This window comes from Sparus aurata, chromosome 21 (assembly GCF_900880675.1).
Source record: "Sparus aurata chromosome 21, fSpaAur1.1, whole genome shotgun sequence".
NCBI classification, from domain to species: Eukaryota; Metazoa; Chordata; class Actinopteri; order Spariformes; family Sparidae; genus Sparus; species Sparus aurata.
In genome coordinates, this window is record NC_044207.1 from 17,243,697 (window position 1) to 17,356,631 (window position 112,935).

A 112,935-nucleotide genomic window follows, 5' to 3' on the forward strand; every position below is an offset into this window, starting at 1 on the left:
TGTGAAAACACAACATCTTTGCCACAAGGAGTTAAACATCAGATCTGTTTGCTGCTCTAAACACAGCCTTTCGAACATGATCTGCCCCAGTCGATCAGAGTGAAGCTGTCATTCCCACAGGGAGTAAACCACTTCACATCTTTAGGTTGGCATGTGAAACGGCTGGATGTGCCGTCAGCCTCGACCCGTGACGCTGGGAAGAAATGACATGGCAGAATTTACTCAGATTTATGGTACATCCATGTTGTGTGTGCGCGCTCCAACGCTCCTCTCACCGGCCTGTGTGTTGCTGCATGGCGGAGTAAGTATTCAGATCTACAAGAAATATCAATACAAACTTGTAAAAACACTTGTGTCATATGAGCAGTGTTTCTTTTTTAATTCCTTCAATGTATGACATCATAAAGTGTAACTTATGTGAACAGAAATTACAACTAATATTTTGTATATAACACAGTCCTTTGTAGCTGACATCCCTCAGTACCATCCCTTGGTACTTGTTTTGGAGCTTTGAGAGAGTGATGGAAAGTATTCCAAACTTTTTTTTTATATATTTGTTATTACTGAGATTAAAGGAACTGTTCACCTAAAAAGATTTATCTGATGGGTCGTATGATGAGTAATGGAGTAGGGAAGTGAGCCTCAAACACCCATTTATTAAATGAAACAACCTGAGAACTTTAGAGGCACAATCTTTATTTGGTTGACCAGCAACATGCTCTTACTTGTCGGGCAGCCAGATAGCTCCGGAAACTTTTCCGATGTCGATTTGGGGGATCAGCATCCGAACATTTCTTTAACTTTCAGAAACATAAACTTCACACAGTTATCTGCAGGTTGTACAGGGTTGAGAAACGAGATAAGGTTGGAATATCTCTCTCTAGCTCTCTTCCTCATTGTTCCCAGAAGCATTTCCGTCGTTTTCATGTGAACGACTGAGTCCAAGTAGCATAAACATTGAAATACTTAGGCCATATGCGTATACAAGTACCTTGAAATTGTACTTAAATATACATATAATACATGTAGTTACTTTCCATTGTGGCTGTACACCCACAAACACACGCACAAAGTCAAAACACACACCTCAACCCAACGCCAGCATCAGTTTTTCCTCCACAAAGGCCACAAAGGTCAGGGAAACACTGGCAGCGTTTCAACATACCCCCCCTCCTCCCCCCCCTTTTCTCTGTTCCTCAGCAGGTCGCAAGTTTACTATCAACAGGAAACATCTTTCACGGTAAAGGAAGTGTAACTCTCTAATTGGCCTGATGTGATTCAATGACCGGACTGCTCTCAGCCAATGGGAGGGGGCTTATTTTAAGAGGAGGTATAAAAGGGAACAGAGGCCTTTCCAGAAAGCTTAGACGGCACAAAGTTCTCACACGGGCTACATGGTGTGATCTCGGCTCAACTTCTGCAATGTTGTTAAGACTGTACATAGACGCATTACTAAGCACATCTGGTTTCATTGTTGTTTCATGGATCCCATAACACATCACGAAACCACAGTCTAAGCAAAAGAAGATGGGGGAAACCCAGAGCGCAAAAAAAAAAAAGACTTACCTCGTTATGATTCTCCAGTCTTGGCAAATATGTTCCTCCTCGCACATTTTATGAACAGAGAAAAATGATCCGTGTATCCAGTAGTCTGTAATATATCAAATCATAAATCATTCAGGAGCTAACAGGCATATGAAGGTGACAGGAAGGCCCCGCTGAGAGGGATTTACTGTAATTTTTAGACTTTTTGGAGCTCTGCCTCATGACAGAGTAGGTACCCCCTCAGCTGCCACTGATGCCACAGTCTCATTTTTAGTCCACACATTCCTAAAGGTGATTGTTCTTGCCAACTTTGACTTTTTTTTTTTTTTTTTTTTTTGCTTCAGTGGACTGTGAGAGGCATGAGGCATGAGAGCAGAGCCAAAAATACCATTACACAGAGGGTGACATTAAGGGGAGCGCGGCCTAGCGACGGGGAGCTATGACGGAGTTCCCTGATTACTGAGTTACCACGCAGAGACAAAGGGCCTCTGAAATCACAGGAAACAGAACAATCAAAGAGCCGGCGCACATTCCAAGAAAAGCAGCGCGCCACAGAAACACAACATGATCCAGGACGTTGCTGCGTCTAACCATCTGATGAAAGCTTTAGCTGAGCAAGTGTAATGAATTATTAGAGGAGAGTGACGCCAAGGACGGAGCACATAGCTGAAAAATTACTGAAATGCATACATCAGGCGCTATCTTTGATTGCGGTTAGTCACATTTTCCTGCTGAGAGAAAGGAAAATCAAAAGAAGAAATGAATCTGAGCCATTTTTGGATTAGAAGTGACCCTAATTATTACTTCCACATTGTTTGAATCTGCCTTACATTCTCACTGACAGGTATTTTCATACACTTGCAAATGCAAAACCCACAAACCCTCAAAACTGTAGGGTCCCTGGCCCCCCAAGAAACCACCACCAGGCCCACACTTCTTCCCCATGATCCATTAGATCTCGGCCTAGACTCAGGAAATAACAGGCTCCTTCCTTTTATCCAAAATGGCAGCTCTGTTTCCGCAGCATTGGTTTGCTGGATTAGAACAATTCCCCACCAGCCCATAATTTGAGGGATTCTCATAACACGCCACACCCTGCCATACATTTCCATTATAACCCCATTTTGTCCTCTGATGAGGATATTTCGGGATGAAGGAGGACGTCTTTTATTTTGGTGAACGACCCTCTGGTTTCGGGGGCTGCCCTGGGTTACGGCCTCAACGACGAGCTTCTCGCTGCTAAAGGTCTCAGATTTCTCCTCAATTGTTCGGTTGCAGGTAACAACAGGGTTGGGTGAAAAAGCCTCAATGTGGGCGCACAAATTCTAGGTCAAGTAGAGATGAAGGGAATCTATTTTCAGCAAAATGGGCTGTTTATCTCTGCGTGTAAAACCAGTAGGGAACCTCTTCCCCCACAAGTCAGGCCCACTTCTCTAACTTGTGGTCCATGTGGCTACCTATGTGATGTGATGATCTGTTTTCTCTTTCTCCTTTGTTAGGTCCTTTTGTGTGTCATATAAACAACTACTAAACTGATCAACTAGGAAACAGTGTGTTCAACAAATATGAGGCCTTGATTGAGTTTCAGTATCTCCTAAGTTTTTCTCACAAGATTGAAAACATGATCTGAGTCACAAAAGCAGAGAACAGAACAAGCTGTGAGTTCTTTGTCTTTATTTTCAGGCCATCAGCATATCTGTTAGGCTTGTGCAATGCAATGGGGCGAGGGCGAAAAATGCCAGATGAGTATAAATCTTAGAGGAGCCAACCCCAGAGCCTGCACAAACAAATTAGGGCCCGGCAGTCCCCTTGGCTCAGAGACACACACATTATATACACAACTGGTGTACACGTGTTCCTTTTAATCGCTGATTTGAAAGACAACTTTCGACATGGGCCTCAGCACAGGCAAGAATGTGGTATCTCTGTCAGGAGCCTGTGTGAGGTCCACGCTGCTGAGCCGATCATAGAAGAAGCACTAAAAAGAGATGCAGAGATCATTGTGAACGCAGCTCTCCTCACGTTGTGGAGCCGAGCAGGAAGGTTAAAGCATGATGTCGGAGTGGTGGATGGTGCATCAGTTTCCTGATAAAGACAAAGCATTTGAACACATGCCACTCTGAAAAAAAAAGGGGCGTTCATTTTGTTCCATTGCACCATCGCTCCATAAACACAACCACCACGTTCACACATTTGCTTAGCTGCACACACGCACAAAAATACAACTGTTATTTGTGCATTCTTGCCAGGTACGTTAGATCGTACTTGCAGCTCATAAAGGTGCACCGCACTGAGTAGAGAAGAACTGTGATTGTTCATTGCAAACATGCAAGCCACCTCAGTTTGCGTTAACCCACAACACACGAATGCTTGCGCTCGCTCGCACACACGAAACACACTTCAGGAAACTATGGCCAAACTGTGAGAAGATTCACTGTTCAAAAAACAGGAAGTGGTTACCAGCTGCATTAAACCAGAGTACACCTCTGTAATTCTGACACTCAAAATACACTGACAACCTGCAATATCTCACTACTTTAAAACTCTAAAGCAGAACTGAGAAAACTGTTCCACCGCCTCCTCAAATTCCATTTTTTATTTGATTTATTTGCATAAGAGACGCGTCTTAGAACATTATTTATTGTGCTGTTCCTCAAAGAAGCAGCACCTCGTCATTAGAAAGTTGAACTCGTTCTCATGCGTGAGGGTCTTTGTCAAAGAGCATCTCTTATCCCTTTGACAAAAGAATGTCTGAATTGCATAATGTGCCAAGCAGGTAGATTAGCAAAGGCTTATTCCCGTGCACCGTGTCTGTGCCTCAGGTTAAACACAGCAGCTGCATTTGAGAATGTCACCCACAGCCGCGGGGCTCACCTCCCCTATGAGCACACACGCATTTATGGATCAAGTGTGTTTATCCCCTCGGCCTGCCGCAGGTCGACCTGTCCTGCTGCGGAGGAGTGCCCGGGCACGCTGACAATTGTGAGGGCTTAGATGGGAACAAAGACAAGAAGGGCATTAATCGAGCCAAGAGTCATTATCTGAGCGGTTAATGGCAGCGGCTGAAAGGACAACACGGGTAACAGGTCTTGTGAGGAGCTGGTGTGAGAACAGGTTCTGACAGTTGAGCTGAGCTGCAAACAAGATGGGCCAGATAAGTGCCTCAGAGTGAGCTCAGGTGAGCTTTAAGTGGTCAGTCAAGGTTGAGAGGGTGGGGACCTCGGGCCCTTCAGAGGTCATGTACTCGGGGACGCCTCGGAGAAGCAGCCACTTTGACCTTTGACCCTCGAAGAAGCCTGTGAGACGTGGCCAGACGCTCGGACGTTGAGGAGGGAGAGTTGCTCTGTGTCGGCTTTCCCCTGCTCCGTCAGAGCGCATGCCGTTGCTAAGCGCTGTGTGTGTGTGTGTGTGTGTGTGTGTGTGTGTGTGTGTGTGTGTGCGTGCGTGTACGTGTGAGTACTGTGTCACACTGTTCACTGACAGTACAAGATGATCACATATTTTGGGAACAGTCGGTTGATGAATAAGAGACTCAGTCATACAACACTGTGGTGCAGTTACGTCAGCAGACGGTCCTTGTAGTAATAACCTCGGCCATTCACAAACAGACCTGACCCTGCTTTGACGTAACAGACAAAACATGCACTGAAGCCTGAATGCGACGTGCATGGCAACTTTATTGTTCCGTAATCATCATCGTGCTGCTTTTAGTTAAGTCTTCACTCGCCAGCGCTTGATAGGAACCAGCCCCCGTCTATTTTCACCCCACAAAAAGCCCATAAATTACAGACTGATCAGTGGTGGGCCCCATTCAGGAAGCGAGTGAAGAGGCACAGATGATACAAGAGATACAGGTTATTAAAGAGCAGCGGGGAGAAGGGGGAGTTTGAAGTTAACCAGTCGGGTGAGGCCCCTGAGCCGTTACAGCGGGTTAATTATACCTTAGTTGAAGTGTTAAATAGACCAGTAACCTGCGCTTTGGTGCCGTTTATTGAAGCCAGGTGTAGTAAATAAATCAATTAGGAATGCGGCTTCAGAGGTAATTTGACTCAGCTCCGCTCCTTGGGGGAGTTTTGACTGAATCTTTGACTTCATGTCTGCGCTGCGTGGGCATTTTCAGTTCTGCTACACTACACTATTCAAAGTGGATGAAAATCCTCCAACTGTAAATGACTTTGTTCAGATTTGAAATCAGTTTACATCAATGGAGCAAACATAGCCACAAAAGAAACTGCTGAAAGTTGGAGAGGAAACCGACATGCGGCTCTGCAAACCACTCTCTCCGTTGAGGTAGCACACTTCACACATGATGTACTGAATATTTTGCATTGGTGTGGATTCACTCTTTGCATCGTGGACCCACCTGGTTAGCTGCTAAACCACACTACAAACACCAATTCCTGTCAGCAAGCTAAGAGTGAAAGAGGGACACATCAAAATCTGAATGTAGCGCGTGCCAAATGGTCGGTACACACCGGATCTCGTTTGGTCTGTCAACCGCAGGTTGTTATCTTCTCTGCCTTTTTGCAACCAAACCCAAAAATCTAAATTACTCAGTTGCAGATACACCCTCAGCACCTGAACACTCCCTTCAACTGTTCTAACTGTCCACAGAAGAAAAGACATTGATTTAGCTGTTGTTACACCCAGAATTCACTAATCATCTGTGTTTTTCTCAGTGTGAAACTCACATTGTGGTACTCATTGAATAACAATCGTTCCGTCAATGAAAAAAATCCAGTTTCTATATTAGTATGTGTGAATCAGCATGATGGCATGTACACTAGATTCTGTCAGTCAGCATCTCTCTCACCCCTCACCCGCTCAAAGAACAGGGGTGTTTTATGACAGTTTGACTCGGGGTTAATGTCCCCGTGCTCCTTTGAGATAACATCTGTAATGTGCAGACGGAACCTGTCTGACCCCCCCACAGAGCTGCAGCCTGATGAGTTATTCACTGAGCGAGTGCTGGATGGTTCACAGGCAAAAAACATGATGCCTCCTGGCCCTGAGACATGGAGGAGGAAAGACTTCACCTGATTTTTATGATAGTGAATGTATAAATGTATTACATAATTTTGACTTTAAAGATTATTCAACATTACTTTCTTTATTTACTGTTTCGATTACAGATTTTAGAGAGTTTTTGACAACTTTCAATTTATCAACTCCCCAAAGTTGGAGGATTCGCATGAGACGGATTAAAAAGCTGCCAAAATTGAAGTAACAGAGGCAGAAACAAGGGTTAATGCGGCAGCGTGACTGGACACAACTATTCGAGTATCATCTTGTGGTGTGTGAACTCCATTTGGATAGTGCCAAGTCTCCCGTACCCAAAACATTTTCCAGAGAGGAGAGTATTTTTCCTTCCCTGCTGGTGTACAAAAACATCTTCTGGTCTACATGACAGCAGCTGCCTCACTTTATAACCAAACATATCATGTCAACCAGCAGGTAAAAACAGGGAAACCTTTTCATCTATACTGTTGCAGGCTAAATGCAATACACATACTTAACATTAATGGGAGGACTGGTGCTTTTGCCACCGTGCCTGATCTGGTCTGAATGGAGCCTTATTTGTCCCTTTCATCAGACTTGCTTGTAAATGCACTCCTCTTTCACACACCACACTTGCGGAGACACTTTTCAAATGAAACAGCCAGGTTAACAAATAATTGAAAAAGCAGCATTAGGGGTAAAATTGCAAAGAGAGCCTTGATGACATGATGATGTTCACATTTTTAAATCTCTCTCCAGAGCCACAGTAGACAGTAAAGCACTCAAGCACGGGATTGCAAACTAAACTTCATGTGTAAAGTCAGTGGTATCCCCCTTTAGAGAATATAAAGGTTCAAGTTTTTGAAACATCTTATGACCAATCTGTGGACATTGAGAAACTCTCCTCATACACATTCAGTCACTCACTCCTGCTGTAGCCTCTGTCACATTGAACCAAAGGTGACCTCTTGACGATGATACGCAACACTCCAGTGGACTCCCACTTGATTTCCCACACGATGACTTATACTCACTACTTTAATTTCACCATCACCTTAAAACTCCCCCTTTCTAATTTACCAAACAACTCACCAATAGGCTTTCAACAGTTTGGCCTGAAATGGCGTCAAGCTTTTAGCCCTTTAATGGACCCATGTTTTCAATGTCATCCATTTAGAAAAACACAACGCCATTCACGAGTACAGGATCAATATCCACTCTCTGAAAGAGCGTGGTTCTGTGAAAACAGACGAGTGCACTCAAGGAATCGTAACCAGGTGTAGGAGAGGAAATACCTGGAGCATTCCTTGCTGGAGGAATGTTTTTATTAGGCTTTTTACAAATGTCGCCATTTCGAGGTGTGTACACTATAAAGTGCACTGCAGGCTGGATCACTCCATCAAGCGGAGCGTGGCTTCAATGGGGAACCTGTGTCGAGGCCGGGGTTATGCTATTTGAACAGCTGGCACAGTTTAGTTCGGCATGTTCAAATGTGCACAGGTCTGAAGCTGTCGTACCACACGGGGGGAGAAAAACACAAGCCTCCCCGGCTTTAAGAAGGATAGACTCGACTTTATACAGCGTCATACTGAAAGTGAAACAGTGAAGTTGACCTGGTGACATGAGATCGGTCAGAAATCAGTGTGAACAGAATAGAAAAAGGCTCTTGCTTTTGTGCCGACTTAGGTTTTTGAATGAACAAGATAAAATGTATTGACTAATGAGTCTTAGTAATGCTGGTAGCCAGATTTTGTTAGCTTTGGATTTACAAAGGCCAGCTAGCTGTTTCCTCCTGTTTTCAGTTTTTGTGCTAAGATAAGCTAGGCTATAACTTTTTATTTCACTTGTTAATCTTACAGTGGTGTTTATTTTCACATCTAACTCTTGCCAAGAAAGTAAATTGAATGTCGAGCTATCTGTTTAAGGTGAACAAGAAGCATACAAAATACACTTAGTAAACTATCTTACAAGTTACACTGAGCCTGGACAGCATTTTTAAAAAAGCTAAATTCTCAGCACTTTGGAGAGGAAAAACACAAACATTTCCACAGTCAAGACATGAGCTTCAACTTTGAATATATAGCAGCATGTAAGCTTAGCTTAGAACAAAGACAAAACAGTGGGGGGAACAGTTAGCGTTTGTAATAGCGAGATTTAACATTTTGTTAATTGAGTTTTAACAGAACTGGTAGCCGGATTTAGTTCATCTCAGACAGTGCCAGCTAGCTGTTTCCCCCTGTTTTCCGGTTGTTGCGCTAGCTAAGCTAATAGTTTCCAGGCTTTAACTTTTTCTTGTTCAACTATCCCAAACATTCCCAAATTTCAAACTATTCCTTTAAATTGAACAAGAGGCATAGAAAATAAAAAATACATTCAGCCCGGACAGCATTTTGATTTGTCCGAAGGCTGGTCTGAAAATGTTCCAGTCATCTCATGGTGGACCACTTCAAGCCCCTGAGAGGATGCCCATTCTCATTCATCAAATAAAAAGCACCTTTCTTAGCACTTCGGAGAGAAAAAAACAACATTTTCACAGCCAGTGAAGCCATGTGTGTGTGGTATGACGAGTGGGACCGGTATGATTCCTGGTGTTAACAGCTAATAAATTGGGGCCCATCCCCCCGGTGCTCTACTGGCTCAATTATATCCACATGTAGCCATTATTCCTGCCATGTTAGCTGGAGTGGGCTGCATATTTTTAAAAGGTGGGTTTCCATAACACTTGCTGAAAGCTACGCTGGTTGTCAAGACACATGTTTGGGTTCTGTGGAAGCCAGACGCTGGCTGTTTTAATGCAGAGGTGCTGTGGAACGCAGCGGGGGCCAGTATGTGCCCTTTGTTTTCAAAAAATCTCACCTCAGTAATGTGTGTAGAGACAATTAACTGGTTTATTACCTGGATAGACTGGAGCTTTTTTCCTCAGGTATTTTAGCACTTTCACCTACAAGTTTGTTCTGTTATATACTGACATACACTCAGATGCTAGTTTATTAGTTTACAGCACCATCTAAAACAAACAACCCTGACACAATTCCTGTTTCCATGAATGTAAAAAAAAATTCTTCTCAACAAGTGGTGATGTAACCTTCAAGTCATGTTGTAGTTTGTGGTTTTATTGCATTTTACTGAGAAGATATGGAGATAAAGAGCCGCTAGAACCAGATGCGCCAGATGGTTTTTAACACTGAACCATCTGGAAAGTCGCCTTCGGAAACTGTTTGGAAAACCTTCAAAATATACTTGGCAGGTGTTTGGACGAAGCACTTTTCTATCACTGTCTATCACGGGCGAACTTTAACCAGTGAGTTAAAAGGATAATAGAGCCCTGCCACCAGCAGAGCCAGCTGGTAAATCAAACCAGTCAAAGAGCAAAAGCACTGTGTGTTCTGTTCTGATAAAACAGATGGTAGCACCAACTATGCTCACCTATTGAGGAGCCGCCATCGTTGTTTTTAAACGGACGGTCACTTCTGTCGCTGGTCAACACACCCAATTAACCATCGGCCACAAGGAATCAAGCGATCACTTGATGTCAGGAATCCAGTTGCTCCGTAAAGTAAGAGCTGCAACGATTGGTGGATCGCAAGAAAACCCATTTAGCCAACTACTGTGATAATCAATTCATCGTTTCATACTTTTTCAAAGCAAAACTATCAAACACTTACTGGTTCAACCTTCTTAAATGTAAGGATTTGCTGCTTTTCTTTGTCACAGATGATTGTAACAGAAGACTCTTGTGCTCACATTTTTATTAAAATGTATAGACTGAATGATTGATTATGAGTCTGTCTGTAAACAGGATTGTTGTCAACATAACGCCCCCTACTAACAATAAAAAACTGAAAAATACATGAAATACTATAGTGTCTGTTTCAGTTGAAGAGTTGAATTGTTCTGTCTTTATCCTCAAGTATCAACTAGTTTTATCTCATCAGTGAAAACAACCAGGCAGTGTCATGCAACACGTTATTCAAATGAGCCCAGTGCAATTATCTCCTGTATGTACTGTAGCTCACCAGTGGCTGTTTGGTGACAGTTATCTTAAACAGTGAAACTCAACTGTCCTTCAGTCATGCTAATCACACACTACAGAAACCCTGTTGGATGCTCCTCAGCATTACTGCAGTATTACTCTGTGATTTTATGCTTTTATCCTATGTAAGGTGACCTTGGGTGACTTGAAAGGCGCCACCAAACAAATAAAATGTATTATTATTATTATTATTAGCAGGTACAAATGTGTGCTCAGGACTATCTGCCCCGTCTCTGTGCTGTTTTTTTAACAAATGTTTGAGGTTTTCTGAAATTGGAGCAGGATCAGAGCCAGCTCTGAATGTCATACGCGTGCCAACCTTTTCTGTTAAACATTTCGCTCCCCCCCTCGTCCTCCTTCCCCCCGTACTTTTTTCCACCAGGGGGGTTTGGAGAGCCTCAATGCTATCATTCTTTGATTCTGTTTGAATCTGGCCGCGTGCAAGCAGGAAAAGGAGCCAAACGTGCTTCCTGAGTGGTCCAGGGGGAAACTGTGTAATAAGCAAGGGGCGGGTGGTTAAAAATAACTGGGCTATATAAGCCCGGAGCAGGATCCCACTCACTCTCAAACTCTCGCTGACTCTCGCTCAGTTGAGACATCCCGTGCAGGCCCGGCGCTGCTGCCTCTGACACTTACACTATGTTTTTCCATGGAAGTTAACAGAGTGTGCCACATGAGGCAGAGCTGATGTGTGCGAATCCTCACCACGTTGACGGAACACTTACAGACCTGACCCAGACATAATGCTTGTCTGTATCCATGTCACTGACTTGAGCGGCCCAACAACAACTTACGACTTACAACATGAGATTTCATCATGGAGAATATGAGCCATACAAGCATATGACGAGCCGTGCATCACACCCTTCATGCTGGTTTCTGGAGAAAAATGGGGTTCACAAACTGTTTTTTTGTTTTGTTTTGTTTTTTTGAATGCTTCAAGGGACAGTTCACCCCAAAATTAAAAAATGCATTTTCTTCCTCTTACCTGTAATTTGAAAAATTTGAAAAACAGAATTTTCCCTCTCTCGCAATCGTGAACGTGTTACTGAAAGTCATCAACAGACCTTGTTTTGACCATTTAATGTCAGAAATATTTTCCCCTACGGAGCAACACCCGCCAAACATATTGCCACACAGTGGACGAGAGGCTAGTTTACCGAGCCAGCTGACATTACAGCTCAGCCGAGGAGGAAGCCATTAATGTGTACAACCCACGGTGTCACAAGCACGAGCTCTATCCATGAGTACATACACGCGTCTGAGAAAATTGTTCAAAATGAAACCCAGTTACCATTTCATGATGGTTCAAATGTATTTTTTCTTTGCTTGGCAATTCACATGAAAACTTTCCAGGTGCATTAAAAGCACTACAGGTAAGAGGTCAAATATGTTGTTTTTTTATTTTTAGCTGAATTGTACCTTTAAGTGAAAGGATGAGGTTTTTTGCTTTATTTCCCAGAAAGCCAATTTGTGTTTTAGTTGAGCCCTTTGGTTTCTGTGTCTGATTTACTAATGTTGAATCATAAAAAAGCAAAAATCTCAGAATGATCCTGGATAAAACCAGAGGAGGAACACTTAAAAGTCTTGCTGTCAGAGTTAACCATGAGAAAGTTTTCCTAAGAACAAGTGCACTGAGGAAACAGAATATTTCTAGGAGTTAGTGTCACTGTTACCGCTGCGAGAAGATGTCAGCAGCTTCATGACTCGTTAACAACCTGACAACTTGTTGATAACTCAGTAACTGCGTGGATTAGTCAGCAGCACCAATAGATCAAGCTTTGCAGTTGTGAAAAGACAGGTGGGTTGCCCAATGGTAAAACTGTGGTGTAAATGTCAATTCAGGGAAATGTAGAAATGTTGCTCATCTACATTCAGGACTCGACTGTGCAATGACTTCAGCTGTTCCTCTTCTGCAGGGAAAGTCAAATGTGGCTGCAGGCAGGCAGATGGTCAAGAATCTGAGGAGGGTCCCTACAAGCTTCTGCAAGGTGTCTGCCCCGTTTCTGACCTGTGACCTCTCTGTGGAAAGGGGGGCAGACAAAAGGAGAATTTCCCCACAGGGATTAATTGAGTGCCAACTCTTTATGGACATACAAATCTCTTTAACTGAAACCTCCACCGAGGAATGCTTCCATGCGGGCTGCTGCAGTCGAAAGAGTGTCCCTCCCATCATATGTGAGGCCCCACTGTGCCCAAATGAAATCCTACCGTCGAGTATGTACACTTCTCCACAGGAAGTGACGGATCAGAATGAAATACAAACCTGTCTCTCAAACGTCATGAGAATTAGTGAGCGCTCCCTCCAGGGAAACACCAGACTTGCCAGCTCCAGCTTGCTTTCTCGCCGCTCTCATCCCTTTGCTGCACGTCACAGGGCAAAGCACCACGCTGTGTGCAGTCTCACATGATTTCAGGCTACTCCAGTGCAATTTTTAATTTTTTTTTCCTGTTGTGTCTGGCTGTCTGACATTTGAATCCGCCAGGTGCAGAGTTGTCTAGTAAAGTCTTTATAGAGTTCTCTCGCAAACGTCCTGTTATCATGACATTTAACTGAGCGTGTGCAAAAAATAAATTAAAAAATGGATGAACCAGCTCAGCTGTAATTCTGAAGCTTCCATTGTGGTGTGACTTTTGGTCAGGACCAGTCATGTTTGGTCTGTAATAACTAAAGGCTGGTTGGGTGGATTTATTTAGGTTTTTTTCCAGAGGTAACAGGGATAAATTAAACATGTACAACATGTTTAGAGGCACTGGTCATAACTTTTGGACACATCCACACCAGCTGTTTCCAGTCTCAAAGCAGAGCTAAGCAAACCTTTTCCTTAACCCACAAATAAGAGCAAAAACTCAGCAAAAACTCTGACAGTATATACAGTAGGTTCCCAGAAGTCAGAGACAACTAGTCACAGTACTTCTATTTTGCATTTGATTCGAATGTAGTACTATTTTTTTCATTACAAATCATAATATAAGCTTACATTTTGAGTAAAGACTTGAGTCTTTGGAAAATGTTATCTAGCCAACCACTGTAAAATTCAAGGTTTGGATGTTTTGTCAGTGGTTTAGAAACTGCCACTCTTCCTCTGAGACTGCAAGACATCCTACTTTTGACTGGACTTTTGGAGTATCATGTTCCTTCTTAGCAAATGTTGTTATGAAGTTGCTTTTCAATCTCTCAGAGAACAAAGTTTAATGTATTGATCTTCTGCTGTTTGGTCACTTTGGGTCTGCCTGATCGTGCTTTGGATACGACTGATTGATTCGCTACATACATGCTCTGCCTCCTTAGAAAGCTTGACAGATCCTCTTCACTTAGAATAATTTAACCTCTGAAACTTTCACTCAATTTCTGAATCCTCAAACTTTCACATTATTCACAGGTTTATGTGACAATTTTAAAGATTATCAATGTGGTCTGAGAATTCATTTTGGAAAATGGACTTCATTCACCCATTCATTTATACACTGAAGGCAGAAGCTGCCATGTGAGATGCCGACACGCAGATACAACAGATCTAAGATACAGACCTGTGAGGTTACGTGGCCGCATCAAAACAAATGAGGGCCCAGGGTGTAAAGTGTTAAGTGTCTTCTTCTCCCCTAGTTAAGGTCAAAAAGTTTATTGTCAAAGTAGATTGACAGATAAATGGTTTATTGATCCTCACAGAAATGTAGACGTCCAGTAGCTCATACGACACATACAAAACACATGTAAATATGTAAACAAATATATATAAAAAAGAAAATGGAAACAAGAACTTAAGAGTAAAAACACAATATAAAGATAAAAAACAGACAGCAGTGAAGTGATAGTCTTGCCACCAGTACTACTTAACTGTCGTTATACCAGAGACTGAGGCCGCTTCACTGTAAAACAATACTGTTGATGATACAAATTTTGTGCAAACTGAAGAACAACAACAAAAGCACAAATAGCCAAAACATGAGATACTCTGCTGAGAGAATCTGGTTTTACATATTGAAGCACAGCCTCTGAAATTCAACAGGTGAGAGCCTCAGACCTGAAAACTGTGTCGAAAGACAATGGAAGGAAAACACAAGAGTTTTTCTCGAAAGTAAATTATGAGATAAGACCAACGCTATCAAGAGGTCAGCAGTACATCAAGTTCCTTAAATTCAAACTTCGGAGCATTACAAAGCATTAAAGGTAGCTGAGTAACTGAGGAAGTGAGAGCACTCTCACTGGTAGCCGAGCGGAGCAGCAGAGCTGGGGTCACAGTCAGCGGTCAGGGGTTCAGACATCAGGCCGGCCACTCCGCTGCCACTAAAAACACACTTCCTCTCCAGCTTTACTGGACTCCTGCCGTGTGACGCACTTTCCAGCGAACACGCGGCACAGATCAGGGATCAGGATGTGGAAATCTCCCAGCTACACTGACAGAGTGTACTGGAGGTGGTGGACATGACAGCTTGATGAGGGGCGATGTCTGTCATGTGGACCAGTTGTTCTGTGTTCGCTCAGATCATCATCACACTGTTCAAAGTACTGTACTTGTGTGTAATCCTGAGGTGGATATACTTTACTTGAGTACTTCCATTTTAAACCACTTCATTCTTTGACTGCACCACATTTAAGAAGGAATAACTGTACATTTTAGACAGATAGGTGTGGTTGAGCAGATTCAGATAAAACCTATAAAGCAACATTAAAATATCCCAACAGTATGTAACAGAGTAGTGATTAATAGCTGCTAACAGGTGAGCGCGTCACTCATAGTGATCCAGTATTATAACTTATGAAAGTCCAACGCTGACAAAGCCATTCCGCCTGTGAAATGAGTACTTTTCTTTTGTTACTTACTACATTTTGTTCATAATACTTAAACAAAGAGACATTTTGAACGCAATACTTTTGCTTGTAGTTGAGTCTTTTTATATCACAGTATTGCCAGTGGTGGAATGTGACTGCGTACATTAACTAAACTACTTTTGAGTTACTTTTATGGTTTTGAGGTTTGTACTTTCCTTGAGTAGTTCCATTTTCTGCTACTTTATATTTCCACGTCCCTATATCTTGGAGGTAAACGTTGTTTTTTTTCCACTCACTACACTTATCTGTTGGGTTGTATAAAGTACCCCAAAGTCATACTTGGGTAAAAGTAAAGATATGATTTTGAAATATTACTTATATGTTATGAATGAAAGTCACTCGTACAATTATCACTTGAGATAAGGTCTTAAAGTATCTGATATTAAATGTTCTTAAGGATCAAAAGTACAAGAACAAGTAAATTATACAATTACATATACTGTACACTGTGGGTTGACTTGTTATTGGCCTGGCTGATGATCAGAATCAACGTGTTTTTTCTTTTATCTGGTTATCGATAAAAATCTGGTGCTGAGACACCATGTAACCTGATGTGCAACTAGTAACTCAAGTATTTGAGTTACTAGTTACACATTCAAGTTTAAGTAGCAGAAAATGGAAATGCTTAGTCACTTTCCATCATGGCTTTTTTGATGACTTCTGTCACTAGTTACTAAGTGCATCAGAGTAGCAAAGTAGAACATCATTCAATTAATTTAGTTTATCCACGATCTGATTTTAAAATAGTATTGATCCTGGTGATCGGAAAGATGGTGAATATTGGATGAGATTATCCTAACAGTGGACAGAACACAGTATAAACATTTAAATAAAGCATAATTTACTTATACCACATGTGTATAAACTTAAGTGTGACCTCTGGGTGCTTTTCACAACACTGGATATTTCCTCTTTTATGTAAGTAAAGGACCTGAACACCACTGCTGATGGTTGTGAGAATCAGGGACACTGACATTTGATTGCGGTGTCTTCATTTGACAGTTATAGAGTTATACAGTCTTCATTGAATCATCTTAAAATCTATATCTTTAAATGTCGGGGGGCTCTCAAAACTGGCGTAAAGTGCAGAGATCCAGTTGGCCCGATGACCTCTGCAGCCGGAGGGCTCCCGCTGGGAAACGCTCTCGGGCTGCGTTCACGTCAGAAACCAGATCCCTCGGCAGAAAACAGCAACAAGCAGGCCGGACTTGTGATGCAAATTGGACTCGGATCGACACCGCAGCCCTCTCGTCCGCCATTTGCACCTGAATGGGACGTTACCTTAAATCATGTTTACATCAGGAGAGGTTAGAGCGTTAAAGAGCCTTGAAAAGCGTTTTTCAGACGACCCTGGCGCCTGTTTGGACAAGCCCGCTGCGAGGGAACAAAACCCCATCTTCCATTAATGATAATGAGCCGAGAGAGCGAGACGCGCCAAACAGGTGGGAGGCAAAGGAGGACGTCTTCACCAGCATCTACAGTCAGTACCCCTCATTTACCCTACTTTTTAGAAGAAGAAAAACATTTCATAAAGACGGCAGCTTTGCGTCATGAGAAGAAAGAGCAGATCTTCTTTAAGAGCTTGAGAGTAAACGATGCAAACACGTGGAGGTGAACAAAACAACTTGAACATTTGTGTTTTCTGTCTGAGTTTCACTAAAGGACAATTCAAAGTTCTCTCTTTTAACCCTCCGCTTTGAATCTAATTATATTTGTATCGCTGTTCATTAAAAGAAAAAGAACAGAAGAAGAAGAAGATCGAGCCACATCTAGTTTGCGCCGCGATGATTAACAGGAGCCCTGACAGGCTTTATATCGAGTTGTTGCTGCGGCTTGGCCTCCGGCACTTTTCTGTCATAGGCTTGTTCTTTTCAGCTTATTACGTAAGTATCTATGGTTGCTATATTGCCCGTGTGTTTGTAATGTGCTCGCAACTTTTTTTTTTTTTTTTTTTCCAGCTCGCTCGCTCGCTCAGGTGGGTTGGTCTGCGGAGCCCTGCGTCATCAGCCGGGCTGAGGGGAGGACCTTTATAGGCTGTTCTGCAACACCCTGCCTTTCACACAGCGAACTGAGCCCCGCTGCCTGCAGGAGCCGCTTTATAAAGCGCTAAATTTACCGAACTTTACGTTGTTTCCTGAGCTCTCACAATTGGCCAGGCAACTCCGAGTTAGAGGGTTATAAGGTTCGGAGGGACCTCCTACCACTTTTAAACTTGTTCATGTATTCGGAGCGCAGCTGCGGAGAGGCGACAGAGAGATAGGCGCACAGACTGCGGTGCGGCACAGACGCGACTTTGACAAGAGATATTTTTATTATTATTATTATTTCACCCAACGATGGCCTTATCCGGAGTGATGCTGCCGTCATTTTCGACATTCTCAAACCAAAGAGAGAAAACCTGGGAAAACGTAAGTTGAGAGAAATATTGTGTTTGGTTTAAAAAAAAAAAAAAAAGAGAAAAATCTGTGAAGTTGGACTCGATGTGTCACTTTGTTTCACCTGCTTTCGTCAGGATGATAATGTTATTATCTTGTAAAGCTGTTGTGACTAATTTGTTTTATTTAGGAAAACTAAAAAAAACAATTATTTTCTTATTTTAAGCGAATAAAACGCAGTTATTAATGTTACTGTCCAGTTAGAAATCACCTGCATCTCTCAAACATGTTTACTTTACAGCCACATCATACTCATCATATCTCTTTATTCTTTCCAGAGGTGTAAAGGGGACATGGATAAACTAGTCTCCACCAGCTGCTCCATGCTTGAAATGGTACACAACCTGGACAATTACCACAAAAAGGACGACGAGGATCTGAGTAATTATCTGGATCTGGATTTTATTCTCTCCAACACGACTGGCTCAGACAGCACGGCGGAATTTGTGGGCACAGTTGACCACAGCATGTACACGACTGGAGGCTCGGTGCCATCCTACCAGACAGACGACCACCGCTCCCCGCCGCCCCCGTACGGCGCCAGCCTCATGACAGAGCTGCTCCGCAGTGAAGGAACACACAGCTATGGCATTACGCGCAACCCCGGCGTTCAGGGGAGATTTTATGTCAACTCGGGACATTTTCCTCGCCAGGAAATCAAAGTTGAGCCACCCATGGACGGTTACGGCCCCGTTTTGGGCATGGTGCCTCAGAGCTGCAGCAAAATCAAGCAAGAGGGAAACGTTTCGTGCATGATGTCCTTCGAGCAACCCCGGGTGGCCATCTCCCCGCGGGCAGCCAACAACATGACCCCGCCACTCAGCCCCGATGACCACGGAGCCTCAGACTGCCAGGCACAGCTGTGCCAGACCATGAACTTTTCTCAGAAGTATCACACACCGGCAGCTTTCCCGCACCACCCTCAGGCTCCTCAGATGCAGATGTCCTACCACGCTCCGCACACTGCCTTTGGCATGTATGATGAAGGTCTCAGCCTGCAGCCGGGCGCGCAGAGGGTGATGCTCACACCGCCCTCTAGCCCCCTCGAGCTGCTGGAGACCAAACCCAAGAGAGGCCGCCGCACATGGCCGCGGAAGCGCACAGCCACGCACACCTGCACCTTCGCTGGCTGCGGGAAAACCTACACCAAGAGCTCCCACCTGAAGGCACATCTGCGAACTCACACCGGTAAGTTTGAGCCCAAATCCATCACAAATAAGACTACCTCTGTGCGCAATTGCGCGCATGCCTGAATACCTCAGAACTTTGTTTCGGCATCGACTAATCATCTCTTATTCTTCTGTCCTCGCAGGTGAGAAGCCATACCACTGCAGCTGGGAAGGCTGTGGATGGAAATTCGCCCGCTCAGACGAGCTGACCCGTCATTTTCGCAAACACACAGGACACAGGCCCTTCCAGTGCCACCTGTGCGAGCGCGCCTTCTCCAGGTCTGACCATCTGGCGCTTCACATGAAGAGACACATGTGAAGGAGCCCTCAGAAGGACTTGGGGTTCACGGGGTGGGGGGGTGGGGGGTTGTGCTATTTTTATTGTGATTCAATTGGTGTATTTTTTATTTAAATTGTTCTCCACATGACCAAAGTCTTTTTTTATATCTAATATTGAATTTAAAAACATGTTAGTGTTATTATTGTCTAATAACGTAGCTGGTACTACTTTGGTTCTATACGAGCTTTAGAAAAGCTTTGTTTGCTTTAGAGCAGGCAGACCAGGAAGGGGCTGGCCCTGTATATACTACTCTTCTCTGACAGAACTGGAATGCTGTGTTTGACACAAAAGTGCCTTTCTATGACTGTGCTACTGTAAAACCCTTCATGACAGAACGACATGGCCACAAAATAGTTCATGTATTTGATGACAGTTGGAGTGAGGTGCACATAAAAGTCGCCTAACATGTGCAAAGACAATGTTTTATTTAAACTGCCTCAATGTCTAAAATGGCCTGAACTGTTTTTTTTTTGTTTTTCTTTTAAATCTTACTGCTTCTTACTATTTGGAATTAATGTATTTTACTGTGTGTGTGAAACTCTCTGATCCAGCCCCTCTACTCACTCTCAGGGCTTGATGTCCTGTGCATTATTTTTCACTTAAATTTATATAAATATGTACATGGATTTTATACTGTAAAATGTATTTATTGTAAATATTAAAAACAATGAAATTGGACATTACGACTGGTGAACTCTTTTACTCTTGTCACGCTTCCTTAGTCAGTCGAGCTACATCACCTTCACACATCTAGTTTGGTGAACCCCATCCACCCACTCAACAACTCGTCTCATACTGTGCTTGCAGCCAGTCCAAGTAGGTGCATCAGGCCTGCAGACCATCAGCTCGGTTAGACTAAATAGGTTATACACGTTGCCATCGTATACCCACTTTAATTTAAAACATGGGCACTTGATTTCCACTGTGATGTTTTGCAGCTGCGAGACAGAGAAGGGCAGCCGCTTGTGGGCTTAGCCTATAAATACAAACACTCCATTTCCATAATTACAGAGTGAGCCGGGAGCCGTCTGGACAGAGGGGCACAGCAAACCCTCATCAGGGAGCCCTTAGACTCCCTTTCTGATGGGTAGAAATTATAGTAGGACATCAAAGGGCCTTAATACTACAATTACACACAGTCACTCTGCACTGTAGTTTCAAAGTATCTGAGTCCGTGCATATCATGTCTGCATGGTGTCAGTGTGCATTTGCTTCCCCCGCATCAAAGACAGCACTGAGCTGATGTATGAAAGCCAGATGGCATTTCAAAAAAGGCAGATAAATATCAAACTTTTTTTTGCTTCAAATACGTGGACAGAGACTGGCACATCACGGCAGTTTGAAAAGCTTTAAAACAACTCGACAGAAAAACATGTTTCTCATTCGAAGTGGTGTCACACAGCGCCACAGTCACATCTCACATTGAAACATAATAAGATGTTGACAGCAAATGTGAATCAGCTGTGTCCATCAACACTTTACTAGAATTTATATTTTTTTAAAAAGAGGAAGTACACACCGGGTTAAAAATATCTGCAGTGGTCGATGCAAATGTATCACTCTCATTTCACTTTTTTTGTTCCAATATCAATGCAGAACTACGAGATATAAACAATCCACCTTAAACTCTTTTTAGTCTGACTGCACTCTGTGTTTTCTTAAGTATCAGATTAAGAACTAAGAATAGAATTGAGCAAAGTCCCTCCTTCATAACACATCACGGCTGCGCAAAGCTGTGCTACTGTTGCTCGAGGGGTTCTAAAATATGTAACTGCTGTATTAATTGTTGATACATTTATTTTCAGAGGTGGCAGAAGTGCACACATTCTTTACTCAAGCAGAAGTACAGCAACTTGTGTAAAAACTGAAGTAAAAGTAAGAAAGTACAGGCTCTGAAATGTACTCAGAGTATAAAAGTAAAACATTTCCCTCTGAAGCACATTTCTGCTGGCTATTTCTGCGCAAAGTTAACTGAGCTTCACTTGTCCAAGCTGTTTATATATGAACCAGAAACAAAGTTGATTGTTGCGTGTCATTCTCTGGACGTCAAATACCAACATTTTGGGTCGTAAATAATCAATGAGTCAAAAGTACAGATGTTTTAGTTAAAATGTATGAAGTAGAACTAAAAAATAAATTCTCTAGCAAAGTACAGATGCATGAAAAATTAAAAAAAAATCACAAAAACGCCTGTTTATCTTCCCAGTTGTTGGAACAATATTTAACTGAAAGGATAAGACTTACCTTTTTCCAGGAATGTTAAAAATCACTTTTATTCAATTAAAAGTTATTACAGTTTTTATAATCACATACATACTGTGCAATTTTACATGTTACAACGTTGATATGTTGATAAATAAGGCGCTGTCACTCTGTACATGTCCAGAACGCTCTGGAATATACAGTGCATACATTATGTGCCGAATAAACCTGATTAGTGTTAGACAATTATACGGATGCAACATTTTTAAGGCGTGTTTTGTTTTTTTTTCTTTAACAAAATGTCCTCCAACTGGATCATAAGACATGAACGAAGAGTGAAAAAAACAAAGCTGTGGTAAAAAAAGATCCAATGGTTGGTTCAAAAATGAGAGAAGAAGTTGGTAGCTGACGTCGCATGAGCATCAGTGGTAGTGTGAAAAAGCAAAGAGGAGATAACAAAGTGTAACAGCACCAGTATAAACAATGTAGGTTTACACTACTTCCATTTTATAGAGGCTTTTAGTTGTATGGGAGTGCAAGTTGTTTTGGGCGTTGCGACAAGCCAATAGATGAGAAAACCATCTGACAAACACAAGCTGCTGACATCGGAGAGGTGGTGCAACAGCGCTCCAGGTGGAATGATGTTTGTTAATAAGGAAGGAAGACCTCAGTGATTATCGCAAGCATCTGAACTACTGTAAATACCAGAGGCAACTCATGATTCAGGGTGAAATCATATTTAACCAAAGCTGTGTTAGCACTAGAAAGCCTCCCAAAACAGCATATCTACTTTACAGTTGAGGGTTTGATTATACTGAAAACTTTAAGGCCATAAAAAGTCCACATGCAGGCATAAATGGCAAACACTTTTAAAATGAAAATTGAAATCATGCGACTGATGATCTGATCATTAAGCTCCAGTCATTTAACACAGAATTGTTATTTTAAAGATGGACTCCGCTCTTCCAAGACTTCATCATCTAACAATATTTACAGTACATGAAGGAGTTGCTTTCAGAAAAGAAACATTTGAAATTGGACAAACTCAATCATAAGCTAACAGGACCATTAGCGTGTATGATCTGACTTTCAATTGGGAAGTTTTTCTGAGTAATTAAAGGTAATATAAAACAGTTTACACAGTGCATTTTACAAGTACTTCATACACCACAGATTCATTGCTTGTGTATATAAATAAAACAGTAAAATATTCTTAAAAGGTTATGTTTTTTTCGTGCGACAGGAAGGCTTTGGGGTAAGTCAGGGTGATTAGCCATAACAACATATGGAGCTAGATATAGGTTGTAGTTGAGTACCCTGCTGGTTGGGGTTGCGTTAAATCGCTATGTTTTTGCAGGATGAAGCCAGGATTAAATCAAGTGGCTCCGTATTGTCCCTGATTATAGTTGCCATGTAGTTTGGGAGCAATGAACCTAAACTGGTTTGCTAAATGTGGAGTCATTTGACATGAGTCCAGTCATTGCTGGAGAGTCACTGGTCTCTCACATAAATTGGTAACAGGGGCTGCTAGTCATGTCGGGCCAGTGTCGGTGCTGTTGTCATGAGCCTGTGGACAGGGAGCACTGTATAGCACAAGGAGGGGGACTAAAAGCTGTGGAGGGTCATGCCTGGTCAGGAGCTGGGCATGTCGGCCCTGCTGAGTGCAATGGCCAGCTCTAGGTCCTGCTGTTCCTGGAGCCGCAGCTTCCTCAGCCTCTCCTGCTCCTCACGCTCGCTCTCCCGCTTGGCCCATTCCAGCTGCTGGTTCTCACTTCCGAACTGGAGCAGAAAAACAAACATTAGATGTGGACAAAAACGCAGAGAATTGGGCTGAAATGTGAACACAAACAGAGGGAGCTCACGGGGCGAAAGCACGGCGTGGGATGCAAATCTCAAAAATCAAATGTTTCTAATAAGGCAGAATATCAAAAACTACATCAAACGCAGCTGAAATGATTTATAAAATAGCAGTAAAACAAATGCAAAAAAATAGCAGTTTGAGTTCACTTGGACGTCACATAAGAAAGCTTAAGACAGCAACACTAAAAGCTAAAACAAAAAAAAGAAAACAGCTCTCTACACAGTGAAATACTACTGCCATAAATTACTAATCACACATTTCCCGTAAAACATCTAGTGCTTGGATCAATGTGACTGAGGATATTTATTAAAAATAATGGTGCTCATGAATCACCGTACTCAGATTTTGCAGTGCGGACAGGATTTTCACATGCAAAGGACTGACCACCACACCCTTATACAGTCTTACCTTGCCATACTCAGATCCTGGCAGAGAAACAAAAATTACAATACAGAGCTCGATATAAAAAATAAAAAAAAAACCCACACATCCCTTTCACAACTGTCATGCTGGCATCATAGGGGATAAAATAAATTCATCTCATGTCAAATGATACAAACCAGACACAAAAAGCTGCATGCATCACTTCTCCACTTGAGAGCACGCTTGTTTGGCTACACATGATGGCAAAGAAGCGGAAGACAGAGGATAAAGAGGCAGATTTACTCTGTAGAGCTGTGCTTCGAGGCATGTCATGCTTTGACAGCAAATAAGCCTTCAGCCTGTACTTCAAGACTTGAAAAATGCTCCTCGAGTGCTACCTGACTGGGCAAGTTCACTAACTCGCTGACTCAAAAGTGTATAAATCCTGACTTCCTGTCAAAGGCCAGAGCCAGAGACAACAGCAAGCATGCAAAAGCCCCTTAAACCAGGTGGACGGCGGCAACAAACGACAAGACAGACACAAGTACGGGGACTGTCCAAGTCTCTCAGGTGTGCTGTCAGTTGTTAGTCAACAGCCAGGGAAGCACAGCGGCCTGTGATCTATTTCTTAAGCCACTGTGTGAGGAGAAAATTAACAGAAGGAGGTCCAGCTGACACCTCTGAGCCTGCAGCTATACAGTCTGAGGAGTGAGGTCATGAGATCTGCAGCTCATGCATACAAAGATACTTGACCCAACAGGAAACTGTAAGTGGACTAAACTCACTGAGCCAAAATCTGCAAAACCCACGGGGGAGTCTTTGGATGTTTTACTCGAGTGTGTCGTAACAAAAGAGTCTTTACTGTCACTCCAGATCGGCTCTGATGCAGTCAAACTGAACGTACCTACCAGAGGAGGAAGACATCAAAATTAACACTATATACAGGTAACATTACATATATGCCTTCACCTCAGCCCATAGACCCTTGGGAAAGTATGCTAACACCTTAAAAGTCAGTGTGTAATATTGTCTAGCTGAATTTTCACAGGAAGCCAACAGCTCAAAACTGATAGCTCTGCAGAGTAGTCACCCAGGGGAACGTGATATTGGTTAAAAAAAGGTGTTAACCACATTTTTTGAGTAAGGCTCACAGATGCATTGAAGCCTAACAAGCAAAGCACGGCTTTTTTGGAACACATAATTGTAAAAGAGGGACACACCCTTGTCTACAGTAAGCTTTGAACACGTTTCCTATTTTGATGGTATTACCTTGTGGCCATAATTACTCATCTCGAGAACTTTGTGCACCAATGCCACATTGGCTGCAACTGCGAAATGAAGGCCTTCAAGCAAACAAAGGACTCCACTATCTTATAAAGAACAGTTGTAGCAATTCCACATTTAAATACTGTGCTCTATTAAAACAACTAAATATTTGAACAGTTCATGCAACACAGCTGTCAGATAAGAACTAAACTGCCAAACTGAACCAAAATTATTGTGCACTTGTCCTTGTGATGCACACATTCAGAGCTGCCAATGACTTCAAGAGTGGGCTTCTCACTTCCTCATCACATATGAGGCAGCCTGCTCAGTGGCTAACTGTGGCTACTCATCTCTCGCCCTTTCTGTGTGGCAAGTCAAAGGGGAACACCGACTTTCTCACGCTGTGGCTTCTGCTAAAAAGAACAAGTGCAAGGTCACAGCGGAAGTGCATGCGCTGGGCATGGCCTGTGGGTAGATGGTAAGTGTGTGAACGTACACACAAACAAGACGAACCTGAGGGTAAGGGAAGAGAAAAGTAGCTATCGACCACATCACGGATTCACAAGTTTAACTGAAAACTGCACTGGTGTTTTCAACTGCTAGAGAGAAAAATGTAATGAGTTAAATTTGGAACCAATACATTAATGTCTTATCAGCACCCACAACAACAACATAGTGTTGCCAAACCTCTATCAACAGCTTTCCTGTTTACAGCTTCAAAAGGAAAAATTACTTTCTCTGTAACCTCACAGCTTAACAGGGAAGTATTTTTTTTTCCTGCATACCGTCAGGTCACAAAATGCCTCTGAAAAGTAAAGCAGTCAATCAAACTACAAAATGTAGGTGCCATTACATTTCCTTGACATGCTGCAACCATTAAAAGTGCCAAAGAGCACATGAAAGTTCTTATAATGTGGTACTGACACAACATTACATGCCAATCTCTCTATAAAAGCAAGGAATCTCTGTCTGTCTGTCTGTGTGTGTGTGTTCCTCAAATATCTCTGCGGATCAGGATCAGACTGACCTGAGACTTACAACATGGCTGCTGCGTGGTTTAAGGGTGTGCGACGTCGGATTTGTTTGGACTGCAATGATACTGTTAATAAATTATTTCATAAATGCTTTACCAATTCCACAAGCATTGTCCACTGGAGCCACCACGGTCACGTGAGCACCAGAGCCAATCACTGCACACCGTAGCCACGTGCGCACCAGAGCCAATCACTGCAGAGCTCAAGCCCACGACACACCTTAAGAAACAAGCGGATGTATACCTGCAGCGGCGTGAGCTGGACCAGGATTTTGCCGGTGGTTCGGTCCCGTTCTGTGCATCTAAACTGACTGTTGTGGATTAATGAGACTAAACGAGTCCGGACCGAGTCTGTTCCGGTCTGAGGAGATCCGGATACGCAAGAACAACAAAGTGGAATCGGAATCTGTGGATGTTCGTGTGTAGCTAGTTGCTAGCCCACCCCCACCTCCTGAGTCGACGGACGTGCCGGCGCGTCCAAAACCGGACTTACGGTAAATAATGTCTGCCACGCTTTTTCATGAACATTGCTGTCACGTTTGCGTTGTGTCTGGTGAGGGAAGAAATGGTTAAAAGGGGCTTTTGTCACGAAAGTGTCCACAATAGAGATTGCGAGTTTTGAGAGTTGAGAGATTTGTGACATATAGCGTGCTTGGAGTGTATAGTTAGTGTGTTATGTAGTGTTTGGTGTAGTGTAGTCGTTTTCTTGTGTTGTGAGTCAAAACAATGAGGAGACTGCTGAATGTTGAGCAAGCAGGGAACATATTTGTGGTTTTCACAGTAAAAAAATAGAACTTTTTCCAACTCGGATTTGAGTTTTTTTGCGATTTTAGGTCCACTGTGTTAATACAGTATGTCAAAATGGAAAGAAATAACTGTACAGTCACACATGTGAGGTTGTGCTGAAAATAATGACACCAAACAAGGCAAGGTAAATAGTTTTTAAGGTGAAATATAATGGTTAAATCAAAAATAGTCAAAAACGGCAAATTATATCCCTGACGTCCCACCTTCAAACACAGCCTCATTTGGCCATCCATGAAAAAGCTACTTCACCTCCCACTTTTCTATAGGAATACATACTTCCTATGGGCAATGCACTAGTTGTAAAAAACACAGAACCATTAATCTCAAATTTTGCTTCAAGTACAGTCATGTATACACACACACAAACACACACACACACACACGCACACATGCACACGCACACAGAATCAGGGCCTACCATAGGGAGGTGCAGGCCGGTTAGGCACATTTTTCTTTGATGGGAGCACGGGGTTGTCCGACTTCTGTTCACACACAAGGGAAAAGAGGAAAAAAAAAAAACCTTCAACTATCACACAAAGTGATGACTCTAACAGAAATGTCAGCCAAAATCTAAAACCCCTGGCCTCAAACCAAAGAGATTGTTTTCATAAGTGTGATAAATTGGCAGAAAAACAAGAAATCACTCATGATGAGGGTAAAAATAACAACACAGCTTTCTACAGCTAAAGTGGAAAATGATGCTTTATGGTACAACTGATTCATAACTCCAACAGTCCCCAGAGCTTACCTTTGACATCTGACTGAAGTCGGCAAATCCACTCCCTTTGCTTCCAAAAGAGTTGCTTCCAAAGGGGTCCGTTGTTCCAAACACATCTGTGACAAAAGTACATTGAAATGCATTTAGAACATTTGAATATGTTTATGGAAAGAGCCAGAAACTATAACTAAGTTCAACCCCTGAACCACACATTCAAAGTCATCTCGGCATCTTGCTTATTCTGTAAAAGGCCTGCATGCTATTTTCGGAGAGGGGAATGTGGCATGACCGTTTAATTTTCCATGACATTTCACTAAAAACCTGGAAAGCGGAGGTTTTGTTTAGCCTGACGTATGCATCTCATCAGCTAATTAAAGGCGTCAGTTGGTGTACTGTTAAACAGAACTGTGCCCAGGTTGTTTTGAAGCTCAGTGGTATGCCGCTTAATGAAAAAAACAGCAAACTGCAGCTGGTTACAGTGAAAAAACAAAACATTGTAATAGAATATGTTTGTTGTAAGAGTGCGACCACAAGAGACCCCATTCATGTGAAATACGCAGTGTTTTCTTTTACGCACAGTAAGTCAGCTCAGGCCTACAGTTGCCTCTGTGTTCCTCTGAAGGTGTGTAGCATTGCAGAGCAATCGGCCAGAGGTAGCCACTAACTTAAAACAACTTCCGTACCGAATGAGGCGGAGCAGTTCAATGGCAGCAGATATAAAGACAGGACAGAGGCAGCAGAGAACTGGTTAAAAGGAGTGGCAGTGTATTCTAGTAGAGCGGGACCTGCAGTCACAGAGTTTCTGTTGTGCTTGGCTCCCAAAAGCCTCCTGTTTTTCCAGGGTAGGGGGGGGAGTATTTTTAGTTGGCCAGTAGTTAAATGCGTAGGTACTCGACTAAAAATAGCCCTACACCACAGGAAAAATTGAAGCCACAGTGAGTAAAAATTGTTTGCCCTTGATGCACCCCAAAAATAAAATCTAAATCTAACGTCACCCAGAATGGCAAAGAATGACTCTTTGAGACGAGTTTCACAACTAGAACCTTCTTTAACGCTCTTCTAATAACAGTCAGATTCTGGGCAATCTGCATGGAAAATCTGCACGTATTTAGTACAGGGATGACTATGCACTTACGCTTTTTTGTTTGACAAAGTCACACAGTCAACGAACAGTGCGTTCCACTGCAGCACTATTACATCTTACCTTCCTGACCACAGTCATTGCTATAGAAAAAAATATACAACAACATCTTCAAAATGACTGAAAACAACGAGTAAAAACAATGAATCTCTATCAACCTACATCTTACAGTTATAACACATAAAACAGGAAACACAATAAAAGCTCAACTGAAAATCTTTAGGTCTATTTGCAAAATGATATGAGGTGAAAAGTTAAGTAGAAATTCTCTCTATGAACCAACGTCCTTTGATGATTATACATGTTGCTCTAGACAACCTGAATCTGCCACGCCTCGATCAACTGGCCACGTCAAGGCGGGTCGCCATGTAGCTGGACAAAAACGCTTTGGAAATTCAACAGTCTTTCCTTAAAAATCATCAGAAGAGGGCTCTAACAATTCTTCTTCCCTCAGTATAAAACGTGTCTTCCATTGGTAAGAATTATGTTAGATTTCTTAATTTCAAATGTTAGTATATAACATATACAGGTAAGGTGAATTAACAGCTTTATATGTACATTTTAGGACTTTTCAGCTTTATTGCTACTTATTGCATTTTATTAGGGTGACTTGAGATCTTCAACCTTAAGTAACCTTCCCCACACTGAACGTACCTGAATCTTTTAGTTTGGGGCTGTTTGATGTGAAAGGGTCACCACTGCTGAAGGCACTTGGCTGAGAAAAACAGAGAAGCAAAGCAGAAGTACAATTAGTAAGATGATCAAAAGAGCTTGTTTAAAATACACACACACACACACACACGCACACACACACACACACACACACACACACACACACACACACACACACACACACACATCTGCATAACCAGGAGAAATCTCTTTGTGGTTCTTGTTTGGTTTTACAATTATTTACAATAGTGAAGACACGTCGAAGCAAGTCATCAAACATAGAAAATATCATTCTGAAATTTTGACAAAAACATTGGGTTTCCCACAGTCACACTGCATACAAAAGCACCACGATTAGCACTTCCAACAAACATCATCTGAGTGATACAGTGAAGAGGGGATTGATACCTTAGCCGGCGGTGTGGGTCTTCTACCAAAGGGGTCTGAGGATCCAAACAGGTCTGGCTTGTCTGTTCTCTTAAAAAAATCTTCAGATGAGGTGCCTTTGAAGGGGTCACTCTCTTTGAAAGGGTCTCCTCCAAATGGATCTATGAAAATGGACAACACAGCGAGATGAGAGGGATTTACGTAAGGACTTTAATCATCTTCTGCCTCTGAAAATAATTAATCGATACTTTCTTTGTTGTTGTTGTCCAAAGTTGTTTGCGTGAATTCCAACAGACAGGTACATACAACAAACATTTCCATTTAATTAAAACACCACAATTTTGCATCTTTAATGTTGGTGCTTTTTTTCCCATTTAGATTCACAATCAGCGCAGGTTGTTATTACCAACAACCACAGCTGGTGGAGCAGAGAATAACATTAATCCTGGAAAATAAAATCAAAAAAATCGCAAAAAGATGCAAGAAGATGTTCAGACCTGTGAATGGGTCAGATTTGAAGGGGTCCTCTGTCTGGAAAGGATCTGCTGGAGGCTCCTTAGCACTGTTATTGTTGAACATGGCTATCTTTGACTTAAATGAGTCATCCTGGTAAATGAATCCAGAAAACAAAGTCACTAACCATAGTACAGCAGTTATAAAAAAAGAGCATGTTTACTTTCTACACAGACCAAATAAACATGGTAACATATAGCATAAATTTAAATATACACATAAACCTTTGGGACTACGAAGCTGGGAAACAAAAATGGTTTTATGACCATATTTAGGTTTACATTCCTCTGAGGCATTTGAATACTCTATATAGGTCCCATATCCTAGTTCTATATAGTCGTATATCCACCAAGTCCTATGGTGAAGAAGAGGAAATATTCATGATCTCCTCACCGTACTTCTGAAACCTCCATTCTCCCTCTCAGCAAACCCTTCACTTAAGTCCGGCAGATTGCTCAAGTTCCCCCCGTTGATGTCGCTCAGAGCGCTGTTGTACTGCTCAATGGTCTTGGTCACCTCCTTTTGATTGTCCTGAATCAGTGACAGCTTACTGCGAGCCTACAAAACATATAAAAGACTGCTTAATCTATATCTGATTCAATAAATACATTTGTTGGTTTCCCTTTACTGTCACTGTCTAGAAACTGGTGAATTTTAGATCTGGCCAATTCAATTTCACGCCACATTTTCAAAAAAATAAAAGAAAATCAGAGCAAACACAATTAGAATTTGGTTGTTACTGCATGAAAATAGACTGTTTCTTAGTTATTTACCTACTTACAATTTACCTTTGCCAATTATGCAAGTGGTGGTGAGCGGTTAAGCCGTTAAAAAAAAACCTTAACCACTGTGATACGATGGTTTCACTTCAGTGTGGTTCAAACTCGTGTGCTTCAGAGCATGCTAAGTACTTTGGCACAAAGGTCATAGAAACAAAAGTAAAACTAATGTTTCCAAAAGTGAGATTGTAGCGTTGTAAAAAGCATCGCCAGCAATTCCACAGAATATACATGAAAATGCAAATGTTTCCACCTCCACGGGAGCTTAAGTTCTATCAACTCAAAATCCTTCTTACCTAGCAACCAATCTTTATACGACAAAAGTTGACCAGAGAGCATTTTAGGTCAGAAGTGGCAGAACATCCTAATATAACCTGAAGTTACTCTGTCTGCACTGACCTGGTTGATCTCATCCTGAGTGGTTTTGAGCGACTTGACGATGCTGTCCAGCTGGACCCGACCAGAGAGCAGGCTCTGCTCTAACTGGGCCTCCTCCTCCTGCAGCCGGCTCAGCTCCACCTTGGTGCGACTCACTTCATCTTCCTGGCTGCGGAGGTCGGTCTCCTGAGAGCGGATCTGGCTCTGCAGGGATGAGATCTGGAGGGTGAAAGCAGGAAAAAAAAGTTAATCAAATGTGTAACAGTTCAATAGCTGTACTTTACATCAGACGTAGGTTTCATTTTAAGACTGATCACAGCAGCAATATAGCAATGCACCACAACAAGACAAGAACTGCATGTAAGTTACCATGTCACAAGGAGCAAATTATGAAATACAACGGTATTTCTTGTTTTAATATTTGGATATTCAAGTCTCTAACCGTCTGGGTCTCTTCCTGGCACTTCTGCTTGACATCGTTGAGCATTCCCTCTAGCTTGGAGCGCTGCTGGTCCATCTCCTCTAGTCGCTCCTGTGCAACCTGCTTCTGCGATTCCAGGTCTTGCAGGCTGCTGCTCTCCCGGTCCAATCCATCCTGCATGTCCTGACGGTCCACCAAACACACAGACATGCACACTCAGGTGGTTGCATGGTAGAGCAACTGAGTATCCTAATTCAGCTATTACCTGCAAAACTAGTTTAAATCCAATTTGTAAAATTTTGGTGGAAATCAGCAAGGGACTTGCAAGTATAGTCAACGTTAGAGAAACTGTTCGGACCTGGTATCAACATCTGTCCTCAGTGATCCAATCAAAAGTCGACAGCACTAAGTACAGGTGTGAAAAACCACCAAGACACATTAAGGATGCATGTGAGATCGGATCACTCGAATTTGGAGGTGGTCTGGGTTGACTGTGACCACATTCTTTTAGCAGTGTGTAAGGACCGCCTACCCAATTGACGTTCTTCGTGAAACATCAACAAGAAGACATGACAACAGGAAGAATGGAAAAACACACCTGTCTGATTTCCATGTCGTTCACTGTAATGCAAATTACATTTGTGGGCTCTCTTATCCTGTCAGTGTTAGCAGCAGATGTTTGCGAACCATGTCTTTTTAACATTAATGACAATTTCCGCATTTCCTCCTAACAAAGTGTGTGATTTAAATAGTCCTTAAATGACGACTAGGGCAAATTGTAAATCATTCTTACCCTTAAGAAGTTTCTTTTATAGTTAGTCTTGACACTGCTGCAACAGCCTGTGTGCACTGTATACACCGTTTCAACTGATTTCACTTTTTACACTAAATACATTAAAAAAGACAACATCTTGTTGACAGACAAAGGTTAAAGGTGCCAAATTTCACAAATGCAGTCAACAATAACCGATGTAGGCTTTTTTGAGACGTATGCCAGGACGCATGTTATTGACAAATGGGAGATGACAGACTTAAAGCTGTCCACTTGTGATTGTATCACTCAGAACTTAACCTAATACCAAGTCTGGATGACCTCAGAGTGATTAAGTTGGACATCAAAATGTAAAATATTTCAAAAAATTGTCAACAATGGATTGATTCATAAGATTGCACATTTTCATTGACACTGTGTACTTTAAGGCTCTTATCCAGTCATGAACAATATCAATTTGATCCCCATCTGATATTTTAGCAGAGGATTTTGGCTCAGTCTTACCTGAACTTCACTATTTTGATGTCTGATGGCTTCCTCCTTTTCCCTGATCTCCTGCTCCAGAATGAATTTCTCTCTAAGGGTGAGCAACACAGAGGAAGATCACAGTAAGTAAACAAATGGTGTTATTACTTCCTGACAAAACTTTAAAAAAAGAATGATGTGATAAACAAAAGAACAGTTCAGAGTTGTCTTGAGATACTGCTTTTGGCATGATGTGGACACAGAGGGATTTCCTGAGGACTAAACATTATGAAAACAGCAAAAGAGAAGGTATCAGTTTCAAAAATGTAATCATTATTCTTTCCATTAACTTTGTGAAAATATGCCCGAAATACTGTCTGACCAAAAGAAATACAAATGTTTAGTGTATCAACATAGGCATACTCAATAATTAGAAATATATTTATCTATGTAATCCAGGTCCAGGAAGGTGTCAGGATAATAACTGCAGTACTGCCTCTCATTAAATACAAATTATTTGACTCTACATGTTAATGATGACTTAGACTTTAAAATGTTCTCCGACTGGCCCAAGGCAAGGCTCCATTGTGATCCTGCTTTCTTCACAAGTCCCTCTAAGAATAATAAAATCTGACCTGAGTTTCTAGTTCAATAAAGATTAACATTATTTGAATATATATAAACTATAAAAGTTTAAAAGAATTTTCATCCTGAACATGAATTCAAGGCAACCTCCCCTTGTTTTTTTTGTCAGAGGAAGAGAAACAAAGATATGCTCCTCCTACTCAGAGTGCAGGGGCTCACCTCTGCAGCTGAGCTATTTCCTGGCTGAGGTCATCCAGCTCTTTGATGCCCGTCAGCTCGGCCGACCCCGTGGAGCTGGCGCTGTCCTGAGGCGAGAGAAAGAGACGGACGGGTGAAAGAGGGGAGAGGGGAGAGGAGAGAAGGAAGTTGGAGGTGAGGGTGACGAGAGGCGAGCGCAGAGATGACAAAAGTGACTAAATGTATGCCAGAAAGAGGGGACAGGAGAGAAAATGTTCAAATAGGGAAAGGGGGCAAAAAAAAGGGGGAAAGGAGGGTGAGAGCAGAGGGGACAAGAATGGTGTGCATGGGGATAAGGGAGCACCCTGCTGATACGTCTAATAAAACAAAAGACATGGGAAGGAAACACACAAACACCTTGCACAGCTATGGAGCGGGCAAGAGTTCCAGACAATACATGGATGAGGAGAAATGAACAGGCAAGAGAATGCTAAAGAATTTAAAGAATTTAACACTAAAGTGAAATCTGGCTTATTCACCAGCCTTCAACTTAACTTTCATGTTCCCCAAAAGGGGAACTGTGTAACAGAGGTAATGCTTGTAAGGGGAGTACTTGTGCAATAATTACAAAAGAGTATCTATTTGTAATGTATTTGTTGAAACCTCTTGCTTTTTTCATATCACAACAAACACAAAAGACCAGATTTTCTCTGTTGTGGAGGCCTAAACCATTTGAACACATGCACTTAAGGTACCTCAGCTGAAATGGTTGTTCATGTGACAACTGATTGTAATAATGAAAAAGGCAAGCAAGCTTCTCAGTAATTTGTCATTTTTTCAGACCTTTTCGTCTTTATATAGAATGAGAAGCTGCAGCATGATGTCTGTTTTGATGGTCGGACACAAAAATTGAATTATGACATTCAAGAATGACATCTCAACATTAAAAAAAAAACAAAAAACTGAAACCAGGCCTTGTAAACACATCTTTTGCTTAAAAATAACAAAATAATAAATATCTTGTGAATTTTATCTAAAGATAAAAGGCCTCTTTAACCATGGGTGAGTTACACAGGTGACATGAAATGACTTAAGACATGACTTGAAATGGTTGCTGTGACAGACCATTACTGATGAAACTGCAGCAGGTGGCAGTGATTGTCTATAGCACAGTTGATGTTTAGAAGAGACACATTTTGGGAAAAGGCACGACAAAGATGTTGGACAGAGTAAAGTATATTTAAGAATTTGTGTAAGGATTTGTATATATAAGGATTTCTGCTGTAGTCTGCTGGAACTGGTACTATTTGTGTCACCTTTGTTATGCTTATCTGCACTACTAAAAGGTTCATATATAATAAACTGTGAAACTAATACATAAGACAATGAACATGGTCCCCCTTTATACCACCTGCTTCAGACTGAGACAAAGAATATGATGGAACAAAAGCGCCACCTTGTGACACAAAGTTCAACTACTCACTCTGCGTATATTAGTTAGTGGAGCATATTCAGCTCTCATGGCTGCCATAAGCCCCGCATAGCTCTGTTAGACAGGATAGAGAAAAGCTCAAAAAAAGCAAAAGCATGAATAAATACAGTTCTGCAAGGCTGAAAAGCCAGAAAGCAGAAATCAAGATTTAAAATGCATAAAGTAGCAGAGAAACATAAGCATCTTCAGGTACAGATTTTGCATTGGAGGATAGGAAGCATTTCAGTAAAAACAGCTGTTGAAAAATGAAGCAGAGGTTGCAGTGGGCTAAGTCAGGACTCACGGGGGCCGCTGCTGAAGCCGCAGTTCTTTCTGATGGAGGGATCATGTCTGGGGTAAGAGTGGAGGGAGGGTCTACGCCTTTAGTGGTCTTCTGCTGGATCAGATACATGGCCAGAGAGAACTGCTCCCGGGTCAGCTTTCCTGTCTGTTTAGTGTCGGCAAGTCCCCTGCGGAGAGAAAGAAATTTTACTCGAAAAACAAGATGCTGTACACTTTGAGAAAAAACACCCAACACCCACTAACAACACTGTCCTTTGAAAGCTCACCATTTGGCGTACCATATGGCACATTTAAATCATTCAAGGTTCAAGGCTGCCATTGTGTAAAACAACAATATAGCAAAGCATATCCCTGAGCTGCGTAGAAAAGAAATGAATAATGCAGTGACTAAGAATAAAATGTGATTGTCTTTTCTTTGAATCTTATGTTTGCACTTACATTTTGTATCTTATGTTGCAGTCATCTGATCTGATCAGGAGAAATGTGTAATAATTTAAATTGTCCACTAGATGGAGCTATTTGGTTAAACCAAACGAGACTAGTTAAGCATTGGTATGGGTGATTCAGCCTATGCTGAACCCAGGTATGAGGAAAAGCTCTGGTAAGACTGGTTCTATTGATCATTTTTTGTTGAGGATGAATGCATGTTTTGTCAAATCCATGACAAACTTGCTTGTGCTCTCTCAAGCCTCGAGCCACTGTGATATTGTTCTGAGCTGAGCTGTAGTCTCACCATATCTGTGCCAGCATAGTCTGTGAGAGACTGGACTGCATGAAGATCTCTATGACCTCCGTTCCATTAACGAGGCCGTCATTGTCGGTGTCTGCTTTCTTGAAGATGTCGTCATATCTCTCCCTGTCGGCCACCGGTACCACCCAGTTCACCGCTGGCTGGTATGAACAAAAGATGCCATTTTTGTGATTTTAGATGAGGGAGAAAAATCTGCCTAAACTTTGAGTATATATATATATATATATATATATATATATATATATATATATATATATATATATATATATATATATATATATATATATATATATATATATATATATATATATATATATATATATATATATCTTTTTTTTTTTTTATTACAGGTGGTATGTATGTATAATACTGGTTGAAAAATAAAAATTAACTGCACTTGGTGATAGGGCTGGGCAATATGGACTAATAGTCATATCCCGATATATTTAGGCTGAATATCGATATACGATATATATCCCGATATTTTTATGCAAAGTGAGAGCAAATGTTCAGTCAAAATCAAAGCCAAATATGACATGTGGGTGGGAATTTCGTCATTTTAGGGGCAAGTCCATTTGGCCTTCACTTTTTTTTTTTTTTGTCAGGGGCACAAAGGCCACTGAGTAAAATTTGTTGATTTACCTTTCAGACTGATACCATAACATCCTAATTTATAATAAGACATGGATTATGTATTAAAACATTTTTTAAATACCAATATCAAGTTAATGTTACATTACAAAACAGTTTTTTTAAGTAGGGTTAGAGTGAGGTGATTTTTGTGACACCTTACTGAATATTAGTGTTATTGAATATTTCTCCCAAATAGAAATTCCCCAAAATTATGGCAACGCACATTTTTTCCCAAACAAAAAAATTGTAGAATAACCAGCAGGAGACCACTGATGTGTGGAGGGATTTTGGTGGCACTACACTCTGAATAATACTGAAGTTATTGAATATTTTTTGTGGTTTCTCTTTTCAGTGTTGCACTTTGTAGACGGTCCCTGCGCCCTCGTCTCACAGCTGGCTGACCATACAGACCAGAGTTAATGTCCAGACGCTCGTTTTGATTAACATACGGTTGTAGCTCGTTGTCTACCGTACTACGGTAGGAAAGAGCCGTCAGTTGTGTTTTAACAAGGTTTCACTTATGAGTTATTGATCCGGGAAGTTCGAATCTGTGAATATATTTCCAACTTTACCGGACTAAATCCTACCACATACGTCAGTTACGTATCATGTCAAAACCGGCTGCGCTCGCTCTCTGTGCTGTAATTTTCGTTCTTCTGTTTTGAGACGTTGCTGCTGTTTGAGAGGCTTTCACGTGAGATCATCGTGATGATGAGACTCCACCTGCGCGAACCGCGGACTCACTGAAGTTACTGTGAGTGACTACTGTGCACTCAGGTGGCTGTAATTAAAGGCAAGCTCTCTACGCTGACCGGTGGCCGTGCGATGATATTTTTTCACGGGGTATCAAGGCCAAAGTGTGGGGCAACGGCGGCCACCAAAGTGTTTGTTGAAGAGTGCCGGAGTGTCTGTTCCAGCCCCTCCCCTCTCTGTGCATCAAGGAGGAGGGGCGGGGGGAGCAGCGCAGAGAGCTCCGGGTCAGCGGTTTGCCCGGAGCAAGGATCACAGCGCAAATTTGAACTATATCGATGTATGCGATATGGTCTAATTCCATATCACATTTCAAAAATATATCGATATAAGTTTTATATCGATATATCGCCCAGCCCTACTTGGTGATCACAAAAAGTTTACAATAATGTATATGCCAATATCTTGTCATAAAGCTAATCTGGATGAGATTGTACTAGTTTCTTTAAGAACTATTACTACAAAAAGCATGTTGATTTGTCATTGACAAATTGAACAGAAACCGATTCTAAATTCTAGATACTGTCACTAAATGCGCACATATACAAGAAATCTTCATTTTGAGAGATCTGACATAGACAGTCTAACTAGTTCAACAAGAAATTATCATTCTGGGGAAATGGTAGTTAAACAGATAATTAAAGTTGGAGGAAAAAACTGGAAAGAGAAGTGGCATGACAAGGAAGACACAACTAGTTTCCTGACAGCCATGTAGACATGAAGGAGTGTGTCCCTTTGAAGGAAACCGGTTTCTTACAAAAGTCACGCATGAAATATCCCTACAGCTATAACAAGGAAGATAGAGAAGAGACACACACAGGCTGTGCACAGTGTTAAAAACAATGTGGTGAAACAAGTCTACCCTTTAGCAACAGAAAAGAATCAATACATGAAATGCTGGTTTCTTTAAAATGCCAGGCTGTGTCCATATGATACTTAGTTATGGAGGAGAAAGGATAACTAAATGTATTGATTTTTCCCAGATGATTAAATGTTTTTCACCTTAAAACTACTCAACAATAAATAGCCCACATTCGGAAAGTGACATTCTCATGCATCCAAAGATTATCCTTTGCTAAATTATACCGCTTAAAGCAAAATATGAAGCATGCATTGAAAAATAACCAACGACAACAACAAAACATATTCAGTAAAATAGCTTTGTAAAACTACAAAAGATAGCAGGCATAACATCATGTTGTTGATGTTGATGTTAACAAACAAGAAGGAAACAAGATTTGTGAACATCAATTAGCAACTTAACAACTAGTGTATATTTTTTTGATGGAGAGTGTTAACATAATATTAACATTCATCAACTTTCAGTACAATTATTTGAGAATATATGATCATGTTATTTATATTAATTTTACTTAGGAAATTACTCAATAATAAAAGTTTTTGTTTTAAATGAATAAAGAACTGTTTGATGTAATGCAGAAAAGTAGATCATCATAATGCAATAGTATATCATTGCGCTTGAACATTAGTTTAGTTATTTTCTGTGATTTAGTTTTTTTTTTTAAATCATAGTTTCTCTATTAGGACTCAAGTCATCTCAATTTTATCATATAGCCCAAAATCACATTGTCACAGGGCTGTACAGTGTATGACAACCTCCGTTAGGAGGCCCTGACCCTGAGAAATTTGAAAAATAAAAATAATAATCTATTCAATCTATTTAATTAATAGCAGTATAGGAAATGTATTTCTCATAATATTGTGATGTTATCCCTAACCATATCACCCAGTCCTTTAGTTAACAGACTGATCAGTGCAATGATACAGTCAGTACACCTCCATCAACACCTGAAGAGAAACACAAGTGAGGAAACCTACCGGTGAGCTGGATTTGAAGGAGTGTTTTGGAGAGAGGTTGACAGTACTGCTGCTGAGGAGACCAGCTGTGCCCAGAGGAGGAGTGCTTCGCAGGGACTCCTTGAGTGGAGCAGGACCACCCATAAGCCCAGGCATAGCTGGCAGCACAGCAACAGCACCTGGCAGACCACTTGCAAATTTTTTCCTTTTAGAAGGGGGTATGAGGGAAGTGGGTAAGGTCGCTGGGACGGGCTCCTTCTCCATGGCACGATACACAAGATGCATGGCCTAGAAAATGGGAAACCACATAATTTCTTAATAAATCATCAATGCATTAATATCATATATGTAATATCAAATATATGTATTTATTTAATTATCTATATCGTGTTCATCTTGGCTTTAAAAACCATCCATTAGCTTCCCAGACAGTGAAACTTCAAGTTAACAAAAGGCAGCAGCTTACCACTATGAATTCATCTTTATCCAAATGTCCATCTTTGTCAACATCACTGAGGTCCCAAATCTACAGAAACATTAAATGACAGCCAAAAGAAACTGTATCAAGCAATATGAAGTAGCTTTGAATAGTCAACAATGCAATATCCAGAAAGAATGTGCTACAGTTGTATGTGTTACATCGCTTCAACATGCAATACCACCTTTCCTAACACATCCAGAGGTAGCTTGGAGTTGACCAAAACTGGCCTGACTTTATCCCCGGGGAGGAGACCATTTAGAGGAGACAGACTCTCAAAAATGGCCTCAAACTTCCCTTTTTCATCAGGCTGGGAAAGATAGAAAAAACTCAAGTTCAGGCGACAAGCTTGATTTTCTTTTATCTTCAAGAGTGTTCTTGAAAAATGGTATCAACTCACCCTAATTGCCCACTGTGAGTCAGGCCCTGATGTTGAAGCACTTAATAATGGGCTGCTAGTGTCTCTCTGTAAAAAAAACAAAACAAAAAAAAAAAAAAAATGTAAGTGAGGGTAAGACACTAACAAGCAGAGAATAGTATCAACTGTATGAAGATGGGGAAAAGACAGTCAGGGATGCATTCGATGTCCATCAATTTCTTATCTGCATTTGAGCCACAGAAGTTATTTTTCTGCGCCCCTGCCCATTCCCAACCACATCACTGGACATCACACTTATCAGGGCAGTCAATCACTTACAAATTTGGGTGCAGCCAAGTTTCGGTTGAGGTTATTAAGGCTGATGTCATTTCCACCCTGCGCTGAGGCCACTAGTCTCAATGCTATGAAGAAACCCTACAAAAGAGGAAGAAAGGATCCAAGTCTGGTCATTTATGCTCGCATCAGCATCACCAACTCTAGCATCAGCAAATCTATGAAGAAATTCGTTACCCGCTTATCCAAATAGCCTTTTCTCTCTGAATCTGCCAAATCCCAAATCTAAAATAAAATGAAAAGAACATTATTATTTTTTTAGATGCCATTAACTAAATGCATAAGGTTTTTATGTGCGCGTATGAGTTTGTGACCCACCTTCCCCAAAGTACTGTCCGACAGGCCAGACTTCTTAAGGAATTGAGCTGCATCTCCAGCTGATATTTTGCCTGTGTTTAATGGATCCAGCTAGAAAGAATCGACATAAAACAAAAGCACAAAGTGGATACAGCACACATAACAGTGTTTGTACACAGATTCCATATGACAGATAATCGACATTTTACCTGTCTGTAATAGCTCTCATAGGCTGGGAATCCACTTGATAACTGCAGACAGGAACGAAATACAACACCAGCTGAGTTACAGATTAGAGCGCGTCAGCTTGCATATACACACAGTTAGCTAAGTTCTCAGAAAGTCATAAAGAGCTTTAACATTAGCAGAAAGTGCATCATTTAGCTAGTCAGTAAGAGGTAACGTTAACGTTGGGAGAAAACACAGCTGTGATAGCTAACGTTAGCTAACTAGAGGTCTGTTTCTGTTCAGGTTTGGCTGACAAGTTAGTTAGCCATATTGTTATGTTCAATAGTAACTCCCTCGCTGCCAAGTAACGTCACTGCTTTACTTCTAATACTAGCTTCTTTCTTCTATGAAACGCACAGTAACTTTGCTATCCTTAGTTAACCTAGCTAACAATGTTAACTTCGCTGACACCGAAACGTCGCTTATACGGTCCCGCTGGCAAATATTCACCCTGCTTATAAAGTAGATGTGTGTTGATGCGACACAGTGACTGTCACTGTCATCTTATAATAATCAATATCAACATTTGAGACTTTTCTTGGGCTATTCAGAGTTCTTACCTGACTGAGAGTCATGAGCGCCGCCATATTTCCTGGTGTCTCGGGAGTGCGCACACGCCCCTTAACCGGGCGGGTACGAGTGGCGACGGGTCGTGGTTCCGCCCGTTGGAGCTCCTACTCGGTCACAGCATCAGGGTTAACCAAGCGGCGACTGGCACTGAGGGGTTAATTTAGCAGTGACTGGATGAGTTAGGGTGGCAGGTTCGCTGCCCTGATGGATTAAAACAGCCCCTCGAACCAGGCACAAGTGGTCATGTTCACACAGTTATTGGGCCCATTTATTCCCCCCCATGCCAGCACGCCCTGCCTGCCCTCACTGCTGTATTTGTTGTAATTCAATCAGTAGTGTTATTTTCTTTTCATTTGTAGACTGATATATGTTATGCTAAATTATATGTGTTCATATTAGGAAAAAAGCAAGGCAGGAATACCTACCAGGCAAAGAAGGAAGAAGGCACTAGTGCGCAGTGGCCCCACAGGCCCTCTGGGTCTGCATGTGGTGACTTGATTTATTGCAGTCTTGAGGAAGAATTTTGTGCACCCCTGTATCATAAAATAAACAAGTACAAGTCTTTTTACCAAGTCTTGAGGCCCTGTCTTGGCAAGAGCCCATGTGTCTAAAACGTCTACAATTTGATATATGTATTTGTCTTTAATTGTATTTTTCTGATGTTTAGCTTATATGGTGCACATGCGAAATTAAGACTTACAAGATGTCAATCTGCATCTTGGTGGTATTGCAGCAACAGAAGTGCTGATGGCTCTATTAATTCAGTGGGGGTTCACTGATCGCACTCGCACTCGGAAGCTGCTCAATACAACCAGTCTGATCTGCTTGCCTCTGCCTCTGCTCCATTGAATCAGCTAGGGTTAAAGGCCTTGCTTAAGGGCACCTTCATGGTGGTAATGACTGGTAATAACTTCCCCCGCCCAGATTTATTCAGCGTAAACCGGCCGATCCTCTGGTCACACCTAACCTTCAGGCTAGCTGCCATCCATGCTCTGCTGTGTTTAATACGTCACATTTCAATGAGGATGGGAGGAACTTATGTGTCAGCAGTGGCCCACATCTAAGTTTGCCCCAGTGTCTCCTACCAGGTTAATCAAGTCCAGAGAAAAGATGACAAAAAATGTATTTCAGAAATCGCACTTCATTGTTTTTATTTTAGACTGATTAGCTTGCCCGTGCCATTAAACAGGACACGGTGCCTATCGCTTACTCCTCAAGTTAGAGAAAATAGTGCCTTATTTGAGAATCAATAATCCCATTTAATCTTTATTTTCTGACACAAATCTTCTCAACCAAGAGGTTGAAATTTGAAAGACACGTCTGTTTTTTCCCAGTAGGACAGATTGAAATTTAAATACTATAACACTGCAGGTTCAATCAAATCTTTTTTTTTTCCATTCTGCCCACTACTGCAAAACATGAGCGTTAGAATATGGGTGTTAAGTCAAGTGGGATTCATTTAAAGTATGTGCTTCCAAATGTGTATATGCAGTGGAAAATATGAGCAGTCAATAAGGTTATAATCTTTTAATAAAAACTTTGGTATCAATAACATTCTGTCCAATAAAAATAAACGTGTGATCCTTTGCAAAAGTCACACCAGGGGCTCATCATCTGTTTCTCCAGACGTTCAGGATTTAAATCACATTAGAGGCAGGTTGAATTCATCCCATTTAAATGTCAAAAAACAATTTCATTTTGTACTTTGATGAAATTTAATTTATGTCTGAACACGTCATTCAAGTGTGCCTTAAAGAGTGTTTTTAAAGGGAAAATAAGAAGTCAGTGCTACAGCCATAATCAAAATAACTTACATAACATTACAGTTTTGATTTGTCTGTATTTTGTGATTTGTGAAGTCTTAAAGTTTGTGCATTGTAAGTTCAGTTATGTGCATTTTATAGTTGACCAGGCTGCAAGAGGACAATGGGATAATGGGGATAAAATCTGATTGGCTAATCCATATCTCAATTTGTCATTTTTACCACAGCTTATGGTAAACTGTGCAGCCTGTTCAAGGGAATCTGCAAAAAACATAGATGTGTAGATCACGACAATCAAGACAACAGATGTCAATGTCTGTTAAAACAAAAATTAGGAATTATTGGACTCTGATTGTAGGAAACCTTAGAATCAAACCAGCAGTTCACGGGCAAAAGGGTAATATCATGACCAAAATGAAAGAGAAACTAAGTTCACCAACATCAGCTTGCAACCCTACACTACAGTACAAATGCCCCCAAGTTGTGTTGTGTCCAGATCTCAGGGAAAGGATGCACAGCAGCCACAATGACCCTGGAAAATATAGGACAGAGTTTCTAAAGGAGGGGCAGACAAAATCTCTGAACACCCTCCTCAAAGCTCATCCTTGGCCTTTGCTTCCTCCTCATCCATTTCTGAAAGGGCCTCCTCCATGTCGTCCTTTGTTTCTTCCTCCTCCTCCAGGTCCTCATCTTCATCATCAACTTCATCATCCTCGTCAGCTTCAGTGGCTTGCTCTTTGGTCTTCTCTTCCTCTTCTTTTCGTTTCAGGTCATCTTGGTCCTGTTTCATTTTCTTCTCTGGTTCCTGTGTTTACAGTTAATTAATTAATCCATTCAGTCTCACTGGCAACAGTACCATGTTTTGTACAAATGAATAAATATGGCTTGGAAAGAATATCAACATACCTTTGTCACTCCCCATGTTTCGTTTGCAATGTCCTCTGCCTCCTTCACGTCGTCTGTGATCAGGAAGTTGTCAAAGATGGTACCAGATTTCACCTGAGACAAACAGTAACAAATGTCACGCTCCAGTTCAAGTGTCACAACAGTGATAACATCATAATTCAAAGATGATCTCCTTCGGTCTCACCTGCCAAAGATCAAGACCTAAAACACCAATGCTGTCAAACTTGTAGATGGTTGAATCTGGGCTGTATTCAGGATTGTCAATCTCAGGATGCACCCAGGATCCTTTGTAGTTGGGGTTGTCGATCTGCTTGGGTTTCCATTCCCCCTAAAATTACAGAAAATATTACTTACCTGGCTGCAAAGGCTTTAGCAGATTGATGTTAAGCATTTCTTAGGCATAAGATCCATGCTTGACTATCTATCTTAAGTCTACCTTGTACTCTGGGTTGGGGATCATAGGTGGTTCCCATTCTCCATCCATATCCTCATCCCAGTCTTCAGGCTTTTTAGCATCAGGGTCTGGAATGTTTTCAGGTTTGTCCCATTCCTAAAAGAACAAAATATCAAAAAATGGAAGGTGAAAGAACAGAATTGTCGACGTTAATTTGCTTCTTTAAAGCGTGGAAATCTGGGAGAGAAATACATGGATAAACACTCCTCTTGTCAGCATTCCCCATGGACATAACAGCACTTTCAGTCAGAACAAAAGGTTTAAAAGGCTGAAAGAGACTGATTAACTTCATTGAGTTTATTCACCTCAGGCTTGGTGTCATCAGCATCATCAATCTTGGCACGGTCATCCCAGTCCTCTGGCTTCTTGGCTTCAGGGTCCTTGATTTTCTTAGGCGGCAGGAAGTCCCAGTCCTCCTCCAGACTGCCGGATTCTACCTTCTCATTGTCAATCTTCACCTCATAGGTCTGATCTGGATTCAGGATCAGTGTGTAAATGTGGGTAAGCTCATCATCCTAGAAGGAACAGAAGTGTTTGGATTAAGCCACAGGTGCAGAGATATAGCAGGTTTCCAAATCATATGAAAATTATTTTTTTCACATCTAAAAAGCCAGAATTACCTTGCACTTAATCTCTTTCTTGATGAGGTGATTCTTGCCCTTGTAATTGAAGATGACGTGGACTTTCTTGGTGCTGTAGCCACAGATATCAGGGCCTGGGTGAAATGAATTTATTTATTAAATGTTACAGATCCGGTAGTCATGTTAAATTATGTTATGTCAGTTAAGATCACTCATTACAATGAATGTAATTACTTACCAAACATGATGTAATATGAGGACTCTCCATGCATCGCAGTCTGATCCAAGTCAGCGGGGAAGACCTTCACATAGCCGCCGCCACAGTCGATCTTCTGCTCGTGCTTGACTGAAAACTGAATGACGAGAGACTTGCCCTCATTGCTGAAAGGCTCGAAACGGGCAGAGGTAGCATAGAATCGAGCATCCTGGCTTGTTTGCAGACCTGAATATGAAAGTGGAAAACATATTTTTAACAAGTTACAATCTAAATAGGACTGAAAAAAAAAAACGTCACGCAAAGAGAGTTAAAGTTACTTATATAAAGACTGGATTCAGATCAAAGAGCTGTTTGACACAAAGCAAAGTCCAGGAAAGCAGTACTGTGATTGTTTACTCGGCAAATATTCCATCTGTAGTATCAGACTGAAACTAGAGAATCTTTAAAATGTATTTATTCATTTCATATGTTGTTATCAAAAGAGAAAAGAGGTGCCTTTTAGCCAGACTCGTTCTTGTTTTTCATTGAGTGGATTCAGTGTAGTGAGTGGTTTACCTTTATCTTTCTCAGCATCTCCATAGAAGTTGCCAGCTGTTAGCTTCCACTCTCCATAGTCAGATTTGTGTTTGGAGTTCACCCAGCGACTTCTCCACTCATCTGAGAAGGAAAAGTCAAGTGAGTTTGCTGATGTTTAATATTTGGAGCAACTTAAAACACATCAACCTGCTCCCTGAAAATCATTTTACTCATCTGTTCACTCATTGTTTAGTCTTCAGTCAACTGGACGAAATTCGTTAGTTGCTTAACTAAGGAAGTAACTAGCAACTAAGATGTCAGTTGTACAAGTTCGGGTATTACGTTTGCTAACTGTGGGGCCTTGCTAAACGTAGCAAGCTAACAACCCAGATTAAGTTAGGAAACTGAGACAGGAAGTATTTTTCACTGAATCACCGTTTGAAAAAAAAAAAAAAGTGTTTCCTGAAGAGAACACGGTTATATAATGAAACTCACGATGACAGCTGGAAAATTGATACAACATTTTTTTTTTTTATTAAAAAAAGACATAATGGCTAACAGTCAAGCTAACATGCAATGAATTAACCTCCTACACAAGAAACCTAACGTTAGAGATGTCTAGGCCAAACTTACCACCGTCCAGAAACTCCTCCCGAAAGTAAACAGTCGCATGTACGCAGTAAATTGCCAATATGACCGCAACTACACCCAAAACTTGCATTTTCCCCATCTCAGTTCTACTTTCAACTACTAGCAGCACACTCGCTGAGTAGCACTTCTGGACACCGTGTGTGGAGAAGGAAGAGAGGGGAATATTTTAGAGTCGCTCCAGCGAACAGATGTCTGCCTGTCATTGGACAACAAGACAGTGTGTCTGGACCAATCAAAGTAGACCACGAAACATATGTCGTCTCCAGGGGCTGGTCCAGGATCAGTGGTTGTTTTTATCTTTAGACCTTGTCATTATACCCGAGGTCCAGTAGAGGGAGCCAAATGACACATATAAAAAGTAAAGTAGTCATCAGCAGGAGGACTGAGCAGTCATCACTTGGAACGATGAGGTGTCTAAAATACTGGACTTTCGAGGTACTTTTACTTGAGTCGTGTATTTCCATTTTCTCTTACATTTTGCAGAAACATATTATTTTTTTCTACTTAATAACATGTAATTTACAGGTAACTGAAGTTACTAAAGTTAGTTACATTGCAGATTGCATGTTGTATTTGAGTCAAAGTCAAATTAATTTTATTCAAGACTCATGCTATTCTTTGACGAAGCTGAGTTACAATATATGTATCACAATCAATCACAATTAAATTGGTAACATGGGTATAATTAGAGGAAATTACCTGCTAGATTTAAATAACAATGGCTAAATGATACCGTATGTTACAGCAAACGTATCAAGAAGTCAGAGGTCTTTGACGGCACAGCTGAGAACAGGAATCCATCCTCTGACCCTTGAGGTTGGCAGATTTAAAAATATCCAGGAGGAAAACAGGTTGTGTGAATGACATGAATTAGCAGAAGTTGTTTCTAAAGCTTGGGGAAAAATGGCAAGAATGTTTATTTGCTTTGTGTTATTTATACTCCATATGTTGTTACTCTCTTTTCTGGTCTGTTTGTTCTTTTCTCTGATAATGGTGTCTTTTGTAAGCCCATTTGGGCTGGGCACATTATTTGTGCATTACACAATAATAAAATTAATGTTTTGGGGGGTTTTTGAGCCAAAGTTAAAATGTATTATGTAGTACAATCAATAATTCAAACAAAATATAATAATAATATAATGATAAAACATTCAGCATCGATACATATCTCAGTCATGTAACTAAGTACTTAGTTACAATTTTGAGGTACAGTTTCTGCTACTTTATACTTCCACTCCGATACAGTCTGGAGGCAAATATTGAACTCTTTACATAAATACAAGTATTTGATAACTTTAGTTACTAGTTATTTTGCAGGTTGTATGCTGCTTGAGCCACAGTGAGAACATGTATTGCCAACACATTACTTTTAATACTTGAGTACATTTAATATCAGATAGCCTACTTTAATAGTTTTACTCAAGTGCCACTAACTTTTACCAACTTAACATTTTAACACAATATCTTTACTTTCACTCAAGTATGACTTCTTTGCAAAGAAACTTGTCAGCAAGTTCAGGTTAATTGAAAGGAAGTGCAAGACTCCAAGGTCAGCAAAACTAGAGCTGTAAGTGAAAGAAATACATGGATGAGAATGTTAATATCTCAAGCCTGCAGACAAACTGGGGCAGAGGCAGTGTTGCCAGATCTTGCGAGAGAAACAAGCAAGTGGGTCAATGAAAACAAGCCCAAAACAAGCGACTTCTCTGGTCGTTGTAATAAATAAATAAATAAAATAAAATAAAATAAAAAAGATATCATTACACTTTGCACACACACATAAATATCACCCTGAATCCATACATGTATTGCATTGCATTTATTATTGTTTTTATATGTTATGATCCTTTTTTGTTTTAGTTCAAGAACTTGAACAAAAAACCCCCAACTACCAATAGTTATAGGCGACTTTACAGAAAAACAAGTCCAAAGAAGCTTTTAATAAACGGACTTGGCAACTGTGAAGCCTTTATGCATGTGAGCGTTAGCCGAAGTTCAACTCACACATCACTACGCCATCTGTTGCGCCAACGGACAGAGAGCGTGCCGTGGAACGGTGAACGTTAAACTACGTTAACGGCTACATCAGGACAAGGAGTCAGCAGTGAAGAAGCAAAAAGCCCATCGACTATACTTCTACTTTATACCTGGAAAAGAGAAACAGCACAGACAGAAAATGTGGCCAGCAAACATCTCTAATTTTATCCGGTGAGTTGATGTTTAAAGAGGATGGATAATATGTAAATGTGAGAAGAGATAAGATGTTGGCTAATTGCAAATTGTCTGTGTGAAGAATGCCAACGGTCAACTAATGTTAGCTAGCTTGATTATCACATTATGTCTTTGATAAACGTTAATTAACTTGCTTGACGTTACATCAAACGCAACTTCAGGTAAGTTAGAAGTTACTTAACAGCTTTTACACTTGTTTCACTTTAAGTTGGAGTAACTAACGAGTGTGTCTGCAATACCGATAACGTTAAGCCCTTTCAACGGTTACAATAGCTAGCTTCAAACCAGTCAGACGTTAGCCAACCATTAACGTTACGTTACTCCGCCCTAGTGTGTTAATGTTAACGTTTGTACTTATTTGTGGAGGACATTATATCAGATATCCAGTGTTGTAAAAACTACCCAAGATGTCATATTTGAGTAACAGTAAATATATTATGTGAAAATATTGCTTTCGTTAGAGTGAAAGTACTTAAGTAAAAGTCGTACGAAGTGGCTGATTATAAATGTAGCCTACTTATTCATGTAGGTTATTGCCATGCATGTTTGCAAACCAGACTACTTGAAACCAGGTGGGGTCCAAAAGTCCTAGTAAAAGCTGTGTAGTGTACAGTACCTAGAAGTCATACTTGAGTAAAAGTGAAAATAACATGTTAAATTGTTAGTTTGGTAAAAGTGAAAGTCGCATGTTCAAATTGCACTTGAGTAAAGTGTATCAAAAGTATCAAAATTACAAGTAAATTATTCATATTTACATGTATTCTAATTCAACTTAGAGGCAACAGGGTGGCTGTGGTTCAGGGGTAGAGCCAGCGTCTCGTTATCAGAAGGCCACAACTGTAATTTTATTTCCTACATCTTTTAAACTTGAGGGTAAAAATTGCCTGAGGCTCTAGTGGTTCTAGTGTCTGGCTAATTTTGTTTTGTGATTTAATCTAGAGAGGATAAGGAGAAGAATTGAGTTTTTCAGCAGCACAGGAGGGGATTTTGCCTGAGCTGTTCATGATGGATGCACATGATCCAAAGGCAATCAAGCATGAAACTCAGGTAAATGATTTAACATGTTTGAATAATGTCTAAGAGTACAAGTGTTCATTTGAGTTGTGTAAGTATGGTACAGCATTTTTACATGTGCGTGTAAAATGACTGCTATTTACAACTATTGCCCTCCTTAGGCCAAATACCAGCAGGCAAGACAAGAGCGTAAGAAGCTCCTCACGCCTGCACACAAGTACATGATTGACATCCTGGCTGACAGGCTGTCCTTGGAGCCAACAGCAGCAGAGGAATTTATTTTAGATTTTTCATCTGTGAGTTTTTTCAATGGATTTTAACAATCAATGCACAGAGTATCATATACTAGAGGTAATTAATTATTCCAATGGTCTTGTCTTCCATGTGGCCACAGTCTCTTTTGTTCAGAGACCCGAAGCAAAAGAAATGAAAGTGACAAGACTTTGCAATTGTACAAAGAAATCCTATTTGCAAGATATGGCGCAGTTGTACATTCTCATTATACTTTCCAGATGGAAATCTTTAGTGTCATTATCACACATGCTTCCAACAATAACAGACATAGTACAAGTTGGATGGCATTAAATTGGCCAGATTAAGTTCCTGCATTGATTTAAAGTGAAACACTCGCCAAAAAGCAACCGAGGCTTTATTTGTGATTGGATATGAGTCAAACCTTCGTGTAAATGCATAATTACGATGAAAGAGGCACTTTTAAGATTTACCGTGGTTTTGTTTTTTGGGCAAGCTAATTTTCAATAGAAATGGGGCACTGGCACGCTAGCATCTTAGCATCTTACTAAAAAGAAGATTTTTGAACTACTCACCGAATGAGCTGGATATTAGGTGCGCCGCTGTCATGGCAGACAAAAAGTGTCGATCTCCGAGTGCGACCTAACAGGTAGGAGGTCCACCATTACTCTCCTGGTGAGTAGTTCAAAAACCTTCTTTTTAGTAAACTCTGCGTACGCAAACAATGTTCTCTATGCTCGTGTTCATGTGTAGAGACCCTGGTGATACTACGAGCAGAGTTTCATGTTGTGTCGAGCCTTCTTAGTGTTTTAAAAATAGCTATTTTGATGCTAGCATAAGAGTGCCCCTGCACTCCATTGAGAATTAGCTTGCCCGAAAACGAAACTACGGTTAATCTTAAAAGTGCCTCTTTCGCCGTAATTATGCATTTACACAAAGGTTTGACTCATATTCAATCACAAATAAAGCCTTGGTTGCTTTTTGGCGAGAGTTTCACTTTAACTCTGTCAAAGCATGAACTGCAAATGTTTATGATGCTTCCAATACTATTGCAAATTGCAAAAACACATCAACAGATCAAATTGCTGTGCATTTCTGTCCGTCCCTGCGTGTTTGTGTTCCTACTCCACTGCTGGAAGATGCACAAGTCTGAAGTTTACCAATTTGCAATATAGTTTCTGTAATGAAAATGATTAATGATCAGAAATGTTTCTTCTGAGATGACAGGAACATGGTGTGTTTCATCTCAGTGTGTTTCATGCTACGTTACTATATCAGTAGAGTTGAAACATGTGTTTCTGTATTTGTTTCCATGTTAAATAGCTCGCTGCTTTTGATGATTTCTTTGCCAAAGGGGGTTCTAAAACCATTTCCTTCGTGTATCAGGAGTCTGATATCCCAGGACCAGGTAGGCACAAATCTAGAAAGACAACAATTATTGTCACACAATAGGCCAGCTTAACACATCTTGTAATGAGACTGTCTTAATTGTAGTATTAGATGCTGGATAACATTGTTTGAAATAGTCCATGAAATGTCAGAAAAATGTTGAAATCTAAAATAAAAATAAAAAACCTAAATATCAGAAACCACAAAAATATATTATTTTTTTTACGTGTTAACTTTAATAAAGGAAACAAAACAGCCAAGTTGGATTCCTTCTAACTGAAACCAAAATGATAGCAATAAGTTATTCAAAAGACAGAAGACCTTAACCAAGCCTAACTTATTGGACTGTACTTCTCCCTGAATGTTTGAAAGTTCAAAATTTAGTACACAGGGCTGATGTCAACAACTGAAGAATTTTACAGGTCTATACCACTTTTTTATCTCATCAAAAAGTATTTGGATTTTATTTCAGAGTGTGGACGCTCATATCCTGGGACAACCAAAGGGGGAAAAGTATTGAGGCTGTTTGTAGCCAATTTGTCAAAGACATGCCTTACAGGCATTTGCTGCTCTTTCACACGGAGTAGAGTTGACATTCCTGTGAATTCAGAAAAGATACATGAGGTAAGACAGTCTTGTATGTGCAAATTGGTGTGGTTCTGTTATTGTAATTCTTTTACTTTTCTGTGTTGGTTAGAATGACTGTATGTAGAGTGCTGCAATTATAATGAATTATTGTGGGCTATAATAGTAATATGTAACAGTAAACGTTTGTGTTGTAGATATGGATCTGTGTAAAATTAAAGAGATTGATAAAGATCATTGATTGAAAGAGGTCATGCAGACTTGTTACATCTTTGGAATATTGGGATACATTTTGAAAAAAATCAACTCAGACAGACCCATGACTACTAAGTTCTGTTTGTTCTAAGTTGACACTATTAAATCTGACAAGTCTACAGTTTTTCCACATCATTTAAAATGAACCAAACTGTGTTTTTACTGAGTAGCACACTAACCAGCCAGACGAAAATAATCATTTGGGAACTCAACTTTGGGAAAAGTTGGCAACTATTGTCACTGAAAACACACATGTTGTAATACCTTGAAAGGTGCTCGCTGCTGATGACCATGTAACTGACACTAAGTTACTTCTTAGAGATGGATGATCTCGTGTTATTGCTTTGTAGGAGATATTCTTTTCAATGGTCGATGCCAGAGATGGCCTCCTGAAAGGAGCAAGGAATGCCTTCAACTTTGTGCTACCAGCCCTTGATGCACAAAATTGGGGTGTCTTGGATAAGACTAGACATGGAGAAAAATGTAAAAAGAACTTCAAGTACACAATAAAACGTTGTCTTAGCTCCTTAGATGGTAAGCCTTTTTATTCTTAAAGTGGTTATTTGCATATTTTTGTTTGAATATACGTTGACATTAACTTTAAATTTAAAGTTATCACTTGTTTCATGGTCTTTCAGTGATATGATTATTGCAAAATGATTACCTTTATTTTGATGATCTTCTACTTTTTTTTGTACCCTAGACATCCAGATGAGCAATGAGAGTATTGTTCACCTGAAAACAGTCACAGATATTGACTTCTCTAAATTGGTAACCCTTGGTGACATGAAAGTTGCGGCTGCTGACTTTGACATGGTGCATCAACTGGAGAAAATTTTGCTGCAGTGGTATAAGCAAATCGAACAGGTTGATAACTTTTTTTTTGTTTGTTATTTCGCAGTAACAGATAGTGAAATGTATGCTGACAGAAAATGCTCATAGAACCAAGACTCAAACATTACAATGTCATTAAGATGTCATTCCGACATAATCTCAAAGCATGTTTAGGGTCTGTGTAGTTGGTCCAAATGAAAATGATTGGACATCATGTATTCCATGGTGAATAAATCCCATATTTTGAAATGTTGAAGCACATAACTTCCTAAGGAATTTCATTGTAGACTGTATGAATTGGTGCCTTAAAGAAGGAAATTGGAATCTCTGTTTCCATGATCATCAGGTCCTGATTCTAAATGATCAGCTTAGAAAAGAAGTTGATTCTGCTGGACCACTGAGTGAGTTAGAACACTGGAAAAAGATGTCTTTAAGGTTCAACTCCATCATCAATCATATCAAAGGCCCAGAGTGTAAAGCAGTGGTAATGGTGCTCCATATCAGCCAGTCCAAGATTTTGAAGGTATGGATGCTTGAGTTTTTGACCTCAGCAAACATAAGTATTATTCATTTGTTTATTTTAAAGTGTTATTGTCATATGGTATCTTAAATGTCTAATTCTGGTACTGAAATATTCTCTGTCCATCAGCTGAAAATAAATTCATGTCATTATTGGTTCTTGATCATTCTTTTTAGGACATTCAATCAAGATATCACACATTTGATCCAACTTTTATTTTCAAATTTCTTACCTTTTTGTTTTTTTGCTGTTGATTTAAATTCTGAGTATTCTGCAAACTGAAAATATAACTCTGGGCTGTGGTGTACTTACTTGAAAAAGGAAATTCTCCTGTACCTGTATAGATGTGGCGGGAGTTGGATGCCAGGATAACGGATCGCGCCAATGAGGCCAAAGACAATTTGAAGTTCCTGAAAACACTGGAGAAAGTCTGTCAGCCTCTTTACAACAGTGACCCGGTATGTATCAATATTTGATGTGATGAAAGGAAAGGTTGTATTTGTTAGTATTGAATGTGAATCTGTAGTATTTTGTACATGAAATTCAATGAAAAATGCATTTTCTATCAAATCTTGCAAATGTGTGCACCATTTTAATTGCATAACACATATTGCATTGCAACAGCTTGCCCATGACATAAATTAAAAATTATTTTTGGGTGTCTGTTGAATTCCCTGTAGTGTGAATAGTGAATAAGTAAGTTTCAGATACAGCCCATGTGTGCAGCAGGTGTAGGTTAAAATGTAGGTACAGTGACCTCTAGTGGATAATATCAGGCTTTATTAAAGACACAACAGAAACAGAATTTAAACAGTTTTTGAGCTGTGCTTGCACTTACCAGGAAACATTGATAAGGTTTATCAGGCCTTGTGATTTGATGCCAACAGAATTAAACTTGTCTTAAACTATACAAAGTTTAAAATGGCAACCACTCCATCTAGTTCTTCAGACTAATACTCACCAAACACTTTGGAAAAAATGTAGGCATCCCATTAGTAGAGTAGGCCGTATTAGTGACTCCTCCGTGTTACTAAGAGTTAGTTGTTTTATTTGATTTCAGGTCACTATGAGGAAAAGTGTGCAGAATGTCATCAACACCATTCAAATGATTTACAACACTTCACTGTACTACAATACAAGTGAAAAGATATCTGCACTGTTGGTCAAAGTAAGTGTATTGTACAAGGTGTCGGAAAAATATAAGCTGCATTTAGAAAATCCTATACAATTTCCTCTATGAAACTAATTGAGTTCCTGAAAAATTGTCTAGGTCACAAATCAGATGGTTACAGCATGCAGGTCATATATTACTGACAATGGCTCATCTCTCATATGGGACCAAGATGCTGGAGACATCATCAGGAAAATGCAGGTGATGATGGCACTGTAACCTTTTCCATGCTACCGTGAGTCGTCTGAACACGCACCAAGCACACAGTTCTGGGTGTAAGTCTCTTTTATTGCTCGACACCACCAAATACACATACACGGGGACCGAGCGCGGCTCATGCGTCTTGTCCTGTGTCTCGTCCTGCAACTCCTATTCAGCTCTCCTGTGCACCTCCCATGCATCCTCCATCTGAGGTCCAGCATGCTACTACATATAAAGGGAGACAGTGATTAGTAACTGGGTGCCAGCTCTGTCAATCTCTCACCTGGCGCTGCTCTCCTGAGCCCTCTCCACTTCTCTCTCTCATGCAGCCACGCCTTGACCACGCTCACCTCCCCAGGCACTTACTTTAAATCGGTGGTATTGCTGATGAGGTTTAATTAGTGTGAATGCTGCAAGCATTCACACTATTGTTCTTCTGGAGTTTATTAGTGTGAATGCTGACTCAGCATTCACACTATTGTTCTTCTGGAATTTATTAGTGTGAATGCTGACTCAGCATTCACACTATTGTTCTTCTGGAATTTATTAGTGTGAATGCTGAGTCATCAGCATTCACACTATTGTTCTTCTGGAATTAGTGTGAATGCTGCAAGCATTCACACTATTGTTCTTCTGGAATTTATTAAAGTTATTAGTGTGAATGCTGCAAGCATTCACACTATTGTTCTTCTGGTGTTTATTAAAGTTATTATTATTCCAGCTTCCGTACGTTTTTCAGCACTCTTCTCCTCCTTCAAATCTTGAGCTATTCAAACCATTCAAATATCAAAATGTTCAGCTTTTTAAGGACATGATCGGGTCTATTTTTCTCGTTTCAATCTTTTATACTTTTGGAAATATTAAGCTTTTAATGCAAAATTTTCCCCATTCATTCTTATGGGGATTTTTTCAAATTTCATTCTGCTATAACTTCAGCATACGTTCAGCTATTCAAACCATTCAAATATTCAAATGTTCAGCTTTTTCAACCCTTTCAACCCTATGCTTTTCAACTTTTCAACTTTTCAACTTTTTCAGCTATTCAGCTTTTTCCAAAAAAATTTAACATTGCAGCAGATGGGAAAAGCTTCAAATCCTCTTCAAAACTCATCGACTTTCAACCTCTTCTTGTTACTCATACGTTGAGCGAGAGACACCATTCAAACTTTAAATGAATCACAAAACCTTGAACTATTGACCTTGTATTCAGTTTTTAAAAATCTTGTACGGTTTTGAAATGGTCGCAGTTTTAGTTTTAAGGATTTTAAGCCCGTCTTCTGAGTTTATAATGGGTGTGTATTGCGTGAGCTAGAGTGCGTGACATCATCAACTGCCGCACCCCAGAGTGAGGAGCAGCTCCGAAAACGGGATTTTTTTTTGCTTCAGCTTGATTTGGATCCCACATCTTGTACTTGACATAGACAATATAGGCATATAAATGTAGGAAATCTTGTTGGGTTTCAGCTGATGGTCTCATTTCAGCTGTAGGACTTACGGTTTTGGATTTAGAAGCCCGAGAGCGACAAGCACTCCTGAATGTTCCCCATAAGCCGCAATGTTAATTTTGAGCCAAAATTTCTGGAGGATCGCAGGCGGTACATGTTTTGTCTCTCGCTCCTGTGCCCTCATTATGCACTCTACAGAAATAAAAATAACATGGGTGCGTTCAGCAATGTCTCCTGTTACTCAACATGTAACATGTTTTGCCGATAACTATAACAGTTTTCTCAAGAATCGCAGGAGTTTGGGAGGCATTCTCCCATTCATTCCTTATGGGGACATTTTCGTCTGTGTTTCTGCTCCTGCTGCAGCATGTCTGCAGCCATTTTAACCTCTTTATGCCTTTAACTTCTCACCTGTCAGCCTTTTTTCACCTGTTTAACCTCTTTCTGCCCTCTTACTCTACAACTTTTTGGCCTTTTCAGTCTTTTTTTCACCTTTTAAGCTCATTCCGCCCTCTTACTCTACAGCTGTTCATATGTTTTCACCTTTTAACCTCTTCCAGGCCTCTTACTCTACAGATTTTCATATTCTTTTCAACTTTTTAACATCTTCCAACCCTCTTACTCTGCATCTTTTTACCTTTTCATCCTTTTCTCACCTATTTGAGCTCATGCACCCTTAAACTTCTTTACCTTTTCATCCTTCTTTCACCTTTTTAACCTCTTCCAGCCCTCTTACTCTACATATTTTCATATTCTTTTCACATTTTTAACCTCTTCCAACCCTCCTACTCTACATCTTTTTACCTGTTCATCCTTTTCTCACCTATTTGAGCTCTTACACCCTTAAACCTTTTCACCTTTTCATTCTTTTTTCACCTGTTTAACCTCTTCAAGCACTCTTACTCTACATCTTTTTACCTTACATCCTTTTCACACCTATTTGAGCTCTTTCACCCTTAAACTTTTTTTACCTTTTCATCCTTTTCTCACCTTTTTGACCTCTTCCAGCCCTCTTAATCTACAGATTTTCATATTCTTTTTACCTTTTTAACCTCTTCCAACCCTCTTACTCTACATCTTTTTACCTTTTCATCCTTTTTTCACCCTTTTAACCTCTTCCAGCCCTCTTACTCTACAGCTTTTCATCCTTTATTCACCTTTTTGACCTCTTCCAGCCCTCTTACTTTACAGGTTTTCACATGTTTTCACCTTTTTAACGTCTTCCAGCCCTCTTACTCTACAGCTTTTCAACCTTTTTCACATTTTTAAACTTTTTTGGTCCTCATCAGCCTTTAACTTTTCACCTTTTTGCCTTCTATCACCTTTTTAAGCTCTTTCAGCCCTGTTACTCTACAGCTTTTTAGCCTTTTAGATATTCACGTTTCTGCCTTTTCAACTCCTTCAAACATACAACTTCATGTTCAGCTAGAGAAACTGTTCAGCTATCAAAATGTTCAACTTTGTTAGCCCATTCAACCTATTACTTTTAAGCCTTTCTGCCTTTTCAGCTTCTGAAAAATTCTGCTTTTTCTGCAAATTCCCGACCATTCAACCTTATAGTTTTATGCATTTTGGCAGTACGTTCAGCAGATTTCGCTTCAGTCTTCAGCATTCACACTGTATTTTCGTAGGAAATGCAAATGTTTCTAGTTATTATTATTATTCTTCTTCCGTACGTTTTTTGGCACCTATCTCCTCCTACAAATCTTGACCGATTCAAACCATTCAAATATCAAAATGTTCAGCTTGTTTAGGACATGATCGGGTCTATTTTTCTCATTTCTACCTTTTATACTTTTGGAAATATTCAGCTTTTTCTGCAAAATTTTGCCCATTCACTCTTATGGGGATTTTTTCAAATTTCATTCTGCTATAACTTCAGCATACGTTCAGCTATTCAAACCATTCAAACATTCAAATGTTCAGCTCGTTCAGCTCTTTCAACCTTATGCTTTTCAACTTTTCAACTTTTCAACTTTTTCAATAATTCAGCTTTTTCCAAAAAAAAATTAACATTGCAGCAGATGGGAAAAGCTTCAAATCCTCTTCAAAACTCATCGACTTTCAGCCTCATCTTCTCCCTCATACATTGAGCGAGAGACACCATTCAAACTTTAAAACGGTCTCAAGACCTTGAACTATTGGCGATGTATTCAGTTTTTAAAACTTTAGTACGGTTTTGAAAATATTGCAGTTTTAGTTTTAAGGATTTTGAGCCCGTCTTCTGATTTTATAATGGGTGTGTATTGCGTCGGTTAGAGTGGGTGACATCATCGCCAGAGTGGGGAGCCTTTCGAAGAATGGGAGCCAAAACTGTCTTCAGCTTGATTTTGATCCCACACCTTTTACCTGACATACACAATATATGGATAGAAATGTAGGAAAACTTGTTGGGTGTCAGCTGGTTGCCTCATTTCAGATGTGGGACATACAGTTTTGGATTTAGAAGCCCGGGAGCGACACGAACCCAAAACCTTGGTCCATAAGCCGCAATGTTAATTTTGAGCCCAGATTTCTGGCCGAGAGCAGACGGTACCTGATTTGTCTCTCGCTGATGTGCCCTCATTTCTCACTCGACTGAAATGAAAATAACATCAACGTGTTCAGCAAGGTCTCCTGTCACTCAACATACACAAATTTCGGCAATTACCATTACAGTTTTTTCAGAAATCGTAGGAGTTTGGGAGAGGTTCTCCCAGTCATTTCTTATGGGGACACTTTGATCTTACTCTCTGTACTTCTCCACGTGTGTATCTGAAGAATGCGTGTTTAGTGCGGGAGCCAGAGTGTGTGACATCATTGCTACAGTGTAGAGCAGCTGGAAAATCTGGAGAAAGAATTCTCTTCAGCTGGATATGGATTCCACATCTTTCACTTGACATAGGCAATATATACATAGAAATCTAGAAAATCTTGTTGGCTTGCTCCATGGTTGCTCCTTTTCCAGCGTATGTGCGGCCATTTTGAGCTCTTCCAGCAGTCTTGCTCTACATCTTTTTACCTTTTCATCCTTTGTTCACCTATTTGAGCTCTTTCGCCCTTTGACTTTTATACATTTTCATCCTTTTTTCACCTTTTTAACCTCTTCCAGCCCACTTGATCTACAACTGTTCATATTTTTTCACCTTTTTAACCTGTTCAAGCCCTCTTACTCTACAGCTGTTCATATGTTTTCACCATTTTAACCTCTTCCAGCCCTCTTTCTTTACAGCTTTTCACGTTTTCACCTTTTTAACCTCTTCCATCCCTTCTTACTCTACAACTTTTCACATGTTTTCACCTTTTTAACCTCCTCCAGCCCTCTTACTCTACTGCTTGTCATCCTTTTTAGCCCCTTTTCACCATTATTAACTCTTCCAGCCCTCTTTCTCCACAGCTTTTCATATTTTTTCACCTTAATAACCTCTTCCAGCCCTCTTACTCTACTACTTGTCATCCTTTTTGGTCTTTTTTCAACTCTTTAACCTCTTCCAGCCCTCTTACTCTACAGCTTTTCATATGTTTGTTAACCTATTTAACCTCCTCCAGCCCTCTTACTCTACTGCTTGTCATCCTTTTTGGTCTTTTTTTTCAACATTTTAACCTCTTCCAGCCCTCTTTCTCTACAGCTTTCACATATTTTCACCTTTTAACCTCTTCCAGACCTTCTTACTTACAACTTTCATATTTTTTCACCTTCATAACCTCTTCCATCCCTTCTTACTCTACAACTTTTCATATTTTTTCACCATTTAAACCTCTTCCAGCCCTCTTACTGAACAGGTTTCATCATTTTCTCACCTTTTGAGCTGTTCAGCCTACTTTTCACCTTTAGCCTTTTTCAACCTTTTTGTAACCTGTTCCATCCCTCTTAATAACTTGTATATTTTTTCACCTTTTTAACCTCGTCCAGCCCTCATACTCTACAACTTTTCACATGTTTCACATCTTTAACTTTTTCCAGCCCTCTTACCTCTACTGCTTGTCATCCTTTTAGGCTTTTCTTGACCGTTAACTCTTCCAGCCCCTCTTACCCTACAACCTATCATCCCTATTTCATTCATTTTTCACCTATTTTAAGCTCTTTCATCCTATAATCTTTTCACACTGTTATTTTCGTAGGAAAGGAAATGCAACAATTTTTCTAGTTATTATTCATTCCTCTTCCGATTTTGGCAGTTTTCACGCCCGCACCGTTGAGCGCATCAATTACAAACAAAAAATTATATATCAAAACGTGCGGCTCGGGCGGACTCGGGTCTGCTATTATTTTTCATCCAGAATATACGAATTTTTCGCGACGTAAGTCGCGAAAACTGCGACAAATTTCCTCATAAGGAATGAATGGGACCGAGGTCAAAAAACTTGCAAATCTGCGATGTTTTTCAAACATCTCCGCTCGGGCATACATTCACGTGGAAACACCATCCAGCTTTAAAATGTAGGCACAAGTCCTGAGTATTTTTGTTGTATTTGAACTTTTTCCTACGATGTGTAGTTTTTTGAACTGTGGACCCTTGAATGGCGGTGAGTGATTTGGAGAAATTCAGGGTTTTCAATGAGTGTGTATGGCGGAATGTTCGTGCAGCCAGTGGAGAGGACCAACTGACAGAGTGAGAGAGATTCAAAAATTCGCTCCGAGATTTTCTCTTTCCGTGACGATCCTGGCCACAAATTAGGCTCAAAAACAGTGATACTTTCCAGAGTTGTAGCCACACTTGTCTTCTTTCTCCCAATGTGTCCACTTTATCGGTAGGATTTACGGTTTTTGAATTATCGACCGCTAACCGACAAGAGTAGCTCTGAAATGCTCCATTTACTCCAATGTAAATCGGGAGAAGGATTTCCAAAACTGCACGCTTTTTTAACTCGCTGCCATTTCCACATTTCTGAAGCTAGGACCACAAAACTTAATGAGTGTGTTCTTTAAGGCCTTTCTGGCTCGATCGTGAAAAAAAATTGTTGATATCATGTAAGATTTTGACCAAATAGCACTAGTTTGACGTCCTAGATGTGAGGCAGAAATTGCTCTCAAATCAGCTCCCTCACAGGCCGTTGCTACGGCCCTTGCCAACGGTCACCTAGCAACCAAAAACAGCTGGGCCAAGAGAGAGAGTGACAGACAGACAGACACTAGACACACATCAGACAGACAGACAGACAGACAGACACACAGGAGACACATCAGACAGACAGAAAGACAGACAGGAGACACACATCAGACAGACAGACGGACAGACAGACAGAGCGACATGCAGACACACACACAGAGCTGCTTAAGCGTGCTCTCACATGCACACAGACGCACACACACAGTATATTTCCCAGCATTTAAACGACATTAAACGATCATTTTTTCACTCATTCAATGTGCGGCTTGATCGGACTCTGTATGCTATAATTCAGTTCTCTAGAATATTAATCTTTCGCGTCGTAAGACGCGAACAGCTGCGAGACACTTCCCATAAGGAATGAATGGGATGAGGTCAAAAAACTTGCAAGTCTGCGATGTTTTTCAAACATCTCCTGCTCTGGCATACATTCAGCTAGAAACACCATTCCAGCTTTAAAATGTAGGCACAGGTCTTGAGTATTTTTATTGTATTTGAACTTTTTTCCTATGATGTGTAGTTTTTGACCTGTGATCCTTGAACGATGGTGAGTGATTTTGGAGAAATTCTGGGTTTTCAATGATTGTGTATGGGGGAATGTTCGTGCAGCAGAGTGGAGAGGGCCAACTGACTCCGTCACAGTCCGTTGCTACGGCCCCTGCCAACTGTCACCTAGCAACCGAAATCAGCTGGGCAAAGAGAGAGAGTGACAGACAGACAGACAGACAGACAGACAGGAGACATACATCAGACAGACAGACAGACAGACAGGAGACACACATCGGACAGACAGACAGACAGACAGACAGGAGACACACATGAGACAGACAGACAGACAGAGAGACATGTACACACACACACACACACACACACACACACACGCACACACAGCAATGCTTAAGCGTGCACTCACATGCCCACAAACGCACACACACAGTATATTTCCCAACATTTAAACTACATTTAATGATTATTTTTTTCGCTCATTCAATGTGCGGCTCGATCGTACTCGGGTTGCTATTATTCAGCTTTACGAAATATTTATTTTACGCGACGTAAGTCACGAAAAACTGCGATAAATTTCCCATAAGGAATGAATGGGGCGAGGTCAAAACAGTCGCAAATCTGCGTATGTGTATGGCGGAATGTTCGTGCAGCAGAGTTGAGAGGGCCAACTGACAGAGTGAGAGGGATCCAAAAATTTGCTCCGAAATTTTCTCTTTCCGTGAGGATCCTGGCCACAAATTAGGCTCAAAACAGTGATATTTTCCAGAGTTTTAGCCACACGTGTCTTCTTTCTCCCAATGTGTCTACTTTATCGGTAGGATTTATGGTTTTGGATTGATCTGCCTCTAACCGACAAGAGTAGCTCTCAACTGCTCCATTCACTCCAATGTAAATCGGGAAGAGGATTTGCAAAACTGCGGCCTTTTTTAACTCGCTCCTATTACCACATTTCTGAAACTAGGACCACAAAACTTAATGTGTGTGTTCCTTAAGGCCTTTCCCGCTTGATGGTGAGGAAACTTTGCTGATGCCATGTTTGCTTTTTCGTCACGGGGCAAAGCGCACAGCCCACTCTCGCGATTTCCCGGCGGGGAATTGTCTAGTTATTATTCTTCTTCTGTACGTTTTTTGGACCTTTTCAACTCCTTCAAACTTTGTCCGATTGAAACCATTCAAATATCAAAATGTTCAGCTTTTTAAGGAATTGACCGCTATTACTTTTGGCTTTTCTTACTATTATACTTTTGGAAATATTAAGCTTTTAATGCAAAATTTTTCCCATTCATCCTTATGGGGATTTTTTCAAATTTCATCCTTCTATAACTTCAGCATACCTTCAGCTATTTAAACCATTCAACTATTAAAATGTTCAGCTTTTTAAGCTCTGTCAGCCTTCTACTTTTCAGCTTTTCAACTTTTCAACTTTTTCAGCAATTCAGCTATTTAAAAAAAAAATTAACATTGCAGCAGATGGGAAAAGCTTCAAATCCTCTTCAAAACTCATCGACTTTCAGCCTCTTCTTGTTCCTCATACGTTGAGCGAGAGACACCATTCAAACTTTAAATGAATCACAAAACCTTGAACTATTGACCTTGTATTCAGTTTTTAAAAATCTTGTACGGTTTTGAAATGGTCGCAGTTTTAGTTTTAAGGATTTTAAGCCCGTTTTCTGAGTTTATAATGGGTGTGTATTGCGTGAGCTAGAGTGCGTGACATCATCAACTGCCGCACCCCAGAGTGAGGAGCAGCTCCGAAAACGGGATTTTTTTTTGCTTCAGCTTGATTTGGATCCCACATCTTGTACTTGACATAGACAATATAGGCATATAAATGTAGGAAATCGTGTTGGGTTTCAGCTGATGTTCTCATTTCAGCTGTAGGACTTACGGTTCTGGATTTAGAAGCCCGAGAACGACAAGCACACCTGAATGTTCCCTGTAAGCGGCAATGTTAATTTTGAGCCAAAATTTCTGGAGGATCGCAGACGGTACATGTTTTGTCTCTCGCTCCTGTGCCCTCATTATGCACTCTACAGAAATAAAAATAACATGGGTGCGTTCAGCAATGTCTCCTGTTACTCAACATATAGCATGTTTTGCCGATAACTATTACAGTTTTCTCAAGAATCGCAGGAGTTTGGCAGGCATTCTCCCATTCATTCCTTATGGGGACACTTTTGTCTGTGTTTCTGCTCCTGCTGCAGCATGTCTGCAGCCATTTGAAGCTCTTTCTGCCTTTAACTTCTCACCTGTCAGCCTTTTTTCACCTTTTTAACCTCTTTATGCCCTCTTACTCTTCAACTTTTTGGCCTTTTCAGTCTTTTTTTCACCTTTTTAAGCTCATTCCGCCCTCTTACTCCACAGCCTTTCATATTCTTTTCAACTTTTTAACATCTTCCAACCCTCTTACTCTACATCTTTTTACCTTTTCATCCTTTTCTCACCTATTTGAGCTCATGCACCCTTAAACTTCTTTACCTTTTCATCCTTTTTTCACCTTTTTAACCTCTTCCAGCCCTCTTACTCTACAGCTTTTCATATGTTATCACCATTTTAACCTCTTCCAGCCCTCTTACTCTACATATTTTCATATTCTTTTCACCTTTTTAACCTTTTCCAACCCTCTTACTCTACATCTCTTTACCTGTTCATCCTTTTCTCACCTATTTGAGCTCTTACACCCTTGAACTTTTTCACCTTTTCATCCTTCTTTCACCTTTTTAACCTCTTCCAGCCCTCTTAATCTACATATTTTAATATTCTTGTCACCTTTTTAACCTCTTCCAACCCTCTTACTCTGCATCTTTTTACCTGTTCATCCTTTTCTCACCTATTTGAGCTCTTACACCCTTAAACCTTTTCACCTTTTCATCCTTTTTTCACCTTTTTAACCTCTTCAAGCCCTCTTACTCTACAGCTTTTCATATGTTATCACCATTTTAACCTCTTCCAGCCCTCTTAATCTACATCTTTTTACCTTTTCATCCTTTTTTCACCTTTTTAACCTCTTCCAGCCCTCTTACTCTACAGCTTTTCATTCTTTTTTCACCTTTTTAACCTCTTCCAGCCCTCTTACTCTACAGCTTTTCATATGTTTTCACCTTTTTAACCTCTTCCAGCACTCTTACTCTACTGCTTTTCATCCTTTATTCACCTTTTTAACCTCTTCTGGCCCTCTTAATCCACAGATTTTCATATTCTTTTCACCTTTTTAACCTCTTCCAACCCTCTTACTCTACATCTTTTTACATTTTCATCCTTTTCTCACATATTTGAGCTCTTTCACCTTTAAACTTTTTTACATTTACATCCTTTTTTCACCTTTTTAACCTCTTCCAGCCCTTTTACTCTACAGCTTTTCATCCTTTTTCACCTTTTTAAACTTTTTCGGTCCTCGTCAGCCTTCAACTTTTCACCTTTTTTGCCTTCTTTCACCTTTTTAAGCTCTTTCAGCCCTGTTACTCTACAGCTTTTTAGTCTTTTTAGATATTCATGTTTCTGCCTTTTCAACTCCTTCAAGAATACAACTTCATGTTCAGCTAGAGAAACTGTTCAGCTATCAAAATGTTCAACTTTGTTAGCCCATTAAACCTATTGCTTTCAAGCCTTTCTGCCTCAGCAGCTGTTGGAAAATTCTGCTTTTTCTGCAAAATCCCGACCATTCAGCCTATAGTTTTATGCATTTTCGGCAGCACGTTCAGCAGATTTCGCTTCAGTCTTCAGCATTCACACTGTATTTTCGTAGGAAATGCAAATGTTTCTAGTTATAACACATGTTGACATTAGCGTGTAACTCTTTTCCCTCATGTTTTATCACTGGCAGGACTGTATCAGCTTGTATCAGGAGTATCAATCTTGCTTCCAGAAAACAAAGTCACAAACAATGGAAAGCCCTAGAAAGAGGCCCTTTGAAGTTTCAGAGATGCAGATTTTTTGTAAGTTTGAAGGCTTCTGCAAGCAAGTTGAAAAGGTGCGGCCTATACTAACTTTCTTAAATTTAAATCCCACTGTTACAATGAGGCTTTTCCAAGTAACAATAAGCATGTTCTCTTTTAGATCACACAAATAATCGCAGTGTTTAAAAAGTTTGAATCTCTTGAAAAATCAAACATTGAGGGCACTGAGATGCTGGTCAGACAATTCCAAACGGCATGCATGAGTCTGAAAAGGAAGCAGTATGATATGTTGGCTCCAAGAACAACCGAATTCCAAACAGATTTTGTTCAGTTCATGGGTCAAATCAGTCAAATTGAGGTATGTATAATTTTTTGTGTTGACAGTCTTCAGTTTACATAGCCACTGTTGTTTCCCTTTCTCTTATGTGTTCAATATTGCTTCCAATGTTGATGGTCATAATAAAATGTTGACTATCCTTATCTGCAGAAACAGCTGCAGGCATTTATGAGTTCATGCTTCTCAAAGATCTACTCATCTCAGCAATCTTTACGCCTCATACATAGGTCAGTAAAAAATAGTATTATAGTAAAAGCTAAATATTTCCCATAACTTTATTATTTTAATTTTGCATAATTTGGAATTACAAACAGAAAAGTTTAACACATGTCTCATACATTACTTTATCCGTAGTTTTCAGAGGCTCAACTTTCCCTGGCTCAAGAAAGAAACTTCCAACGTCTTGGGTCTTATTCTTCAGCATTATGCCTCAGAACTAGAGTTTGTGAAAAAGGTATCCCATCTTCATGCTAGAGTAGATACTGAGAATGTGTGCATTTATCATCAAATTTATTGACAAATATGGAAGTTTTTGATTCAATGAACAGATCTACTTGTGTTAATTTTCTTTGCAGCTCTATGAAAAGCAAAGAGAAGACCCCCCATTAGCTCGAAACATGCCTCCTGTAGCTGGAAGGATTAGTTGGGTCAGACACCTTTACAAAAAGATAGAGGAACCCATATCGTACATCAAAGTATGCCTATATTTAGCCATCAAACTTAAACTTGCACCTGCACTGACATATTTTAACATTGAACGTATCTGTTGTCATTGACAGAACAACTCGGACATCCTGTGCAGACCTAAGGGAAAAGATGTGGTTAAAATTTACAATCAAACTGCAGCTGCATTAGTAGAGTCTGAACTTGTTTACCACAGAGTGTGGATGGATGACGTGTCAAAACTGGATAATGGTTGGTTTTCTGGCTCTTTTGAAATGACTTGTTACTAAACTGATACTCATGATATCTAAATAGCACACAGTGCCGTTTGTCAGGTTACATCATGGAATTCTGTTAATACCAATTTCAAATATTTTCTCCCTTATATGCCCCATCACAGTCTTGAATATTACACTGCTGGTTCGTCACCCAGCAACTGGAAAATTGTTTGTCAACTTTGATCCCAAAGTAACTGAGGTAATTCGTGAGGCTAAGTGTTTGTTGAAGATGGGTCTGGAAGTTCCAAAGCAGGCTTTGCGTCTAGTCAAGTTCGAAAGCAAACTATACGCCCATCACCTCAGACTACAGGTAAATCAGCAAAAAAAAATTTTTTTTTAAGATGGATGGGGTACTTGTACTTAATGTAGAATGACTTGTATATATTTTTTAAAAGACCATTTTGGCGGATTATGAATCCACTTGTGAGGACATCCCTGCAGACTTCTCCAGCTTGATGGCTTCAAACATAAAGAATGTAAGCAGTTCATTAATACAGTACATTTAAAGGTGGACAATATTACTCAACTCATGAAATATCAAAATGTTGAGGAAGATATAACTTCTTGTCCTCATAAATGTAAATTAATAGTTGGCACAAGTCAGTGTAAATGTTTAAACTGTTTCCGTCAAGAAAAAAACCCCTCAAATTTGGAGCTTGCTCCAGGCAGAGTGAATAGATGCTGAAGTGGCTTTGTCACATTTTTTTTAATGGATTTTGTATCTTAAAGAGTTACTATTTCTTAAATCAGTGTTTCAGAGTTGCTAGTTCCAGCTATTATGTTTTGGGTACATTTCAAGGTGGACTCTGCACTACGCCATGGGTCAGTGCTGCTCACCTGGTCATCCTTCCTCCTGGATAAGTTCTTCGAAAATGTTGAGACTGCTTTGTTTGAGCTCAAACATCTTGTAAAGAAGGTATCGTACTTCATAAAAGCACTAAGCAAAATCCTTGCTCTCATTCCCTTTCGGGTATGGATACTAGGGGTGTCAACGTCTACACGTGTAAACGGATACACGGATAACAAATCATAACCGTTTAGAAAAATCAATAACCGTTTACACGTCTTTTTTTCTTCCTCCTCCTCCTCCTCGTTCATTTCTCATCAATATATATAGTATTCAGGGTTTCCCCTACATGTAATTGACTGTGGCGCACCGCCACGGCAAAAAATAAAAGCCGCCACACCTTAAAAATTTAGGCATAAATAAATCCAGTGGAAATATTTTACCGTCGTCTTCCACCGCAGTCTTTGACGTTAACTAGCATGTTGGATATTTAGCTTGATAATTGGCTAGAGGATTAAAATGGTCACTTAGACCAGAGTCCTGCACTGGTCACCGCATCCGACCCGTTATCCGACAGTAGCACAGATTACATTCCGTACCAGAGCCGAACCGCTATAAATTGATACCGACGCCCGAAGGAAAATTGGACGGACGCAATTTTTAAAAGTGAAAGTAAGATAATGTTACCTGAAAGCTTCAGATAATAACATTAACTAACTATACACTTAAATGTTCCCAATAGTGCAGTTATCCGCATAGATGAATGGGGCACAATGTTACGTTGATATAAAAAAAAAAAAAAAAACCTGCAGCCACAGCCAGTGTCGCGTCACGTCACGTCACTTCAAGTTGACTGGGGGACACGATGGCGGCGGTCAACAAGCGGAGCACTGTGTGTTTTTTGAACAAACTGCCAGTGGAAATCAAGTTGAGTGTAGGCTATGTCAGGCAAAGTTGGCTTACAACAACAGCACGGGATCCATGCTAAACCACCTGTGATGGAAACACCCGAACAATTTGGAGGGAGAGACTGCTGCTGGCTTCGGTGCTACCGCAACTGCGATAGAAAGAGATCATAAATCTCCGACGTGTAACCGTGTACACGTCGGTTAGAAGCCCCGTTTACACGTGTAGAAAAAATTGTAAACGTTGACACCCCACATGGATACTGATCCAAAGTGTCCTGAATTCTGAAAAAGATTACAAATTAATTTAATTCCTTCCTTGGATTCATTAATAATAACCTCTAGCGATGAATTGTGTTTTTACAATGTAAAAAAAGTCATGTATTGCACCAGCAAGTAACACTTTGTCAACCTTCAGGGACTTAAAAAAACTTTTGCTCAAGAGCTATCTTTCCATTTGCCACATTTCTTTTCTTTCAGGTGCTGGATATCAGTAAGATACACATTGATGATGTCCTTAAAGACATCTCAGAGACTGTGCTGATCGAGCTTCCAGAAGATCATGTTTATTCTGTGCAGCACCTGATTGAGAGTAACAAGGTGTCGACTCCTTTTCCATTTAATTACACCTTAAAGTGGCTATAGTTAATAACTTTATACTATCAGTCTATCTATGCCAATGTAAAAAATAATGTGAAGGTAATGATGTGTCCTACAGAGGATTGTCAGCCAAATCTGCAGCTCCCCTCAGCCTCAGCACTTTCTACAGCTATACTGTTTTGGCTTACTCTAACTGTTCTCACAGCATTGATTTCAATTGCACTAGGCATCTGTTTTCAGTAGAAACAAGCATCTAAAGATCCAGCTATTAAACACAGGAGTTGATAGAGGCCAACAACTTGTCTCAGCTCCCAATTGGCAACAAAAAAAAAAAATCAGTTATTGCAAAGTCGGTAGTAATTCCTTTATAAGAGGATGATAGTTTTATATAATGCTTAGAAATAAATGATCAAATGTGCTTTGTTTACTGATTCACAAATTATATATTTCCTTTTTTAGACTCAGTGTAAGGAGCAGGCAAAGTCATTGAACTACAAGGTTGGTCGTGTAAAAGAAGCAGTGACGGAGCTTGGTAATGTTTTCAGTGCCATTTATGAATCAAAAGGTGCCAAGAAGACTGTCCAGGAACCTGTTGCAGGTGCTCTTAAGACCTGATTTCACACAAGCAGAAATAATATAAAAGTACTAAAATAAAAGTCATATATGTATATGTGGGTATTTTTTTTGTTTTACCCTTTGAATGTTTTATGACGGAGGAATTACATTTTCAGGAAGGAACCAGAAGACCCCTGATGAGGATGAGGGAATCTGTTTCGAAGGCCCAGATAGAGATCAAGCAATCAAATTTGAAAGGGTGTGTTTGCAATGCTAAATACGGTGCTCTCATACACAGTATATCAACAAATCTGTTAATGCATCAAAAAAATATCTTAATTTCAGGAGTTCAAGAAGCTTTATGAATACTTCACTGAACGGGTATTAGATGCACTGGTCAGAGCAACCAAGTTATCTCTGGAGACCTTGAAAATGAGGATTTTTAGAACAAAGTAAGTATGTCTGTTTTTGTTGGAATGTTAAAGAGGCCAATTTCTAACAATACTGATATGATCTCTTCCAGAACAGCGTTAAATTGGAATTCAAGCACTAACCAGAAGTCAAAGATGGTCACGCTAATAAGATCTGAAGTAGAGCTGGTTATACCCAATGTGGTGAGTTTCTGCTATTCATTGGTGAGTGAGGACAATCTAAAATTCCTTGCCAATAATCTTACACAAAAACATGTTGTTTGTCTGATACTTGTCATCATCAGGTAATGATTCCCACTGTGGATGAGATCCAACAGTTCATAAATCAGCTAATTGACCTTGTGTTGGGAGTTAGCAAAGGTGTTGTGTGGAAGCTGGAGTACAGTCATGATGGGTCAAAGAACAAAGGTAAGTCCTTGCCAGTATTCACATGTAAAGAAAACCTGAAAGTCAGATAAGAAGTTGAAAGGTGATATTTGTATGTACCAGTAGTATATGATGTTATTTTAAGTTGATTAGGTAGTTTATTTGTAGTTCTCTTGGTTTTCAGTCAGTTGTTATCAATCTTCTGACATGGCCAATAGCAATCAAAGCTTTTCATTGCTCTTAAAAAAGCCCTCTTTCATTTGATGTGGTAAGATTGTCAAGGAAAAATTCTGGTTATTTTTGTTTATTTGCCCATGATCTCAAAGATGGAGCAAAAAAGAACTTCCATCACATAGTTGTTGAACACAGGGAGATCAAAAAGGCTGTCGTCATTCTGAAATCAGCGATTTGCTCCCAGAGAAGAGAAGCATCTGATGTTCTCAAGCACTTCGATCATTTCAGAGTTATCTGGGATGAGACCAGGGACCTCAAAGTCAAGGTTTGACGTCCTGCTCACATAACATGTTTTGAGTTTTAGATAGAAAATATTATTTTTTTCTGCAAAAATGACATCATGATCCTCACTTTTAAAAGGAATTCATGGACAGCAGTCCGTCCTTGATCCAGATCAAATCTGAAATCCAGCACTATGACTCAGTTGAACAAGAAATTGATGATATCAAACCCATTATTGTTTGGGGATCTGCTGAATTGTCCACAGGTAAGGTAGCCATTATTACAAAACTATGAGAATTTAATGAAATGGTGGAAGTAGCTTAAAGCAAAACTTTTGTCAAAACGCAACCTAGGCTTTTTTTGTGAATGCATATGAGCCAAACCTTCGTGTAAAAGCATAATTTCGACGAAAGAGACACTTTAAAGATTTACCGTAGTTTCGTTTTCGGGCAAGCTCATTTTCAGTGGAGTGCTGGGGCACTCTTAAGCTAGCATCACAATCGCTATTATTAAAACACTAAGAAGGCTCGTAATATCACCAGGGTCTCTACACATGAACACGAGCATTGAGGACATTGTTTGTGTACACAGAGTTTGCTAAAAAGAAAGTTTTTCTAACAACTCACCTTAGCAGTAGCTTGTTCCGCTTCCAGTCGTCATGGCAGCCAAGAAGTATCGATAAGGTGGACCGCTCCTAAAGCTTAGTTCCATGTAAATGCACTGATAATTTATTGTTTTGTTGTTAGCGAAAAACAATATTGACCTTGAAGTTGAAAAAGGAGCCTCATATAAGAAAAAGATATCACGTGGATAGTTGTTGCCAGAAGACGGCAGTGACATGGCTGTCATGACGACTGGGAGCGGAACAAGCTACTGCTAAGGTGAGTTGTTAGAAAAACTTTCTTTTTAGCAAACTCTGTGTACACAAACAATGTTCTCAATGCTCGTGTTCATGTGCAGAGACCCTGGTGATACTACGAGCAAAAGTTTTATGTTGTGTCGAGCCTTCTTAGTGTTTTAAAAATAGCGATTTTGATGCTAGCATAAGAGTGCCCCAGCACTCCATTGAAAATGAGCTTGCCCGAAAACAAAACTACGGTATATCTTAAAAGTGCCTCTTTCGTGGTAATTATGCTTTAACATGAAGGTTTGACTCATATACATTCACAAAAAAAGCCTAGGTTGCATTTTGGTGAGAGTTTTGCTTTAAGCTCTAGAGTTTTCCTCCACTGCAGTGTGTGTTAGGCCCATGTTAGGCTGTACTACATTTTTGAACTGATGATGGTTTTAGATGACAAGGAAGGGTTTGAGAACTGTGTGCGTTAGAGGGGAGAATGGCAGATTTTCTCTAATTTGTATCTCTTGTTCACAGAGCCATTGAAGAAGTCCTTGAGGATTGAGACCAAAGCCTGGCAGAAACTGTTGTGCCAGCAGCTGAAGAAGGAGTACAAGAAGAAAATGATTGATACCAGCATACATATGAACAAATACTTTACACAACTATCTCATCCTGTGGCTAATCTGGAAGATGTGCGTCGTGCCATGGCAGCCCTGTCAAAGCTTCGGGATGTTGAAGTACAAACTGATATGACATTGATATCCATTGAGGTATGAATAAACAATAACAAATATAGTGTGCAAGTGTAATCCATAACTTCAATGAATATGTGACAGTTTACAGATCAGAAATAGCATTGCTTTGAAAAAAAAGAAAAAAAAACTTAAACAGGTACCAGTGACATATGATCCAGGAAGTTCTAGTAAAAGATGTGATTCAAGACCTCAAATACCGAAACACAACACAACCAAGTGTTCTCATGGAAATAAATAGATACATTCTAATGAGTTAACAGACCAAATGGGATCCTCAGACAGAATTTAAACTTTTATTACGTTTCCTAACATAATGTTGCAAATCTTGGTGAAATCTTGTGTGTGATTCTGACTGATGCGGATGAGAACAAATATGGGAGTTAGGTATTGTGGAAGCTAAGTAAAATCTTATGATAGGTGGATTGTGTTTTCCATCACCATCAAATTATGGTTCATTTACGCTGTCTGAAATTTGTATAGTCATACATTTGATGATTATCACACTTGGTTTAGGAACATTTTTCACTTTTATATGAAACCATATGTACACTTTCCATCTTGTGTGAGCTCTGTAGTTTAATTCATGTGGCTGTCAAATAACCATCTCATTGTTATATTTCATTGTGCAGGAAGCCTTTGAAATTTTGACTAAATATGAAGCAGAGGTGACCAGAAGAGAAGCAGAGGGGGTGTACAATCTGAGGCATTTCTTCACAAAGCTTCAGTGTAAAGCTGTGAGTATAATCATTAAATGGATGATTCTGTCTTTTCCCATAATTTATCTGTGATATTGGTTTTTAATCCCTGAATATCCCAGGGATCAGTGCAAGATGAGCTTGTTCGCATGCAGCCCAAGTTCAAACAACACCTTCTGGAGGGTGTTGCCGTTTTCCAGAATAATGTCGACACTTTTATGGAACAATATGATTCAGTAAGTAATCAGTCAATCTTATGTTAGTCTCATCAGTGTTTTTAAGCAGCAAATTTAAATGAATGTGTTAATCTACTTTTGTACAAATTTGTTTTTAGGAAGGCCCCATGGTCGATGGAATTTCTCCCCAAGAAGCCAGCTGCAGGCTCCAGATCTGTCAGGTACCAATGCCAATTAAGTTAACAAGATTCTATAAACTCAATGTTGGATGCATGAAAATAGGTACAAATGTCATAATACAGCATGCAGTATGTGGCAAACTAAAGACATTTCAGTTCTAGGTTAAGTTTTTTTGAAATTGTAAAAACTAAGGGGAAACAACTACCCAATCTGGCCTTCATCAGATATCCTGAGTTCTTTGTACCAAAAGTGGATAATAATTTCCTTCCTTACTGTGTTAACTAACTACCTATGGTACCCCAAAGTACCGTCAAGTAGTTTTATGCAAATGTATTAGCAGTGATAAATGAGAATGTGAATAAAATAAATGTAAATTTGTTTTTATTTGTTTTTATTTTATTTGTTTTAACACAACCATTCATCCATACCCAAACACATTTTTTGTACACATACATATATATATATATATATGTATATATATATATATACGTATATATATATATATATATATATATATATATATATATATATATATATATCAACATCTTGTTTTTCTCTTTCATATTTAATATATGTATATATTATTTTTTTTTACCCAGGCTAAATTTGAAGAACTGTGGAGATATTTCAACACATATACCTCTGGGGAGCAGCTTCTTGGCTTGCCAGTCACAGAGTATGACTGTCTTCAGCAGAAAAAGTGTGTTACCACTCTTCTAACGGTTACCAGAACAACATAGTTTTTTATTAATACTTAGTTATTGGGTTGATGTTTATGGTATTTTATATTGTGTTCCAACTAATAGACCAGATCATTTTTTCATCATTACCTCAGAAAAGAGCTTGACTTGCTGCGGAAACTCTATGGCCTGTATGATGCTGTGATGAGTAAGATTAGTGGGTACTATGGCATTCTGTGGACAGATGTGGATATTGAGAAGATCAATGCAGAACTTTTGGAATTTCAAAACAGGTAATTTTCCCCACGTTACTGTCACAAACAATTATTTGTTGTTATCATATTTTTTCTTTGTATGATTCAGTACAACCTGGCTTTTAAGTAGGCATGTGTCAATAGAGAAACTTCCTTGAACAACCGTCTTGCCCAATCCTAATAAAATCATATCTATAATAAAGTAGTTAAATGTAAGTAGTAAAAATGTAAGCTATTGTTGTTCATCAGTGATGATCCCTATTTTTAGATGCCGGAAGCTACCCAAAGCAATGAAGGACTGGCAAGCCTTTCTAGACCTGAAGAGGACAATTGATGATTTTAGTGAGTCATGCCCTCTGCTTGAGATGATGGCAAACAAATCTATGACGAGGAGACACTGGGACCACATCACAGACCTGACTGGGCACCCGTTTGAGGTGGAGTCTAGTACCTTCGCACTGCAGGACATCATGGAAGCACCTCTGCTGAAACACAAGGACGAAATTGAGGTTTGTTAGCAGTTTTGATGCTGTGGATAAAAACTCCCCTAATTTCTCGCTACAAATTTGTATCTTTGTCCACCATTCGGAGCTTGGCTTCTTTTGTTGCATTTGTACTGTAGGACATCTGCATATCGGCTGTAAAGGAGAAGGATATTGAGGCCAAGTTGTCTCAAGTGAAAGAAGTGTGGGCTGGCCAGATCCTGACCTTGATGACATTCAAGAATAGAGGTGAACTGATGCTAAAAGGGGCAGAAACAGCAGAGATCCTCACCATCCTGGAGGACAGTTTGATGGTGCTGGGATCACTGCTGAGCAACAGGTACAATAGAGCAAACAGTGGCTTCTAATTATTAACAAATTAAATTTCAAAACATTGACCAAAATTAATAATAAACACCAGTAAGAGATATACTACAACTAGACTGATTTGACTCTGACTGATGATTCAAAGAGAGAAAAAAAGTATTTATGCAGATAATTTGGTGCCATTTAAGATATCCTTTATGACTATGCTCACACGATGTCTTGTGCTGTCTTTGCCTTTGACAGATACAGCGCTTACTACAAAGCAGAGATCCAGGATTGGGTCTCCAAACTTTCAACATCATCTGATGTCATTGAACAGTGGGTTATTGTGCAAAACCTTTGGATTTATTTGGAGGCTGTGTTTGTTGGGGGTGACATCGCTAAAGACCTGCCACAGGTATAGTCAATGCCTTTATCTTTATGTTCTGAAAATAACAAGCTCTTTCTTAGCAAAAACAAAAACACTTAATATTTCCCAATGTAGGAAGCAAAGCGATTTCAAAACATCGACAAGTCCTGGATTACTGTCATGCAGCACGCCCAAAAATTTCCAAATGTGGTAGAGTGCTGTGTGGGTGATCCAATTCTGGGACAGGTTCTACCAGATCTTCAGAAGCAACTGGAGTTCTGTCAAAAATCTCTTGCAGGGTAAAGCTTTGTCAACACATTTTTGAAGTTATATACATTTTGTTTGAATCATTTGTGGGACTACAAGTGTTAGTCTGAGTACTCATCTAGGTAGTTCTACTTTGTGCATTTTATAACTATATTTTGATTTCCTGACCTCTTCTTATTTTTCAACCAATTTCTTTCCAAACCAAAACACTTATGTATGAGAGTATATTTTCCATTCAAGCACTGTGATCAAATCTATTTACTATTAAGTTATTTTCTATTTAATTTTGGTCACTCCTCACTTCTTGTAAATTCTTAAAGATATTCCTCAATGACAAAGGCCATAGCTATACCGCTGCAATTGATGGAGACAGTGTGTATAGTGAAGCCTATGTGATCTTACTCAACAGGTACCTTGAGAAAAAGAGGCTCCTGTTTCCCCGGTTCTTCTTCGTGTCTGATCCATCCCTCCTGGAAATTCTCGGACAAGCCAGTGATTCTCACACAATTCAGGTTAGAACCTTAACTGTCAATAGAATTATTATTATTTTTTTAAATGTTTAGTGTAAAAAGGAATCATAGTACCTCTGCCAAGAAGCTGGTGTTTTTGGTCCCATATTTCTGTCTGGGTCGTATTAGATGTATCAAACCCTTACCAAAATATTTCAATGAAATTTAGTACGGTCAAGGTCAAGGAGGAGACTAGGATGTAACCCAGGTACATATACTAAGAGGATCACTTAACATTGTGAGAGAGGAAATTGTGTTTTCCTATAAACTGCTGCACTTTTTAGATGAAAAACATCTGGCACTAGATTGTTGTGACACAATTTCTGCTGATGTAATGCAAAAGATATACTCTGTTATAGAAACATGTTGATTTCTTGAACGTGTTTGGTAAAACTAATTTTAGTCACCATTAATTTTTTCAGTCCCATCTTCTTGGAGTATTTGACAATGTTAATGAAGCAGAGTTTCATGCAACTGACTATGACAAGATTTTGGCCGTTATTTCACAAGAGGGAGAGGAACTACCGGTATGTAATGTTGACTGCATTCACAGATTGTAATTCAAATGTAATTTAAGTGCAATTGTAAATTCAGAATATAATATGGAATTGCATTTGTTGCTCTTAATGTAATGGACTTTGTCGCAGCTGTTTGTGGAAACAATCTCAAAATGACTTGAGTAAATGTACTAAGTTGTTTTTCTACATTGAACAGAAGTATAGTATGATATGGTAAATGTGTGTTTGTGGTTTCAGCTGAACAGTCCTGTCATGGCACAGGGACCAGTGGAGCTCTGGCTCAGGGAGTTGCTGTTACAACAGCAGGCCTCATTGCACTCTGTTATTAAAGCATCAGATATAGAGATCAGCGATGAAGAAGACTTCGATCTTCTCTCTTTCCTCAACAAGTTCCAGGCACAGGTCAAAAGACAGTCATGTGGCTGTCGGTAAAAATGTTTAACAAATAGATTGTTGTCATGGTTAGTGGTATCCTAATACCTTTCTATGAGATATCAGGTCAGCAACAGGCTACTAACATCACAACTAATATTTAATTATATGAGGTCATACTTTCAGGTCACATTTAGATGATTTTAGAAATACATCTTTTCATTCATTGTTTTGTTCTTACTTTTTCAGGTTGGGTTGCTAGGAATCCAAATGCTTTGGACAAGAGATGCAGAAGAGGCACTGCAAAATGCTGAAGATGACAGGGAGATTATGCCTTTTACCAGAAAGAAATTTCTGAATATACTCACCACGCTCATTAAACAAACTACCCAAGACCTGAGCAAATTTGACAGAGTGAAATATGAGACGCTCGTCACAATCCACGTGCACCAGAGTGATATATTTATTGACCTAGTAGGTTTTTTTGAAAATCCTGTCATTGTTCCCTTAATATTGTTGACTGGCTGTTATTGTTTCTATGCAAGACATTCAGATTGACTTCATACTTTCTCCTCAGGTAAAAAAGCGTATAAAATCTGTCAGTGACTTTGAATGGCTGAAGCAGAGCAGATTTTACTTCAAGGAAGACCAGGATTACGTCATTGTGTCAATTACGAATGTGGACTTCATTTATCAAAATGAGTTCCTGGGCTGTACCGACCGCCTGGTAATCACCCCTCTGACCGACAGGCAAGTGAAGAAGAATTTCATTTTGTTACTTGATAATTTAAGTTACTTTTTACACAGTGTGTAATCCATAAATTGAATTGGAAACCTGCTTTTTATCTTCTATCTTCTTTTATCAGGTGTTATATCACACTGTCCCAGGCTCTGGGCATGAGTATGGGAGGAGCTCCTGCAGGGCCAGCCGGCACTGGGAAGACTGAAACCACTAAAGACATGGGTCGCTGCCTCGGCAAGTATGTGGTGGTGTTCAACTGCTCAGACCAAATGGATTTCAGAGGACTTGGCAGGATATACAAAGGTATCCCAGGCAATGAAACAACACATACAACAGTGTGATGTATTACTTCAGTTATCTCATGATGTATTCTTTTATCAGGCCTTGCACAGTCTGGGTCTTGGGGCTGCTTTGATGAGTTCAACAGAATCGATCTGCCAGTGCTTTCTGTTGCTGCTCAGCAGATCTACATTGTTCTGATGGCACGCAAGAAACACAAAAGCACTTTCATCTTTACCGATGGAGACTGTGTGGATCTGAATCCAGAGTTCGGCCTGTTTATCACAATGGTAGGATACACAAATGTACAGAAATCTTACAAGAAAATTAGGTAGAAATATGAATTAAACACTGGTTTATGTCTTGTCCTCCCATGTCTAGAATCCTGGATATGCTGGTCGCCAGGAACTTCCTGAAAACTTAAAAGTGCAATTCAGGACAGTGTCGATGATGGTACCAGACCGGCAGGTGGGTCAAGGCTACTTTTTCTGGAGAGTACATTTTTCTTTTGTTCTAGTCTTTAGAGATCTAACTTCTTCATTGTTGTCTTTGGCAGATCATCATGAGAGTAAAGCTAGCCAGTTGTGGATTCAATGAGAATGTCATCTTAGCCCAGAAATTCTTTGTGCTTTATAAATTGTGTGAAGAACAACTTACAAAACAGGTGAGAATCTTCTGACAGGTACTGTGTGAGTGATTATTGACCCACTGACACATAATCTTTGCTCTTTGTCAGGTCCACTATGACTTTGGCCTGAGGAACATCCTGTCTGTGTTAAGAACACTGGGGGCCAGTAAAAGAGCACGACCTGATGACACAGAGTCCAGCACTGTCATGAGAGTGCTGCGTGACATGAATCTTTCTAAACTGGTATGATAGGAGCTAAATTCTAACTACTGGGGTAATATAATACACCTTGGAGGTATTTTACTGTGTTGGCAGTTATTGTGTATGTGAATCTGTCTGTTTGTTTCAGGTGGATGAGGATGAGCCCCTCTTCCTTAGTCTGATCAATGACCTATTTCCTAGCATTCAACTGGATGGGAGCACATATGTTGAACTTCAAGCTGCTGTTTCTCATCAAGTTGAACTTGCTGGTATTGTCAACCACCCACCATGGAACCTTAAGCTGGTTCAGGTACCTAAAGACATCTTTCTCTGCGTGTAAAGCTCCTGTTGTGTGTTGTTTCTTATATAGTTACTGTTTCAGTCATACCTTACTGATATGTAACTGTCAATATCAGCTTTATGAGGCTTCCCTAGTGCGCCATGGCCTGATGACTTTGGGTCCAAGTGGAGCTGGGAAGACTACCGTCATCAACATTCTCATGCAAGCTTTGACTGAATGTGGAACACCACACAGGGAGATGCGCATGAACCCCAAAGCAATCACTGCACCACAGATGTTTGGTCGTCTTGACGCAGCCACCAATGATTGGACTGATGGGATCTTTTCCACTCTGTGGAGGAGGACACTTAAAGCCAAGAAAGGTTTGTGAGACAAAGTGCACATTCTAACTAATTTGTCTTAGTTCATGTCACAAATTGCTTTGATAAAAATGTTCTTACACTAATCGATACACCTCATTGGATTGAAAATTCTATATCTTGAATACAATTTAAAATATGTATATGCCAAATCTTACATTAGTACGAGGGATTCCCACTGTAAAAATTCAAGGGTTTTCATAACAACATAATGACTAACTGAACATGTGGAAGAGAATTTGAAAATTTTGACAGTTTTTAAATGTTTAGGGGAGTTTATATGGATTGTACTGGATGGCCCTGTGGATGCCATATGGATTGAGAACCTCAACTCTGTGCTGGATGATAACAAAACACTGACACTGGCTAATGGTGACCGTATCACCATGTCCCCAACCTGCAAGCTTGTGTTTGAGGTGCACAACATGGATAATGCCTCCCCCGCTACTGTGTCCCGTGTGGGTATGGTCTTCATGAGCTCCTCCGCCCTTAGCTGGCAACCCATACTCCAGGTGCAGTTGTTTTTTTTTAATCATCAAAGGAGAAATTGCTTCAAGAAAACAATAAAGGGCTTAAGTGGAACATGTGCTTCATTTTTATTTGTTGTAGGGATGGGCACACAAGCGCAAAGCAAGTGAGGCAGAGAGCATCTTGAGTTTATATGAAAGGATATTTGAGGACGCTCACTTGTATGTGAAGCAGAATCTTAAACCCAAAATGGAGCTTTTGGAGTGCAACTACATAATGCAGGTATGTGTCAGGGGTTTGATGATTGCTCTAACAGGCTGGCCACACTGAATGCGTGAGTATTCCCCCCCCTTGCTCTTTCAACATGGATAAAGGAAAATCATGTGACTATATCTATTGATAATCATCAAAGGCAAACTCCATGTAAACAGATAGGGCAAACAGGAATGCTGCCTATGTGAACACATACGTAAGTGAGCAGCAGCATCTCAGCAATATAGTCGCCATGCACTGCACAAGCATCCAGTGTGGCCAGCCTCTAAGCTTATTTCATGGAAGACTGAATTATCTGAATATGATTCACCCTCAGTCTGTGAATCTGCTGGAGGGTCTTATCCCAACCAAAGAGACAGGGGGCTTGGTCGATAGCAAATACCTTGAACGCCTTTTTGTCTTCTGCCTGATGTGGAGCCTGGGAGCCCTTTTGGAGTTAGAGGACAGGGACAAACTGGAAGCTTACATCCAAGCTCATGAAAGCTGCATTGATGTACCTCAGACACAGTCAGGAGAGACTATGTTTGAGTACATGGTCAACCCAAACGGTACACTCAGTTAGATAACAAATTACTACATTAAATGCCAGCGCTCTGCTGCCTTTTGTCTGCTTTTCAAGTGAGAGTTTTAAGGACTGTTTTGTTTCAGGTGAATGGTGTCATTGGAATAACCATGTGGGGGAGTATGTCTATCCTACTGCCCATGTACCAAACTACGCATCCATTCTTGTGCCAAATGTTGATAACACAAGAACTTCTTTTCTGCTGGAGACTATTACCAAACAACGCAAGGTGATATTGTCTGCTTTTTAAAATAATAAGTACTTACTATTCATTATAAACCGAATTTACTTTTTTACTTTAAGGTATGTCTGAAAGATGAATCATGTGTTTGTATAGGCTGTACTGCTTATTGGTGAACAAGGGACTGCAAAGACAGTGATGATAAAGAGCTACACAAAAAAATACGATCCTGAGACAAACCTCTCCAAGTCCCTGAACTTCTCGTCTGCAACACAACCAATAATGTTTCAGGTAGATTATTTATCATGTTTTGTATGCATGGATTTGTGCATTTCAGTCTACCTTTTATTGCAAAAGCTTTTTTCCCCCCTACTTTTTATTCCTTTTTTTTCCTATTTAACCAATTAAAGCGAACAGTGGAAAGCTATATTGAGAAAAGAATTGGAAGCACCTATGGACCACCAGGGGGACGCAAGATGACAGTCTTCATCGATGACATCAACATGCCTATTGTCAATGAATGGGGCGATCAGGTGTTTACTGTACATATGGCAGGATTATTCTTATATAGATTTCCTATCATATGTTCAGTCTAAGTAACCGCTGTATCTATAGATCACCAATGAGATAGTACGCCAGATGATGGAAATGAACGGCATGTACAATGTGGACAAACCAGGAGACTTCACCACTATTGTGGACGTACAGATAGTAGCTGCCATGATTCACCCTGGTGGTGGGAGAAACGACATACCGCAAAGACTGAAGAGACAGTTTACAGTTCTCAACTGCACTCTACCATCCAACACCTCTATTGATAAGATCTTTGGTAGCTATTTTTGAAATTATTAATTTTTATGCTTACTGTAGGGTGTAAGAAATACTTAAATTATTCTTTTATCATCATTCTGCAGGCATAATTGGCTGTGGATATTTCGATACATGCAGGAAATTCAGCCCTGAGATTTCAGATATGGTGAAGTGTCTTGTGTCTGCTGGAAGGATTTTATGGCAGTGGACAAAGGTAATCCACTTGAAAGATTACATGAAGTTGATTGTAGATATATGTTTTTTGATAAACCAATGATCTAATTTGATCATTTCACATTGAAGGCAAAAATGCTTCCTACACCATCCAAGTTCCACTACGTCTTCAATTTGAGAGACTTATCCAGGATCTGGCAGGGAATGTTAAACATTAAGGCAGACGAGTGTAATGATATCCCCACTCTGTTGGCTCTTTTCATGAGTGAATGCACAAGGGTGATTGCTGACAGGTACACTGCTTAAATACTGAAAAAATCATTTTAAGTACAGCAAAAATGGCAAAACTTGGCAGAACTGATACATTGTTTTGCAATAGGTTTGTTTGCTCTGAGGACAGAGAGTGGTTTGAGAAGGCTGTGAGTCGTTTGATTCAAGAGCATGTTGACCCCAACCTTGTCTCAGAGCTTCATCCTGAACCATACTTTGTGGACTTCCTGCAAGACGCTCCTGAGCCCACTGGAGAAGAGGATGATGATGCCTGTTTTGATGCCCCCAAAATTTATGAACTGGTATGAACTTTGTACAATTATTTGATGTTTTTGCTCGAGATGTAAACAATTGTCACCATCATCTGAGTCAGCTAACATTCTTCCAGGTGCCAAATTTGGAGTTCTTATCAGAGAAGCTGATGATGTATCAGACCCAGCACAATGAGAACGTAAGAGGCTCGATCCTAGATCTAGTTTTCTTCACGGATGCCATGACTCATCTTGTCAAGGTCAGATTAAATGCCAATATAACTAACATACATCCTGTACAATAAGGTATAAATAATTCTGATTTATTTGAGATTTTCCTGACAGATCTCACGTATCATTCGAACTGACAATGGTAATGCCCTGCTTGTGGGTGTCGGAGGATCAGGGAAACAGAGCCTTACTCGCCTGGCCTCATACATAGCTGGATACAGCATCTTTCAGATCACATTGACAAGGTAAACACAAAAGTAATCATAATAAATCTGCTGTCAAGATAAGTGAGGCACCTTGGAAGAGAGTGATGATATGTTAAAGGTGTTTAGGTGGTAGACAAGGTTCAAACTTCAAAAAAAATCTGTATATTTTTCATATGTTTGTAAAATGTTTGTAGGGAGGCTATTGGTGTAGTCATTGTGTATTACATGGACCCGTGTCCTGTTGGTATTTTAGATTCATGTGTCAAAATAGTACATTTGTATCAGTCATTGTTTTAGTATTATTTGCAGGAGGATATACAGGACATACTAGAGGCTTGTTTCTAACATTGCTTTGTTTGTTTTCTCATCAGAACATACAACATAAGTAATTTCATGGATGACCTGAAACTGTTGTATAAAACAGCTGGAGTTGACGGAAAAGGCATCACCTTCATCTTTACAGATAATGATATTAAAGATGAAGCATTCCTTGAGTACCTTAACAATGTTCTTTCTTCTGGAGAGGTGAGGACTTCACATCGACAGACAACTGTTTAATGTCTTTGAAGCCATGTCCTGATTACTTGTCTGTAAATTGACTATGTGCAGGTCTCCAACCTTTTTGCAAAAGATGAGATCACCGAGATCACCCAGAACCTGATCTCTGTGATGAAAAAGGAGTTTCCTCGTGTTCCACCAACTTTTGATAATCTTTATGACTACTTTATATCACGCTCCAGAAAGAATCTGCATGTAGTTCTTTGCTTCTCACCGGTAGGTTAAGAGTTTGTATTTACAATACCCACAAGCAGTAACCTAAAGGTATTCAGATACTTTGATTATCAACATCTACTGTATTTTCATTCTTTAGGATCCTGTATTCGTTCATGTATGCTTAATTTAAACTGCTCTATTACACATGAACCCCTGCATGATTGAATATTCTCATTTGAGATGGATTGTATTTTCTCTTCTTGATAGGTGGGGCAGAAGTTTCGTTCCAGATCTCTGAAGTTTCCAGGGTTAATTTCTGGCTGCACCATGGACTGGTTCACCCCTTGGCCAAATGAGGCTCTGGTGGCTGTGTCCAACTATTTGTTATCACAGTTTCCAATGGTTTGCTCTGCTGATGTGAAAGCGTCTGTGGTGACCACCATGGGTACATACCATGAAAAAGTGTCCGAAACCTGTGAAAGCTACTTTGAAAGGTACAACATGAAGTTTACTGTTTTAAAGTTTAATTACTTATATCCAGATAATTTCAAGCTTTTTGTCTTGAGACACACATTGATTTAAAGTTGATGCTGTTTAATCTTTCAGATTTCGAAGAAGAACTCATGTCACCCCTAAATCCTACCTCTCGTTTATTAATGGTTACAAAACACTGTACGCTGAGAAGCACAACTATATCAACACACTAGCAGAACACATGAACGTAGGTAAGGATGCTAAGCAGCAAGGCTTTGACATGCTACAAAAGATGGCATGCATGGGCAACTTTGCAACATCTAAAAAGGGAAAGGATTTTTAAGGTGTTAATGATTTCTAGGTTTGGCCAAACTGATGGAGGCTAGTGAGTCTGTTGCTCAACTATCCAAAGATCTTCAAGTCAAGGAAAAAGAACTTGCTGTAGCATCTGTCAAAGCTGACAAGGTAACTAATAATACAACATCCCATGAATCTACACAAGACATGCATGTGTAGATTTTTTAAATCAGAATGTACAATGTTACATAAAAACAACATTGTTAAAGCAAGTATGACATGTATTGGTCATGGCGAAAAAGGTCATTAGTTGGTTAAAGGCAATTATGCAAATCATTTTCATGGTAGTATGAATGTCTGCCCCAGGACATACTGACCATACTGACAAACTGTATGAGATACTATTTATTATGCAACACATGTTCTGCTGTAATCACATAGGTGGTGGCAGAGGTGACAGTCATTGCTGAAGCTGCTACCATTGTGAAGAATGAGGTGCAGGTTGTGAAGGATAAAGCCCAGAAAATTGTGGATGGAATTGGTAAAGAGAAAGCTATTGCTGAGGGGAAACTAGAGGCTGCCAGACCAGCTTTAGAAGAGGCTGAAGCTGCACTTAATGTGAGATTTGTGTGACTTGAACATATTTGTATATTTACGCCATTGTGTGTATGGTGCTTGACAAGATGTACCCATTTTTACAGACCGTCACTGCAGGTGATATTGCCACTGTGAGAAAATTAGCCAAGCCCCCACATCTGATCATGAGGATTATGGACTGCTGCCTGCTTTTATTCCAAAAGAGGTTGGACACTGTCCGTATTGATCCAGAACGACAGTGTATTCAGCCATCATGGGCAGAAGCATTAAAGGTAACGAAACACATTTGTATTCAATTTCAATGGGATTCTGCTCCAAGTACTCAGAACCAGCATACTGTGAGCCCTTTCTGTGGACCTATATCGAGAGATATGACTGTTGTCTGTGTGTTAGTTCCAGTATACATTTTCTGTTGTTTGGATAATAATAACAGTAATAATAATAATCAACATTATAAAGTAACTAATGGTTCCCTTCTACCAAATTTTCCCTATCTACTCTTAAGCTTATTAGTGGCACTGGTTTTATGACATCCCTCAAGCAGTTTCCAAAGGACAAAATTAATGAGGAAACGGTTGAACTGCTGCAGACGTATTTTGTCATGGAAGATTACACAATGGAAAATGCCAAGAAAGTATGTGGTAGTGTTGCTGGTCTGCTAGCATGGACCAAGGCTATGGCTACATTCTTTGGCATCAACAAAGAAGTGTTGCCACTCAAGGTAAAGTTTATCTTCAACATTGAAGCTAATCATATTTTCTATGTTTATCGGCATAGTAGACTATTGTACTTAATAAAATGGAAACAGATGTTTTAAGCTTGTCTTAGGGTGTTCATGTCCATTTTAGGGGAGTAGTGCAGATATGGTTGTTATAGATTCCATTGTAGACATAAATATTATCATGATAAAATGCCTCTTTTTGATTGACTACTTTTATATGACATCTGCTGTGCACCATTGTTTTGTAAACTGCAATATTATTTGTCTGTTTATAGGCTAACCTAGTCATTCAGGAAGGTCGGCTGACTGTGGCTAATAATCAGCTAGGCATAGCTGAGGCCCAGCTGGCTGAAAAGCAAGCAGAGTTTGACAAAGTCCAGGCCAAATGTGATGCTGCTATGAAAGAGAAACAGGTGTGGTTCAACCCAATAACATATTCAATATTGAATCACCTTTAACCTGGAAATGGAAACTGTTTGTCACTTATATGATCATGTTTTTCAGGACTTGTTGGATGATGCTGAGATGTGTAGGAATAAAATGCAGGCTGCATCTGCACTTATTGATGGACTCAGTGGAGAAAAAATTCGCTGGATAGAACAAAGCAAAGAATTTAAATCACAGATCAACAGGTAGGTTACAAAGAAAAACGGAATGTAACATTCAAAAGTATATATTTCGAAAGTATGCATCAGTGTTAGGGGACATTAATTGTTCTGATTGGAACTGGCTTATGTGTGGGATACTTGAAATTTATGTTGAGTATGAAAGTATTGAAATGAGGTCATCTCCTTCTGCAGACTTGTGGGTGATGTGCTCCAGCTCACTGGCTTCTTATCTTACTGTGGGCCGTTCAACCAGAGTTTCCGGGAAATGCTGTTAAAAAAGATCTGGGAGGGTGAGCTAAGGAAACATAAAATCCCTTTTACAGAAAAGCTCAGCCTCATTTCTGCCTTGGTGGATCCTCCTACTGTAAGACCAAAATCTAATTTTAATTTACCTCGCTATTAGCTCCACATGAAGTTATTCATGTGATGAGACACATTCACACTTCTGTTTATGTTTAAGATAAGTGAGTGGAACCTTCAAGGACTCCCAGCAGATGATTTATCTGTTCAGAATGGAATCATTGTCACAAAAGCAGCAAGATATCCCCTCCTGATCGATCCCCAGACTCAGGGAAAGGCTTGGATTAAAGAAAAAGAAAAGGCCAATTCATTCCAAGTACGTAGAGAAATGCAATGGAGTTGTGCCATTTTCAAACAAATAAGATGTTTGGGGTCCCATTTGGTACGGAATAATCTATTATCTATCTCTCAGGTGACATCACTGAATCACAAGTTCTTTCGCTCTCATTTGGAAGACTGTCTTTCCATGGGTCGTCCACTGCTTATTGAAGATGTCTATGAGGATTTGGACCCTGCCCTTGACAATGTCCTTGAGAAAAACTTCATCAAATCTGGGACCAGCTTCAAGGTAATTTGCCATAGTGCCCACTTAAACTCAACAATACTACTGTAAAATGTATCCTCTTTTAAATGCTTTGATTTGTTTTTTGTAGGTCAAAGTTGGGGACAAAGAAGTAAATGTGATGGATGGCTTCCAGCTCTATATAACCACGAAACTGCCTAATCCCGCATACACCCCAGAAGTCAGTGCCAAGACATCCATCATTGATTTCACTGTAAACATGAAGGGTCTTGAGAACCAGCTACTTGGTCGTGTGGTCCTTGAAGAGAAACATGCAAGTGTCTCTTTTTTCCATGGTGTACTGAACAAATGTTCTTAAATTGGATGTATTATTAGTGATGAATAATAGAACATTTAATGGCTGCAACAGCTGTAACAACAGTGTGTTAGGGGCATCATGTGGCAGCTTCCTAACGGAGTCTTTTGTGTCACGCTAGCTGAATACATTATTGTGCTTTTAGCTTAAAGTTTTATTTTGCTAAGTTATGAGCATTTATAATTCTTGTAACAGGAACTGGAGGCCAAAAGATTAAAGCTTATTGAGGATGTAACTGCCAATAAGAGAAAGATGCAGGAATTGGAGGACAACTTGCTGTACAAACTCAGCAGTACAAAAGGTACAAACGTTTCTGTTGTAGGTTAATGCTGGTTTCTATAAAGACGTATCTGTCATGTTTTTATACATTTCTAAAAGTGAAAAATTATTATTATTAAAGGTTCCTTGGTGGATGATGACTCTATGATCGGCATTTTGAGTATAACTAAGAAAACTGCTGCTGAAGTTAGTGCAAAGCTCAGTGTTGCAGCAGAAGCAGAGGAAAAGATTAAAAAAGCTCAAGCAGAATATCGTCCGGTTGCCTCCCGAGGCAGCATCCTTTACTTCCTCATCACAGAGATGAGCATGGTCAATGCCATGTACCAGACATCCTTGGGTCAGTTCCTCAAAATCTTTGACCTGTCACTGGCAAGGTACGTTTTCATCAAAACTGGTTCAAGAAGTATGTCTGAAAAATCTTGGGGTTATTTTGAGGATAAAGCATTGGACTGTCACATCTTACCTTATGTTCCACACTGGAGTATGTTGAATATTAACTCTTGAGTTAAATTAGATCAACCTTGGCTTGGTTAGTCTAATAACCAACAACATTACTTTACTTAGTTACTTGCACACTGTCTATGTCGCTATCACTCCTCTATTTACAATTCTTACTGCATTAATATGCTTTTGCAGGTCCGAGAAATCCTCTAAAACTCAGAAGCGAATTGCGAACATCATTGAATATCTGACTTTTGAGGTGTTCAGATATACAGTGAGAAGCCTGTATGAAAACCATAAGTTCATCTTCACACTCTTGCTCGCTCTCAAGATTGATTTACAAAATAACAAAATCGAGCATAACCAATTTCAGATTCTTATTAAAGGTAAGACAATTTTTGCCTTTTAAATAAATGCTTATTTTATGGCATTTTATGAGGTAACAACTTATCTGAATAAACAAACAGGTGGTGCAGCTCTTGACCTGAAGACATGCCCTCCAAAGCCATTCAGTTGGATCCTGGACATGGTCTGGCTAAACTTGGTGGAACTCAGCAAATTGCCAGAGTTTACTAAAATCATAAACCAGGTGATCTTAAATTCCATGGATTATAAATATGAATCATCTGTTAAAGTTTCCTTAGTTTTTGCTATTAATATATTTTGTAGGTGTCTCAAAATGGGAAACCCTGGAAAGCATGGGTTGATCTTGATACCCCAGAGGAAGGTGTCATACCAGATGGATACAACGCCCTTAATGTCTTCCATAAACTTCTGCTAATAAGGTTGGATCCTTCTGCCACTAATGTTGCTTATAGTATGTGTTCACATATATAGTATGATGTAGAATACAACATTCTAACAAGCCATTTCTGTCAAAGGTCTTGGTGCCCTGACCGTACCTTGTCTCAGGCCAGAAAGTATGTTGGAGAGGCCATGGGCTTGAGGTTTGCTGAGCCAGTCATTTTGAACCTTCATGACACATGGGGGGAGAGCGACCCTCGCACCCCTCTAATTTGCTTCCTCTCTATGGGTTCAGATCCTACTGAACAAATTGAAGCACTTGCTAAGAAACTTGAACTTGGTGAGCTTTACTGTCCTTTTTAACTGAGAACTTTTATAAACTTCTCATCTTAACCTTGAATAATCCTACATGTGCTGCATGCTGTGATCCCATCACATTGTCATGTTTTTTAGAATGCAGAGCTATATCCATGGGGCAAGGTCAAGAGGTGCATGCAAGGAAGCTTGTACAGACATCAATGACACACGTGTGTATTCAAAGTTAAGTTGTACGATGTAAAAATGGGCACTTTTTAAAGTTATAGCTGAAAATGTTTCCTTGTCTGTTTTCTGTATGTGTAGGGAGGCTGGGTCCTTCTGCAAAATTGCCACCTGGGCCTGGAGTTTATGGATGAGTTGTTAGACACTATCACGACTGCAGAAACCATGCATGATACTTTCAGGGTGTGGATCACCACAGAACCACACGATCTATTCTCCATCACACTCCTACAGGTGAGACTTCATAAAGCTTCTATGTAAAGTGTTTGTGTATCAATTTCAGGCTTACTTCAATCAACTTCTTGATGGAAACTTTACAAATGCTGTTGTGAAATTAGATACATGTACAAGCTTAGAGTTAAAGTAGCATTGTTTCTTACTTCTTCACCTTCAGTCTTCTATCAAGTTTACCAACGATCCACCTCAGGGAGTGCGTGCTGGTTTGAAACGAACATTTGCAGGGATTTCACAGAGCCAGCTGGAAATCACTAACCTTCCCCAGTGGAAGCCCATGCTGTACAGTGTAGCCTTTCTCCACACTGCTGTGCAGGTACTGTCCATTACAAGGTCATTGAATTTCATCTGATAGCCAATTTGATTGACTCATTCTTTTAAATGTAAAATATGCCATTGAGTTCACAGCAGTTAATCCTTGATTGTTGTGTTTTTTTCAATAACATTGAGTTTATTTTATGTGTATTCATGCGTTTCATTGCTTCCTCTTTTTGTTTTTTTAGGAACGACGCAAATTTGGACCACTGGGTTGGAACATACCATATGAGTTCAACTCTGCTGATTTCACTGCAAGTGTTGAGTTTGTTGAGAAACACTTAGATGATTGTGGCCCCAAGAAGGTGAGGATTCTGCAAAAGCGATTTAACTTTAAACATTTTCTCATTTCCCCTCACTTATTGTATGTTTTTTCCCACCTCAGGATGTGTCATGGGTAACTGTGCGATACATGCTAGCCGAAGTGCAATATGGAGGAAGGGTTACAGACGACTATGACAAACGCCTACTCAAGTGTTTTGCACGCGTAATAATCCCATTTTTGTGTTTATCCATATGTTACATCTTCTTGATGAGTTTATTTTTGTCATTTGTTCTAGTATATGGAAATGGGTGTTTCTCATTGCAGGTGTGGTTCAGTAAAAAGATGTTTGACCCTTCGTTTTGCTTCTACACGGGCTACAAAATTCCAGTGTGCAAGACAGTAAAGGAGTACATGAAAAACATTCAGAGCTTGCCCACTGTGGATTCACCCCAAGCATTAGGGCTACATCCTAATGCTGATATAACGTAAGAACCCATAAACCTAAACTATTAATGATACAGATACTGTGCGGCTGTGGCTCAGTGGGTAGAGCGGGCCTAGTGATCGGAAGGTCACCAGTTCAAATCCCGGCTCCCCCTAGTTGCATGTCGAAGTGTCCTTGAGCAAGATACTGAACCCCAAATTGCTCCTGATGAGCAGTTGGCGCTTTGCATGGCAGCGTCCGTCATCAGTGTATGAATGTGTGGGTGAATGTGGCATGTATTGTACAGCGCTTTGAGCTGTCGTTAGGCTGGAAAAGCGCTATAAAAATGCAGACCATTTATAAATTGCAATATTACAATTTGTAATTATAATGTGTAACTGATTATAGCATTCATGCTTTGGTTTAATGTTGAATAGGTATCAGACGAACACATCGGCTGAGGTGCTTGACACAATCACAAATATCCAGCCCAAGGAAAGTGGAGGGGGATCCGGAGAAACTCGGGAGTCAATTGTTTACAATATGGCGAAAGACATGTTGGACAAACTGCCCCCCTATTATGTGCCACATGAGGTCAGTTTGTTGGATCATTGTTGTTTCAGTCAACAATTCTTGCACCAACTGAAATCTAAACTCTGCACCTTTTATGGGTAAAGGTCAAAGCCAGACTGTTGAAAATGGGAATTCTGAACCCAATGAACATCTTCTTACGTCAGGAGGTGGATCGAATGCAAAGGATCATCAGTGTAGTGCGGACAAGTCTAACTGACCTGAAGCTGGCCATTGATGGTACTATCATAATGAGTGAGGTGAGATTACTGATTAAACACAATAACTCACTCTTAAACACCAGCGCTGTTTGTGTGCTTAAGTTGTATTGACTGAATATTTCCATATTGCATTACTGAAATGTATCATTTTTTATATTAACTGCAAAAAACTGTAATTCCTGAAAAATATGAGGATTAAACTAGCTTTGAAACTAATGATGTCCTGGACTCCTAGAACCTCCGTGATGCCCTGGACAATATTTTTGATGCCCGTGTACCAAACCTGTGGAGGAAAATCTCCTGGGAGTCATCCACACTGGGCTTTTGGTTCACAGAGCTTCTGGAGAGAAACAAACAGTTCCATAGCTGGGTGTTTGAAGGAAGACCCAAAACTTTTTGGATGACAGGCTTCTTCAACCCACAGGGTGAGTAACTTTTCTTTTTTCCAAGTAAGGTATTATACAATTTATTTTAAGGGGCGTTTAGCTGGTTATGATTTATGAATTTAAAGAAAAATAAATTCATCCCAACAGATTAATTTGAATTGATTGAGACATTTTGAGTTTTTCAGTAGTTAGATGCGTTGAAATGGAGATCTCAGTCATCATCAGTTGGGGCTGTTTGATATCAGACTCATGCTGTCATTCCTCGGGGATGTTTGAAGGGTTTCTAACAGCTATGAGACAAGAAGTAACAAGGGCAAACAAAGGCTGGGCTCTGGACACAGTCACCCTGCACAACAAAGTACTGAAGCAGACAAAGGAGGAGATCACTGCCTCACCTACAGTAAGTCAAACAATACAGATAAATATATCAATCTCAAATTCAACCTCCACTTACATTCATGATAAACTTTTTGTCATTGCACATTGCACCAAGCATGACTGCCTTCTTGTTTTGATTTTGAGAAAAGTGAACAATTGAAGTTTATTCTGTCACTGCCTATCTTTCTCAACAGGAGGGAGTTTATGTTTATGGTCTTTACCTGGAAGGCGCTGGCTGGGATATGAAGAACACCTATCTCATCGAGTCCTCACCCAAAGTGCTTTTCACACCCTTGCCTGTCATACACATGTTTGCCCTTAACTCCACTGCCCCGGTGGATCCTAAGCTGTATGTCTGCCCCATCTACAAGAAACCAAGGCGCACAGACCTGAATTACATCACAGCAGTGGTATTACCTACCATCCAGTCACCAGACCACTGGATCTTGCGTGGGGTTGCTCTGCTCTGCGACATCAAATAATAGATAGTTGCATGTGTATGTTAATGTGTAAAACCACTGAAAGGAAAAAATAAATAATTTTAAATGTCTGATCGCTACCACACTGCTGTAATGCTTCAATCAGAAAGGTCTGAAAGCTGTAGGTAAATCTAGACATGCCATTAATATCCACAGTTGTTTAATTTTATCTGATTATTTCATCATCTGACATTGTCTGAAAATTATATTCTGGAGGAGGTACCCATCATGTAAGCATCACTACAGGCAAATGATACTTGTCTTTAAGAATATCACATATTCTTGCAACTCTTGTCTTAACATGTGGACATCCTCCTTTATAAATCACATCTTGAAGAATCAAGTTACGAGTATCTGTGCAATGTAGATGATAGAATATTCACCACTATCCATTTACTACCAAAGTCTGTAACTTCATGGCTTCCATCTCTTCACCATCGTAATTCAAAGACAGTCCTCAAAGTACATTAAAACCTAATGTGTAAAAACTTTCAGCATTCTCAAACTAAGTATGACAGTGAAAAAGCCCACAAACAAGAATGAAAGAGGGGAATTGGCAGAGAGTCATGCTCACACCCCAGACAGATCAGCTGGATCCTGGACCACTGTACAAGTTAAGATAGCACAGTAATTTTGTCAGTAAGACAAACTTCCAATATCTAACCCCAAAGGAACCTGTAAATGCCCAAAGACTGTTTTGTATTTACAGGACCTGATGCAGCTGGATAGCTTCAATCAATGTGGACAGATCTCCAGACAAATTGACCTCCATGATGCTTGCCATGTCATCCTGTCAGGAACCCTATGTTTAATGTAAGAAAGTAATCTCCTATTTGAGCTTGTTGCTTTTTGTGAAAAGAATGAGATGTTGATGCTGACACTTTTTTTGTATAATGTATACAGAATGAAAGTAGAGATAATGCCTCTAAGCCCCAACAGCGCACAAGACAAAGACAGTCAGCAGACAACTCAGGCCCACCTCTAACCAGCTCCGAAATGCAGATAACTCCTCCAAGAGTACTTGTTCAGTAACATTTATTACAGCACAGATATTATAAGCTCTCATTAGTCACTCCCTGTAAAAATGTGCTTCAGACCAGTGGGCCACTTTTCTTGTTGTGGCTGAGGATTGAAACAAGCAGTGTATTCAGCCTATTAGGGCAACAATGTAGTACAGACATGTTTGAAATATACTAATTTGGCTTGACTGAGGCTTTCTTTTGAGAAGAAAAGCACCATACCTAGTGTGATGTGTAAAAGACTTTAAATATGAAGTAATAGGTTGTAGTCAGAGGGGACAACCAAAAAATGCCCAATAATCACAAGAACAGAACCTTTACAAAAAGGTTTGATGTGAACACTGCTCATGATCTCACTTCTTGTATAAAATACTTTTTGTATTTAAAAAAAGACCTGTAACAGAAATTAGGGATTACTTAAAATCTATAGCAGTTTCATTTGAGCTATATACTTTTCTAAAGTTAGTCCTCAGAATAACTTCATGGAAAAAACATGTTTACTAGTAACATTTTATAGGGGGAAGAGGTGAAGGCAATTACTTTTTTAGACCTGATGGTAGGTAGATAAAAGAACATGTTGACATTACAAATTAAAGTAATATATATGTTTGCCATAGAAGATAAAAAGTCTAACCATGCAGTGTGTAATTTTGAAAACCACTCTTTACTATATGCTGGGTAAGTGGAAGATAGTTGATTGCCAGATGACTGTCTTTATTGGAGACAAAACTTATTTTGCCAGCCTGTTTTAGCTCTCACTAATATGGTTTCTAAAGGTTTGTGTTAGGGTCAGTTAGGCATTTATTTGTCAAGTCCCCTCCAGTCAGTTTTTCCTCCTGTCAATGGTCAATGTTCTTTCTCAAAAAGAGAATTGGATGTGATTAATGGGCAGATGTAATTACCATTGCATCCAGACTGCCGTTCTAGCAAGATCAACATCACTGGCATGGATAAAAATTGGATATTGTCACTCAAACAGAAGTTATTCTTGTGTATTGAGAGCTGCAGAGTTTATTCATGGTCAAAATGTAATCTGAACCCCTAATTTACTGCCACTAGACAACTTCTCTACTAAACTTTCCCCTCCACTCCAGTAGCTGACACTGGTCTACTCTTAACACAGTCAATGTAGCTATGTCTCCTTCTCTTGCTCAACCACCCACACACTACTCACTCCCTGTTCCTTAAAAAAGCCATGCTGCTTATATAACCCCTCTTAGAGGATGATGAATGACTAGATTCTACTTTAGTCATACGTCATAGTTCCATATTAACAACATCTTAAAATGTGTGACTTTGAGCACACAATTAAGGTATTTGTCAAAACATATTTGGTGAACAATGTGGCTCATCAACACTGCGAGGAAACGACTCAGAAAAATGTGAAACATTCTAAAAATGCCATAACACTCTGGAGGGGGGCCTTTGAGGTTATTGGGCCTCATTCATGAACCGTTCTTACGAACAAATTTGTTCTTAAGTCCCACTTACGAAGATTTTACGAAGTTTGTGGCATTCATGAATTTTTCCTTATCTAGGATTTTTTCTTAGGCAAGAACAAATCCTACAAACACTCAGGAGTACTCTTACGCACATTTCAGTGCCGAAATGTTGGCTAGGTTGTGTTTTCTTCTCTTGTGTAGTTCAATAAAATGCAATATTACAGTGATAATTCTGTCATATTTATTCATTTATTTATTTATTTATTTATTTCATATTTTTGGTAATTTACAAAGAATTTAAACTCTAAAATAAATTAAATGTGCCAATGATAAAATGATTACTGAAAAATTCAAGTAAATTGGAAACATGCCATCAATTAGTAACCCCCCCACCCTATTTATACGTGGCATTTCTCCATCCAAGGCCCGCAAAACAATGGCATATATATTGCTCCTGCGGCTTTCATCAATGTAAGAACACAGCTGCAAACAATTCTGAGGCTTACGAACAAGTTGGTGAATCTGGCGTAGGGTTTTCTTAAGGAACCTCTTAAGAACTACTTAAGAAAGAATCTAAGAAGATTCTTAAGAAGATATTGGTGAATGAGGCCCATTGTGAGTGAATGTTCGTCAGTGCGCTCAATGCAAAATTAAGCCATTAACGTGTGCTAGTGCATGCTATTCACATGTGTGCAAGGCAAGGGAGCGAATGCTGTTTGACTGGCATGTCCTTTTTCACAAAGTGAATGGTGGGGCGAAGACGAGCAACTGGCGCCAGGCATCAAATCCCCCCCACCCCCTGAGTGATCCCCAATTATGTCAAGAGGGAAAAATGGTGTCCCTTTGAAAAGTGTTCTTAATCAAACCCAATTAATTCCGCTCCTTTCCCTTATTATTTCCACCGTGGACCACGTCCCGCTAGTCAGCCTGTTAACTAGAGCCTTGGCCCCTGCGAAGGTCACGCTTGGCCAAGCAAAATAACATAATAATGTGTGTAATTAATTACTAGTTCTGAGTGCGTCTCTAGCAAATTCTGGATGTTGCTACATTAAGTCTTTCTGACAGAGGTGTGGTGAGAGAGTTATAACTAAATACATCATAGCCTTTTCATCTACATCCTCTCCACTGATTTATTATGCGAAACTGCAGGGACATAAATGGTATGAATACTGAGCAAGCTTAAAACCTAGTATTACTGATACTATTAACATCTATCCCACAAACCATTATATAATTGAGCCTGCATTATAACATTCCTATTTTCAACCATTGTTCCTTTGTAATAATAACAGTAGTAATCCATTATTGCACCTTTCAAAACAAAGTTACAAAGTAATAAAATCCAATGAAATGACAATAGATAAAAACAATGATATAGGAGAACAAATAATCAGATAGGATATGATATGACATAATAAAACAATAAAGGAGTTTATTATGTAAAAGCACATTTTAAAATGTGTGTTTTTGAAGCTTGAAACTTTTAAAAAAACACTCAAATTTTATTTTCCCAACCCCTAAATCATCTGACAAAATAATTTGCTCTATGTCAATGGAAAAAATAATTTGACTGTATCACAAGAAATGGTGAAAATTGAGTTGAGATTGTCTACCTGCTTATACAATTGCAAAATATTCAGATGCAAAACAAGACCTCTATACAAACCTCCATCTAAAAATAAATTTGAGCAGCTAAGACACACAGGCTACTGGAGGGCAATTAGAACTTGAGCCCTTGTGGCCTCTGCAGCCTAGCAGGCGGGGCCTCCTGACACCCCTGGTTGGGCCTGATGGAGTGGAGCTTCATCTGTCTAACGGCCTGGCAAAGGTCCACAGGCCTGGACGAACACAACAGGCCTCCATCAGGCCAGCTCGTCTGTCACAGCTTACATGGCCTATTGTACACCAGCGCTCATTAACGGCACAAAGTCATCTTGGTGGCTCACTAATGCATGTGTAGAAAGAAAAACAAGATCCACAATCAGAGTGCCTCTACAGTGGTGCTATTGTAACTTTATTCTGTGTTTCGCACATGGAAAATAAAAGTCACATTCTAAAAACTTGAAAGAACTAGAAATTCATACATAATGATATTGATTAAAAAAAATGTGTCTTCTAGTCATAACAATGTTCCTTTTTTATTTCTTTGGCTTTTTAGTCCACTGTTGTCAACAGGGATTATCAGTCAGTTCAATATGGTATTGACAGGAGGCTTACATTGCCAGATGATTTCCCCTCAAAGCATGGCAGTACACACAGCAAATAAACACATACAGTATAAAACACACAAGCAGCATCACCATGACCTTCTGTCCCTGACAAACATCAGTGCAACGTCATTTCCTTCTTGTTGTGGTCCAACAGTTACATCAAACTGTGCTTCTTCCAAGAGGTGAGAGAGGCTGCCAGCACCCATTAACTTTCTCACTCTAAATCCACCTGACTTAAGTGAATATTTTGTCAACAATGCCATGAAATGCATCATGTTCATGAATGCCAAAAGATGTATCCTTTACCAATAAGGATGAGGACTATGATAGTGCATAACAAAAAACATTATTATTTTATGCCGTATCTCTTAATTTGAAAAAGGTAAATGGTCAAGTTTGAGGGGAGGAGCGAAGTTGACTCAGGTCTTGAAACGGCTTTTGCAGGGGCATCTGAGGGCATGCTGTCTGTGGCTGAGAATCCGGGGTTAATCGCTTTAAAAGCAGTAATTAGGTGTTAAGAGGTATGCTTGTCTGTTTAAATTAGCCTCCGGACCAGATTATGCTCTGTGACTTCCGATAACCTCCCCCATCAGGGCACAGTGCTCTCCAAAAGGCCAGTTTCATTATTTAAATTTTGAGAAAGTACACATTTTGGCTTTTAAACCAAATTAAACTTGATTTCAGGGAACTGGTTTTTAAATAATCACATGTAATGACTTTCAAAAGCAACTGATCATATTCTACAAAATGCTGGTCACAGTTTACTTGTGCAATAAAAAAAAATGATAGAAAACAGAAAGGTAAAACTGAAACCAGAGTCATATAAGGTAAAACACTTTCCAGCGAATGCCCTGAAAGCACAGCGTTCATTAATCCTCATGAAGATACTTTCACTTCAAGGGGGTAAGAACATTTGATACCCAGGTATATGAAGACAGAGTAAGGGTCAATCGTATTTTTTTATAAAAAAATATGTTATTTCCACAAAAAAGCACATACATCAATTAAGACAAATTTCTTAACATTCTCATCATGTAATATGTCCAAATAGAAAAATGTTGTTCCTACTGACCGCATGGCTCTACCTAGCCTCTCATATACTATATTGCTGTTTGTCAATACTGTCTGAAATTTATCAGAAATATACTAAATTATTCCAAGTTTTAAACATTCGTGTTGAAGATGTTGTCTTATTTAAACAAAAATCTGTTCCCAAATCCCTTGAGCTATACAATGGTTCATTCAAACTTCATCACATTTTTAAACAGAAATTTAATAAAGTTCACAAGAAGTTCATTTTAAGACTCCTTTGGTGTCATGTACTCTCCTCACTGGTACATGAAACAAACAGTAGAAAAGCAGTTTGTAAACATTCACTGGAGCAGTTCAAATATCTGTCCACAGTTCCTTATCAGATCACATGTGCTGCCAGGTTTTATCCATTGACTGAATGTGCTCTTTGGCCTTCATCCTGAGTGCTGCGATGCTTGAACTCCTGTCGTCCTCCATCGGGTATTTATCGTTGAAGCTGGGCGGGCACTGGTAGGGAGGAGGGCCCATTGGCTGCATACCTTGGACCATTCCAGGTGGTGTGTTGAGGAAGCTGTGGCTTGCATAGGCAGGCTGTAGGCCCTGTGGTGAGCCCATGAATCCTGGGATGGTATGCATGGGTGTGGCACTGGAGATGGGCGAGGTAAGCCAGGGATCTAGGGGCATCGGGTTGGCCACTGGCCCCACGCTCGGAGGAATCGGGGGACGATTGAAGGACAGCATGGGAGAATCATGAAGCTTCATAGTGCTAGTGTCCATCTTCTCTTGACGTCTCCACTTGGCCCTCCGATTCTGGAACCACACCTGGCCAAAGAGAAATAAAGATGAGATGGTGCCTGTGAGGCACTGAGAGACAATAGCACTGATACTACCACTAGGTGGTGCAGAGGTCAGAATCTTTCAAATGTATTTTGCCCAAAAACTTTCTGAAATAAATTTTCAGCATCTCTGAAATAAATAGATGTTTAATCCTTATGTCGTCCAAAGCTTGTATTTGCGGTAAAACAGATTTATGGATTGAAACAGTGGTTTTATCAGAGGTGAGTTATTTGGTTCTGGGTGCAAAAGGAAGGATGAGAAAAATGACGATTAAATGATGAATGATGAAAAATTGTGGATCTTAAGATATAAATTACTAAGCATTTCCGGCCCTAATTAGGGAAATATGTCAAGCCAGAAATTGAAGCTGCTGTTCCCTGTAGTATGTTCTCCGTAGTGTAGTCCTTACCTGTACTCGGACCTCAGGCAAGTTAACCTTCATTGCCAACTCTTCGCGGCTGTAGACATCAGGATAATGGGATTTCTCGAATGCTCGCTCTAGCTCATGAAGTTGATAGGTGGTGAATGTTGTACGGTTTCTTCTGTGTTTCTTTTTAGTGTGTTCTTCCTCTTTAATGGGGTCCGGAGACCCCTCAGCATCGTCCAGATCCTTCTGTAGATTGCTCATTTCTTCATCACACTTGTCACTGGAGAAAAGGTCAGATTCTAAAATAAAAGACAGAATACATATTTGAATAATATGTGAGAAAATGTCTCTCCATTAGGACCTACCAAAACTAATGTACTTTTTTTTTTTTTTAAATGGCTTGCAGCTGGCATCAAGCCAGTAAGCCGTCCTTTAAATTTGGCAACACCACCGTTGTGACGTATCTTATTTGGCTGAGTAAAGGCAAGGACAGATAGAGGAAGCTCGAGCTAAATGACCAATGAAGGATCTTAGAGAGGTCGGACTAGTGTACATTTAAAACTGCAAAAACAAAATTGTGAGTCACTGAATCTCAAAGGTTTTCTAAATATAACTTGGTCAGTCTGTATACATACTGAATCATTTTTTTAACGAAAGTTTTGACACCTTAAGATAATAGCTAAAATATTTCTCAGAGCAGCCAGATCAAACAGTGAAATCCTAACTTTCCTCCTCATGATAGAACAGTTTAATGACTGATGCCCTTTATACAATTGAGGGCTTGTAAACACCAGGGGTTTGGCAAGTCCAAATTATATCACATCTTTCATTGAATTCTTCCCTTGCAATAATCCCACACTAACAGATGCTACCACTTAAACCTTTGTGTCCCCGCCTCCTGTAATAACAAGGGACTTAAGTTGGCTTCTGCACAAGCCGAGTAAACAGTCACAGTCCAGATTAAATGGATGTACATTAGGGCAAGGGAGCCATGTGTTTCATGTACCAAAGCCTGTTAATCATACCAAATCACTGAGGCAAAATGGTCTACAGATCATTGGATCATTTGGAATAATGACGCCAAGTAGCAAAAGCTTTGTGTTCGAAGTCGTTCATGAAATCTTTAAAGCAAATTATTTTTTTTAGGAATACACCATGAATAAGGAATGAGGTGGATGATTGCATTTTATATTCAAATAAAAGTTTGTACACATCAGCACAATCCCCTTTGAATTACGCTATCATTAAACATAATATGTTAAACTCTAGGTCAAACATGATATATCATTGTCACAAGGACAGTTTTATTTTTGGTCAGGAGTCACTCTTTCAGTATAGGAGTCACTTGGCTCTGGCATGGTATTATACAATGGAAGTCACAGACAATAAGCACCCATATAAAGGTGGTGTGGTCTGCCATACCACTCTTAGAAGCAAGTGTTAAAGCAGTGACAGAAGGTTTTCATTATGTGTCTCCATGTAGAATAGAGACTATATTTCACTTAGTTTAAGCTTCATATAGATTCTAGGAGTAGTCTATATTTGATTATGTCAGATATCGTAAGTAGGTAAATGTGAGGACTCGGCAGTGTAGTGCTGATGAGCAAAGCTAACATTATCTTTAGCACTATGTGCCATTTGCTTTGCATCCATCTCTTCTTGGCTGACCCTTGTGTTTCTGTTATTGTACTGCATATGCAAGAGTCCAGATGTATGAAATGGAATTTCTGAAAAATGACTGGGGTAAATGCTTAAATGTAGTCCTATGCCTCTCCTTCTCCACTCACCAAAACTCACCGCTATTGCTCGTTTTGGCAAATTCGAGACTTAAGTATAACTAATATTAACTTCACATCACTGTCATTTCAGAACTTCTGATAAATCATCATGAGATTGGTTGCATAAAGATGACGCAGTACTTCTTTATGGAAGGGCAATGGTCCAACATAGAGGGAAAACTGTGTGGGAGTACTTTTAAACCGGACTCAGGGGACTCGGACAGACTTAGTACAGCCCTAATTCCACTTGTTGCACAGTGAAAGGGAAAATCTCCTGATCGACATTGATACTGAAAAAGTGTATTGGAGAGTTTTTGTAAGTGACAATAGTTTCTTTTCTGAAAGGACTCACCATGATAGGAAGCTTGTTGGGAGCTGTCACCCAGCTCTGGAAGATGCCCATATGGGTCTGATGAGACCTGCTTCTCAGGATGCTGTGGGTTTTCCATGTTTGTTTTTTGGCTCTCCTCATCTCCTACTGAATGCAGTAAAGGTTCCTGGTCTTTAGTGAATCCCAGTATGACATCGATACTATGGACCCTGCCTCCAGCACTTGACCCAGCACCTTTTGCCATGTCATAGTTGTCCAGGCAACTATCCTCCACTATTCCCATAGTATCCATTGACAAATGCATCCGAGCCTTTGAAGACAACTTATTTCTTCTTTGCAAAATTAAGCAAGATGCTACTAAATCAGACAAGGCAGAGCAGTTGTTGGACAGAGCTTTTTTTCTGCTTCACGTGCAATGGAGAAGATTTACTGTATGTGACGTGTGAAGGCTGTATCCCTCAAGGAATGCTTCAGTGAGTCTGAATGTATTGTAGACACAATAGCAGAGCAAACTCACATCTTTGACTGTAAAGGAATGAGAGAAAAGACCAAAGACATTAAATATACAGTCAATCTGTGCTCTTAAATTTAATATGTAATTTAATGGCTTATTAATCGCTCTAGACTTTTACATATATGAGTTGTAGTAAAATTAAACATCTTAATGAATATCTAGCAGGCAGGTTCCCTTGTTTTATTAAGATGAATAACTTTCAATAGTAAGAGTAAATGTCTTCCATGCCCTGCCACAAGAAACTTCACCAAGTAATGCTATGTTACTATAATTTACATTATGGTGGATCATCACAATCATAAACAGTCAAGCGTTGCTGACTACCTACAAGCCATTTGTTTGGCAAAAGATAAACCAAGAAAAACGTTTAAAGGGTAAAAACTTGAAAAGCTCATCAATGAAGAACATTTGTTCTTTTTGGATCAGCAAACCTGTTTACTTTATAATGTTTATAATGTTAAAAAGTCATCTAATTTGCAAGTCTGGCTCTCATCAGTCTAAATTTAGAGATTTTAAACCTTGGATTTTAACTTTTACGTAGATAAGCAATTATTTTGGTATAAAATCAACCATTTTAGAAGTTCTTAAGAGGCACCAAAAAGCCAACATTTTGTTACTCTCGAATACAAAAATAAGCATAATTGAAACCTATACATCAATAGATTCTGTAATTGACTGAATTCACAGTAAGGAAGTACATAAAGTAATCTTACCTTCTTCAGGTTCCTACAACAGGCTATGCTACGCACATGGTGTCTCTGCAGTCCATAAGTAGGAGAATGACACTTACAATATCTTCTGTAGGCACTTGTTACTCCCAGTTAAGTCCTTGAAATCCCCTGCACACAAGTGAGCAAAGAAGCTGTTAGAGTCCGAGCGCAACAAGCACATGTAATGTCTTTCTCTCCTGACAAAACTGCCCTTAACCACACAAGACACCAAAGCTTGCAGGAGAATGGTAGTAAAACCAAAGGGTTTAAGAGGTTTATTAATTGGAATCCTTCCCCTTTAAGAATGACTGACAGTTGTTTTCTGGTCAAGTAATTGCTCCAAATGTGTCCTGCATTCAGACCACAGAGGGAGGCCATTGCTAATGAAGCCTCGACAAAACTTTCTTTCAAAAAATCTATTGTCTGAAAGATAATGGCTCGTACTGAGAGGTTTCGCTAATCCCTTCATTATAGACAATGTAAGGGAGAAAAGACACAGAGATGGACTTTTAACTTGAATAGCTGCACACTGTAAAGACTTGTTTTCCAAAAAAAAATGTAATTCATGTAGGCACTTAAATTCTTTATGTGCTAGATTGTGTCTGGGATAGCTGACAATAATAATGAATTAAAATAAAACAAAAAAGTGAATTATTAGTTCAAAGGGAATTCTTTTGTGGGTGGAAAAGCAATGTTGTCATGGTTTCTATGCCTATTAATGCCTATTATTACCTCATTTTAGAAATGTTGTCTAATTATACAGTTACTATAACTAGAATCACAACTTAACAGAACTAGTTGCCCTGTTTGTTATTAATATAACAACAACAATAATGATAATACTGTTAATAATAATAGTAATATTTGATAACAATTCGATCAATGATAATAATGATAATAGGGTTTCTGATTTTTCATCTTTATACCAGAGGGACCAACAAGAACCCCAAAACGCAAGTGAGTAACAAACTACAATCCTCTATTTTACCTAGTTTACTCAAAAAAGCGCAGTTGTGGACAAGACTCAACCCAGTCATAAATGTATTACTATTAACAGGCTGCTCTGTGAATATTTTTTGTAGCTCAGCCCTTGACAGTTCACTTTAGAATTGGGTTGGGGGCATCAGGGGCATTTTATCCTGCATCCAGCGAGTTTCTCCTTTGCCAGCTGGCACAACCAAAGCTGTGGCAGCTCCAGTAGGTGTTGCAGAGATCAATCCCATCCTTAATGAGCCTAAAGACTTCACTAGAGATTTTCTCTGACCTCACTCCTCCTATCTGAAGCTATTTTTAGGAGTTCTCTGCATGCCAATAATACCAATAAAAGTGGTGCTGAATATATTCTTTACAGTATATGTATTAAATTGTTTTTTTCAGCAGCAGTATGTTGGAAAAAATATTGTATGTACATATGTTGTTCATTTTGACAGCAGTCCCAAGCATTAGCCAAGCCACATCAATAACATACTGACTTTATTATATTATGTTAATGTACCTTTAACACCCCACCGTTTTTCAGGATGGTCTGCCTACACTCAAACAGAATTTGCCTAACACAGCTACTTTTAGTTCTTTAATGTACATTCTCTGTCTTCATCTTAAACATGATCAATGTAAATGGTCACATTTGATAAAAGAAAATAACTTTTGACATGTATTTATGATTCTAGTAATGGTCTTCCATCCGTGGATACGCCAGTCCCTAAAAGAGGAAATGCAAAGAAACTTAACACTTGTCCACACAATTGGCACATGTCTAAGCAGCTGTGGACTACTAAAGGCTAACAAGTTTAAAGCCATCTGGCAACACTGGGCAGCATTATCAGTGGTTTCTATGAGCTGAACTGTTGTAGGTCGGGTAGCTCCTTTTCTTGGACGACAAATTCGTTTTCCAAGAAAGCAGTGACTGTAAAGCCAATTACTTTTGCCAGTAAGCAATGAAATAAAGAACTTAGAGATGCCCCTGTGAAACGGATTTGTCATGAGGTCAGTTGCTGCCATATGGTGATTACAAAGAAAGTCAGGCCTGTAGGGTGTTTTGCGGAGCCATCTCTCTCCTACACTCAATAGAGGCATAAAATGAAAAAGCATCAAAAAATCATACATTTCTAATTCATTTATGTATTTATTTGTTAATAAGTAGTTTTTAAATGACTGGTAGTTTTCTTATATCATAGATAGCTGATACCGTAAGACAGTCAGTGGACTTAGTAGCTCATAATAAGTCTCATTAAATAGTGATGCAAGTGAGACAAAGAGTCAGTCAACATAATCCAGTTGTTGCCTAGAAATGTATATTTATTGAACAAATATACAACAATATGCACTTGATGAATTCTGTTTTCTGACAGAAAAGCATCATAAAACTGATGTGGTCAGGTTGAAAAATGTGTTAGTTTAGATGTGGGTAGTTTATAAACAATTGTATCAAGTTGTATTGTGGGAAATGTAGGATCTAGTTTGATGGTTAGGGACTAAAATGCTGTTTAGGTTGTGATTCATTGTTTTTAAAATCTGTCTCTTGTGAGACCCCCAACTTAATGAAACTGCAGTTCTGAATCACCAGAGAACCACTTCAAATTGCAGGCAACATACCTATTTAACATTTGGACAAGTCATAGCAAAAAATGGACAGCTAGGATTTATAACATTAATGTTGGCTCAGTTCCAAGAGTTTCAGTGTAAAATGTGAGCATGGGCCTTGAGCTTATAAACCTAAAATGAATTCTGCGTTTTGAATTGTTTTTTTCTTAAAGCTATTTGATAGGTCAGATGGTCTTATGTTGTACATTTGTTTTTTATGCCACTGTTGGCAGAAAATGGTTCATTCATTATTGGATCCAATTCAAATATTTCTTATGACCTTTACTGTTTGGCACACTTAATTAATGGCTAATATCTGTATGAGACTTCTGAGATGCTCCTAATACCACCCCAGTCGTAGCCAAGGGAAATTGATAATCATTTTATCACATTAATATATTAAAGCTGTCCCTCTTTGCTTGTTTCCCCATTATCCTAATTGAGTACAAATTGGTTAAGAGGGTGCAGCATAGCTATCAAGCTCCTTAGTTTTATCAGATGACGATTTAAGCCTCTGAGATCCTATTAGGAAGAAATCTGCTAATGTTTAAAGGCGCTGTGTCAGCTTACAGGGGGAAAGGGGGATGGTGAGCAGCAGGGGGATGACAGGGAGATGATGGAAAGGGAGGGTAAAACGCTGAGAGACTGGTCATGTGATCAACTTGAGCTGAAATGTCAGGGGAAAGCTGACTCTCTCACATCTTGTACAGTCGTGGACGTGCTGGTTCATGATCATTTTGTGTGAGCCACCTAAGTTCAGGATCTTTTTACATTATAAAGTTCATGTTTAGAATTTTTAAACTTTAAAATAAAAACAAAACAATATCCCACATGGCTATAGATGGCATAAGTTATAAACCTTTGTCTCTTTATTATCAACCAAAACAAGTAATCTGACTTACAAGTAACTGTGAGAAGCAGGCAGACAAACTGTGTTTACTGACAAGGAGTATCCAAAGTGTTCCTGAGCCCAGTCATGATGTCCCATCCTTGTGAATAACTGAGCCTTTTGAGCAATCTCTTTTCATATTTAATCATGATACTGTTAGCAATTAACCTGCGTACCTGTAAAATATTCCAAATAGGTGGGTTTTTTTGGCATTCAGAATTTTTCCAGTCTTTAATGAAGTAAAGCATTCATTATACTGTCTTCACTGTATTTAAGTGATCATATGTCAAAAAGGATAAGCAAATTATCACCCAAAGCTTTATGTTTGTTTCATACATCATCCTAACTTTGCTTTTTTACTTAAGTTGAAATTTTAACTGATGCAGACTAAGCTGTTAGGCAAAATCTTTGGAACTGTCAGGTTTCTTTTAATCCTTTGGTCTGTCATAATAGTCAAAGGAGTAAACTTTCCATCCACTTAACCAGACGAGGATCTTTCTTGAGCAATGTTAAAAGCTTCTCTCTTAAAGTGTAACCTTTTAAACAGAGCTGTTGCGTCAATGCCACAAAAAAGGAGAACTTCTTAATACATGATAGACTTTAATAATTTAACAGATTTAGATAAAAAGTCACACAACTGGTCATACTGTACAAGAAAACTACTTGTAACTTTAAATAGCAAATTGATATAAAGGTCCTATTTGTAAGAAAAGTTGATTTTTGAGTGTCATTACCCACTCAGACGCTTTGAATCTCCCAACTTGTCCAAAATCACTCTTTGAGATGGCTACCGCCCTATCCTGAAAACCCCAATGTGTCATAATGTGACGAGTCAGGAATGAGACTCAATAATCAACTTGTCTTACAAATAGGACCTTCAAGAAAATAACTTAAAAACTTTGAGGTAGAGAAGTCCTCCATACCAACAAAAGTTTAATTTACAGTTAACTAAAATACCTGTGAAAAGGAACGATAAATCTTGCCAGACAAAGATTATTACGTGGATAATACACAGGTTGAATCTCAAAGCCACAGATGCAGATGGTGCAGATTAGGACTTGGCGGTATATTGATATTGTTATTATTATGTTAAACTGGATGTTGTCCAAGATTTTGGATATAGCTATATCATGATATGGCATCAGTGTTTCTTTTCCTGATTTTAAAGGCTGCATTTCAGTGATTACAGCTATATCAACTTTAATGAGCATTATTTAGTAGAGATGTCACTGTGTTGTGAAAGTACATGTAGATGTCAATAAATGAGTAGATACTGTCACTAAATTATTAGGTCCCTAAATCTGGAAGTCACTATCTGTCTCAATGTGCCACACTTAGAATGATTGTTATGACTGTGACCCTACATATAAGAACATCTGTGGCAGCGATCAACAATGCCAATTCTGTACCATAGTCACAAAAAGTTTTTAGGAGTTTTAATCAATGGGATATTATTGCCTCTTCAAGGAAATTATTATGTTTATCTTTAATCTACACTCTACATATTGTGTAAACAGAATCAATGTTTGAATGTTGAAGAACGTGTCCCTAATCTCTGTGTCCAAGAAGCCTAAGCCCAAACAATGTGTCCTCACATAAGGACAGTGTATTAAAAGGTTAAGGGGTGACATAGAAGCAGGTGGCTTTGAGTAAAGCTTTCCTTGAAGATAGATGAGTGCCTTGTCTTCAGTAGCATTAGCACATTACAGTAATGTTGTCAGCAAGGTAACAATTCACACCAGGAATGACTGATCAGAGTCAATAAGCTCATTCTATGAACATTATCTTATTATTCTAATTACCCACTCACACTGCATTGTTTTAATTTGGTTAAGAAAGCTGTACTGCCGTCATTATCGACTGTAACTGACCTTGTGTGGGTCTTTGAGAACATAGTTCAGTGTTTCCGCCAGTATTTTCTGAGACTGTGGCCCTGGGGGGGGGGGGGGGGGGGGGTGTACAGTTTGGGTCATCATACTGTAATATTTATACTTATGTCATAGGCTACTTAGGGAATTTCATTTTTTAATGCTCTCACACAGCCATCATGAACTCTCCTGCATGGGCTTGGAATGAAGATTCATGTTGTAAAGAAATATTTTTATTATTTGTTTTAAGAGAGGAGTTATCCAAGTCAGAGTCCTGCACGGGTGAAAATAATGTACTGTGTCGGACACAGATGAGACTGTGCCTGGAGAGGCGGGTCGGGTTTTACGATTGCCATTTTCAAGGCGTCACTTATCATCAGTCATTATTAGCGACACAAATGATAAGCATTTATATTTCATATGAGCTCATTAATGCGTGCTTGCGCCCTCCCAGAACTCCCATTCCCCACGCTGGCTTACTTTCACTTTTAAAAATTGCGTCCATCCAATTTTCCTTCAAGCGTCGGTATCAATTTATAGCGGGTCGGCTCGAGTACGGAATGTAATTTGTGCTACTGTCGGAAAACGGGTCGGATGAGGTTATAAGTATGGCGGGTTCGGGCGGGTTTGCAAAATAAGACCCGTGCAGGACTCTGCGTGCTCTACTGACCATTTTAATCCTCTAGCTAATTATCAAGCTAAATATCCAACATGCTAGTTAACGTCAAAGACTGTGGTGGAAGACGACGGTAAAATATTTCCTTTCTCTAACACTAGATTTATTTATGCCTGAATTTTTAAGGTGTGGCGGCTTTTATTTTGCCGTGGCGGTGCGCCACAGTCAATTACATGTAGAGGAAACCCTGTAGTTTCTCACATGCTATATTGCTGGTGCTTTTTCTTCATGCTTGTAGTTGACAATCATTTGTATTAAAGAATCGATCAGTGATGAAACATTTTGCCTCATTCACATTTTATTATTTGCTTGTGAACCCACCCACAACATACATTTCAGACAAGCAACAGCACTAACAACAATTACAAATGAACACAAGCCAATAACAAGCTCAGTGCTTTATAACCAAAAATGAAAGCAAGTCCCCTGCACAACAAAAGATCACCCTGCTACTAAAACACAGCTGAAGAGAAAAAAAAGGTTATCAGTTCACATACACTGGAAGAGACATTTATGCCCAGACAAGATAGACAATTGAGAGATGGCTTGAATGGGATTTTTTTTAAGACTAACAATATCTCTGTATGAGCCAAGAGGCATCATTACAGATTTTTCCAGGTTTATCCTATAACCTGAAAAGCAGCTAAAACGTTAGGTAAAGAGGTTTCTGGGCTTGGTACAAATAATAATATGTCATCTGCATACAATGCAATTTTGTGTTTTTGTATATACCTTGAATATATATTGATATCTTTGCCTAATAAAGCCTGTTTGATCTGGCTTGACAAGTTCAGGGATTGTATTTTCAGTTCGTTTTGCAAGAATTTTTTAGAGGATTTTACTGTCAACATTAATGAAGCTGACAGGTCTATAAGTGCTACTTTCATCAGATGATTTGCCTTTTTCATTTATTGAAACAATATCTACTGTAGTTGTAGTTTGAGGCAGCCTTTGTTTTGGGAAAGAGTCAACATTCTAGTCAAAAAACTGGATATTTTTGCCCCAAACTTCTTACAGAAATCTAGGCCATATCATCCATCCTTGCAGCTTTCCCACTCTGTGAAGAATTAATAGACTCTACAACCTGTTTCCAATAAGAGTTTGCTCTATATTCCTTGCTAACATGTGGTAATTTAATTTTGTTGTAAAATGTATTTATTTATTTCCATATCTTTGAAGCACTGGCAGATGAATCTGACAAAACATGGTAGCACTACAAGAAAACATCCACAGTTTAAAATTGGAAAGGTAACAAAATAAGACCAATTGTTATTTGCTATAAGAGCATGGAGAGTTAATGCAGGAACAAGGGGAGTTATTTTCATGATACCCCTTGCTAACAAAAAAAAGCTTTACAAAGGGTTTAATTATAACTCACAAAACCCATCATTGCTGGTTTTTGTTACAATAACAAAATCAAAAACAAATACATGTTCACCTCTTTTTAGCTTATTTGAGGTCAGTGTTTCATATGTTAGAGTCACATTAAGGTTAGACTGATTTAGGATTGCATTAATGATTTTGTTTAGGGTTTGGGTAAAGTTATAGCCTAAAACTAGACATCTGTTTTTTTAACAAAGCAGGAAGTAAGATTATTCATCTCACTCTCTCAGTCCAGATTTACCTGTGTGACCTGGAAAGAATGCAGTAATGTCGTCTGTAATGGCGTCATCTCCATATTGGTATTAGATTTGACCTGTTTCTATTTAAGGGTGGTCTGCTCAGGCTCTGACCCTCTTTTAATAAGATTAGCTGCACCAAGAGCTGCAGCTTGGCACAGTTCTGTGGTTACTTGATGTCTTTCCTGGCTCCTTCACCTTATTCCCTTACACTGCTGTGTCATCTGTACATGAACATCATCTCAACATTTACGTAGATACTGTTTTGTGCTTCATAAAAAACATGGCCCAGTATAAAAAACAACTGCAATGAAACTTTTGTCATCAAAGGTATTTTATCAGTTTCTAAACAATGCAGATTTACTACAAATGAGGCAAAGCCACAGCCTAGATCCTGGTCAGATGGAATATATAGCTTGAATAATCTTTTTGATCACCCTATGCCAATTGAATTCAGAGAAATAAGTGACATGTCTTATGTAGATTGCCACACTTTCAATTGGACAATGAGACTTTAACTTCATTACAATTAGCATTGCTTGAGATGTTAAGGTGATTAAATAATTATTGTTTTAAAGCACACTGGCTAAGAGACGTGTTTAATGGCGGCATCTTGAAACCAAGCCATGACATGCTATTACACACGGAGTCTAATCTGCTTCTCTGGCTAATTTGAGCCCCGAGGAAATAACCTCCCACCTAAAGCTACCTTATAATCCTCGATCGCATCCGTTGATGTCACACATGCATCACACATTGTCACACATGCGAGCAGGTTCAAACTGCCTGATTCACGCCCACGCACTTTTATAACAAACTAAAATCAACTCTGTTGTGTTTGTAACTAATCTGGTATTTGACTGGCAATAAAACAGTAACATTCAACGTATTGTAATGGATTATGAAGGACTTGTGTTTTGTCTAGTGTTTCGATACAAGAAAAGTCTTTATTTATTAATCACTGAGCTGTACGGTCCACTAAATGAACTATTGTTACTTAATTTATCATGATTTATAGTACATGTATAGTTTCTGGACAGGTTTGCTAAAGGGGAGCGGTTTCAAGTTTTCTGAAATCTGTTAGATGACAAAAAA

General features: G+C 39.7%; 5 protein-coding genes across 10 annotated transcripts; 2 read left to right on the forward strand and 3 right to left on the reverse strand.

The window, feature by feature from the left end:
- The first annotated feature begins 17,448 nt into the window (after nucleotides 1-17,448).
- On the forward strand, nucleotides 17,449-20,030 carry klf2b (Kruppel like factor 2b). The gene is made up of 3 exons (XM_030402413.1): nucleotides 17,449-17,818; nucleotides 18,124-19,033; nucleotides 19,158-20,030. The coding sequence occupies exons 1-3, from the start codon at nucleotides 17,747-17,749 to the stop codon at nucleotides 19,331-19,333; spliced, it is 1,158 nt and encodes a 385-aa protein (XP_030258273.1). The 5' UTR covers nucleotides 17,449-17,746; the 3' UTR covers nucleotides 19,334-20,030.
- A 1,569-nt stretch (nucleotides 20,031-21,599) lies between these two features.
- LOC115572394 (epidermal growth factor receptor substrate 15-like 1) lies at nucleotides 21,600-42,012 on the reverse strand. 4 transcript variants are annotated; one of them, XM_030402411.1, is made up of 24 exons: nucleotides 41,896-42,012; nucleotides 41,317-41,358; nucleotides 41,129-41,218; nucleotides 40,988-41,035; nucleotides 40,796-40,891; nucleotides 40,499-40,564; nucleotides 40,283-40,408; nucleotides 40,087-40,146; nucleotides 39,642-39,908; nucleotides 36,402-36,559; nucleotides 35,670-35,835; nucleotides 35,378-35,440; nucleotides 33,937-34,022; nucleotides 33,172-33,244; nucleotides 31,917-32,078; nucleotides 31,496-31,693; nucleotides 30,711-30,875; nucleotides 30,302-30,410; nucleotides 29,826-29,965; nucleotides 29,400-29,460; nucleotides 27,635-27,720; nucleotides 27,305-27,368; nucleotides 23,826-23,842; nucleotides 21,600-23,335 (listed from the first exon to the last, which is right to left on the reverse strand). In XM_030402411.1, the coding sequence occupies exons 1-24, from the start codon at nucleotides 41,920-41,922 to the stop codon at nucleotides 23,189-23,191; spliced, it is 2,517 nt and encodes an 838-aa protein (XP_030258271.1). In that variant the 5' UTR covers nucleotides 41,923-42,012; the 3' UTR covers nucleotides 21,600-23,188. The 4 variants fall into 4 exon arrangements, with proteins under 4 accessions (XP_030258271.1, XP_030258269.1, XP_030258270.1 ...); XM_030402409.1 differs by lacking the exon at nucleotides 23,826-23,842 and adding an exon at nucleotides 24,566-24,684; XM_030402410.1 differs by lacking the exons at nucleotides 23,826-23,842; nucleotides 35,378-35,440 and adding an exon at nucleotides 24,566-24,684.
- A 1,405-nt stretch (nucleotides 42,013-43,417) lies between these two features.
- calr3b (calreticulin 3b) lies at nucleotides 43,418-47,161 on the reverse strand. Of its 2 annotated transcripts, XM_030403713.1 has the most exons (10): nucleotides 46,976-47,161; nucleotides 46,382-46,483; nucleotides 45,848-46,051; nucleotides 45,649-45,743; nucleotides 45,334-45,543; nucleotides 45,011-45,124; nucleotides 44,759-44,902; nucleotides 44,575-44,667; nucleotides 44,312-44,473; nucleotides 43,418-44,180 (listed from the first exon to the last, which is right to left on the reverse strand). In XM_030403713.1, the coding sequence occupies exons 1-10, from the start codon at nucleotides 47,070-47,072 to the stop codon at nucleotides 44,052-44,054; spliced, it is 1,350 nt and encodes a 449-aa protein (XP_030259573.1). In that variant the 5' UTR covers nucleotides 47,073-47,161; the 3' UTR covers nucleotides 43,418-44,051. The 2 variants fall into 2 exon arrangements, with proteins under 2 accessions (XP_030259573.1, XP_030259572.1); XM_030403712.1 differs by having other exon boundaries at nucleotides 43,418-44,473; nucleotides 46,976-47,159.
- Nucleotides 47,162-49,012: 1,851 nt separating this feature from the next.
- On the forward strand, nucleotides 49,013-94,045 carry LOC115573321 (dynein heavy chain 8, axonemal). The gene is made up of 93 exons (XM_030404053.1): nucleotides 49,013-49,201; nucleotides 50,165-50,272; nucleotides 50,401-50,535; nucleotides 51,815-51,899; nucleotides 52,353-52,504; nucleotides 53,071-53,254; nucleotides 53,424-53,587; nucleotides 53,901-54,077; nucleotides 54,419-54,532; nucleotides 55,135-55,242; nucleotides 55,345-55,446; nucleotides 66,312-66,458; nucleotides 66,545-66,742; nucleotides 66,872-66,948; nucleotides 67,076-67,175; nucleotides 67,297-67,416; nucleotides 67,501-67,636; nucleotides 67,785-67,972; nucleotides 68,058-68,138; nucleotides 68,462-68,578; nucleotides 69,835-69,954; nucleotides 70,414-70,552; nucleotides 70,686-70,768; nucleotides 70,855-70,961; nucleotides 71,033-71,123; nucleotides 71,225-71,348; nucleotides 71,633-71,805; nucleotides 71,901-72,027; nucleotides 73,135-73,370; nucleotides 73,985-74,089; nucleotides 74,173-74,286; nucleotides 74,385-74,447; nucleotides 75,006-75,106; nucleotides 75,242-75,379; nucleotides 75,609-75,849; nucleotides 75,963-76,162; nucleotides 76,393-76,546; nucleotides 76,634-76,797; nucleotides 77,175-77,277; nucleotides 77,697-77,801; nucleotides 78,030-78,194; nucleotides 78,414-78,638; nucleotides 78,742-78,914; nucleotides 79,031-79,209; nucleotides 79,288-79,475; nucleotides 79,567-79,653; nucleotides 79,742-79,849; nucleotides 79,922-80,056; nucleotides 80,163-80,324; nucleotides 80,431-80,677; nucleotides 80,945-81,186; nucleotides 81,284-81,424; nucleotides 81,732-81,963; nucleotides 82,064-82,206; nucleotides 82,315-82,449; nucleotides 82,569-82,691; nucleotides 82,774-82,987; nucleotides 83,073-83,182; nucleotides 83,272-83,435; nucleotides 83,522-83,714; nucleotides 83,801-83,923; nucleotides 84,009-84,139; nucleotides 84,472-84,625; nucleotides 84,710-84,874; nucleotides 85,082-85,308; nucleotides 85,421-85,539; nucleotides 85,650-85,753; nucleotides 86,027-86,203; nucleotides 86,287-86,454; nucleotides 86,688-86,903; nucleotides 87,179-87,316; nucleotides 87,408-87,535; nucleotides 87,704-87,875; nucleotides 87,972-88,127; nucleotides 88,224-88,379; nucleotides 88,465-88,647; nucleotides 88,885-88,990; nucleotides 89,090-89,342; nucleotides 89,605-89,795; nucleotides 89,877-89,998; nucleotides 90,079-90,194; nucleotides 90,291-90,493; nucleotides 90,607-90,680; nucleotides 90,775-90,927; nucleotides 91,088-91,243; nucleotides 91,431-91,547; nucleotides 91,628-91,729; nucleotides 91,832-91,992; nucleotides 92,369-92,525; nucleotides 92,609-92,761; nucleotides 92,958-93,147; nucleotides 93,387-93,508; nucleotides 93,681-94,045. Exons 2-93 carry the CDS (start codon nucleotides 50,228-50,230, stop codon nucleotides 93,966-93,968), a joined length of 13,665 nt encoding a protein of 4,554 aa, XP_030259913.1. The 5' UTR covers nucleotides 49,013-49,201; nucleotides 50,165-50,227; the 3' UTR covers nucleotides 93,969-94,045.
- Nucleotides 94,046-98,407: 4,362 nt separating this feature from the next.
- Nucleotides 98,408-104,473, reverse strand: LOC115573324 (retinal homeobox protein Rx2-like). 2 transcript variants are annotated; one of them, XM_030404062.1, is made up of 4 exons: nucleotides 104,286-104,473; nucleotides 103,003-103,506; nucleotides 100,915-101,171; nucleotides 98,408-100,490 (listed from the first exon to the last, which is right to left on the reverse strand). In XM_030404062.1, the coding sequence occupies exons 2-4, from the start codon at nucleotides 103,283-103,285 to the stop codon at nucleotides 100,053-100,055; spliced, it is 978 nt and encodes a 325-aa protein (XP_030259922.1). In that variant the 5' UTR covers nucleotides 103,286-103,506; nucleotides 104,286-104,473; the 3' UTR covers nucleotides 98,408-100,052. The 2 variants fall into 2 exon arrangements, with proteins under 2 accessions (XP_030259922.1, XP_030259921.1); XM_030404061.1 differs by having other exon boundaries at nucleotides 104,209-104,473.
- Nucleotides 104,474-112,935: the final 8,462 nt, after the last annotated feature.

Bases quoted from the DNA above. Each gene is read 5' to 3' on its own strand.
- klf2b (XM_030402413.1), top strand. From the start codon at position 17,747: ATGGCCTTATCCGGAGTGATGCTGCCGTCATTTTCGACATTCTCAAAC. The intron at 17,819-18,123 runs GTAAGTTGAGAG...TATTCTTTCCAG, and splicing joins GAGAGAAAACCTGGGAAAAC to AGGTGTAAAGGGGACATGGA. The intron at 19,034-19,157 runs GTAAGTTTGAGC...CTGTCCTCGCAG, and splicing joins ACATCTGCGAACTCACACCG to GTGAGAAGCCATACCACTGC.
- LOC115572394 (XM_030402409.1), bottom strand. From the start codon at position 41,922: ATGGCGGCGCTCATGACTCTCAGTCAG. The intron at 40,409-40,498 runs GTGAGTTGATAC...TATCTTTCCCAG, and splicing joins ACTCACAGTGGGCAATTAGG to CCTGATGAAAAAGGGAAGTT. The intron at 23,336-24,565 runs GTGAGTTTAGTC...TTTCTGCTCCAG, and splicing joins GTTTTGCAGATTTTGGCTCA to TTCGGAAGTGAGAACCAGCA.
- calr3b (XM_030403713.1), bottom strand. From the start codon at position 47,072: ATGGGGAAAATGCAAGTTTTGGGTGTAGTTGCGGTCATATTGGCAATT. The intron at 46,484-46,975 runs GTAAGTTTGGCC...TTTCCTTCTCAG, and splicing joins GGAGGAGTTTCTGGACGGTG to ATGAGTGGAGAAGTCGCTGG. The intron at 44,668-44,758 runs GTGAGACCGAAG...TGTTTGTCTCAG, and splicing joins TAGGTCTTGATCTTTGGCAG to GTGAAATCTGGTACCATCTT.
- LOC115573321 (XM_030404053.1), top strand. From the start codon at position 50,228: ATGATGGATGCACATGATCCAAAGGCAATCAAGCATGAAACTCAG. The intron at 68,579-69,834 runs GTATCGTACTTC...CTTTTCTTTCAG, and splicing joins TCAAACATCTTGTAAAGAAG to GTGCTGGATATCAGTAAGAT. The intron at 83,715-83,800 runs GTATGAACTTTG...ACATTCTTCCAG, and splicing joins CCCCCAAAATTTATGAACTG to GTGCCAAATTTGGAGTTCTT.
- LOC115573324 (XM_030404062.1), bottom strand. From the start codon at position 103,285: ATGCATTTGTCAATGGATACTATGGGAATAGTGGAGGATAGTTGCCTG. The intron at 101,172-103,002 runs GTGAGTCCTTTC...CTTTTATTTTAG, and splicing joins CCAACAAGCTTCCTATCATG to AATCTGACCTTTTCTCCAGT. The intron at 100,491-100,914 runs GTAAGGACTACA...CTCTTTGGCCAG, and splicing joins TGCCTGAGGTCCGAGTACAG to GTGTGGTTCCAGAATCGGAG.